General features: G+C 37.5%; 23 protein-coding genes and 2 pseudogenes across 34 annotated transcripts; 15 read left to right on the forward strand and 10 right to left on the reverse strand.

Annotated features, from left to right (window-relative positions):
* The first annotated feature begins 9,809 nt into the window (after positions 1–9,809).
* Positions 9,810–13,837, forward strand: LOC103321542 (phosphate transporter PHO1 homolog 3-like; annotated as a pseudogene). Its single transcript, XR_016123818.1, has 12 exons — positions 9,810–10,562; positions 10,655–11,000; positions 11,101–11,149; positions 11,250–11,321; positions 11,448–11,577; positions 11,682–11,819; positions 11,916–12,173; positions 12,256–12,360; positions 12,472–12,516; positions 12,629–12,778; positions 12,880–13,167; positions 13,310–13,837. The product of XR_016123818.1 is annotated as a phosphate transporter PHO1 homolog 3-like (transcript).
* A 1,144-nt stretch (positions 13,838–14,981) lies between these two features.
* On the forward strand, positions 14,982–19,773 carry LOC103321543 (phosphate transporter PHO1 homolog 3-like). The gene is made up of 12 exons (XM_089045100.1): positions 14,982–15,926; positions 16,019–16,364; positions 16,448–16,496; positions 16,731–16,802; positions 17,237–17,366; positions 17,471–17,609; positions 17,707–17,965; positions 18,048–18,152; positions 18,260–18,304; positions 18,417–18,566; positions 18,668–18,955; positions 19,149–19,773. The coding sequence occupies exons 1-12, from the start codon at positions 15,326–15,328 to the stop codon at positions 19,383–19,385; spliced, it is 2,421 nt and encodes an 806-aa protein (XP_088901226.1). The 5' UTR covers positions 14,982–15,325; the 3' UTR covers positions 19,386–19,773.
* Positions 19,774–19,976: 203 nt separating this feature from the next.
* On the reverse strand, positions 19,977–25,029 carry LOC103321544 (phosphate transporter PHO1 homolog 10). The gene is made up of 13 exons (XM_008223358.2): positions 23,719–25,029; positions 23,143–23,482; positions 22,983–23,031; positions 22,815–22,886; positions 22,564–22,693; positions 22,283–22,403; positions 21,927–22,185; positions 21,652–21,756; positions 21,524–21,568; positions 21,282–21,431; positions 20,860–21,141; positions 20,631–20,767; positions 19,977–20,530 (listed from the first exon to the last, which is right to left on the reverse strand). Exons 1-13 carry the CDS (start codon positions 24,284–24,286, stop codon positions 20,428–20,430), a joined length of 2,361 nt encoding a protein of 786 aa, XP_008221580.2. The 5' UTR covers positions 24,287–25,029; the 3' UTR covers positions 19,977–20,427.
* A 1,086-nt stretch (positions 25,030–26,115) lies between these two features.
* On the forward strand, positions 26,116–28,693 carry LOC103321545 (galactoside 2-alpha-L-fucosyltransferase-like). The gene is made up of 2 exons (XM_008223359.3): positions 26,116–26,495; positions 26,747–28,693. The coding sequence occupies exons 1-2, from the start codon at positions 26,333–26,335 to the stop codon at positions 28,222–28,224; spliced, it is 1,641 nt and encodes a 546-aa protein (XP_008221581.2). The 5' UTR covers positions 26,116–26,332; the 3' UTR covers positions 28,225–28,693.
* On the reverse strand, positions 28,602–29,872 carry LOC103321546 (FKBP-like peptidyl-prolyl cis-trans isomerase family protein). Its single transcript, XM_008223360.2, has 3 exons — positions 29,726–29,872; positions 29,234–29,639; positions 28,602–28,864 (listed from the first exon to the last, which is right to left on the reverse strand). Exons 2-3 carry the CDS (start codon positions 29,620–29,622, stop codon positions 28,822–28,824), a joined length of 432 nt encoding a protein of 143 aa, XP_008221582.1. The 5' UTR covers positions 29,623–29,639; positions 29,726–29,872; the 3' UTR covers positions 28,602–28,821.
* A 1,160-nt stretch (positions 29,873–31,032) lies between these two features.
* LOC103321547 (Arabinanase/levansucrase/invertase) lies at positions 31,033–33,011 on the forward strand. The gene has a single exon (XM_008223361.3). It carries the CDS (start codon positions 31,383–31,385, stop codon positions 32,874–32,876), a length of 1,494 nt encoding a protein of 497 aa, XP_008221583.2. The 5' UTR covers positions 31,033–31,382; the 3' UTR covers positions 32,877–33,011.
* Positions 33,012–33,902: 891 nt separating this feature from the next.
* On the reverse strand, positions 33,903–35,805 carry LOC103321548 (transcription factor MYB16-like). Its single transcript, XM_008223362.2, has 3 exons — positions 35,323–35,805; positions 35,061–35,190; positions 33,903–34,972 (listed from the first exon to the last, which is right to left on the reverse strand). Exons 1-3 carry the CDS (start codon positions 35,453–35,455, stop codon positions 34,105–34,107), a joined length of 1,131 nt encoding a protein of 376 aa, XP_008221584.2. The 5' UTR covers positions 35,456–35,805; the 3' UTR covers positions 33,903–34,104.
* Positions 35,806–39,551: 3,746 nt separating this feature from the next.
* Positions 39,552–41,496, reverse strand: UCP3 (Mitochondrial substrate carrier family protein). 3 transcript variants are annotated; one of them, XM_008223363.2, is made up of 2 exons: positions 40,976–41,496; positions 39,552–40,395 (listed from the first exon to the last, which is right to left on the reverse strand). In XM_008223363.2, the coding sequence occupies exons 1-2, from the start codon at positions 41,420–41,422 to the stop codon at positions 39,853–39,855; spliced, it is 990 nt and encodes a 329-aa protein (XP_008221585.2). In that variant the 5' UTR covers positions 41,423–41,496; the 3' UTR covers positions 39,552–39,852. The 3 variants fall into 3 exon arrangements, 1 of the variants encoding a protein (XP_008221585.2); XR_016124763.1 differs by having other exon boundaries at positions 40,183–40,400; positions 40,976–41,118; XR_016124764.1 differs by having other exon boundaries at positions 40,183–40,403; positions 40,976–41,117.
* Positions 41,497–41,908: 412 nt separating this feature from the next.
* SDG35 (SET domain protein 35) lies at positions 41,909–43,799 on the forward strand. Its single transcript, XM_008223364.3, is given in 2 exon segments — positions 41,909–42,299; positions 42,301–43,799. Coding segments are annotated over 2 exon segments (1,608 nt in total). The 5' UTR covers positions 41,909–42,050; the 3' UTR covers positions 43,660–43,799.
* A 270-nt stretch (positions 43,800–44,069) lies between these two features.
* On the reverse strand, positions 44,070–52,784 carry EMB1579 (ATP/GTP-binding protein family). The gene is given in 22 exon segments (XM_016792226.2): positions 44,070–44,362; positions 44,457–44,519; positions 44,597–44,638; positions 44,748–45,296; positions 45,398–45,472; positions 45,665–45,739; positions 45,862–46,964; positions 46,967–47,011; positions 47,103–47,130; positions 47,738–47,911; positions 48,034–48,097; positions 48,178–48,389; positions 48,705–48,822; positions 48,969–49,024; positions 49,112–49,204; positions 49,894–49,939; positions 50,041–50,703; positions 50,932–51,032; positions 51,152–51,442; positions 51,938–52,141; positions 52,409–52,522; positions 52,645–52,784. Coding segments are annotated over 21 exon segments (4,164 nt in total). The 5' UTR covers positions 52,481–52,522; positions 52,645–52,784; the 3' UTR covers positions 44,070–44,272.
* A 9,469-nt stretch (positions 52,785–62,253) lies between these two features.
* LOC103321553 (uncharacterized) lies at positions 62,254–63,516 on the forward strand. The gene has a single exon (XM_008223366.3). It carries the CDS (start codon positions 62,434–62,436, stop codon positions 63,379–63,381), a length of 948 nt encoding a protein of 315 aa, XP_008221588.2. The 5' UTR covers positions 62,254–62,433; the 3' UTR covers positions 63,382–63,516.
* A 94-nt stretch (positions 63,517–63,610) lies between these two features.
* On the reverse strand, positions 63,611–67,436 carry SEC15A (exocyst complex component sec15A). 2 transcript variants are annotated; one of them, XM_016792333.2, is made up of 2 exons: positions 67,174–67,436; positions 63,611–66,165 (listed from the first exon to the last, which is right to left on the reverse strand). In XM_016792333.2, the coding sequence occupies exon 2, from the start codon at positions 66,158–66,160 to the stop codon at positions 63,791–63,793; it is 2,370 nt and encodes a 789-aa protein (XP_016647819.2). In that variant the 5' UTR covers positions 66,161–66,165; positions 67,174–67,436; the 3' UTR covers positions 63,611–63,790. The 2 variants fall into 2 exon arrangements, with proteins under 2 accessions (XP_016647819.2, XP_088901277.1); XM_089045151.1 differs by having other exon boundaries at positions 67,170–67,436.
* Positions 67,437–71,453: 4,017 nt separating this feature from the next.
* LOC103321555 (NAC domain-containing protein 2) lies at positions 71,454–72,838 on the forward strand. Its single transcript, XM_008223370.2, has 3 exons — positions 71,454–71,749; positions 71,876–72,156; positions 72,277–72,838. Exons 1-3 carry the CDS (start codon positions 71,584–71,586, stop codon positions 72,694–72,696), a joined length of 867 nt encoding a protein of 288 aa, XP_008221592.2. The 5' UTR covers positions 71,454–71,583; the 3' UTR covers positions 72,697–72,838.
* Positions 72,839–73,827: 989 nt separating this feature from the next.
* On the forward strand, positions 73,828–76,074 carry CYP704B1 (cytochrome P450, family 704, subfamily B, polypeptide 1). The gene is made up of 6 exons (XM_008223505.2): positions 73,828–74,215; positions 74,315–74,527; positions 74,608–74,904; positions 75,008–75,394; positions 75,465–75,665; positions 75,753–76,074. Exons 1-6 carry the CDS (start codon positions 73,886–73,888, stop codon positions 75,927–75,929), a joined length of 1,605 nt encoding a protein of 534 aa, XP_008221727.2. The 5' UTR covers positions 73,828–73,885; the 3' UTR covers positions 75,930–76,074.
* A 7-nt stretch (positions 76,075–76,081) lies between these two features.
* On the reverse strand, positions 76,082–77,526 carry LOC103321556 (2-hydroxy-palmitic acid dioxygenase mpo1-like). The gene is made up of 4 exons (XM_008223371.3): positions 76,883–77,526; positions 76,609–76,671; positions 76,441–76,512; positions 76,082–76,353 (listed from the first exon to the last, which is right to left on the reverse strand). Exons 1-4 carry the CDS (start codon positions 77,228–77,230, stop codon positions 76,237–76,239), a joined length of 600 nt encoding a protein of 199 aa, XP_008221593.1. The 5' UTR covers positions 77,231–77,526; the 3' UTR covers positions 76,082–76,236.
* Positions 77,527–77,806: 280 nt separating this feature from the next.
* PNSL2 (PsbQ-like 2) lies at positions 77,807–79,059 on the forward strand. Its single transcript, XM_008223372.3, has 2 exons — positions 77,807–78,370; positions 78,468–79,059. The coding sequence occupies exons 1-2, from the start codon at positions 77,867–77,869 to the stop codon at positions 78,564–78,566; spliced, it is 603 nt and encodes a 200-aa protein (XP_008221594.2). The 5' UTR covers positions 77,807–77,866; the 3' UTR covers positions 78,567–79,059.
* A 371-nt stretch (positions 79,060–79,430) lies between these two features.
* On the reverse strand, positions 79,431–82,095 carry LOC103321558 (casparian strip membrane protein 1). 4 transcript variants are annotated; one of them, XM_089045152.1, is made up of 4 exons: positions 81,663–82,095; positions 80,130–81,508; positions 79,906–80,029; positions 79,431–79,819 (listed from the first exon to the last, which is right to left on the reverse strand). In XM_089045152.1, the coding sequence occupies exons 2-4, from the start codon at positions 80,360–80,362 to the stop codon at positions 79,604–79,606; spliced, it is 573 nt and encodes a 190-aa protein (XP_088901278.1). In that variant the 5' UTR covers positions 80,363–81,508; positions 81,663–82,095; the 3' UTR covers positions 79,431–79,603. The 4 variants fall into 4 exon arrangements, with proteins under 4 accessions (XP_088901278.1, XP_088901280.1, XP_088901281.1 ...); XM_089045154.1 differs by having other exon boundaries at positions 80,130–81,137; positions 81,364–82,095; XM_089045155.1 differs by having other exon boundaries at positions 80,130–81,145; positions 81,364–82,095.
* Positions 82,096–83,051: 956 nt separating this feature from the next.
* LOC103321559 (uncharacterized) lies at positions 83,052–85,670 on the forward strand. Its single transcript, XM_008223374.3, has 7 exons — positions 83,052–83,211; positions 84,250–84,460; positions 84,661–84,723; positions 84,845–84,892; positions 84,993–85,043; positions 85,239–85,302; positions 85,411–85,670. The coding sequence occupies exons 2-7, from the start codon at positions 84,275–84,277 to the stop codon at positions 85,500–85,502; spliced, it is 504 nt and encodes a 167-aa protein (XP_008221596.1). The 5' UTR covers positions 83,052–83,211; positions 84,250–84,274; the 3' UTR covers positions 85,503–85,670.
* A 370-nt stretch (positions 85,671–86,040) lies between these two features.
* LOC103321560 (uncharacterized) lies at positions 86,041–87,657 on the forward strand. 2 transcript variants are annotated; one of them, XM_008223376.3, is made up of 6 exons: positions 86,041–86,365; positions 86,438–86,533; positions 86,650–86,868; positions 87,051–87,147; positions 87,218–87,284; positions 87,391–87,657. In XM_008223376.3, exons 1-6 carry the CDS (start codon positions 86,111–86,113, stop codon positions 87,449–87,451), a joined length of 795 nt encoding a protein of 264 aa, XP_008221598.2. In that variant the 5' UTR covers positions 86,041–86,110; the 3' UTR covers positions 87,452–87,657. The 2 variants fall into 2 exon arrangements, with proteins under 2 accessions (XP_008221598.2, XP_008221597.2); XM_008223375.3 differs by having other exon boundaries at positions 86,046–86,365; positions 87,218–87,280.
* Positions 87,658–88,042: 385 nt separating this feature from the next.
* LOC103321681 (RING/U-box superfamily protein) lies at positions 88,043–92,331 on the forward strand. Of its 2 annotated transcripts, none has more exons than XM_089045609.1 (4): positions 88,043–88,568; positions 89,094–89,880; positions 91,037–91,071; positions 91,165–92,331. In XM_089045609.1, exons 3-4 carry the CDS (start codon positions 91,066–91,068, stop codon positions 92,047–92,049), a joined length of 891 nt encoding a protein of 296 aa, XP_088901735.1. In that variant the 5' UTR covers positions 88,043–88,568; positions 89,094–89,880; positions 91,037–91,065; the 3' UTR covers positions 92,050–92,331. The 2 variants fall into 2 exon arrangements, with proteins under 2 accessions (XP_088901735.1, XP_088901734.1); XM_089045608.1 differs by having other exon boundaries at positions 88,053–88,568; positions 91,031–91,071.
* Positions 92,332–101,325: 8,994 nt separating this feature from the next.
* LOC103321562 (expansin-A1) lies at positions 101,326–103,158 on the forward strand. Of its 2 annotated transcripts, XM_008223377.3 has the most exons (4): positions 101,326–101,484; positions 101,643–101,779; positions 101,906–102,218; positions 102,325–103,158. In XM_008223377.3, coding segments are annotated over exons 1-4 (759 nt in total). In that variant the 5' UTR covers positions 101,326–101,482; the 3' UTR covers positions 102,632–103,158. The 2 variants fall into 2 exon arrangements, with proteins under 2 accessions (XP_008221599.2, XP_088901102.1); XM_089044976.1 differs by lacking the exon at positions 101,326–101,484.
* Positions 103,159–104,320: 1,162 nt separating this feature from the next.
* AGL30 (AGAMOUS-like 30) lies at positions 104,321–109,026 on the reverse strand. Of its 2 annotated transcripts, none has more exons than XM_016792598.2 (12): positions 108,721–109,026; positions 108,114–108,364; positions 107,393–107,449; positions 107,284–107,302; positions 107,084–107,148; positions 106,981–106,996; positions 106,795–106,856; positions 106,575–106,671; positions 105,963–106,010; positions 105,741–105,868; positions 105,166–105,529; positions 104,321–104,943 (listed from the first exon to the last, which is right to left on the reverse strand). In XM_016792598.2, exons 2-12 carry the CDS (start codon positions 108,296–108,298, stop codon positions 104,935–104,937), a joined length of 1,050 nt encoding a protein of 349 aa, XP_016648084.1. In that variant the 5' UTR covers positions 108,299–108,364; positions 108,721–109,026; the 3' UTR covers positions 104,321–104,934. The 2 variants fall into 2 exon arrangements, with proteins under 2 accessions (XP_016648084.1, XP_016648083.1); XM_016792597.2 differs by having other exon boundaries at positions 107,393–107,452; positions 108,721–109,022.
* Positions 109,027–113,355: 4,329 nt separating this feature from the next.
* EMB93 (Mitochondrial transcription termination factor family protein) lies at positions 113,356–114,559 on the forward strand. Its single transcript, XM_008223380.2, has one exon. The coding sequence runs from the start codon at positions 113,393–113,395 to the stop codon at positions 114,344–114,346; it is 954 nt and encodes a 317-aa protein (XP_008221602.2). The 5' UTR covers positions 113,356–113,392; the 3' UTR covers positions 114,347–114,559.
* A 10,605-nt stretch (positions 114,560–125,164) lies between these two features.
* Positions 125,165–127,617, forward strand: LOC103321566 (uncharacterized). The gene is made up of 3 exons (XM_016791543.2): positions 125,165–126,125; positions 126,260–126,763; positions 127,027–127,617. The coding sequence occupies exons 1-3, from the start codon at positions 125,555–125,557 to the stop codon at positions 127,341–127,343; spliced, it is 1,392 nt and encodes a 463-aa protein (XP_016647029.2). The 5' UTR covers positions 125,165–125,554; the 3' UTR covers positions 127,344–127,617.
* Positions 127,618–130,902: 3,285 nt separating this feature from the next.
* Positions 130,903–136,368, reverse strand: part of LOC103321682 (putative F-box protein At3g25750) — a 5,980-nt pseudogene continuing 514 nt past the window's right edge.

A 136,368-nucleotide genomic window follows, 5' to 3' on the forward strand; every position in this document is an offset into this window, starting at 1 on the left:
AATTGTTTATGGTTTTACATCCTAATAAATAACAAGCATAAACCCTAAACCCCAAAAATTATACTTTATCCATAAACCCTAATAAATAACAACCCTAAACCCCAAACCCTAAACCCTAAACCCTAAACCATCAAACTATATAAGTGATGCTATGACTCATAAAAACAATTTTATTTTGGTTGGTCATTTTAAACTTTCATTACACAAACTGCATTTTTTTGGGGTTTAGGGGGAAGAAAATATATCAATGACTTCATAGGAGTTGAAGTTGAATTTTTTGAATTTATTTTAAATTTATTTTTAAAATTTTGAATTAAAAATAATAAAATATTCTTATATCAACAACAAACCACGGCGGGGTTAAGTAACTAACGACGTTGTAAACAATAATAAACGACTAACAGGTAAACAAAACGTCGTTTAAAAAAGAAACCACGTCGGATTTTTCACCATACGACGTAAACTCAATATTCCACGACTCAATCACCGTCGTTAAAAGTAATACCCTAAACTTTAAAACCATAAATTATATATTTGTAAAATTTAATTTTATAAAATTGTTTATGGTTTTACATCCTAATAAATAACAAGCATAAACCCTAAACCCCAAAAATTATACTTTATCCATAAACCCTAATAAATAACAACCCTAAACCCCAAACCCTAAAACCTAAACCCTAAACCATCAAACTATATAAGTGATGCTATGACTCATAAAAACAATTTTATTTTGGTTGGTCATTTTAAACTTTCATTACACAAACTGCATTTTTTTGGGGTTTAGGGGGAAGAAAATATATCAATGACTTCATAGGAGTTGAAGTTGAATTTTTTGAATTTATTTTAAATTTATTTTTAAAATTTTGAATTAAAAATAATAAAATATTCTTATATCAACAACAAACCACGGCGGGGTTAAGTAACTAACGACGTTGTAAACAATAATAAACGACTAACAGGTAAACAAAACGTCGTTTAAAAAAGAAACCACGTCGTATTTTTCACCATACGACGTAAACTCAATATTCCACGACTCAATCACCGTCGTTAAAAGTAATACCCTAAACTTTAAAACCATAAATTATATATGTGTAAAATATGAAAACCTCAGCAAATTGTTTTTTCTTTTATAATATGAAAACCTCAGCAAATTGTTTTTTCTTTTATAATATGAAAACCTCTGCAAATTTTCAGGGAAAAAAAGGATGTATATTATAGACAAAATTTGTACATTATATATATTATAGACAAAATTAGTACATATAAAAATATCAAGTGTTCCAAAAATCCTCTAATCCATATGAAGGCAAACAAACTCTGCCCATTCTTTCCTGACTTCATCAATGGCTGCTTGGGGGTATGGCGCTTGATCTTTTCCCTTGGCAAACTGCAATCCATAAACAACGATTATTAAGCTTTACAAAATAAAAAGAAATTCAGTCACAGACGACGTTTTTTTATAACCGACGTAGTCTATCGATTCAACGACGGTAATTTTAAATGACCGTCGTTGATAATACAAAACCAAATAAAATGTTTCTGAAAATTTTTTCTTACCTTCTTCTCAAACTCCAAGGAAGGATCCATGATGATGTCCCTCATGAAGCGCATGACATAATACCCGCATTCGACACCTGGGTTGCTTTGGTGTGCCTGGCGAGTTTTCCAAATTGGTGCTTTACGGCCTGGTCTGCCTATGTGGGAATTATAAATTTTTAAAGCACTGTTCACGATGTTTTTGCCCTCCTCATCCACCACACGATTTCCAGGCAGAGGATCCAGAAAATAGACGGTTTCCCTCTTTGCCCTCACAATCAGCAAGACCCAATGACGGCTGCACAAAAATAAAATAAAAAACGACGGTTATTTATAAAAACCGACGTATTATATAGTTTCACACGACGTAAGAACTTAATTATCGACGTGATTATAAATTTATCACGACGAGAATTAACTACCGACGTGGTTAGTTGTTTCAAACGATGGTATAAATAAATAACCGACGTGGTTAGTTGTTTCAAACGATGGTATAAATAAATAACCGACGTGGTTAGATGTTTCAAACGACACAGAATTAGTTAAACAGTTTTATAAGTGAAAATCATACAAACAAAATCCATTTAAGGAGACTAACCCTGGATTGTAAGGCATCATGAAAATCTGTTCACCATCTGTTTTCAAGTCGAGCTACAATTAGTGATCATCGATTAGTGACCAGCGTTGGCACTAACTTGAGCAGGGTCGATAAAGCCAACCATGCTGCACATATTTGCTTCTCTCAAAAGATCATATAAGCACCTAAATATATAAAACAAACGACGGTCATTTATACACAAACGACGTATTATATAATTTCACACGACGAACTGAAATAGAAAGCAGACGTGATAACTAATTTATCACGACGGTAAAAAACGACGTGGTTAGTGATTTAAAACGACGCAATAATTAAACAACCGACGTCTTATGATATAATGTTTGATATTTGATTAGGACAAACCTCATATATACTGCAACCACAGTAGCCCCAATTTCTTCCATGCCTGCAAATTGTGTAATATCTTCATGCAAGACGAAGGTACTTCGATCTGCACCAAACACCTCCTTCTCAATGTTGAAAGTCATGATCTTCCCCTGTGGCTTTAGTGTAGTTTCCACATAACCACAAAGGGATTGTAAGGAAGATGGCACCTCCACATTTGAATAATCGAGTACTTCATCACCCTGTTTAAAGAAATAAAGCAAAATAAATTGTTGTGGTAATTCATTAAAAACGACGGCTTAAATTAAACAACGTCGTCTGATTATAATTTAAACGACGGTAATTAAATACCGTCGTTTTAGATTATTTATTACGTCGTAGAAAATAAATTCCGACGTCTAATGTTAAAACAAACGACGGTTTAAAGTAAAATATTGACGTCTGAAATGTGAAAAACAAATTAAAAAGGCAAAGTTATGAGAATATACCTCCTCGTCATGCTTTTCTTCATCTTGTTTTTCTTCTTTCTTCTCTTCAACATTTGTGTCTTCCTCTTTGCCTTCATCTTTATTCTCTTTTTCTTCTTCCTTCTTCCCTTCATCAATTGTTTCTCCCATCTTCTGTTCATCTTTATTTTCTTCTCTCTTCTCTTCATCTTGATTATCTAAAGCCCCAGATTTCTGTTTTAAATAATAAAGAAATATATATATATATAAGACAGATTGTACAGAGAGTAAAAAAATTAAACCAAAACGTCGTGGTAAGGCATAACATAAGACGGTATGTAAGAATTATGGACGTCTTAAAATTATTAAACGATGGTAAATAATAAACGTCGTGGTAATTTTATATCACGTCGTTGAGGACAAAAACCGTCGTCTAAAAGCCACAAAGTACGACGTCTAATGGCGTGTAAAACAAGTAAACTAAATACGACGTAATATTTAAATAAACACGACGGGTTATTTACAAAATCGTCGTGGTATGGTTTTAAAACGACGGGTTTATTCATAATAACGACGTCTAATGTTAAAAAAAAACAGGGAATTCAAAGTTCAGTTATGTTACCGTTTGTTCTTGCTTTCCCCATTTCAGATATCATCCTCTAAATGTAGGGATCTCACTTCAGCCCCAGAACAGCTTGCTTTATCAGACATTGGATTCATGGGACTTGTTTTCGGTTTAAGCATGCTTGGATCAAAATTGGGGATGAGTTGGGAAAGCTGACTTAGTAAATGTTCCCTCTCAGCCTCTACTAATTGTTTGGTTCTAGCTTCCATCTTCTTAGTCTCTTCTTGAAGGACAATTCTTACACTTTCCTTCAATTGATCAGCAAACTTCACCCTTTGTGGTCTAGGTAAATTGAAGAATTGCCTAGGGGAAATCCCAGCACCTACCCCTCTTACTCTCCCTGGATGCTCGGGACCCAAAGCCATGGTCAACACATCATTACGCGATTATACTCAGATGCCTTCAGCCACTTGTTTTTGCAAGTCATCCTAAAACAAAGACAAAAAAAAAAGTCAGCACACGACGGTTATTTATAAACAAACGACGCATTATATAATTTCACACGACGGACCAATATAGAAATCGACGTTATAATATCTTTATAACGACGTTAATTAAAACCGACGTGGTTAGTTTCTTAAAACGACGCAATAAATAAACCACCGACGTCTTATGCTGTAATTACAGAAAACAGAGTTGTGATTTCAGATTTAGATATTTCACGACGTTTTTGAAAACATTTCGACGTAGTAATAACATTAACACGACGGAAAACATTAACCACCGACGTCTTATGCTATAATTACAGAAAGAGTTGTGATTCCAGATTTATATCTTTCACGACGTTTTTAAAATATTTCGACGTAGTAAAATCATTCACACGACGGAAAAAATATAATATAAGACGTAGTAAGAATTCTACACAGTAATATAAAAATTTAAAACAGAGTGTGTAGGCTTACAATTAATTTTGCTTTCTCTGCCACCTTTGGATCCGGGATGTTACCAAGTTTGTCCTGTCTAGCTTTCTTCCATAAGGTAGATCGATCAATTTCTACCCCAGGCATGGTTTCCTCCAATTGATCCTCCAAACCAGCATATCCTTTTCGAGACAATCGATGATTGTACTCAAGTTTCTCCCTAATCTATGCATGTTGAGAATGCACAGACTCAAAGTCTTTGGATAACCTTGAAGCTACAAAGGCATCCCATTCTCGCTTTCTCTATGAATTTATATACTGCAGGGGGTTGGCTTAATTTCTCCCTCTCATTGATGTATGGAAGGATATAATGCCTCGTCAGTGTAGACTTGAAATCCTTCCATTTCTTGGCAGCAGAAGATAACACCGAGGTCTTGCCCCCTTGACCTACCACAAAAGCCATGTCAACGGCTTCCCAAATCTGCTCCTTTATATCATTGGGGATGTCAGCCCATTTCTTGTCCACAAGTGGGACTCTGGAGCGTGCCAACACACCAATGTAGGATGCATCTCAGTATGTGCAGGGCCACATCCTTTCCCCCTTTTATTGTACTCAACAACTGGCTTGATTTTCTGCAATTTTCTCTTCACAACACGAGGCATTGTGCTCATACCTCGACCTGACTTTGAATCCTCAGAAATTGTTGTCGTGCTGCTTGGTTCTTTCTCAGCAGATGAAACAAACTTCATCTTCTTCAAGGGCTTGTCTTGAGGAGTTACCATTCCAAGCTCCTTACCTCCATTTTTTTTGGAGCCAGAGTACTTACTTTGGTCTTGAGAAACCATGGTTACAGAATAAACAAACCTGCAAGTGAAAATATTTTGTGAAAAAATTAGAACACAAACGACGGTTATTTATAAACTACGACGTATGATAAGATTTTACACGACGTAATAACATAACATCAGACGTAATAAATGATTAAAGAAGAACAATATAAATGTTTAAACAACGACGAAAAAATATTAAATAAGACGTAATAAGAACTTATTACGTCGATATTTACACGACGTCGTGATATTCATATTAACACGGCGTAAATATTAATATAACGTCGTGTTATGTATATTCACACGACGTGAATAATAAGCTACCGTCGTATTTATAAGAAACCAAAAACATTTTTCTTTCTTTGTGAATGTTTGATTGCAGGTTTCATTTCTCTGAAACATGGTTTTTGTTTTTCCTAATTTGATAAAATACAAAGAAAAAAAGCTTTCTCATCTTTTTATAGACGACGGTATCTTATTATAACGTCGTGGTATGAACATTCACACGGCGTCAATAATAAGATACCGTCGTCTATATAAGATACCAAACCCTACTTTCTTTGTCTCTGTATTTTATCATATTAGGAAAAACGAAAACCATGGTTCAGAGAAATCAAACCTGCAACTAAACAAGCAAATAAAAAATTGAATGTCATTTTAAAAACAACTTAGATCAATTTTAAGACGACGCTAGGACGACTGACGACCCGTCGTGGTCTACGTATTTAACCACGTAAATAAAAAGCTACCGTCGTCTTATTTAGTTGGGTTAGTTATGTTCAAAGTTCAATCTTTCCCTCTCTGTCTGTGTATTTTATCAAACTTGGAAACAAAAAAATGATTTTCGCCAGAAAAAAGGTAAAAAGATTTTCAAAACAAAAACAGTATGAGCATGCAATATAGCAACAAAAATAGTGAGAAATGAAAGCTTACCTTTTGCGTGCAATGAAAGCTTTCTCTCGGATTTTGGTGTTTAAGTTCAGAGGCGACGATGAAGACAAGAGGAAGACGATGAGATACTCTGACAGTGCTCGACAAGGAAAAAGACGAAAAGTTTTCTCTGGGAGATTGAAATGTTTTCTCGGGTTTGGAAACAGTGCATGTGTAAGTCGGTAGACGAAAAGTTGTATATGTATACAAACCGTTTCATAGTAATAAGACGGCGGTTTACATAGAACCACGACGTATTAATAGACAAACTACGACGCTAATTTGAACTTATGACGTGGTACATAAATACGACCGTAGTGTTGTAGGTACCGCCGTAGTAAACTCCTAAATAAAAGTCGATAACTCAATATCTCGCGTCATGGTTGAAATATTTAACACGACGGTTGTTTTAAAGTTACGACGTTTATTTTTATAATATACGTCGTTTTATTGTAATATACCGACGTGGATAACACTAAACTAAAACGACGTATTATTTTTCCGACGACGTGGATTCGTTTTTAAACGTCGTTATGTGTAATATAACCGACGTGGATTTTATTTTTTTTATTATAAATATAATTCTTTTCCCCTTTTTCTTATAGTGTATTTTTCAAAAACAGTGCCTTATAGATATAGTTTTTTTTCCCGAGGAAATTAATGTTCTAGAATTTGTAAAGTTTCTTTTCTAGGTGACTGATTTAAATCAAATAAAAATATAAAACAACGACTGTTTTTGTTATACCGTCGTCGTTTCTTGTCGTTTTAAGTAAGAATAAAACGACGTAATATATTTGTTACCGACGAGAATTGTTTTTTTTAAACGTCGTTATGTGTAATATAACCGACGTGGATTTGGTTTTTTAATTATAAATAGGGTTTTTTTCCACGGGTTCTTTCAGTTTTAGTATTCGATTAGGGTTTCAACTTCTTCTTGCCCCTTTCTCTGTCTCACCTCATCTCTTGGGAAGTTTTAGGAGTCAATTGTTTGGATGTGAATGTGTGTGTGCGTTTGTGTAGATACACAAACGCACATACATCATTCACTTCCAAAAAATTGTCTCTCTGATTGCAAATCTGTGGCTGCCGTCATGAAATTTTAGGAGGCAATTGTTTGGATGTGAATGTGTGTGTGCGTTTGTGTAGATACACAAACGCACACACATCATTCACTTCCAAAAAATTGTCTCTCTGATTGCAAATCTGTGGCTGCCGTCGTGAAATTTTAGGAGGCAATTGTTTGGATGTTGATGTGTGCGTGCGTTTGTGTAGATACACAAACGCACACATATCATCAACTTCCAAAAATTGTCTCTCTGATACAAATCTGAGGCTGCCGTCGTCAAATTTCAGAGGCAATTTTTTGGATGTTAATGTGTATGTGCGTTTGTGTATCTCAAAGACACAAATACACATACATCATTAACCTCTAAAATATTGTCTTTCTGGTAAGATTATAATGAGCAACAGATCTGGAGTTCCATCTTGTAAGATTTCCTAACCCTTGTGATCTCAGAATAATCTGATTATGTCGGCGGTTTTCTATATAAACCGTCGTGGTTATTTCAATTCTTGTCGTTAGGTAGATCTACCGACGTAGGATAACAAAATCGAAGAAATAAATTTTTAAAAAATTCTTATTCAGACGACGGTTTAAATATAATTTATGACGTATAAAGTGGACAAATACGACGTTAAATTCTATAATACGTCGTTATATGAAAACCCCAACTTGGTAAGATTGAAAGATGTCGTCGTAGAAATACGAGAAAGACGTCGTTATATTTACCTTTGCCGTAGTTGTACATTAATTTAATACGGCGGTATTTTGTATTTTACCGCCGTGGATTTATTTGTAATTTTACGTCGCCTTATACGAAAACTTGGTCGTGTTAATTTCGGGTAAAAACGACGGCTTTTTTGAAACCGTCGTCTTTACTTTCTACGTCGGTCGGTTCATAACTTCCGCCGTTATTTGTTGGCTATGATTTTACCTCATGAAAATCCTATTTCAATAAGACGTCGGTTTTTAAATTAAGTACGTCGTGTTTTGGAACAGCCATTTGAAACTCCATTTTTAGTTGTCTAATGTGTTATTACTGGCGGTTTTATAAAACCGTCGTCTTTTAAAAACAACGACGGTTTTCACGTAGACCGTCGTGTTTTTGTGGTCGTCTTTTTCACTTTTTGTAGTAGTGAGATGAGTTGAACATTTAAGATGTGATCAAGTTTAATAAACTAAACACGTGAACATGATGAAAACCTACATTAATTTTTCAACCATGCATTATATATCTCGCTCAAGTGGCATTTTCGAGTGACTTTGCATGTTATATTATATATATATATATATAATATGACCTGTAAAACTTTCCATGGCTAGGGTTGAATTATCTCAACAGAACAAAGAAAAATAAGAGGTCTTGGCTCTAGGGTTGAATAATTTGACCTGTAATTTCCATGGCTAAGATTATTCAACAGAAAGAGACAGAAAGCAAGAAAAAGACAAAGCTCTCCTCCGTCCACAAATATTCCATTGATATTTGTCATCTCCATTGATATTTTATAAATATTATCGATATTTTAGACCTTAATTCACGAGCAGTGTCACTGCTTGATTGGCATATAATTAGTTGACCTCTTTAGTATGATTAAATTAGGAACTAATGTCATCTTTCTATTTATTTTTTTTCCAAACTGATTAAGACATAAATTGCTGGCGGCCCCGATTGATAATAGCATAAAAATAATTAAAAATTCATCCATCGCTAACTCACACCCTTAAAGTGGGAAATATATTATCATTAATAATCATGGGTGAGCATATTTAAATTGTGGACTGGAAGGGAGAAACAGACACAGAAAGGTTGAATCAGTCTCACTACCGACATTCCGAATCAATTCATGTTTTTATTTTTTTGCTGTATATGTATTTCCATTTAGACCCGGCAATTGTGCGGTCGTACACGGTAGACCAATCAATTTATTCAGTTAACGAATTTTCTAATTGTTGACCAATAATATGCTCGTGTTACAACTAGAAACTAATTTAATATGATTAATATGACCCAAAAAAAAAAGTAAACATGAGATCAACAGGTGCATGTATGTGTCATAATTGATAGACTTATTTTAATGGTGAATCTATGAGAGAGATAGTACACAAGTTGGTATCTAAAGATGGTCTCCCTAGTATCACCCTAACTGATAATTATACACAATCGTGAACGGAATATTATCCTCCAATAGCGTGAAGCACATGCAAAGATTCACAAAGTCACATATGAACAAGGACCATTTAACACACTAAAGTCTTCGTTTGAAAAAAATACACCCAAACAGAGACACACACTAAAGTCTTGTTTGTTGACTCTAGACCATTTAACACATCAGATGCCATCACCATCGCTACAACATTCAAGTCAAAAGCACATTTCTTCATATGAAAATTCGCCGGTTTTACGTTATTTTTAGGCCACCCATATAGCAACTTTATGGCTCGCTCATATAACAACTGTTTTTCCCTTCAAATTTATGAAACAAGCAACAGTCAACCTCACTCTGCTCAGACCTAGTAGCTTATCGCGTTCCATGACTCACTCATATTTTGAAACTTCTTGGCATAAACTTCTTGGCTGTTGGGTTGCTGGCTGTGCGGGCTTATCGCGTTATATATATATATATATGTTACCTCATTTTCTTATTGCCCTAGACATTTGTCACTCACTCTTTGCTGAAAACTAAGTGACTTAATTTCTAGAGCTAACAAATCACAGAGATTAAAAGAATGAAGTTTGGGAAGGAGTTCGTAACACAAATGGTGCCAGAATGGCAACAAGCATACATGGATTATGATTATCTAAAATCCTTCCTAAAAGAAATTCAACGCTTCAATCAAAGACACAAGCCTCCACCAGTAGATACCACACCCCGCAGTCGAAGGCTTAAATTGTACAGAGCCTTCAGTGGTCTCATGTCGCAAAGCCCGCACAGCAAGCAACCCAACAGCACATCCTCCACATCCCCTCCAGACATTGAAAGCCAAGCCATTCTTGTGAACTCTGTAAGACGTGATGGCTCCAAGAGCTACCAGACCACGTTTCTTATGGCTGCAGAGGAAGGGGGTGTGCAGGAGTCGGAGTATTTTACAAAGGTTGATGATGAGTTCAATAAAGTGGACAAGTTTTATAGGTCTAAGGTGGATGAGGTGATGAAGGAAGCTGCTGTGCTCAACAAGCAAATGGATGCTTTCATCGCGTTTCGCATCAAAGTGGAGAATCCGCAGAGGTCGTTCGATTGGTCAGGGGAGATGACTCGTCTTGCTTACGATATTGCTGCTTCAACAGCTGCATTGGCAGCTTCCACGCCCAGCGGAGTCAGAGCAAGCAGTAAGTAATGTTGTGCTTATTGTGATGATATGTGTATTTTCTGGGCTGATATTCTGCTTATGTCCAAAACTACGTTGTTTTTTCACGTGCAGGGCACGCAGCCATGGCTATGGATGTGATCGAAGAGAGTGGATCAAATAGCCAGGAGGAACATTCTGGTGATGAAGAAAAAGATGGAAAAAAGACTGAGAATGCTAAGACTCAAGAAAAGAAGGCAGAGAGCTTAAGAGGCGCTAGACCTTCGCCACTGGACATACTAAATCATGTGACAATGAATCACACAGTTGAGACTCCGGTTTCGACCATTAAAAGCTTCCTCCATGTGCCTCCACAGACAGAGCTCAAGTTCAGCAGAGAAAATCTGAAGAAAGTTGAAGAGCAGCTTAAGGGCGCTTTTATTGAATTTTACCGGAAACTTCGGCTTCTAAAGAGCTATAGGTAAGTTGAAGAGCAGTTCGGTTGTTTTTTTTTCCTCCTATTTTTCTTTCTTTTATCTGTGTAGCTAATTAATTTTTGTTTTTTCCCATGAATGAAACAGCTTCTTGAATACGTTGGCTTTTTCAAAAATCATGAAAAAATATGATAAGGTATTTCTCAACACCAGAAATTCCTGAAAAAATGTTTGCTATTACATGTTATTAGTAAAATCTTTGTCAGTATTTCATTTGGTCTGTATTACTTTTGCAGATTACTTCAAGAGATACATCAAAATCTTACATGAATATGGTGGATAACTCCTACCTTGGTAGCTCTGACGAGGTGAGAATTCTTCATGCATCATGCTAAAGAGAAGAAAGATAAAACAATTTAAACCTCAAATCTTTCTATGACGATGTTGAAATATAATGAATTTCTGTTCTGATATGGCACTTGCCACCACTGCAGATTACCAAGCTTATGGAGAGGGTTGAAACTACATTCATAAATTATTTCTCAAACTCAAATCGCAGAAAAGGAATGGTCGTCTTGAGGCCAAAAACAAAGATAGAAAGACATAGGATAACATTTGCCATGGGTAAGGCCTCTAGCTAAATCAGTAGAGTTAAATTTTTTACACTGAACAAGGACAGTTTTGGTATCAATTTTCTCCCCTTGAATCTGTTTATTGGAAATCTTTAGGTTGCTTTGCTGGCTGCACAGCTGCTCTTATATTAGCACTTATTTTGATGGTGCGTGCTCGCAATATTAACAATGCCAACAATCCTGAATTTGACAAAGGAAAACCCAGTACATGGATAACATGTTTCCCTTATACAGGTACTTATAATTAGGCCTTTGCTCTACTACTCTTCTTCCCAAGTTTCCAACCAAAAATAGTACTCAATTCTCTCGACATGTTAAACTTTCTTGCAGCTTGTTTGGATTCATTTTTCTGCACATGTTTATGTATGCTGGCAACATATACTTTGGAGGCGGTTCAGAGTCAATTACTCTTTCATATTTGGTTTCAAGCAAGGAACTGAGTTGGGCTACAGAGAGGTTCTTCTTCTCAGTTTTGGTCTGGCAGTGCTAGCACTTGCTTCTGTGCTCTCAAATCTTGACATGGAGATGGACCCCAAAACCAAAGATTACAAAGCACTAACCGAACTTCTCCCTCTCTTCTTGGTTTTGGTAAGATCATAAATTCAACCATTTCATTTTAGCAGCTGCATTGGTCTAGGATCATAAACTGAACTAAATTCTTTTTATGCAGCTTGTAGTTTTGATATTATTATGCCCCTTCAACCTCATATATCGTTCAAGTCGCTACTTCTTCCTCGTTTGTCTGTTTCACTGTATCTGTGCTCCTCTGTATAAGGTAATTAAAGTCAATTTAAGACACTTTTTTTCTTCTTCTTCTTCTTCGAAGTGAAACTGAATGAACTTAGTTGGATGGTCTAATAATCTGGAAATTTTGCTTCTTTTTCAGGTCACACTCCCGGATTTCTTCTTGGCAGATCAGTTAACTAGCCAGGTCAGTAAAATGATCCTACTAAGTCCTAAATCACCATTGCAGTCGTATTATTTTCCTGTTTTTCTTCTCTCTGTTTGAAAAAACTGAGTGTCAATAAATTGTTTTCTTGTAGGTGCAAGCCATTAGAAGTCTGCAATTCTACGTTTGCTATTATGGTTGGGGAGACTACAAACTCAGACAAAACACTTGCAAATCACAAGATGTCTTCAACACTTTCACTTTCATTGTTGCTTGTATTCCGTATTGGTCTCGTCTCCTTCAGGTACACAGCTTATCCCTTCTTTTCTTGCAAATGTCCACATAAGCTTCATTATCCGCCACAGCCAGACACTTAGAATTGTTTGCTGTTCCATTTTCTTGCAGTGCCTCCGCCGTTTGGTTGAAGAGAAAGATCCCATGCAAGGTTACAATGGGCTGAAATATTTCTTTACAATAGTAGCCGTTAGCATGAGGACAGCATACAATCTAGAGAGTCTTAAAAATGAGGTGAACTGGAAAATTCTTGCTGGGGTTTTCTCAATTGTTGCAGCAATCTATGGAACATATTGGGATCTTGTTGTGGATTGGGGACTTCTGCAACGCAATTCCAAGAACCGCTGGTTAAGAGACAAACTCTTGATCCCTTACAAAAGTGTATATTTCGGAGCCATGGTGAGTATCGAGTAACGTTCTCTTGCCAAACTTATATATGCTTATATTGCAATGTTAAAAACACGTTCAGGCTAGAACCAACTTGATCAATTGCAGGTTGTGCTTAATATTTTCTGACTGATTTTTGGACAAAACAATGCAGGTGTTAAATGTGTTGCTGAGATTTGCCTGGTTGCAGACTGTTTTGAATTTCAATGTTTCTTTCATGCATACACAAACCATGATTGCGGTTGTGGCCAGCTTGGAGATAATCCGTCGTGGGATATGGAGTTTTTTCAGGTTGGAGAATGAGCATCTGAACAATGTTGGCCAGTACAGGGGGTTCAAGTCAGTGCCATTGCCCTTCAACTATTATGAAGACCATGGCAAACATGAGTAGCCAAAGAAATTACAATTTACGAAGAACGGAAATCAGAATCAGTGTTGGCCTTTTGTGAGGCAACAACAAGATGCAACCTTTGATTTTTGGAATGGTCTAAATGTTGCGAAATGCAAGCAAATGCACTGGGCTCGGAATCCTACGTGGAGACACTTCATAGCTTCATGTTCCTAATGTTTTGCTTCTAGTAGATTTTGGCCAAATTAATGCGCACAACGAAAGAATTTCCAATTCTCAGACCAAATATATATATTTTTCCAAATCATTCAATTACACTCTCATTGATTTTTATTCTTTAATTTCTTTAAAACTCCCAAAAAAAAAAACAATGGTCAATAAACACCCATTTCGGTTGCCAGATTATGAAATTTTAGAGACCAGATCAGCTCCTGCGTATCAGAAGAACTAGAAAGAAAATATAAAAAAATTATTCAAAAGAAATTTCTACTTGTATATGATGTGGTCAGAGTCCTTAAAAGAGAATGAGGCCAATTACTTTTTCTTATTTAAGAAATTTGGAAAACTGTGAAAGATAATATATTTGGTGATGTGAAGTGGTAGAAAAACTCGTTGGATGCATCATAGTTTGAGTAAAATATTCACACTAGGACTGTTATATAACGCACGTTGATTCGTAAAAGGCAAGTAAAAAACATAAAAGATTAGCCGCCAACATACGCCGAATGGCATAAATTATTTGACCCAATTATAAGAGGAAACTGTCCAGAAACTATGCACCGAAACTATTATATGACTAATACCTAATTTTTCTTTATTTAAACTGTTCGAACTTATCACTTAAGTATGGTCTAATTAAACATTGTCACGAAACATTTTTAATTAGGTGAACAAAATTTGGTGAACAAATATGAAAAATATAATGGTATCTTGTTTCTAATTGTGAAAGCAGAATATCATTTTTTTAAGTAAATGTGAAAGCATATTAGCTGGACATGTACGTTTTCATTTTTCAAACCATGCATTGCAATGCAGAGACAATCGATTGAGTTGCCAATATTATATATGTCAATGTCATGGTAGCTCAAGCGGCATTTTCGAGTGACCCCGCGACAAGACACATGCATGCAGATGGGGGCCTCTGCATATTAATATTGCCGCAGTCGTTCAAACAGAGAGAGACGAAACGTGTTACATACAAATTATAAACAAGGAAGAAAAGGTAAGGTCAAAGCTCTCCTCCGTACAAAAGCCACGGGGCCCCCACGTATAAATAAGGTACTGGTCAACTGCGACTGCTTCAACGACTACGGCAACCCCAAACAATTTTACTTTCTTGAAATTGACCAAAAAGGGCAGGGAAACAACAAAGAAAACCTTTGTTTAAAAAAAAAAATTAATAATAATTTAGGGGATGAAGCAACACTGGAGCTCACCCTGCTCGGCTATTTTGGCTGCCCAGCCTACTCTCTGTATTTAGAACGGAGACCTTATCGCCTTGAATGACTCACTCATATTTTGAAACTTCTTTGCATAAATTTTCAACCCAAAAACAAACAAGAGGATAAATATTTAATTGTAGATATATATATATATATATATATGTTACGTACGTCTTAGAAACCCAATTACCTCGTTGGCTCGTTGTCCTTGACATTTCTCACTCGCTCTTTGCTCTGCGCGGTTCCTGCAAAAGGAACCCAATTTAGCTAACTAAGCACCAATCTGAGGGGCTCTTTTCAGTTTTTTCATACTCAAAAAAGTTGCTGAAAACCAAGTGACTTAATTTCTAGAGCAAACAATTCGCAGAGCTTAAAAAAAATGAAGTTTGGGAAGGAGTTTGCAACACAAATGGTGCCAGAATGGCAGCAAGCATACATGGATTATGATTATCTAAAATCCCTCCTAAAAGAAATCCAACGCAGCAAGCAAAGACACAAGCCTCCACCAGCTGCCACCACACCGCGCAGTCACCGCCTAAAGCGAAGGCTCACATTGTACAGAGCCTTCAGTGGTCTCACGTCGCAAAGCCGTCACAACACCCCATCCTCCATATCCCCTGTCGACATCGAAAGCCAAGCCATTCTTGTGAACTCTGTGAGAAGTGATGGCTCCGAGAGCTACCAGACCACGTTTCTAATGGCTGCAGAGGAAGGGGGCGTGCAGGAGTTGGAGTATTTTAGAAAGGTTGATGATGAGTTCAATAAAGTGGACAAGTTTTATAGGTCAAAGGTGGATGAGGTGATGAAGGAAGCCGCTGTGCTCAACAAGCAAATGGATGCTTTCATCGCGTTTCGCATCAAAGTGGAGAACCCGCAGAGGCCGTTTGATTGGTCAGTGGAGATGACTCGTCTTGCTTCCGATGTTGCTGCTTCAACAGCCGCATTGGCAGCTTCCACTCCCCGTGGAGTCAGAGCAAGCAGTAAGTAATGTTGTGCTTGTTGTGATGATATGTGTATTTTCTGCGCTGATATTCTGCTTATGTCTAAAACTATGTCGTTGTATTGTGTGCAGGGCGCGCAGCCATGGCTATGGATGTGATCGAAGAGAGTGTATCAAATAGCCAGGAGGAACATTCTGGTGACGAAGAAAAAGATGGAAAAAAGACAGAGAATGTCAAGATTCAAGAAAAGAAGACAGAGAACTTAAGAGACACTAGACCTGCACCACTGGACATACTAAATTATGTGACAATGAATCACACTGTTGAGACTCCGCGTTCGACCATTAAAGGCTTCCTCAATGTGCCTCCACAGACAGAGCTCAAGTTCAGCAGAGATAATCTGAAGAAAGTTGAAGAACAGCTTAAAGGGGCTTTCATTGAATTTTACCGGAAACTTCGGCTTCTAAAGAGCTACGGGTAAGATCAAACTCGGGTACCTAGTTTGGTTGTTTTTTTATTTGTATCCGTGTTGCTAATTATTTTTTCCATGAATGAAACAGATTCTTGAATACGTTGGCTTTTTCAAAGATCATGAAGAAATATGACAAGGTATTTCCCCACCCAGTATAAGTTATAACTTTCAACACCATAAAATCCTGAAAGAATGTTTTCAATTAACTTCTATGCCAATATTTAGGTGATTGGTATGCATATAGAATGGAAGAATAAAAGAAATTTAAGCTTTTAGATCTCTTATCGGTAAAATATTCGTCAGTACGTATTTCCTTTGGTGGATAATTTTGGTCTGTATTACTTATGTTTTTAGCCCCATTACTTTTGCAGATTACTTCAAGAGATGCATCAAAACCTTACATGAATATGGTGGATAACTCCTACCTTGGCAGCTCTGAGGAGGTGAGAATTCTTCATGCGTAATGTTAAAGATTGGAAAGACAATTCAACCTTAAATCTTTCGAAGATATATGTTGAAAGGATTATGAATTTATGTTCGTAGTAAATAACATTGTTGCTTTGCCCAAATGTGCGAATTTTTGTCGAGATAGACCTCTTCTGGCGAATTTGTTGTCGGGATGGACTTACCCGGCTTATTTTTTACGGCAGAGACCTATCCCGGGGAATTTTTGTTAGGAAGACCTATTGCGGCAATTTGTCTAGTAGGCGAATTTTTTGTCGGAAGAATTTCTCTTACATGATCTGACATTCTTATGATTTTATTTGGAGGCTATCTGAAGCTTGGCACAGTAAATATTCGTAGTAAATAAAATTGTAGTTTTGCCCAAATGCCTAAAGTTCTTTCTAATCTGATATGGCACTTGCCACCGCTGCAGGTTACCAAGCTTATGGAGAGGGTTGAAACTACGTTCATCAAGCATTTCTCAAACTCAAATCGCAGAAAAGGAATGGCCGTCTTAAGGCCAAAAGCAAAGATAGAAAGACATAGGATAACATTTGCCATGGGTAAGGCCTCTAGCTAAATCAGTAGAGTTAAATTTTTTACACTGAACAAGGACAGTTTTGGTATCAATTTTCTCCCCTTGAATCTGTTTATTGGAAATCTTTAGGTTGCTTTGCTGGCTGCACAGCTGCTCTTATATTAGCACTTATTTTGATGGTGCGTGCTCGCAATATTAACAATGCCAACAATCCTGAATTTGACAAAGGAAAAACCCAGTACATGGATAACATGTTTCCCTTATACAGGTACTTATAATTAGGCCTTTGCTCTACTACTCTTCTTCCCACGTTTCCAACCAAAAAATAGTACTCAATTCGTTCGACATGTTAAACTTTCTTGCAGCTTGTTTGGATTCATTTTTCTGCACATGCTTATGTATGCCGGCAACATATACTTTTGGAGGCGGTTCAGAGTCAATTACTCTTTCATATTTGGTTTCAAGCAAGGAACTGAGTTGGGCTACAGAGAGGTTCTTCTTCTCAGTTTTGGTCTGGCAGTGCTAGCACTTGCTTCTGTGCTCTCAAATCTTGACATGGAGATGGACCCCAAAACCAAAGATTACAAAGCACTAACCGAACTTCTCCCTCTCTTCTTGGTTTTGGTAAGATCATAAATTCAACCATTTCATTTTAGCAGCTGCATTGGTCTAGGATCATAAACTGAACTAAATTCTTTTTATGCAGCTTGTAGTTTTGATATTATTATGCCCCTTCAACCTCATATATCGTTCAAGTCGCTACTTCTTCCTCGTTTGTCTGTTTCACTGTATCTGTGCTCCTCTGTATAAGGTAATTAAAGTCAATTTAAGACACTTTTTTTTTCTTCTTCTTCGAAGTGAAACTGAATGAACTTAGTTGGATGGTCTAATTATCTGAAAATTTTGCTTCTTTTTCAGGTCACACTCCCGGATTTCTTCTTGGCAGATCAGTTAACTAGCCAGGTCAGTAAAATGATCCTACTAAGTCCTAAATCACCATTGCAGTCGTATTATTTTCCTGTTTTTCTTCTCTCTGTTTGAAAAAACTGAGTGTCAATAAATTGTTTTCTTGTAGGTGCAAGCCATTAGAAGTCTGCAATTCTACGTTTGCTATTATGGTTGGGGAGACTACAAACTCAGACAAAACACTTGCAAATCACAAGATGTCTTCAACACTTTCACTTTCATTGTTGCTTGTATTCCGTATTGGTCTCGTCTCCTTCAGGTACACAGCTTATCCCTTCTTTTCTTGCAAATGTCCACATAAGCTTCATTATCCGCCACAGCCAGACACTTAGAATTGTTTGCTGTTCCATTTTCTTGCAGTGCCTCCGCCGTTTGGTTGAAGAGAAAGATCCCATGCAAGGTTACAATGGGCTGAAATATTTCTTTACAATAGTAGCCGTTAGCATGAGGACAGCATACAATCTAGAGAGTCTTAAAAATGAAGTGAACTGGAAAATTCTTGCTGGGGTTTTCTCAATTGTTGCAGCAATCTATGGAACATATTGGGATCTTGTTGTGGATTGGGGACTTCTGCAACGTAATTCCAAGAACCACTGGTTAAGAGACAAACTCTTGATCCCTTACAAAAGTGTATATTTCGGAGCCATGGTGAGTACTAGCTATATCGAGTAACGTTCTCTTGTCAAACTTAGTACTAGCTATATCGAGTAACGTTCTCTTGTCAAACTTATATATGCTTATATTGCAATGTGAAACACGCCTTCAGGCAAGAACCAACTTGATCAATTGCAGGTTGTGCTTAATTAGTATTTTCTGACTATTTTTGGACAAAAAAATGCAGGTGTTGAATGTGTTGCTGAGATTTGCCTGGTTGCAAACTGTTTTGAATTTCAATGTTTCTTTCATGCATGGACAAACAATGGTTGCGGTTGTGGCCAGCTTGGAAATAATCCGTCGTGGGATATGGAGTTTTTTCAGGTTGGAGAATGAGCATCTGAACAATGTTGGCAAGTACAGGGCGTTCAAGTCAGTGCCATTGCCCTTCAACTATGATGAAGACCAAGGAAAGCATGAGTAATCAAAGAAACTACAATTTACAAAGAATGGAAATCAGAATCAGTGTTGGCCTTTTGGGAGGCAAGAAGTCGCAACCTTTGATTTTTCATTTTTTCCCCCCTTGTTTTTTGAGATATTTATATACTCATTCTTAGCACAAGTGATTTAGATAAACCCTACATCAATTTCCATAAACAAACTAAAAAAAAACCCAAAAAATGACAGCTAGCCTTATTGAATTTAATTTTTATTATTAAATTATTTTGATGCCCTATTAAGTGTTTTGAGTTTTATTATGTGGTTTTGGGGTTGAGTTTGTTTTAAGAAATCGATGACAATTGTAATTTATAAGAAGTTAGAAGCTTCTTGGTTATGTTATAAATGAGTTTTGTATGTGTTTTTAAAGTCCATTTCATATGAGTTTTTTTTATTTATAATTTAGCCCCTTATATTGGGTATAATAGTGAATCTTCCTTATTTTTTAAAATTATTTATTAATCAATGCAGTTGCATTTGTATTTCTTTTAGTCTTGTTTTTTTTTTAATAATGCTACTCTTACCACATTTGTATACCACATCCCTATACCATCTTATGATGAGCAATTAAAATTATTTAATATTTTCTTTTAGTCTTTTTTTTTTTCGGTTTGGGAAAATCGTAAATGCCAATTGGGTATTGACCTTATCTAAAAAAATTTGATAGTTGACCTTATCTAGAATTAGAATAGTTCCAACCTCCGTGTCGTAAACTTCCATATATACAATTTCATATGAACACGAACCAGAGAAGTTTTTTTTTTTTTTTTTGGTCTGAAAGAACCAGAGAAGTTTTGTTCAGGATTAAAAACAAACAAGGCAATTCCATATGAGCCTATGCTCATTGGGTATTGCCAAAAATCAGGACATACTTGTTCTTTTTTTGTTGCATCTTAATGATTTACCTGGCATGCCTAAACCGTCTTCTTCCCCATCACCGAAGGCTAGCAGTGCAGAATTGTGGAAGCTCTCAAAACTGCAGATTACACTCTGATCTGGTGCATGATGAGAGGCAGATTGTATCATGTTCAGTCATCCTTTTCTGCGTCCTCATCGTAGTAACTGAAAGGAAGAGGGACGGACTTGAAAGCGCGGTACTCGCCTACATTGTTTAGGTGTTCGTTCTCTAATCTGATTGAATTGTACACGTTAATTGGTCAAGGCTTTCCCAAAATATACGTTTCAAAACTGTAGAAAGTCTCAATGTTGAATTTCATGAGGAAAAAAATACCTGAAGAAGCTCCAGATGCCACGACGAATGACCTCTAGGAACGCGATGATGGTTGATATTGTCATTTTATGAACGGTACTCAGTTTAAATTCCAACACCAACTGCATCCAAGCAAGTCGCAATACTACATTCAAGATCTGAAATGGATTCCCATAAGCATATTGAATTAATAGCAGAAACTGTAACATAAAACCACGTCACTCTAGAATTCATCAGTCACTTGCATTACCATGGCTGCAAAGTATATGATCTTGTGTGAAACTAGAAGTCTATCTCTCAAATACTTGTTCTTCGATTTTGTTCGTAGAAGGCCCCAGTCTACTACAATGTCCCAATACATATTCATTGTGGTTGCAACGGCCGAGCATATCAAAGCCAACAACATCCAGGATGTCTTTCCCTTTTTTAGTTCATAAGCAGTTCTTATAATAACTGCAACAATTGTTGAGAAGTATTTTAAACCATTGCACATGTGCTTCACATCCTTTTCTTCACAAAATCTACGTATGCACTGCAAGACAACATATGCTATCTGTCAGAAGAGGAGATTTTTCAATGATTAGTATGAAAACTGTAAGCTAAAATATTTCCATCATGGACAAAAGTAGCACACGCCTCAGAACATACTAGATGGTAAAAATGTAATGAGACCTGTAGGAAGCGCATCCAAAATGGTATGACAGCAATAATGAAATATAAAGTATTGTAGACACCATGACTATGGCACTTGCTTTGCCTCCTTGAGTATTCTCCCAAACCGTAGTAGCAAATGTATAACACAAAACTCCTTAAGGCTTGCACCTGAGACCAAACAGAATCAAAGATCTCAGTAAAAACTGCGTCATAAGTTATTACTAATTGAAGCCAATAAAGGTACAAGGAAGCTTTAAAACCTGGCTAGTAAGCTGGTCTGCCAAGAAAAAGTCTGGAAATGTCTCCTGCAAAAAAAAAGGGTAAGACTTAGTTATATTTAGCTCCATTGTCTACTTATTTCTATTTGGATTGTTTCCCCATGCATTACCGGGTAAAGAGGGGCACATATGCAGCGGAATAAGCACCAAATGAAGAAGAAACGACTTGAACGGTATATGATGTTGAAAGGGCAGAAGGTGATGGCAAGGACTAACTGCAGAGAGAAAGGTAACACTGTAATTTGCACAAACTAAGGAAGTTTTAAAACAAAGGCACCAGGCTTTACTTCAGTTTAAAAAAAAGATTACACAGCAGAAATAAATTTTGAAAATCAAGCTTAAAGGATTCCACAAAGAAAACTTCAGCTATTTTTAAAAATCTTACAATAAGTAAGCCCAAAGGAACCAATTCAGTGAGTGTCTTGTATTTTTCAGCACTTGAGTCCATGTCCAAGTGTAAGTTTGCCAGGAGACCACCCAATGCAAGTACTGCAAGACCAGAGCTAAGGAGGAAAACTTCTCGGTAACCCAACTCAGTTCCTTTCTTGAAACCAAATATAAAGGCATAGTTGACTCGATAACGCCTCCAGAAGTATATATCTGCTGCATACATGAGCATGTGTAGAGTGATGTATCCAAATAAACTGCAAGGAAACCCACTTACGTTACGTGTTAGAGAAAATACAGGTCAAATGAATAGTAAAACTTTTCATAGTAGAATACCAGAGGGCTATTGATTACCTGTAGAGTGGGAAAATATTTTCCATGTATTGTGCACCCTCCTCCTTATCCATTAGTTTTCGAGCTTCTATTCTTAATATAATAGAAACCATTAGTGCAATTGAGCAACCACAAAAGAAACCTGAAAGTCAAAATAAAATAGGAATTAATTAGCGACGCTGATAGAAATCCTCCTTTTCATACTTAAATTACTTGCATAAAGCACTGGAAAAACATGTTGCGCAGTCATCATTGTATAAAATGGTTGATCAAAAAGGTTAATTGGCATTACCAATACTTACCAGAGAAAAATGTTACAGCATGCTTTTCTCTTTTTGCTTTTGGTCTCAATGACTTCATACCTTCCCTGCGATTTGAGTTTGAAAAGTTTTGTATGAAGGTAGCCTCCGCCCTCTCCAAGAGGTTAGTAACCTATAAATAAATGTAATGCAACAGTAACTGAATAGAAGATATTCATAAAACAATTGCATATATTGAATTATGAATGCTGAAATGATTAACAACAGAAGATCAGCAAATACATACGACAAACCTCATCAGAACTGCCAAGGTAGGAGTTATCGACTATTAGCATGTATGATCTGGCTGCTCCCCTTGATGTGATCTGTGGTTATTAGAATGGATTTTTCATCAGAATACTTTGTTTCAAGAGGATATACGCAGAATTCTGACACAATTAGGTTTGAAGTGCATGTCTTACCTTCTCGTACTTTTTCATAATCTTCGAAAATGCTGAGAGGTTCATAAAACTGGTTCATCCATTTGCAAAAGTATAAGTACATAATACTTGGACAACCCAAACAAAGGCAAGAAAATGTATGCAAAGTGGAAGGCATGCTGACACAATAACTTTTTATCACCTGTAGTGCTTAAGCAGTTGAAGCTTATGGTAAAATTGAATGAACACAGCTCTTAGTCGTTCTTCCACTCTCTTCAGCTCCTCTTTACCAAAGCTCAACTCTTCTTCTCTGGAGTCTTTAAAAACACCTTTTATGGTTGATATTGGAGATTCAAGTGTATTCTTAATCTTCACATGCTCAAGAACCTCCAGAGGATCTTCTTTGTAGTCATAGATATTCAACACCTCTCTGTCATCACTACCAGGATTTTTTATATGGGTTGGATTGACTTCTGAAGCACCGGGGCTCGGTTCTCGCTGATGCTGCTCATTTTCAGATGTCAAATCCATAGGCTCATTTCCTGCACATTTGGCAGGAAATTTTAATTTGTAATAATTAACTAGATGATCTCCTTGACAAATATTTTACTGTGATCATCAACCAGAACTTCATAATTAACCACTCCTGATTAAGTGTTAATCCCAAGGAAAACCATCCAGTTTCAGTGATTAAGTGTTATATTTTCACAGCTTGCAAGTCTTCTATCCAGCATATACATGCATATATAGCACAAAATGATCTTACTTCTGCATTTACCTGAAGCGTCAGCTGCACTTGACTTATTACTTGTCAGCGGCACTGCAGAATTCCTATGTCTCTTTGAATTCGAACCATATTGTTTTGGATTCTTCACCTTAATCCTGAGTGCAACCAAAGCCTCCATTTGTTTATCCAAATGATTTGCTTCTTGCTTCACCTCCTCCACCTTGTCCTTGTAAAAAGCATTGACCTTGTTGAGCTCTTCGTCGAGTTTTCTGAAGAATGCTACCTCAATTTCTCCACCCTCTTCAGACTGCCTCAGGAACTTGGTCTTGTAAAACTGCCTGCAACCATCTCCGTGCAATGTGTTGACATCTATCACTTGGTCCTCGATATCTCCATTAGTGTTCTGGAGACTGCTAATTTGTAGCTCTATTCCACTGATGATTCTGTTAGGAGGAGGAGCACCAGCAGCAGCAATTTTGTGGTCTAATAAGTCTCTAGAGTGCTTCCTCTGCTTGTATTCTCTGAGCTCCCTTAGTATCCTCTTGAGACCATTATAATCCATGTAGGCTTCTGCCCACTCAGGCACCATTTTCTTCTTGAACTCTTTCCCGAATTTCATCTTTCTTGATGGTTGATTGCAGAAGTGCTTATGTTACAGAAAAATAAAAGCTCTTCTGAACTAACAGAGCAAATCTTCATGAAGCAGATAAAGCAGAACATTGACAAAATGGAGTCAAGCAAAAAAACCCAATGAGAGAATGAACTCAATAAAATCTCATTAGTTAATTCACTGCAGTAATTTGTTTATAATTTACACGTGCACCCACATAGAGCGAGTCAAATCATCAAGTACCAAAGAAGTTGATGAAGAAAGTGAGAGTAAAATTAATAAAGTAATGTTAAATATAACTTTGCTTTTCATTTACTTAAACCCCAACTAAGAATTAATGCAGGCAGATGGGTTTTTCTCTGAGACCCATCTACGAAACCGCCATTTCCCCACCTCTTTCTTATGCAGAAAATAAAAGTAAAGAACACATTACATGCAGGCCCGTGACACAGCAGAATGCGAAAAAGAAACAGTTTCTACACGCGTCATCACCGTAACCATTGGAGAGTTGGGTGGCTTGCTCTTGAAAAGCAGCAGCCTGTATTTATTTTTGTTGCATTGTAATTTTGTATGTGAAGCGGTCTGGTGATGTGCCCCCTCGGGATTACGCACATGCAATTTTGCAAGGAGATGCTCCCTCGTCAGCGTCAGCGTCAGCCTTCAGCCTCAGCCTCAGCATTGCGTGTTTTATGTTGGTAAAAATAAAAGATAAAATAATGCCCAAAATCCAGGGGATGTTGATGCGGGTGATGTTTCCCTCCGCCGCCGTTCTTTAGCACCGCCATTCGTTATTCAGCCAACTTAAGCTTGGGCTTTTTGGGCTTTGACTCCATGACTTCATCGTTTTTGTCTTGTCTTCTGAACCTCTCCACTGGGCTGGGATGATCCAACTCATACCATTCTGGGCTGGGATGCTCCAGCCCATACTGTTCTCTGTTTATTTTTCTTGGGCTTTGCATCCATTCTAGGTTTTTGTTTTTTGGTCTGAAACATCCATTCTAGGTTATGCATCATCAAAATATATTTTCTTATGATTAAACGATATTGGGAGAGGGCAAAATGAAGATAAACGTAACTTACTTAAATGAAACTTGAGATAAACTTACATGCATCACTACCGTTGTATGCATGCAACGCATGCCTCAGATTTATTGTGATACATATACTATCATTTAATTGCACACATAACCATGAATGCTATGCATTCGGAAATTGAAAGGTGTGATCGTTACATTACCATGCAGTGATGTGACAGTCAAACTTAAGAATTATTTCGGACTTAAAATATGATATTAATATATAGATATACATATTATAATACAAATGAATTAATAACATCACATGTTGGTAATCTGATATAATCTCCAATAAATTACAACGGTTGAGGAAGTGAATGAGTCAACAACACGCAGTTATTAACAAATCTATTTAAGATTATATTAATTGAATGTGTTTCAATAAATGTAACACTTGGAATCCGACCTAACTAATCGAATAGAATGATTGACTTAGTAATTTAGGTTTTGTGTTGGTTTCTCGTTAGATCATAACAATGATATTTTAGATGGCATCACATAAATTATGCATATATTTGAGAAGATCTTCTGCCATAATAAGAATTTACTTTGATATCAGCATTTTCCTCTTTGATTATTTTCGAGTTCAAGGCCCAAAGCCAAAATAAAATGATTGCAGTATTTTGCATTCGTTATGTGGAAAGAGTATTGTTTTTTGTTAAATATTTTCGGCAGAAAAATTCAAAAATATTGACTTTTATTGGCACAGAAAATTCAAATGAAACTACCTGCGGCTGGGCTCTGCCTAAGGAGAATGAAATGTGCCAGACTGCCACGTTTGGTGTGTTGAAGACGAAACGAAACCCGCTCTTTTCTAACCCCCGAAACAGTCTTCCGAGTCCAAACTCCCTCCTCCTCCTCCTGCTCCTCAACAACAAACACATCACAACACAGCTCCAGGAGCAGGAGGCGAATATCACCCTATAACACCATCTTAGCCACTCTGGTCACCCCATTGAAATACGGGCTAATTACTACAATGAATTTGATGAAGATATTGGCGGCTCTTTTGGTCTCTCTCCCTGTTCTGGTCACCCTCTCTCTCGTCCTTCGCAGCCCACCTCCAGATCGGATCAAAGGCTTCGCAGACGCCAGAGTTATACAAAGACTCACTCCTAACGACACCTCTTCGTCCAACTCCGGTAACCATATTCAAATTCTCAATATCCTTCAACTGTTTGACTTTTTTTTTTCTGCGTTTGGCGGCTGAGAAAAAAAATGTAAGAGAAGAAATAACAAAATCTCATACGTTGATTTTTCATTATCTGTTTTCTACATGCAATATTTATAATTTGGTTCTGCTGTTGAAAGTGGGTTACGATCAAAATTCCATCTTTTTAGCCATTTCACTCTCATTTTGTTTGTTTTCTGGTTTTACAATTACGATGTGCAGAAGATGGTTTTTCTGACCACACCCAGATGCCCAAAGACACGCTACACGATGGACTAATTGCTCCTGGGTTCGATGAAGGCTCTTGCCTGAGTAGGTACCAATCCAATTTATACCGAAAAATTTCACCCCACAAACCATCTTCTTATCTTCTCTCTAGACTACGAAATTATGAACATCTTCATAAAAAATGTGGACCCCGTACCAAATCCTACAAAGCAGCAATGGCACAATTCAAGTCTAGTGATCAGGGCAACAGTAGTGTTGGTGGTTCAACAGAGTGTAAGTATGTGGTTTGGATATCCTACAGTGGCTTGGGGAACAAGATACTGACCATAACCTCTGCTTTCCTCTATGCTCTGCTCACAAACAGAGTCCTACTTGTTGACCCTGGGAAGGACATGGCTGATCTCTTCTGTGAACCATTTCCTGAACACTCATGGTTGCTCTCTAAAGACTTCTCCATTAAAGAAAAATTCAACAAATTTGATCAGAAATCTCCTCATTGTTATGGGAACATGTTGAAAAACAAGAAAAACACTTCATCAGAATTAGTGCCATCATTTCTCTATCTCCATCTGGCTCATGATTATGATGAGCAAGATAAGCTTTTTTTCTGTGATGAACATCAAACTCTTACTGGGAAAGTCCCTTGGTTGATAATGAGAACAGATAACTACTTTGTCCCATCACTTTTCTTGATGCCCTCTTTTGAGCAAGAACTTGAAAAGTTGTTCCCAGAGAAGGAAACTGTTTTCCACCACTTGGGTAGGTATCTTTTCCACCCCTCAAATCATGTATGGGGGCTAATCACAAGGTACTATCAAGCTCACTTAGCAAAGGCAGATGAAAGGATTGGCATTCAAGTTAGAACTTTTGAGTCAGGCCCTAGCCCACTTCAGCATGTGATGAATCAAATTTATGCCTGTGTTTTCAAGGAGAAATTGCTGCCTCAAGTGGATAAGCAAAAACCCGCTGTCACAGCTCCATCGGGGATCCCAAAACTGAAATCGGTGCTAATTACTTCTTTAACCTCAGGATACTCTGAGAATATGAGGAATATGTACTGGGAACACCCAACTGTGAATGGGGACTTAATTGGGGTTTTTCAGCCGAGCCATGAAGGGCATCAGCAGACAGATAAGAATCTGCATGACAGAAAAGCTTGGGCTGAAATGTATCTCCTGAGTTTGTGTGATGTGTTGGTCACAAGTGCATGGTCAACGTTCGGATATGTGGCTCAAGGTCTTGGTGGCCTGAAGCCATGGATTCTGTACAAGCCTGAAAATCAAACAATGCCTAATCCGCCTTGCCATCAGGTCATGTCGATGGAGCCTTGTTTCCATGCTCCCCCATTTTATGACTGCAAAGCGAAGAGAGGGGTTGATACAGGTGCGCTTGTACCTCATGTGAGACATTGCGAGGATATGAGCTGGGGCCTTAAGCTAGTCAGTAGTCATGAATCTCATGATCAGTTGTAGCTGCTGTTTTTCTGGAATGTAATGCGACAAAGTCATTTTGTTTTGGATCAGATTGTTGATAGAGTTATGTGGTAGAATGACTTTGCTATTGAATGTAAATCAAGTATTCTTTACTTTGCACTGCCATTGTTGCTTGTTAGAAGAGAGCTGAATGCCTGGATATGGACTTAACTATGATTTAATGTACCGTATTGAATGTATGCTTTTCCCAGTGAAAGGCAGCTCATCCTTTTCATTTGCCATGTACCCATCAACATACCACTTCCAAAATTGAAACTACCACTTTAACTATCATGATACCAAATGAATCATAGAGTCATTATACACATGTTTCTTATGGATTGCATTTGATCATATCAGAAAACAGGAAATTATCATTTGCCTCGATCGAAAAATATAAATATTATTGAACAAAAACATGTTGCAATAGTCCCATCACTGCCATGGGAGAGAGAGAGAGAGAGAGAGAGGGAAAAAAGAGAGTAGGATTTCACACCAGTCGTTAAACATAATGCCCAAAATACAAACCAGTATCTAACTAGTAAACATCATTCATATGGCCAAAGTTCCGGACTTGCTCCGCCAGAAATCAAGGTCTTAATTCTTTCTGCCTTCGCACAAGATAATATGGTAGCCATGCCTGCAAAATTTCCCAAAACAACAAAATCAGCTAACTGTGTTGGCAGTGAGCACAATTAGAGTTCAACTTTAGGATATCTTTAAGCAGATAATCCAACAGTACATATCACTATACAATGTACATACTCAAAACAAGATCTATGGAGTGGCATGAATTACAAATTATTCTCCAAATGATAGCAGCCAACCACAATCAATAGGCAAACTGATGTGGCCTACAACATGGGTTATGCCCTATAATTGAATCCAATCCAATCTATTAACAACAGCACAGATATTGCTAATTAGCTATGCAAACAGGGCAATCTAACCAATTGGCCAAAATGGTAGCTTTAAAAAATTTGAAAGATTGGAACTTGGAAACACATACGTGGATTTGAAAGGCGCACTGGTAGCCCCAATTGGGGTAGCAAAAGCCACCTCTTGAAAAGGGCCTGCCATCTTGCCACGAGGGAACCACCCAAGATCGCCACCTTTCTTCCCAGATGGGCACTCCGAGTACTCGGCTGCTACCTTCGCGAACTCAGCAGGAGGCACTTTGTCGCCATTTTCAAGCCAACCATCCTGCAACTTCTTGTAGGCTTCGTTGATTTTGCCTTGCTTTTCACAAAGTACGTGCCTTGCTTTCACGTAAGTGCAAGTGCCCAGCCCATCAGAAGACTTCCCAGATTTTCCCTTTCCCTTAGAGCCAGCCTCGTCGCTGCCACCCGCCGCTTGCTTTCCCTTCCCTTTTCCTCCTGCCTTCGCGTCCTTCCCCATCTTTTTGATTAATTAACCTAAAGAATTACACTTTTACAAAATTAACAAGAGAATTAACAAACCCAATAAAGATCTTTGACCAAATTAATTTCTTAAATCTTACCGATTGGAGTTTTGACTGCGGAGGGTTCAGTTCAGCTGCCTTTGCTGCCCGAGTGACTACGGCCTCGACTTCGGAGATTTTTTTAGACTAGAGCAGAGATGAGGGGTTGAATGGGATTGCCCTCCAATTTGTGGCATATTAACAATTTGCCCTCTTTGTTTTTGGACCTCATAATGAATGGGCCCAAATATTGTTTGGTTTATTTTAGCCGGGCCTTGGAATATTCATCAAGAAATTGGACCCCATCTTCTTAATTTGGGAAGGACACGTGTGCATAAGATGAAGGCTAGTGACATCTGTGGACACCCAAAAATCATCTGTGCACACCCTAGCCTCAGGGATAACCATCAATCAACATCATGCATTCTAAACCTTACATCGTCATAACCATCAATCAACAGACAATAATCCTTAAGTTTTTTAACCAATGCTTTTGAATTGTGTATGGAAATTCTAAAAAATTGAAAACAAGGGGCTTTCTACTGCCTTTGAATCAAAGCTTCTTAGCCATGATATCCGAATAATTTAGTATGCCACTTGACCTTGATGAATGTTGTTACCAGATTCGAATGGGTTTGCTGCCATGTGATAGAGTGGATTAAGGTGTATTCGGGATATTTTTGGTAATTAAATAAGATGTACTTAGTTAATTTTACATTTTAATTTAAATATTATGGTGTATTTAGATCATAAGGTGTACTCAGTTAATTTTAGGGTTCGCTTAGCAGAACTCTAAGTTTTAACGTATAAATTTGAAGGAATTACATTATGCTCAGTTTTTGGACGAAGGAATTAAAAATTACATAAAATTCTAAAATGATGGAATTTAGATTTCCATCATTTCAATTTCTGACAATTGAATATTTCAGTGTTAAATTTATGTATATTAAATTTTGTAAATAATAGAAATTGAAAATTTCAATATTTGGAATAGCTCATGTAAATTGTAAATGACATAAATTAAATATTTCAAAAGAAAAAAAAACTGATAACCGACATATAAGATATTCCGCAAAGTAAAAAATAACATATACCTTCCTTGTAACGATTGATTGAATTGAAAATTAGGCCCATTTGGAATTTGACACAAACTATATTTAGCAATGTGTGATTTACCAATTTGGAAATCAATTTGCTCGCGGTTTCAATTGATCATTGAGATGGCTGGTGGTAAAAGGAGTCAAAAGGATCACTCCATATACCTTCCTTGTGTTCATGGTGTAAGAACATCTTGCTTTTATTACTTTTTTGTAATATTTTAAATAAATAAAAACAAAGTTTGTGCAAATAGAATGGTGATCAAAGCAGTGACCATTGTAAATGCAATGCACCAATACTTTCTCCTTTCACTGTTTCGATAGTCAAGATCGAGGAAAGATGTTATTCTTCAGAAAACACTTCGCTTTATGCCTTTGAAAAAGACAGGCATGACGAACCCTTTACTTCGGTTACTAGAGAAAATAAAATAAAAAGTGTATCGTCAAAACTGAAATTGTGGCTCTGGCTCATTTGAACTCTGTCTCTCTTACCTCCCTGTCTCTCCAGAACTCAGAGCCTTTCAATTTTGAAAACGTGTCCGCATTTAATTGGTCTCAGCAGCTCATACATCACCTAATCCATTATCACAGAGCTCCTCCTCCTCCTCTCCTTGACAGCCATGGATGCAGCATCACTAGCAGCAGCTTCTGCTACAACAATGAATGCCGTTAACTTTTTTTCAACTCCAATTACCCAAAGAATAGCTACCCACCCGACTACATTAACCTCTCCAATTCCTCACGCTAAACCAAACGTACACGCTCTCTGTCTCCCAAACTCTAACCCTAGAAGCAGAGCCATTTATCTGATAACTCGATGCTCCATAAAGCCAGACACGGACACGACTGACAACGAGAAAGAACAGAATTCGACCGTTGAACCCAATTTAAATTCAGAACCGACAAACCCATCAACGCCCTTTTCAAATGATGCACTCTCTTCTCCTATATCAACCTCATTTTCTTCTTCTAATACCAAAGGATTGGTGTTGGGTTTGGGCTTTGAAAATTCATGGGACAGTGCAGAAGTTGGGTCACCAGTTGTGAAGAGGTTCCTGGGTGACGAGGAAGAGAGATGGTACATGTGGTACTATGGGAAGTCCAGTTCAAATCCAAACCCAGGTTCGGATTCGATTGGATTAGCAGTTTCAAGCAATGGGGTTCACTGGGAACGAGGAGTTGGACAAGTTCAATCGAGCCAGGATGTGGGTGCGGTGATCAATTGCGGCAAAGATTGGTGGGCATTTGATACTCAGAGCATTAGGCCTTCTGAGGTAGTGGTCATGTCCAGTTCAAAGGTCAGAGCTTCCAGTGCTGTTTATTGGCTCTATTACACTGGCTACAGTGCTGAGGAGGCAGAGAACATTTCTAATCATTCTCAAGAAATCAATTTGGAGAACCCAGAAAGGTTCCTTCTTGATGGTTTGATCAGTGATAAAAATGGTGGGATTGGGAAGATTTTCAAGTCTTTGCCTGGTTTGGCAATTAGTCAAGACGGGAGGCATTGGGCTAGAATTGAAGGGGAGCATCACAGTGGGGCTCTGTTTGATGTGGGGTTGCAAGGAGAGTGGGATTCTTCATTCATTGCTGCACCTCATGTTGTTTTCCATGAAAGTGGTGATCTTAGAATGTATTACCATTCATTTGATTTGGAGATGGGAAATTACTCAATTGGGATGGCAAGATCAAGGGATGGGATTAAGTGGGTGAAATTGGGGAAAATAATAGGGGGAGGAAGAAGTGGTTACTTTGATGAGTTGGGAGCAATGAATCCATGTGTAGTGAGGAAAAGGAAAGATGGGGAGTATTTGATGGCATATGAAGGTGTTGGTGGTGATGGTGGGAGGAGCATTGGTTTGGCTGTGTCCCCAGATGGGTTGAAGGATTGGACAAGGTTGAAGGATGATGAGGTGGTTTTGAAGGCCTCTGAGGATTGTGGATGGGATAACAAAGGGGTTGGATCTCCATGTTTGGTTCAGATGGATGGGGAGGAAGATGAGTGGAGGTTGTATTATAGAGGTGTTGGGATTGAGGGAATGACTGGGATTGGAATGGCAGTTTCAGAAGGGAGTGATGTTACAAGGTTTAGGAGATGCGCCGGATTTCATTTGTAATATATATGTTCATTGTCATATTTGTGTTACTATCAACGTGGGATCAGATGGAATCAATTGTTTGCTGATTTGGGTGTGTGTTCAAATATGAATTAGCATGTACACGAATTCTCAACGGAGGACTTTCATATCAAAGATCAATAATGTATCGATAACAGGTTTATATGTTCTGTCATTGACATGTTATTGATAATTTTATCAACACTACATTGATAATCCGTCTCTAACTGCAAAATTCACACATTCTGAAGAATAACTGATTCTTCCATTACACGAAAACCAAATGCTATGAAGTTTTTTAGAATTTCATTATTGTTTGATCTGATCATGGTTCTACAAACGGGTTGATTTCTCCATTGGAGACTCAGATACAGAGGCCTGACTTTTGGATGGGCTTGAACTCAAGGCCCGAAAAGCAATTAATTAAAGTTGAGCTTGCTGGTCGAGAAACACTTACATAAAATGAGAATAACATTATTTTGCTATTTTTGGCCAATCACGGTATACTATGCGTGATAACTTTTTCATAGGGCAGTCTATGAATGGTCGGGAATAACAAAACAGTGTTATTCCCTTTTCATACAAGTTTTTGTACTTTTGGTTATGAATAAGGCTTCATATCTCAAAACGATACACAAACAAAATTTTCTTAATAATAGTATAAATGTATGGGAGAGTGAACTGTACTTTTTATTGAGTTATATATATATATATATATATATATAATTACATAAATAAACACATTATGAAATTTATCACGTTTTTCAGGTTACAGTTACGAGCATATGTTGAAAATAGTAACATGAAGAGCAGTAGCAATAAATTTAACGGCCAACTAATCTATCATGGCAATTTAATAGACATAATTGAATTTTTATTGGATCCGGATCCTCTGCTTTGATTTTTGTTTGAAAGATGATGTGTCAATTTTTAAGTCCATTGATTAAATTTTAATGAAGTGGCGTATGGAGAACAAAAGTAAAACAGATCATAGCAGAGAAAATGAGAGCAGATGATCTGGATCCATTTTAATTGTAACCTTCGAACTACCATATTAATAACATCTAAATTACTTGTTACATTTTTTCTTTCGTTGATCAGATAACCTGTTATTTAAAACTAAAAAACAACTACTCTGCTCCTTATTACAACTTAATTAGTTGCTAACTAATCATTGACCATTGTTGCTACGACTGAGTCACATCTCCTAACTCTAGACTTTCAAAAATCAAAACACAGGCGACCCAGACGATGAAGCGTTCACCAAATTGAGTATACTGTCCCAGTAGCTCCTGTTCTCCTCAAAGTTGCTGCCGCCGTTATCAGAGATCTCTCCAGCCAGCGACGAGTTGTAAACCAAAACATCAGTGAAGTCCTCCATCATGATATTTGAAGCTTCAGCTGGCATTATCACATTCCCCACCTCCTCATCATTCCCTGACCTAAACGTACCCTCCTCCACAAACCATGCAGGTGTAGCAGCACAAGCATCCATACAACCATATGTAACATTAACATTGTCCTGCAATACCTCGGATGGAACCACAGGATTTTCGTTGAGCCCGTTAATGTTAAAGGCATTCTGCATTGGAGGATTAAGTGCGTTAATATGTGGGAAGTTCAAGGTGGATGTTGGAGACTCGAGGTCGTCCATGGACATCATAGAACCACCCGAAATAATTGTGCTGTTAACGTTTCTAATTGTGGGCTTTGTTGACCATGTTCCTTGCCATGCTCTGAGCACATCCAAACACGGCAGACCCGGCGGAGCTTTGTTGATGACGTGTCCTTGATGGGTTGCATCGGAGGAGCTGCTGATCAGGAGGTGGTTGGGGTTGGTGGTGGAGATGACCTGCAGCTTGGATTCTCTAACGAGCCTGGCTTCGGCTTCAAGGCGGGCGCTCTCCCACTGAGCCATGTGGCTTATGTTGGCAGCGTCCTTAGCGTGGCCGCTGCCAGAGCCGTGGTGGTGCCTCGGCTTGTGGGTCATGGGATCGATGCCCAGCTTGGTTAGTCTCTTCTTGAGATGTGTGTTCCAGTAGTTCTTAATCTCATTGTCCGTCCTCTTGGGCAAATGAGTTGCTATAGCCGACCACCTAAGATTAGTAAATAAATTGAGTTATTAGGAGACATATTTGCCATTTTTGTTTAGAGAAAAAAAAAAATTTAAGTTTTGTTAATTACCTGTTTCCGATAAGAGCATGGAGCTGAATGATACTCTGTTCTTCTTGCAAACTAAATTTCCCTCTTTTGATGTCGGGCCTCAGGTAATTGGTCCACCTCAGACGACAGCTCTTCCCACATCTTTGGAGCCCTATATATATATATATATATATATATATATATATATATATATCATGCATGCATGCACCCAAAACAAAGTTAAAAATGGATCGAATTATAAATGAAGGGGAAGGGGTTTTTAGTTGTGAGTTAAAATAATTACCTGCTTTTGGCGGCAAGGCACGCCAGCTTCCATGGCCATGGTGTTCGATGTAAGTCAAGAGCTTCTGGTCTTCCTCAGGAGTCCATGGTCCTTTTTTCAAACCTACCTTCTCACAGCATGGTGACCTCCCCATCTAGTTTAGTTTCAAGCCCTACCTGATCAGCACTCACACTCACACTCCCACAATTAGTATAGTTTGAGATTCTGGAATCCAGGAAAGCTGTTGGAACATCATAAAAGGTGAGGCCAATATATATATAGAGGACGTCGGACGATTGAATAAAGAATTAAATGTGTACCAGAAAGATTGCTTCTTCGTAACCAATATGCCCTTTTCACTACAAATGGACCTCCTGTCCATCCACAGGCTTAATGACCCCACAATGATTATCAACTTCCACAGAGAGGGAGGCACAAGTCCCAAGCTCCAACCTCGGTTTTTATCTTGTAGTAGCACTTGTCGGAGAAATGAGGGTCACAATTAACTGATAAACTTGCCACAAAACCTAGCTAATTAAATTTCTCAGACATTTGTGACCGCGATGGATGTACGAAATTTCCAAAACTCTAATTATCGAAAAATTCACACTCTCTAAATACAAAGACTCGAAATTCATGTTGTGATGGCGTGTGCACATGTACAAAATATGTCGATTTCAGAATTGAATCGAATTATCTCATAATAACCTCTGCATACTATTTCAGAATTGAATGAATGGCGTTGAAGTGGTTAAAAAGTGGTTAAAAAGCTTCTCAGGGCCATAAAATTACCAGCCAGAATTATAAATATGGACCCCATGTGGTTATCAAAATACTTTCAGTGGATTGATGGCTGATCAAATGAATTTATTGACTTTTACCATATCCGTACATATGATTTTGCATATTGATTTTCACGTGCATGGAAATTTCTCTATAAATAATCAGTTTGGCTAGCTAGCTGCCTTGATTAAATATTTAGTTAATACATGATTTATGTCACACCCTTTGGCAGTTGAGAATTTGCTTTGGAAATATGTAGTCCAATCGAGTATACCAAAGAAGCTCTCACCTCTCAATGGGTACCATATTCAATATGTCTCCACTGCAAACTTACTCAATATGTCCCCACTGCAATGTTCTTGTGGTCTCTGGGCATCCACATCACCCGCCCGCTTCGAACAACTGGGTTGACTGACTGGTGTGTTTCTTTGATTATGGAAGCAGTGCTTCAATACTTTTTCTGATGATGTAGCCACTGATTTTTTATCAAATCCTGATCTTGAGCACAAGTTCTGTGTCATCTTTTGAGTGTGGAGGCTAAAGATTTTTTAAGTTGAATATTAACCTGTCAACTATGTCATTTTTTGCGTCTAGCTAACACGTGAACACTTGTTTAGAACTTCAACAAAGTCATCATACACAGGATAGCGATTGTCACACCCCTCTATAACCACTGGCAATCCTCCATCTTATTTGTGTGCGTGCATTATTGATTGAGTAGTATATTGAAAAATGCGTGCATTATTGATTGAGTATAAACAAACAATGAATAAATTGAATGAATGTTGTTGATAAAGGGATACCAACTGGATGTTAATTCTAGTACCTGTCTGTACGCGTATGCTATAAAGTTTTAAGTTCGTTGTTTTGGAAATACATTCACATTTGTGTTTGGCATTAATTTTCATGTTTGTGGGGTCGATGTGAATCTGTATGATCATACACTAGCCGGAGAATAGGGACCCAGATCCTTGTGTTACTGGAAATATATATATATATATATATATATATATATATATACAGAAATTCTTTTATTCTTGTGTTACATAAAATATATATGTAATATATAGAAATTCTCCTATGTAAATGTCCGGACGTTATTATCATACGTACGCCATGTATTTTCTACTACCCTCCTGCTTTTCTCCCTGTTTACAATGACATCAACAAGATAATAACGTGCGACATTCGAATGAGAGAATAACTGTATAAATACATATCTGATCCCCTTTTATTGAGGGACACCTTTTAGGGTTCCCTAGAATTTTTTTTCAACGATCCAAACCATCTATTTTTTAAGTCCACATTCATAGATCATCCTTGCAAAAAATTAGACAAATCAGAAACCGTTTTCGACATCCAATTTGTATCCTACAAAATCAATGAATACGGTACTTCAAGAAAGTGCTAAAATTTCAATTACTCAATTGAGTGATCAAATGATATCAGATTCAAGTGATGTTTTGTAAAGATGGTCTAATGATTATCTCAAAAATAGACAGTTTGGATTAGTGAAATACAATGTAGAGTGGACCCTACACCCTCAATAGAATATAATGTGGAGTGGACTGTTTACAATAGCATCTGCACGATAATAACGTGCGGACATCCGAATAAGAGAATAACTTAAATGCATAAATATATATTGTATTTCACTAAGCTTATTTGAGGGACACCTTTGTAGGGCATACTTCGCATTGTATTTCACTAATCCAAACTGTCTATTTTGTAGATATTCATTCAAAGATCATCTCTATAAAAAAATCACTTGAAGTCGATATCATTTGACTACTCAATTAAATTATTAAAATTTTAGTACTTTTTTGAAGCACCGTGATCATTGATTTTGTTGGACACAATTAGATGTCTAAACGGTTTCCGATTTGTCTAAATTTTTTCCAAAGATGATCTATGAATGAAGACCTAAAAAATAGATAGTTTGGATTGTTGAAATTTTTTTTGTAGGATATCCTAAAGAGTGTTCCTCAATATAAGGGGACTGTATATATATAACTTATGGTGAGTGAGATAAGCAAAATAAAGAAGGCTTAATTACATCAATGCCCTTTGAAACTTCAATTAAATCCCACTTTACCTTCTCAAACTTAAAATTACCCACTTTCATCACTTGACTGAGCCTTGGTGACTCACTTTACCCCCTGCCGTCAACTCCATCCAAAATTCTGTTAACTTTGATGACGTGACAAGGGTGTTTTTATAATTTCATACATATGAATCATTATCCACCAAACCTCACTCATTGCAGATATTTAATTCTTTCCCATTTCATGTTTTGCCTTGGCAGTTGCAATTTTTGATGATGATGCGTGTACAAGTTGCTTTGGCTTCATCTATGATCCATCTAACCTTTTAATTGATACAGTTTATTCTTTTCCAAAGATGATCTATGAATGAAGACCTAAAAAATAGATAGTTTGGATTGTTGAAATTTTTTTTGTAGGAATATCCTAAAGAGTGTTCCTCAATATAAGGGGATTGTATATATATATATATATATATATATATAACTTATGGTGAGTGAGATAAGCAAAATAAAGAAGGCTTAATTACACCAATGCTCTTTGAAACTTCAATCAAATCCCACTTTACCTTCTCAAACTTAAAATTACCCACTTTCATCACTTGACCGAGCCTTGGTAACTCACTTTACTCCCTGCCGTCAACTCCATCCAAAATTCTGTTAACTTTGATGACGTGACAAGGGTGTTTTTGTAATTTCATACATATGAATCATTATCCACCAAACCTCACTCATTGCAGATATTTAATTCTTTCCCATTTCATGTTTTGCCTTGGCAGTTGCAATTTTTGATGATGATGCGTGTACAAGTTGCTTTGGCTTCATCTATGATCCATCTAACCTTTTAATTGATACAGTTTATTCTTTTTCATTAAAATTCGCAAAAGGAAATACCATTCCCCAACCACCAACCACACATCCCCCCAAAACCCCACCCACAACCAAAGAGTAAGAAAAAAACTTATCTCCCCAAGAGTAAGAAAAAAACTTAACTGTAACAGGGATAATCCCTATTGCTTGAGAACTCGGGTGAAACGCAATTATGAAGGAGACAACTCAAGCAGGCAATTGGTGAAATGAGAGAGTGGTCCAATTCAGAGGCTTGAGGCTTGTTAACTTCGAACGATAGACAGCCTGAGGCTCATAACTTCCATGCAGGATTTGGTTTCTTACTTATTAGGTTCTATCAAGATCACAGTTAAAAGTTAATCACCAAATTAACTTGCAAGAGAAATTGTCAGGAGCTGAGTGTTATGCCTACAAATCGACTTGCAATCAAAGGGATCCCAAGAGCTTAATTGCTACTTCAACATCTTGTATTTTCCCTTTTTTTCTTTTTTTTCCAAATATATTGGGGCATAAAACACATGACAGCATGCAAAATGCAATTGAAGGAAACAAATTTCAAACACAACGGAACTACCACTGAGAAAGGAATATTTCTTCATTGCAAATTATGAAGGCAATAATCTTTGATTGTTTGTCAATGAGGAACAGCTCAAAAGAAAGAAAGAAAACTCAGGAAATTGTTAATTCCGAATCACAAGTTCGAGCTTGCTTGCTCTATATCACCACTCTAATCTTTGATGTTTGAATCACAACAACATGTAAGTACCAAATATTGGCACCTAAACATGCGAGGCATCCTTCTAGCTTGAACAAGGAAAATAAATACCATCCAGTATGATCACTCGGAATCTGAAACGAGAGAGGGATGAAAAGATGCATCAGAAAGAAGAGAACCCTGCAATTTGTCTAAACTTCTCATATGAGACCCAGAACACAAATTGCCAAGGACCAAGCCTTGCCCATGTAGGTATGAACCCTTTCCACAATGCTCTTAAACCCTCAACTTTGACAGTCTTCACCAAACAATCATAGGAATTGTTGTACATAATCTTCCCTTGTTTGCTTCTAGACTGGTTCATCATTCTTGTCTTTACCACATCGGCTGGACAACTCAAAGCAGTTGCTGAAAGGCCTGACATGATTGATGCCAAAGTGTGGGCATATATGTTATCGTCCGAAATTCGATTTTTGATAACAAAATGTTTCGCCTGATCATAACAGGCCAATTCTCCCATGTTCACCAAGAATGCTCTTTGGACATTAGGGAAAACCCCTTTCCAAAGTCCTCCAACGCCCTCCAATCGGACGATCTTGTTTAAAGCATCAAAGCACCCTGAGTACCTAGGTTGAAGGCCTTGGCTCACCATACGACCATCTGCTTGCATCCTCACCTTAACAAGATCTGCGGGGCTTGCCACCAACTGTACTACTAGCAGCAAACAGAAGAACACTATTACTTTCAAAGCAAATACAGAGTTAAAGAAAATACAAAGCAGTCAGCCTAATCAATTATTGGACCATTCGATTGGCAAAGAAACGCACAGCACAACCAAGTAGGCCAACCTAACATGGATTATCATGTGGAAAAAGCTGCATTTAAATATCAAGAGTGTGTAAAATGCAGTGAAGTTTTGTACATATAAATTCATATGCACGTCAAAGTATGAGATTGAAGCAAATTCAATGTGAATATAATGTGACAAAACTGCATTACTAATCTTCAGAAACGCCCCGAACTTTCTTACAGAGCACACAAATTCAAAGCTCAAGCATTCATTTTCTCATTGTCAATTCGAACAAGCTCGCATTTTTAAACTTACCAATTTTCTCTAAAATGAATCGGTAACAGTATTACTTCCAATTTCCCTTTTGACCCAAAAAAAAACTAAACGAAACTTTCAATCTCCCAAGTCCAAAAACTTATCAAATTACAAATCCCAATTATTTTTTTCGAAGAGGGACCCAACCCAATAAGTTAGACACAATAAGAAAGCAAGTTACCTGAGCAACGACGCCGGAAAGCCCACCGGAGAGAGCTTTAGCGGGGAGATAGAGGGACGCACCATCGGTTTTCAGTGAGCTTCTGAGGTGCTCGTACCCGACGATCCGAATTGGCGTGTAGAAGAGGTGTCTGAGAATCGCAGGAGACAATCCCTTGTACAGCCCAAGAGGGCCTTGCTGCCGCACGATCTCCGAGGCCACTAGGAACCCGTTGGTGGGCCGAGCAGATCCCACCGACACCGACTCGCCGTGCAGCTGAAGCCTAGTCTTTGTCAGGTCTATCGGAAACGTCGTCGTCTCCGCCACCATGGCTGAGATCGACGCCAGTAAGATCTTCCTGTAGGCCCCATAATCTTCGCTCGGTTTCATCGTCGACGGAACTATAAAATTGAAGAACAAGGACCGAAAATCAGTTGAAGGATAATCTAATAGATTGGGAAACGACATCAAGTTATATAATTGAACGACAGTGTGTTACATGTCGTTTTAGTAGGAAATGACTGTTTATGAGATAGAAGCGAGAGTTGAGCTACAAGTCTTCGACCTCGTTTGAAAATAATTTTGTAAGAAGCATATTTGTTTATAACCGCCTTTTTATAAGCACATTTATTAGAAGAACGTTAAAAATTTATTGAAAATCCAAGTAATTAAGCATTCGGAGGTAATTTTTGAATTCTACGATATCATAAGTGTCTTTAATTTCTAAATCCAACTAATTAGAGCTTTTGTGACTTAAAAGTACGATATCATAAGCATCTTTTATCCCTTTCGGAAGTACTACAAACATGTCATTCGTATTGTACGAGATATAATGCTCAATTGAAATTTAAGAAACAAAATAACCAAAAGCGATGGTTTGGCTAAGATGCCAACAAACATATCCGTTCAATCAGGTTCTAGTTTTTGTTTGCTTTATCTACTGGCTGTAACGACACCGTCGAGACCGGCATAGCCGTTCAACGTTACAAAAAATGTAAAATAATAAAGGCCGGCCTTGTGACCGTTACATAACGTCAAATTCAAAAACTACAGAGAAAGCCTCCTCGCTTACCCAAATTAGTCATCGTAGTCAGAAATGAGAGAAACCCAACAAGATCAGCTAGTAATGGCAGAAGAGCAAATGCAGCAGCTCAGATCCAAAGCCACAGAGCTCCTTCTCAGAGAAGAATGGAAGGAGGCCGTACAAGCATATTCTCACTTCATCAGCTTCTGCCAAGACCAGGTCTCAAAGACCCCTGAAGACCCAGAACATCTCCTCAAGCTCCATAAATCCCTCTGCTTAGCCCTCTCGAACCGAGCCGAAGCACGATCCAGACTCCGGGACTTTTGCAGAAGCCTTGAGGGATTGCGATCAGGCATTGAAAATTGAGAGTACCCATTTCAAGACTCTTCTCTGCAAAGGTAAGATTTTGCTGAATCTGAGCAGGTATTCAATGGCATTGGAATGCTTCAAAACAGCTCAGCTTGATCCTCAGGCTAATGGGAGCTCTGTTAGCCTCAATGGGTACTTGCAGCAATGCAAGAAGCTTGAGTTGATGTCGAGAACTGGAGCGTTTGATCTCTCTGAATGGGTGGTTAATGGGTTTCGCGGAAAGCCTTTGGAGCCTGCTGAGTACATTGGACCACTGCAGATAAAGAAATCTGAGATTAGAGGGCGAGGCCTGTTTGCAACAAAGAACATTGATGCTGGAACTTTGGTGTTGGTCACCAAAGCAGTTGCCACTGAGAGGGGTATTTTGCCGGATCAAAATCTGGTTGGGAATGCTCAATTGGTCATGTGGAAGAACTTCACTGAAAAAGTTATAGATTCAGCGGCTAAATGTTCGAGAACCCGGGATTTGATCAGTACATTGTCAAGTGGTGAAGATGAGGATGAGCTTGAGGTCCCTGAGATCAATCTGTTTAAGCCTGAGTCAGAGCATATTGGTGGCTACCCAAATGAGAGGCTTGATGTGAACAGGATTCTAAGCATCTTGGATGTCAATTCTCTTGTTGAGGATGCAATCTCTTCTAAGGTTTTGGGGAAGAACAGTGACTATTATGGTGTCGGGCTATGGGTACTGGCTTCATTCATCAACCATTCATGTGTTCCCAATGCAAGGCGTTTGCATGTTGGAGATTATCTAATAGTTCATGCTTCCAGAGATGTCAAGGCTGGGGAGGAGATAACATTTGCATATTTTGATGTGCTTTCTCCATTGGACAAGCGCAATGAAATGTGCAAGACATGGGGGTTCAGGTGTGATTGTAAGAGGTGCAAGTTTGAGGAGGATTTGTATTCACGGCAAGACATAAGAGAGATTGAGATGGGTCTCGAAAGAGGGGTAGATGCCGGTGCTGCAGTTTATAGGCTGGAGGAAGGCATGAGAAGATGGACGGTGAGGGAAAGGGAGAAAGGGTACTTGAGAGCATCATTTTGGGATGCATGCTCCCAGGCTTATAGCCCAGAGAAGTCGGCGAGAGGGTGGGGAAGACGGATACCACCGATGGATTCGGTGGTCGATAGCATTGCGGAAGCAGTGGGAAGTGATGAGAGGGTGTTGAAGATGGTGGTGGAGAAGTTAAAGAAAGGTAGTGGGGAAGTTGTGGAAATGGAGAGAGCTTTGAAGCTTGGAAGAGGGGTGTATGGGAAAGTAGTGAAAAAGCAAGCAATGAAAACTCTTCTTGGTATTGGCATTCTTTAAACCAAGCTATTAACTAATAGCTAAAATTTCCAATTTTTATTATATTCCCTTGTAGTGGCCAATAATCAGTTAACCTACTGGGCTAAAGAACTGATTTGCTGATTTTTGTTCAACTTAATGAAATCCGCCGACTCTTTTCTTTATTTTATCTCATATTTTACTGATTAGCTGCTATGTATTAAAAGCTTTGTGTTAGGATCCTCCCAAGAGATTTTGTTTTATCAAGAATCCTCCCAAGAGTTTCATTCTCAGAATTTTCCTTTAATTCAGTGCTAGAATTTCTCAGCATAAATTAACTTTGGCAGTTATCAAATTAAAATTTCAAAATTTGCTACTCAACCAGACTTGTACGATGGATCAATTTCAGAGAATATAAACTGAAATTGCTGTATTCACTGAAGATAAACACATTAAGAATGGTAATAGTGCTCTTATTTCAATCAATAAAGAGGCGGTAAATGCAAACACAAAGGCAATCATTTAATTGTAAACATCCAAAACCCTATCTCTAAGTTCATTTTCCCTTTCCTTTTAACGGTCATCAAAGGAAAATGCAAAAATTCAACCTGACTCCAAAATACAAAATAATTCGGAAACAAATATGTTTTAGATCTCAAATGTCAGTCATTCGCACCAGTTTCTTGTAAAGAATGTGGTCATCCCTTCCGGTGTTGCTCTCTAATAATGCACTCTGCACAAGTTCCTGATGCAGAAAAAACAAGCATGACCAAACTGTCAAAGATAAGAATAAACTAAATACAAAATGAAGCAACAAAACAAAATTTTATACTTCTCACCTTGACATCCCTGTGGGAAAGGAATTTTCCCAAATTGTGGATTATCAATCTCATATCTTCAACCTGAAAAAGCAACAAGCTCTTTACGTTTCTCTAAAAATGCAACAAAACGAATATATACATTGAAGATTGCAACTTACCCTAAGGTAGCCAACTTGATTCCTGTCGAAGAACCTAAAAGCCTGTTTCAGATGGGAAAAGTATAAAAGAAAAAGGATGACATTAATGGATTGATGGAGAGAGAATGAAACTGTTCAGCAATCAAACTAAAACAATAACTGAAGGGTATACCTGCAATAGTTCCTTGTCAACAACCTCCTTTGCCCTGGGAGTTTCTTTCTTTCCTGTATCCACCTTCCCCTCTTTTCTTTCACCTGTATCTGCTTCGGCCTTGGCCTTTGTTTCTGCGGCCTTCGTGTTAGCTTGTTCCTTAACATTGGGTTCGTCCTTCTCGTTTCCAGGCACAGGAATCACATTGCTTTTCCCCTCTTCATTATTCTCATTGGAGGGATGAGGACTAGCATCCTCCATTTCTTCATATTCTTCTGGATCCTCCTCTGGGTCTTCTTCATCATCTGCTATATGCTCCATCTTAACCTCATCAACATGATCAACAGAACTATTCTCCTCAATAACAGTTTTTTCTTCATCTTTTTTCTCGCCATCTAGCAGAGATGAACTCAATGCTTCAGATGACTTAGCAGGCTGGTTCGTCACAGGGAGCTCATTTATCTTCGGACGCTTCGTTGGTGATTTTTCATCATTTCCTTTCTCAACTTTTTCTACTTCTCGTTGCCTCTTACGTTGGTTCCTTTTCATCACAAATTTTATTCGCAGCTTCTACAAAAACATAAATGAAGATGCATCATTACAAAATAAAAAATAAAAAATATCAAATATCAAATTATATGCAATATTCAAATTAACTGTCTTAAACCAACCTGGAGAAATGTCAAAAGACGGCATCCCATCTGATACTGAAGCTTTTCATAAAGCGTTTCAGCAAACAGTGAAAGCTGAGAGAATGGAGAGAAAAGAAGGGAAAAGGAGGGAAAGATTTACAAGGAAACAATTAGCTCTATTTTGCATCAGGTATAATGAGAAATACGCAAAGAGAACAAGTGAACCAGTAGACACAGATCCAAAATTCAGTCATAGAATTAAGGCAGGCAGACATGAAGAACATTAGATGCCACGAGAGAACATACCTCAAACGTTGATTCTTCAATGTCCTTGTCAGTATAATCTAATAGTAAATCAAGTGAAAGTGATGATGATCGCAGCTGTCACAGATTACCACACAATTAGAGCAAACATGCAAGGAATATTAGATGAGGTGAACATGCAAACATATTTAATACATGTAGTAAACAAAACTGTGATATTCAGACTATAATCAACCTACTTTAGAATCCTTGCTCCACTTTGTTTGTAGAATTAATCCAGGGTGTCGAGGAGGTTCTTCAGACTTTCTCGTTTCTTTCAGTTCTTTATTTGATTTGCTTCTAGACTCATCTTTTCCATCTCTGTCTTTTTTCTCTTTCTCATCATCTTTCAATTTTTTCTTCATGCCATTATGGTTATCCTTACGAGCAATTTTTTGCGTGTCTGGCTCAATCTCCACTTTAGTCACAGAGCCACTCTTCTCACCAGCTCCCTTTTCATCTTTCTTATCCTCCTTAACATCCTTTGCATCTGCTTTACTTGAATTCGCCATATCAGTTTGTTTGTCACTGACTTGTGTTTTTGAAGCCTTTGGTTTAGAAATAACTTTTTTTTCTGTTTCCACAACATCACTTGCTGGCTTTTCTGCATCCGCTGTTTGCTTCCTCACACTTTCTGTTTCATCTCCAACATTTTTTTCATCCCCATCACCATCTTTCTTACTCTTAGCAACCCCTTCGTTCAGTTCAACACCAGTCGCCTTCCGTTTAGGCACCCTCTTAATGATTTTCTTTTTTACAATTGTCTTCACACTGGTATTTGTACTACCGCTTGGATCAGATTTATCCTCAGAGCATCCAGTTTCATTCTCAACTTTCTCCTTCGTGCCAACATTATCTTCATTCTGAGCAGCCTTCTCCACTGGAACCTTTTTAATAACTTTTTTCCTCACAAAAGTTTTCACTACAGCAGGATCAGCAGAAGATTCCTCCTCTTGACCTGGAGTCTCTGAATTTCCTTTTGTCCCTCCATCACCCAGATTGTCAGGTTGCTTAGTTGTAGTATCACTGGCTACCTTACCCACAACCTTCTGTCTGACAACCTTCTTTATAATCTTCTTCTTCCCGGTCTTTACAGTTCCAGTTGTCTGAACTTCAGCAGTTTCTACCTGTTCCTTTTTGTCCTCAATCCTGCCTTTGTCTCCTGCACTCACATCTTTTTTCTCAAGCTTCTTATCATTCACGTCACCTTTTCCTTCAGATGCATTCCCTTTCATATTAGTACCATCTTGCTCCAGTTTCTTAACTTCTTTCGCCCCTCCAGTGGATGCAGACTCTTTCTTTTATCTTCTTTGTCAACTCTTTTGTGTTTTGATGATTCCATTTCCTTATCTAAACCAAAAACCAAGCAAAAGATGATTATTGATGAACATCAAACAAAAGATGTGAAATCATACACAACTAGAAGACCAACTCCAATTACCTTTCAGAACTTCCTTCTCCCTTGATCTCTACAAGAACAAACATACTAATTTTAAAAACAAGTAAACTATAAGCCAATCAAGATAAATTTTACTGTTACAACTTTTGAGAAAATAAAATAAGGACAAGAGGATATTACAAAAGTATATATGATCAACAAGGGTTAAATGTAAATATGGCATCAAGAAGAAGCGAAAAAGAAAAAGGCTTTTGTAGCTAATCCTGAGTCAATGTTATTAAAACTTCTTAATCATCTGTTGGATCCATATTTAAAAAGCTCCATTGTAGGATTACATGGCTGCATCATGCCTGTCATGCATGCCGAAATAAATAAATACTGAAACAGAGAAACGCATCCCCAATAATTTAGTTAAAAGATTTTATAAATTGACAGAATTTTGTGAATCATTCACAAAGTGCATGACTGATGATTAACCATGGCCACAAATTGACCCGCAGTTGAACCACTGCATGTGAGATGCATACATGTTAACCTATCTACAATTTTTTCCATGTAAATGTGTGCATACATGTTAACCTACATACCCATCAATAATGTGTGCAGTGATTAAAATAAAAATCTACCCAAAACAAAACCATACAAAACCCAGGGGAACTACAATAAAAACAACAAACCTCCTTTTTCAAAGAAAGTTGACGCTCTCTTTCTGCAACAGCTTTCTTGTGAGCAAGCCATTGGTCTCGCCATGAATCCAATGAAGGGAGACATTCAGACAAATCTGGGACAAATATTACAGTCACCTCTTTATGGCTGAAGACTCCATCTTTCCCAATTCTATCATAGTGTATCTGCAAATGTCAAATGGAATTGAAGAATTAGTCATAAATTTAGAAATCTGCAAAATAAAAAATAAAATACAAAAAGATTGCAACTAGGTAACAATCACAATCATTACTAATGTAAATTTGACCTCAAGAAAACGATTCCAGTGCTTGCAGTTCTGCAGATCAAGTTTAGCAACATCCTTTCCATATCTACAAAGAAAAACTCATTCAATCTAATAGAAAATAGCATTATTTATGTATCTCTATTGAAGATAGCAGACAGCACAAACCTTAGGGCAGTTTGAACTAAAGGGCTATCATCAACTGATGGATCACCACCATCAGCAGGATTCCACCGGCCACCAATTGCCATGCATGAACGGTCCTTTTTGAGAACAGCAAACCTAAGGATATTGCAGATATGTGATAAGCGATCATCGGAACCTCTTTCAGATGACAGCTCTTCCAAAGCATTTTTGCTAAGTCCGCTCATCAAGATAATCTGAATAGTGGAAATTAAATATAAAATAAAATACAGAGTAAGCAAGCAATTCGTCAGGTGTACTGTACCACAGCAGAAGAAAAATAAAAAATTTGAGAGAATAAGAGAGAGAGAGAGAGAGAGATTGAGACTACGCAAATTAATCAGCGAGTATAACCAAAAAAATTCAAAATTCAGTTTTCTTTATCCTCCTCTTTAATTAAGTTATCCACATGTTTTTCTATTCAGAAATGACTCAAGATTAACTACCTAAATTTTAGATAATAAGATTAAAGAACGGGTAAAACAAGAGGGGGGGACAGAAACATGAACTACCTTCGCGTTCCACACTATATTTCCACGTCCTGATTTTTCAGGTTCTTCAACCAACATTTCAGTAGCTCGCTCTTTCAGCTCAGTGGCATTCTCTTCTTCAACAAAATCATGCTCAAAACTGTAACACTCAACAAGGTCGTACAATTACATTTACTTTTCTTTTTTACTTTTAATAAAGAATAGAGCCGAAGGGTTCCATATCCTGAATTAAAATAAGAATTCCTGAAAACTAATTAACTGGCACAGCTTCAACAAGCAAAGTACCTGACAGGAGTATGAATAGACAGTTGAAGGTTCTCCCTAGGCCAGTTCACAACGGCCTACAACAATAAAAATGCCACTTCATTTATGTACTTAACCATCTGAGTCCATAAACCTTGAGTGAGAAACAAAAAATAGAGACAAACCTTGCAGAACTCTGAGGGTATAAAGAGTCTGGGATATCGTTTATCTATAGAAAGATAATCCCTTTCTACATCCATCAGCCTGGTTGAGTAAACCTGCACACAGATGATATTGTTACCAAAAGGAGTGAAACCATAAAGAAATTTTAGGTTGTAGACAAACCCAGTAGTTTACATTGAATGATCAGTCTACATGTTAAAAATTCTAATACAACTGTGTTCCGAGTTTCCAGAGCTCAATCAGTTTCCTGTTGTAGAAGGCAAGTTTCTTCAATTTCAACAGGTATAACGACCACAACTGAAAACCATTCATCTACATCTACTAACCACAAAATATTGTATAAGAGGATTTGGTGCATGCTTAGGATTTAATTAATCCAGACAGTTTAGAGTTAGCAAAGGTCTACATGAAGAGGCCTGTACAAGAAAAGGCCAACATACAGGATAAAGGAGATATAGCGAGAAGAGAGAAGTCCAGGAAATGTGATGGAGCCAACCATAAACAAAAGCGAACAAGAAGCATAGGAACACAGAAAGAAACATTTGCACGTAGAGCCAAAAGACAAAGTGGAAGCAATATTGAGGAGAAACATGGTATTAAGAGTAAGGAAGGTTAAGGATATCCCAGGGATTAGAAACTGAAATTCTGAACCAAAGATAACAGAAAAGGCATCACGATTGAAACCAGTGAAGAACTCAATTCCAAACAAAAGACTAAAGGCAGACTTGAAAGGAATAATTGTCAATATCATTGAATGGCTATGCTCTTGCACTGGTCCTTTTACCTTGCAGACATATTCTCTCCGTTTATCTTTAACAGGTGAATGACGCCTTCAGCATAACAGAACACCAGGTTAGTTAGAAAGGCTGCGAGACAAAGCAGCAATTTGCAAGAACAAGAGCAGGACGCAAAATAAAACATCAAGATCCACCTATGCAAAGCTTCGTGATGTGGCGAATCCTGTCGCAAAGATCTCCCCTCCTTTGCTAAAGAGGAACCACGACGATCCCTAGAAACTCTTGGTGGAGTTCGTTCCCGCCTGGTTTCAAGTGCACGTTTCCGCTCTCGATCTCTCTCCTTCACCCTCCGCTCCAAAATGCGTTCTCGTTCACGCTCTCTTTCTCGTTCTCGTTCACGTTCTCGTTCGCGTTCCCATTCCTTCTCCCTTTCTCTGTCTCTCTCTCTCTCACGCAAACGCTCCCGACGGCGCGCCTCCTCCCTTAGCTCAAATTCTTGAAGATAACTAGCCCTGTCATCCTTCCGTTCATCAATCCGTGGATGACCACCATGAGACAAGCTTCCTGGATAATCTGACTCAAGAGATGAGCCACGAATCCCTTTTCCTGTGGCATAGTCCCTACCAGGAGGTAGGCTGACTCCATAACCAGGATTTGAGGAACTTTGCGAAAACATGAGATCATCATTTCTCCGTGGAGCTGCCCCTAATATTGATGGAGCAGGTTGTCCCCCATATGAAGAACCACTAAGCATAGATAAACTGCGAGGATCCGCATCCATTCTTCCTCCAAAAGAAGTAAGATCTTGAGTGGGATGACGACTAGCGGCACCCCTTGCTGCAAGATAATCAGCTTGTCTGCCAGAAATGTGTTGCTACTCAGTCTAATAAGAAATATATCACCATCTAACATAGCTGTGCACAGACTCATTATTAAGATGCGGACTATTTTGTTACTGAGAAAGGTAGGAATGACCTTTGCAATTCATTAATGGGGATGGAAAACAAACTACAAGTGATCTGACCATGAAATGGAGACCAAGTTCCAGTCAAAAGTGTAATACAAAGTCAGCAGAAAAAAAGTACCTTGCACTCCCGTCAAGAGAAGCAGACTGCAGTGATTGCGATTTCAGCAGTTGTTCTTGACGAAGCAGCACAGCCTTATCAATTCGATCATAAATCTCGGACTGTCGCAGAATATGATGCGAAAATTATAAAACTACAAATCAGGTCTTATTCAAAGAGGAAAGTAAGTAAGAGAAAAATAAACAAAAATATTCTATATTAAAAGATGAAAATGAAAAACCTGATGTTGAGGACCAAAACCAACAGAATCGGCATATCGACCAGTTGGTTCACCTTGCAAGTCCCTCCCCATATACGCACTCTGACGTTCACCAAATTGCCTTCTGTCTATCGCTGGATAATCAGGAGCCTTTTCACCATACAATTGATCAACTTTATGACCGTACCCGTGACTTGAAGATGAGATATAGTCACTAGATGAGAACTTTGGTGATTCTGGTTTAGCTGGGACATAACCACCACGACTTTCCAAAACCGATGGTCCAGAACCTTTAGTACTCATTGGAGGAACCTGTACACAATTTCAAATTAGACACCAGATGGTTCAACAAGAACTTCACAACAGATCAAACCGAAGCTTGGATGGCGAACTTCCACACTACTCAAACAGTAACTTCCGTGAAACCAGCAGTGCAAATACCACAAAAATACATTTAAGAGAAAAATTGGAGAGACATTAAAGATATTGAGAGACAGCACGTGCATATATAGAAAAGGTTTATCACAAACTCGATGTTTAATGCTTTCCTAAATATGAATAAGAATATACGAAAGAAGGAACGGAAAGGGGAATTATCATGGAGATTTCTATAAGGAGCACAAACGTTATAAGGCAGGTCAATAAGTAGTGTTATGAAGTCCTAGGTAGCAGAGAGAAACTAAATATTTGCTACTTGTATCACAACGAAAATAAAGCACCATTTAGCTGGACAAAGCACTATTTAGCTGGGTAAAGCACAGGTTACCAGAAATACATCAACATGAGTTCTAGAAGAAATAGACAAACCTGAGGTGCACTGCTCAAAGCAGCTGAACCATAGATAGAGCTATACTGTCCCCCATAATGAGCTGCAGCTGAAGGATGAGCTCTATACCCACTGGCATCAACCTCCTCCGAGCCAACTAACATTGATGAATGCCGAGAACCCATGGGAACTTGCGACCCCCCTTCAGGCCCTCCGGCAGAATTTCCAGCATAAGCAGGTCCCAGCTACAGATATTACAATAAATGAGAAAAGGATCAAGAAATCCCCACGCAAAAATTCTGCATTTTTCCAAAAATTAGCTGTATTGTGGATGCTCGTCGTAACTTTCAAAGGCTGAAACTGAAGAACAAAATGCCTAAACTTGCAAATTTAACATTGATATTATCCCTTTTCGAGCTATTAGATGATGAACAATAAGAATAATACAAAACACTCTGTAAAAAAAGTAAAGGAAATGCAAATTATACAACAATTGAAGAACAAAGGCTTACATTTTGGCCATATGCAGATTGGCTAGTATATGACTGTTGTCCGTACGCATTGCCCCCTCTGGACGAATACATGCTATTTCGCAAACAGCCCTATTAATAAAATAAATAAATGATCTGCAAGAAAATACGCCAATTCAAACAAGAACTCCAAGCTAAGGAAGAACGGTTGATTTTTCAAATTTTGATCATCAATCGAATAAGAAAAAACAAATAGATTTTTTATAAATGAAACTAACCCTAACGACGCTGATTATTGTGAGATTGCGAAGCTTTCCGTGTTGGAGCACACGAAAACCCTTCAACTCTGAGTATCTGAGGACCGGAAGACGTATCTTTTGTTTATCTGGTAGTTAGGTTTTGGAGCTTTGACCGAACGGAGTTTGGGCCTTGTCAGATCGGATTGTAATAGTCAACGAACCCGGAGAAAGTGCCGATTGAGCCCAAATGGGCCCAATGGCTGATTTAGGGAGTGGTTAATCACGTATTGCTCATTTATGAATAACCCAACAATCTTACATGCCCATAAAGTAAGTCGTCTCAATTTGCGTATATCGAAACGATATTAGGAATTGTCATTAACTACATACCACGGGAGTGTATTTCTTTTCAATGTGACATTTACTAATACGTAATTTAATTAAAAAGAATTGAATTGAAGATTAATTGAATTAAGGAGAATTAGATTTCGAATTCCTATTGGGCTCTGTTTGGTTCATGGAAAATAAGGCTTGAGGATGAGAAATTAATTGTTTTTTCATGTTTAATAAGTCCAGGTATGGGAAATCGTTGCCTAGTATATGGGAAAATATGGGGAAAGTGAAGCCCTCGTCTCAAGTTTCCAACTTGAGTTTTGTTTTCCCTCCTTATGGAAAAGTTTTGGAAAATGAGCTAACATTAAATAAACATTTTTCATAACCATTTTGTACCCATTAACAATTTAGAATTACAATATATCATACAAACTTTTTTTTTCCATTCATACTCAAAACAAACATGGGAAATGAAATAAAGTAATATCTCCCGATTACTTTCTTAACATTACCAAACGTATGAAATGAATCTTTCATTTCCCATATTTTGGGAAATGACATAGGAAGTGATTTCCCCTCTAATCCATTCCTTAAATCAAACGAGGCCTTGAAGTTGTTTACTAAACCATATGATTGAGGAGAGTTAGATTCTGAATTCTTATTGAAGGTGTTTACTAAATCATATGGAATTGGGGTAAGAGTGGTGCTTCCTCATTGTTGGCTTAAAGTATATGGCAAATTTGAAATTTTAAAAATTGTATGAGAATATAATGGGTAAAAAAGATGAATTCCTAATGGTTTATTTCTTCATGAATTAGATTACCACCTCCCACCCAAGAATTGAATTCCTCTAAAATCAGGAATTGAATTCTTAATTTTGTGTGGGCCCCACTTACTTTTTAATTAATTGATGTGAAGTAAATACATGAATCTTCCATAGAATTCAATTCTTGATTAGTAAACACACCATTAGAGTGAATAGGAGACACTCATTCAGTTTTTTTTGTGGCCTCTAAGTATGTTATAAGTAAAAGTGTAAAAAGTGTTTTTAAAAAAGGATTTTCAACTCAAATGGTCCATCAACTTGTACACGAGTGGCATTTTGGTTCATGAACTAAATTCATCATTCAAATGGTCCATTTATTCTTTATTATTCGGCGAATTGGTAACACCATTACATTTTGTCAATATTGTCGTCAAATATAAGGGCAAAATAGTCCAATTAAATATCTTACACTAAATAATTTTAAAACTAAAATTTTAAATTTTTTAAATAAAAAAATTGTATCCCTCTCCCACCTCCCAGCCCCCAGCCTGATCACCATGCCTACCATTCTCTCTGACACAACTCAACCACCACCCTCCCCATCCTCATCCCTGCGACAACCCAGCTTAGCCACTCATCAACTCCCATCCTCATCCCTGACTTGGCTAGCCACCATCTTCCCTAACTAACAAGGTCACCATTTTCCCAAATATGAAAAATCAATCAAATCCAAACAATCTGCCAGAGGATTGGAGGGAGGAAGAGATTAGGAGAGAGTGGGTTCACGTGGAGGAGGTGTTGGGTTTAGGTATAGGGTTTGTTAAGGTGGATGTGGCTAGGGGATGGGAGTTGGGGAGTTGAGATTGGAGTGGGGAGGATGATATGGGGTAGGGTTGGGTGGGTTTTTTTTTTTTTGGGGGTGTGTTGTTGTTTTATTCTTATATAGTTTTTAATTAATTTTAAAAATCAAAAAATTTAGTATTAATTTTTAACCCTATTTTTTTAGATGTCAAAGTCCTATTTACCCCAAAAAAAAAATATAGCATATGTTGCTCACATAATTATATTTGATATAAAAAAAAAATAAACGGTAGAACTAGTTTGCCGAATAATAAAGAATTAAAGAACCATTTGAACGAAGAATTTAGTAAAGGGATCAAAATGCAACTTGTATACAAATGGGGGACCATTTGCTTTGAAAACCCCTTAGAGCATCCGCAAAGGTTGCCCAATAGTTCATTTCAGTTCAGTTCAATAGTTCAATTTATTGAACTGTTGTAGCTATTAAACTAAACTGCAGTTTCACTTGTAATGGTGCATTTCAATAACTTACCAATTAAAAAATATCTTTTTTTAAAATATCTTTTTAAATTATTGAATAAAATAAAATGAATAAAGTGATTTACGATAAAAATGATACAATTAAAATGGTTTCAAAGAAATCTTTAAAAGAGACCAATTACATATATATAAAGTGGGGTAAACTGCTGAATACCCCCTTGAACTATCACGCTTGTTGAAATCTCCATCCTGAATTAATTTTTCAGTCAATTTAACCATCGTATTATATTTATTGGCCAATTTCACCTATGCCGTTAGCTTTTTCACAATTCCATCCAAATATCTGTCAAAAACACCACGTGGCACGTGTGGCTACTGTTGAGGTTATTGTTGAGTGTAATCTCATCATCACCCAAACCCAGCAACCCATACCGCTCTCCTTTGCTTAAACAACCATCACCTCCTCTCTCTCTCTCTCTCTCTCTCTCTCTCTCCTCCTACATAAAGGCCAAATTCACAAAGCACAAGAATCCAGCAACAACCTGGGTGTGTGCCGAAACTCTCTCCCTTTCTCTCACTTTAATTTCTCAAGGATCTGATGTTTCTTCCATTTCAAATCTCACAATTTTCCCTTCACATAAAAAAGGTGTTGCTGAAATCGTGGATTCGAAACCCTAGGTTTGCTCCAAAATAGAGTCGTGGCTGCTGAAAAATTAGGATGAATGAATTTTGTATAGTTTGTACCGTTTTCATCAGCCATCTGCAACCAAAAAAAAAAATTTAATTTTTTTCATGAGTTTTTGAAAGAATGATGATGATGGCAACAAATTAGATCAGAACAAGGAGGGTGTAGCTATTTAGTACATGATGGGATTTTTTTGCTTTCTTTTGCTGTTTGTTTTTCAATTCCACTTGCTCCTAAGTTTGGCCTTAGGAGCTAGAAATTTGTCTTCACCTCAACAACTACAATAAGAACAAAGTCAGAGTTATGATGATGAGGTGGGGCTGCTGTTGGCTTTCAAACAATCTTCTGTTCAATCTTATCCCCAACAACATCATTTTGGTTCTTCTATGCTTCAATTTTTATTTTTATTTTTGTCAATCGTTGGGAGGGGATGCCTTCTCTGCTTCAACTTGATCTCTCCAACAGTGAAGAAGTAGAGGAAAAAATATATATGGTCATCTTTATTTTTTATTTTTCACCCTTATTACAAATTTACCCTTATAAAAATAACAAATTTACACTTATAAAATGACTAGAGTGTCTGTATTTTCTTAGATATTTTTATAAGTGAAGAAGTAGAAGAAAAAAAAATTAATTTTTAATTCAGCAGTGAAGCATGTAATGACATGTGACTTTTTTAACAGAGATTTGGATGGAAATTGCCAAAAGCTAACGACAGGGGTGAAATTGGCCATTCAATATAATAGGAATGCTAAATTGGCTGAAAAATTAATTCAATGTGGAGATTTCGACAAGCGTGATAGTGTAAGGGGGTATTCAGCAGTTTACCCTATAAATTAATAACAAAATTTTCTTTGATTGGTGACAATATTATATTAACATTTTTGTGTGTGGAAGAATTGAAAGTTGAGATTAAATGAGAACACATCAGAGCACCTCTTCTTCAGATTATTGCATAACAAAATTGAATATGAATAAGCACATGGTCTAATGTTGGAAATAGAATCAGGGACATACTCATAATTATGGAGCCCTATGTTGGTAGGTCATTACCCAAATTTGAAAGATAAGTCTTTTCGTCTCCAATTTCATTTTGGAAATATTTCTATAAAAAAAATTTGTTCACCACTTCAATCCAAGGTATAAGTTTCATGAAAACTACATTATATTACTATTAATCAAGTGGTGTAAGTTTCAGGAAATCAAAATCAAGAAAAGATTACTTAAGTTTCATTAAATCACAATTGATCAGAACTTTCTAGGGTCACCATTGTCTTTCAAATCTTTGGCACACCACTTGATTTATATACTCATTTCCACTATGAGGCATTTCCTCTAAAGTCCAATTGATATTTTCTGTAAGAGCACTTCCACTAGTTAGCTCAGCCCAGACAAAAGGGCCCCAGGCTTCCAAAAATGGCTCCAACAAATAAGTCTTGCCTTGGTAAGAGCTGGGGTCCACCAAGCTCGAGCAAGGCCCAAGGCAAAATCATCCCAAGCTATTGCATAAGGACATTACATCAGCGAATAATTTTTTTTATAAAAATCGAAATAAAAATTATGAAAAATTACCAAAAATTCAATAATAATAATAATAATACATACCTATCAAAAAATTTATTTATATTAATCTCATACATATAAATAAAATTAATCTCATATGAATAGTAATTGGCCTTGTGCCATGGCAATGGGTGTAAAAGCACCAAAAAAATTGCTAAGGCAATTACTATTTACATGAACAGTAATCACCTTTATCCTTTGCCATGAACTGATCCAACATGGTGTTCACCAAATTTAGCAAAGCAAGACAAGCTTCATCCCTTGAAGTCTTTAGAAGTTAAAACCACCTTAGCAGTTAAACAAACTTGGTGTTCACTCACCTACCAGCTACGCTTGGCAGACCCTGCATGGTGGCTGAGTGCGCTCTTCTCTCCAATTGCTCTCCAACATCACTTAATGCATGGTTGAGATTAATTTATTTTCCCATGCATGGCTAGATTTCATTCATTTTGAAATATAGTAAGAATGATCAAACGGTACAGATTAAACAAAATTAAAATCTAACAACTACGAATAGATCTTTGAAGTGCAAGTGTACAACAACTAGTTTGATCCCATGGCCTAAAATACCACTAAATTTACTCCAATTTTTGTAATTTTTTTTAAATAATTCCTTTTCTTTTTCTTTTTTTTCATTTCTCTATATATAGCTAACATAAAATAAAATCCTACCTTATCGAAATTTTAAAATTTTAGTTCCATTTGTTTGAAAAAATAAAATAAACCTAACATACACACACACAAATTTTCCATAAAGATGGATGAATACAATATATATATATATATATATAAATCAATTTTACATCTCTTTTTTTTAAACTGAAGTGTTGCATTCAATAGTAGCTCATAGTTAAATACACAATAAGATCTTTATCAAATGGTTGACTACTTACAAATGTTAATTACACAAATCAACAACAAAAGCCTAGTAGCTTGGTTGAAACCCGCTCCCTCAAATTTCGCCTTGAATCCTGCACAATCTATTAGGGTATGAGCATTCTAATGCCCAGTAGAGTACCGTCAAACCCCTCAAGGTCAACTACCATAATTAATCAAAGTGTCATGCATCAAATAACACAAGATACAGAAATTTTGCAACCATACCATATAAATAAATTTGCATATACAGTGATGCCATGAACTCACTCCCTTCTAATCCACTAATTCATATCTTAGGGCAACAAGCATGCATGTCATATACCATGCGTTTTACCACTGTAGCTCCGAATACCCTAAAATATGAACTAGGGCACGTCCGTCTCTTAACTCAGTTTTCTTTTGTTTACAAATTTCTCAACTTTCACTTTTCATTAGAGGTCATGCTCCCATCACCTCGAATTTCTCAACTTTCACTTTTTATTAGAGGCTTTGCTCCCATCACCTCATTATATTCAAGCCCTGCTCCTGTCACTTGAATATATTTTACTTTCTTTTTTTCTCAAATATACCTCAAACAACACACACACACACACACACACACACACACACACACACACACACACACACACACACACACTCAAACATCATTGTCTTTATGATGCATATGTAATGTAGAGCAAACATAATTCATCTGTGCGGAATAATAATACAAATAATAACAATAATATTTCAAGCTTCATCACATGAATAATAATATTCATCCAACATCAAAAATAATATCCACGAAGAAACATCGATAATTATATTCACATAATATCAAATAATATTCACCAAGCAAAGCAACAATAATATTCATACATTTATAGTATTATATATAAGCACCAAGATTAAAAATGATATAGCCCAATCATCAGGAATCAGGAAACTCTACCTCATATCCAGCTAGCTAAATTACCAAATTTACCCTTCAAAGATTCTTGAAGTTGTCGAATCTACCCTCCTGATCCAATTCCTTAACAAATTCAAATCCAAATTATTATTGAGCAGTCTTCACTTTATTTCACCTAAGTCCAACCTCAACCCTTAGCATTTCTAAGATTTTGCATAAAAATGACGAAAATGCCCCTAGGACCAACCCGGGGTCCAAAGCGGCCAAATCTCGTCCAAAATGGTCTAAAACTCAGTCCTAGGCCCTGTCAACACCAAAACAAGATCACTACACCTGTTATCCAAAAGTTACTATTTGGGTCTCGTGGGCCCCACAACCATTCATACTTTACACCACCTCGGATTGACTCAAAACATATACCATCGGACTCGGATCAAGAAATCGAGTTGAATGGACTAAAAATATGACGTCGAAGGCTGCCAGAACAGCCACAACACGCCAGAGCCGCTAGTGGGCTTGTTTCTGGTTACTGTTCATCATCTTCCCCAAAAATCTTGCAACTTCCCCTGTTTTTTATTTTTAAAACTCAGACTTTGTGACACATTTTGACCAACCTAAAGTGAACGAAACCGAGAAAACTTGTAGTTTATTTGAAGCTTATTCTCTATAGTTTCTAACCCAACAAACCACACTCAAAACGGAGCTAAAACAAAGGAGAAAACGAGCTCCAAAGTTAGGCTCACGACTGGTTTTTCTGCAGAAAACAGATTTTTGTCCAAATTTTGCACCTGTGTTTGACCCATCAAAACTCAACCAAATTCGACGAAATCAATTTTTTTTTTGTCCTTGCCAAGTCAAGTTTAAAACCCAATAAATGTATTCCTTAAAAACGCAAAGGATTGGGATAAAAAGAGAACCAAAGAAAGGTTCACGGACTGCAATTTTCCAGAAATATGCAAATTTCCAGATTTGGTTCTAAGCCATTTTCAACCATTTTATCACTTCCAAGTTGTTACTAACGCTTCTAAAACACTTCTAAACTTCATACCTATCAGTAAAACTCATCAAAAACCCAAAATAGAACCAAAATCAACAACACCCATACTTGAAAAATTACTTTATGCACCCAACTCGAAAATAAAGGTTCAAACTCTTCCAAATCAATTTTCCCATCTCTCAAATGACTCAAAATACTCTTTTAGAAACTAGAAACACACAAACACCAAGTTAAAACCAAAAACTCAAAATTTGACTCACCTTAGAGATTTTTCTTCTCTTATCTTCTTCTTTTTCTCATTGTTCTTAGTTTATTCTCTCTCTCTCTCTCTCTCTCTCTCTCTCTCATTATCTTCTTCCTCCTACCACAACTCACCTCCCCTAGTTCTTAGCTTAAGTAATTACTATCCCTAGCCTAGACTAGATGACTCACCTCCCATGGATTAACAACTCATCCCCCAAAATCAGATTTTTTTTAAGAGAAAGAGGGAAGGGGGGAAGAATGAAGAGAGAACAAAAGCTTGGCTTACACGTTGGCTTGCTTCTTCTTCTTCTTTTTTTTTTTTTTTTTGCCTACAAGGATATTTTGGTAATTATTCACACCTAAGGGTATTTTGGTCATGTTTGTCCAACTTCAAATTAAACACACTTAATTTAATAATCTCAATCCAAAATCATTTGATAAAATACCCATAATCATTCTCCACAAAATATTATTTTTCACTAAAATATGAAAATCTGCCTTGAATTTTTCAGGGTATTACACAGCCACAAAGGGAAACAGCATGGTGCTCAATGTTAAAAACCAACCAAATTTAACAGGAGCTAGAAGAAAAACACTGCTAGTGTTAAAGATAAAACAGCTAAAGAAGTTACATTAGTAGGGACATAGGTAGAGCCTAACATGCGTCCATTCCTTCCAACTGGAAATATGGAGCTAAATACTTAGAAGGCAAGGGATATCATCTTTGTTCAAAACAAGGGTTAGAAAAGATGGGGGTCTAATGACCCACACTTCCGTACGCATCCTTTCCTTTGCTAGTGTTGCCAAAAGATTGGCCACTTCATTCACTGAACGAGGAATCCAAGCCCCTTTGCCAAAAGTTGCTCCTTAAACTTGCACATGATGGGATACAATGTCCAAGCCCCTTTGGCAATATTACCATTTAAGCATTGAGTCATAGACCTTGAATCCGAGTCTAGAATTACATTTCTTTGCCCCCTCTCTTGAGCAAACATGCTTCCCCATATAAGTGCCTAAGCCTCGGCTTCCAAAGCAAAACTTGTGGTGATTTAAACTATCTCTGCGGCAATGAACTTGCATTAGGAGTCTCAAATTATAATTCTAAGTTCGACCTTGCCGTTTCTCGGGTTCCAATCAGCATCCATGTTTACTTTGACAGTATTTCCGAATAGGGACAACCAAACAGAAAGAGTAGTTTGATTGTTGTTCAAACTCATAATGTTGTTGTTGGTATGGGTAGTTTGGGCAACAAGGAAATTGGTTACACCAATTAAGGTAGCATAAATCGTAGGGTGGGTCACAACACAAATTGCTTTCACCTGGTGGAACATATGGAAAACCGATGTTATGCTATATTTGAGCATCAAATTTACATCTTTGAGGAATGCTAGCAACCTTCTCTCTAACTTTCTCTTTTGGACCTTCTCCATTTTTTACTTGACATGTGTCATTCTCCTTACACTTAAAACAATGTCATTAATATATTATACAAGTTAACTTTTGCTTTCCAAGTTTACCCTTATTAAATGTATTCAATTTATCTAAAAAAATTTCACAACTTTCTTAACATCTTATTAAAAAAAAAATTAATGTCAATTATTTTTTTTTAAGAAAATGTTTGCTTTTTAAAAAAGTCTAAATTTTGACGTTAAAAAAATGGACATTTCCTCTTTTTTTTTAAAGTAGACATTTTCTTAAATAAGAAAAATTAACGTTAAAAAAAATTAATGAGATTGTAAGAAAGTTGTGAATTTTTTTGGATAAATTGAATACATTTAATAAGGGTAAACTTGGAAAGCAAAAGTTAGTTTGTATAATATATTAATGACATTATTTTAAGTGTAAAGAGAATGACACATGTCAAGCTAAAAAATGAGAAAGTTCAAAAGAGAAATTAGAAAGAAGGTTGCTAGCATCCTACTACATCTTTTACCCTAAAAAGTAAAGGGAAAAGTAACAGGGGTGAAATTGGCAATAAGAAATACTTATGTAGGGAATTTAAGCAATAATTTCAAAAACAGGACATTTTTACAAAAATTATCCAATCCAGGGACATAGCCGAGAATTTCCCAAAAAGAAGTAGCCACTACAAGTGAAAAAGACGCGACCTTTCATCCCCAATTTCGTTCTTGAATCTTGATCATTTGCAAAACCCTTGAAATAAATCTCTCTGAATCCCAAACCAAGAAGCCATGGCAGGCCAAACTGTGAAGCTCTTCACAGTGCTCAAGAGATCTGCGAGCATAATGCGGTCCCCCACGTCCCACTTCTTACACCTCTCCGCCCTGCTTCTCCCCCTGGGTGTCCTCTTGTCCACCGTCATCTACCCCTCTCTGCTTGATTCCGTCACCGACCCATTCTCTCCCGGCGACCGGGCTCCTACTTCTGCACCTCAACCAAGCCAACCGACCATCGCCTCCACACTCATTCATATCTTTACACCTATCGCCTTCACGGTCTCCGCCTTGATCTCATCTGTCTGCGCAGTCGGGTCGATCACCCACAGCATATTTCATGGGTTCCACGGCCGACCCGTGAAGCTAAGGTCAGCGATCGAAGCGGGTTTCGGGTCTTTTTTATTTCTGCTGGCTACGGCTGTGATTTTGCAGCTGGTTGTGAAATGGTTTGGGATACTGCTGTTTATGGGGGGTCGAGTGGTCGAGCTGCAGAGCGGGCGGAGGATGGAGGACTGGTCGCCTGAGTTGACTTTCGCCTTCTACGGGGTGGCTGCAACGGCTGTGTTGCCGGTGGCTCTGTACGTGCAAGTGATGTTGAGCATGGCCCCCGTGGTGGTTGTGGCGGAAGCGTGTTGGGGTTTGACTGCCTTGAGCCGAAGCTGGCGTTTGGTGGAGGGAACGAAACTCAGAGGGGTTGTGCTCTCGTTGATGCTGATTTGTGGGTTTTGCAGTGGGGTTTTGGGGATTTTGGGTTGGAGATTGGAAAGGACGTGGGTGGCGCTAACCAGTGGGTGGCAGAATGGGGCGCTGTGTCTGCTACATGGCATTGCCCTCATCAGTATTTTGCAGATGATGGTCATCTTTTTCTATACAGTGGCAATCACTGTATTGTATTGCGAGGCCAAGGAAGACGACGGTGGTGAGGAGGTTGATTTTGGTGATGACTGTTGCAAGTTTCCCTGATGTCGTTTTTGTCTAGGGTTTAGGTAGGATGACTTTAACAAATTAAGAGGCTACCTATGGTTTAGGTCTGTGCTTCATCTCATCTGTTGTTGTATCTGTTTTTAGTGGAATTCCATTCCATTCTTTTGTTTCAAATGATATGAAGACCCTACAACGTATTACCAACAACAAGGCTGCAATTTCTTTCCCCAGCAATATTGCACTATAAAGAAACAACACTTTCAATCGATTAGGATAAGCATTGGGCAGAAACTTTATTGTATGGACACACATTAGCAGAAAAAAAGAATGAATCCCGTTCATTCTAAACAAGAAACAAGGGAAAACAATGGGAAGAGTTATATTAATAATCAAGGGGAAAAAAGAAGCTCCTAATTCTAGTGCAGAACGCAGAAAGATTTTTCAAGCCTCAGTTGAAGTCCTTCAATCTTTTCTTAAGCATATCCAGTGATTTCTTACGACCACTTTGCTTGTTGTTCCTATTTGAAAGGCTCCCAAAAATCCCATCAGTAGAATCCTTGAATTTCTCGCAGATACTAGACACCTTTTTGTAGTCCAAAGCATTGTAGTTTTTCTCCCTTATCACAGGATTCATGAAGCTCTCTGGCTGACTGCTCGACAAAAGGTTTATCAATTGTCGTGCTTCTATCAAGCAACCTCTAAAACTACCTCCTTTGTAAATTTCGCTCAAGCCAGTACTGTGAAACTTCTCGTCCGCAAAAGACTCCAGCATCTTCAAATCATTGTTGATACCCATAACTGCATTGGCATTGAACCTCTTGACGCTATCACTAAGAAAAGCTGACACTATAGAGTTAGAAATATGATCAAGAGCCCCATTCCCAACCTTGTACAAAGCATCCAAAGGTAAAATTTGTTGCGCTGTTGACAGAAGAGTATCGAGGTAAATAACAACTTCATTTATATAATCATTCCCATTCTGAGGTGGTTCCTCTAAAGTCCAACTGATATTTTCGGTAAGTGCCATGAACTGATCCAACTTCTTGTTCATCAAATTCAACAATGCATGATAAGCTTCATCCCTTGAAGTCTTTAGAACCACCTTAGCAGTTAAGCAAGCTTGAGGCCTCTCAACTGACCGGATTGGGATCCCACATAGTTGGGCTGCATGACGAAGGAAAAAGTCACAAGCTCTTTCAAGTGCGGATATGTTTGCAGCAATCTGCATGGCTTGGGAGACACCAATGTTGCCATTTTGAATTGTATTAAGTATCACCTCATTTAACACATCTATCAACAGTTTGTCCAAATACTTCCTCACAACATCATAAAAATTAGTATGTGCCCCATGAGACGAGTAATCAACACACCCTTTGATGAATGATCTGACAATTCGGCAGGCATCAGGTACTGTGGAGGAGAATGGTGCAATGTACGGAAATGCTGGTGTTATATCTGATGTCTGGAGATTGAATGACAGGACAACACTTTCGTAGTCAGTGTCCTTTTTCAAGACCATCTGTTCATAGGTATCACTGGCAATAACATTTGCAATTTGTTGACGGCACTCTTCCAAAAGAAGTTCGTGGTATTTGTCTTTGCTCTTGTCAAGCGTCTCAAGAAGTGGTCCCACTTCATACCCATATTGTCTAAGAGTAGAGCCAAGAAGAGCCACATAATCCTTCACCAAGAGAAGATGGGTCGCAGAATTCATATGGGAGAATTGTTCCTCTAACACAGATTTCATTTTCGCTATAGCTGTATCCCACATTTTTTCAACTTGCTCAGATAACAGTAGGCCCCCGGCTGTCCTCAAAACTCGATCCTCCACTATGAAGTATCCTGCAATTTGAGCCAAAAATATTTGATGGGATTCAACAAAAGGCTGTGCTGAAGAGATCTGCAAGTCTGAATTAAGCTGCAACAATCGATTTCTATAGTAATATTCCCAAAACTGCTCTTGGATTCCTAGGCAACTTTGGATGTGATATGCCCTGTATAGAGGAGTTAGGTCAACCTTCAAAATAGATTCTTCATCAATTTCTTCAACATCTAAAGTATATGCAAAATCTCCCAACCCTGAAATATTCTGCTCCTCAGCTTTCCTTTGGAGCTCGAGCATTTCCTCATCCCTCTGACGTGCAGATGCAGCATGACCAATTGCCGTTTGTCCAATATCCTTTGCAGAACTCCTTATGTGAACCAGCCATTCATTGAATTGACTAGTCACTTTCTTCTCAATGTGCAATTTAATTATTGGAATTCTCTTCTCTACAATCATTCTAACTGCCCTGACAGGAATATTCTGCAAGTAATTTTTCTCAATTAAATCCAAAGTTTTCAATGCCGGGTAAAACTGGCCCTCAGATATGTGTTTATTAAACTTGACACAGAGCTCCAACACTTGTACACAGTTCTTGGACATTTTGATAGCTTCAGTCACATTCTTTTTTATTGAATAAGATTCAAGAAGCTCCTCAAGTTTAATCAATAAAGCACTCCCAACCTCTTGCAACTTGAAATTATCACTAGAGAGCTCGCCTTTTAGCTCTTCGGCATCAACCAACACACCACGAAGCTCGTCAACTGCAAGAATGAATTCCTCATAATGAGTCTTGCAGAGATCCTCAATTTCAACTTCCTTCTTTTTCACAACATGCTTGAGCTGGTGAAGGAGTGATTCTGGCCTCCCCATCTCAAATGCATGCCGGACAATAGGACCAAGGTCATCTCCATTCCTAATCAATGTAGCAAGGACCAAGTCCTCGCCAGTATCCCCATTCTCTGTAGCAACTCTTCTCTTCGCTTTTGACTCCATTATTTCTGAAAAAAAACACGTTGAAATCAAATCATACAAGAAGAATAAAATGAAACAAATGTAATAAGCTGAGCAGAAGACAAAAGAAAAGCTAAATCTTACTCATCCTAATCAAGCAAAGAAAACAAAAACATGATATTCTGGGGAAAAAGTTCTCATAACCCCCAACCAAATGAGTACCTTAAACAACATATATACCAGATTAAAGGGATTAGAATGCTCCTAATCAGAAAATATCTAAATGAGTTTCCCAAGGATGACAATATTTGCCTACAGCCAAATCAACCTTACTTAAGTTACCCATTCACTATCCCAGCAAAATAATCAGCATCTCTTCTTCTTCAATTTCAGACTCTCTCTCTCTCTCTCTCTCTCTCTCTCTCTCTCTCTCTCTCTCTCTCATATATATATATATATATATATATATAAAGTGTTTTCTTCTCTCAGTTTTCGGGTAGTCTGGTGTGTAATGGGAGAATTGGGGATTTGGGTTTCTAAACGTAGTAACAAAACGTCTTTGTTAGCTTACTCTGACTTTTCTTTTCCCCTCAAAATAACAAGGAGGCGAAATCCACATGAGGACAACAGAAAATGAATAAAAATGGAAACTTTTTCCTAATATGTTGAAGAAGATTCTACGACCACTCTAATAATTGATATTACTTGACTCCTTCCCCGCCTAAAAAGTTGGAAAAAATTAAAAACATCAGTACGATAGCAGGATCAAGAACAACCCAGAAAAGAAGAAGAAGAAGAGTTCGATCAAAATGGAAATCTGGGCGTATCTGAAAATAGATTCATATCAAATCAGTCTATCGGTCACAAAAATCACTGAGAAACATAACATAGAAGCAAATTTCACTCTTAGCTGAAACCACACAGCACACGAATATGGTGTCCACCCAAATGTGTTACCAGGCAATTCAAAAATGGAAGGACAAACATAAAAGCAAAAACCCAAATATATTTTCAACAAAATGTGAAAGCTTTGATCGCGAAAAAGACTCACTTACAGAGAGAAGCTTTTATTTTCTTCCTCTTTTCTGTCCTGTTTGAGGCTCCAAATCTAACGAGGAAAATGCAAATATACCAACAGAATTATATCGAAGAGCCTTCGCTTTTCTTTTCCTTCCCTGTTTATTCTCTGTCTTTATTTCTTGTATTTTCCATTTCCAAATGGATTCTGCTTTCCTGCACACAATCTTTCGAGCTGGGTATTTGCCATTTCCCACAACATAGTTTTTACATCCTTCGCGATGCTACCTATGTGAGGTAGGGCTCCGGTGTCTTTCGTCCATGGCACTTCTCGTGCACTCGGCATCTTATTGGAAATTAAAAGAGAAGGTAGGCCCGCCCTTCTGTAGGCCCCATTTGCACAATCTCTGAAATCTGAATTCTCCACCGGATTGAAATGTTTACTTTACCCTTACATACATAGTGAAAATTTCGGAAAGTTACAAGGACTATAATGCCATTTTACTTTACCCTTACTTGCCACCGGATTGAAATTTTGCTTCTTTTAAGATACTTTTTTGGGAGTTTCACTAAAACACCCAAAATGAGAGCTGAAATTATAAAAAAAATCCAACATCCAAAATACTTTATAAACACACCCAAAATCCATCATTACATACACTCAAAACTCATTTATAAATACACCCAAAAAATATACAATTGTTGATTTTGGGTTGTGGGTGTGTCTATGTTTAAATAGTGTTAAGGTTTTTTTATAAATACATGTCTAGGATTTGGTTTATTTATAAATTTGTATACTTTTTTTTGGGGGGAAAATTTAAGATGCAATTAGGAATCACAAGTGCTTCATTTTAAAATATAAATACTTAAATAATAATCTATTTAATTGTAAATTTTACATTGTCTTATAATTTTTTATTATAAATAATGACAAAATTTAAAAACAAAACTGACATGCACATGACTCATGAGTGGAGTGAAGGTCCAAATGCCAGTGAGTAAACAATAACAATTCAATTAATTACTGGGTATTCCTCTAAGTCCTTTACTTTTTATTTTATTTTTTATACAAATAATATTATACTTTAATCTAATCTAAATTACATAAAGGAGTTTCGAATTCATGTGCATAGTAGGGAGCATTCGCTCAAACCAACTTGATTAAACTTATGTCTGCTTATATAATATTAAAAAATTCACTTATTTTTCTTTATATGATGATTTCTTTTTAAGAGATATCAGAATTTATTAATAATCAAAGGAGAGTACACTATTGGGAAAAAAAAAAAAAAAAAAAGAAGATCCTGAATCAAGTCAAATTGATGATTCCAAAGTTACATGTCAAGTTGAAATTTGGGGCTAGCCCATCTTCTATTGTTAATACGTAACATACACGTATTGCCTTGTCTTCATAATACAAGTGATTAAATTTAAAGTGCAAGTGTCACACGCCGTTGAATAAAAAGAATGGTGTTACTTGGGATAACTATCCATTTAAGCATGAGTAACTTCTAGTTATTACTATAATTAGAAGTCATCTACAATAATTGTACGTGTGAACCCCATTAAATCAATGGTTATGAATCGTTTACGATAGCCTCATACATACGTGAGCATGTGTTTAGGATTTAGAGTCCCTTCTCTAAGTGAATGACTCAATAACTTTGTGATTGTGTTGGTATTACATACTACTTCCTAGTTGTACTTTAGTTGATAATAATGGTCATAGGTTGACATTCAACACCACTAATTATTAGGGCAATGTGGTAGCCTCACACATACGTGAGCATGTGTTTAGGGTTTAGGGTCCCTTCTCTAAGTGAATGACTCAATAACTTTGTGATTGTGTTGCATTACATATTACTTCCTAGTTGTAGTTTATACTTTAGATGATAATATTGGCCATAGGCTGACATTCAACACCACTAATTATTAGGGCATTGTGGTTTACGACTTATTTTGTACGACACGCTAAGTTTAATATTATCTTAAACTCTACATACCCTATTTACAAAAAAATTTATAAACCTCAACTATGTGAATGATTACAAACTATTGATTAGTTTAGTGATATTTATTTTCTTAATATTGGAAGAGATTCAAAATTTGAATCACCTCACTTTTATTGATAAATAAAAAATAAAATTGACTAGATAAAAAACAAAACAAAAAGAAAAGTCTAGATAAAATACAAATGGATGTGACGTACCTCATCACTAGGCATTAGCTACCAACCAAAACTCTAAAGACTAATTATACAAATTAATAGCCTATTCAAATTACTCATTATCGTTTTTAATTAGATTTGAAGTAGTGTTATTTGACAATCATCTCTTATTTATTATTACTCGAAGACTCAGTTTACATTTGGAAAAATACCGCCATGCATATCAAAATCACAATTGACTTGAGCACTCATTATCTCTCCACAATTAGCTCATCAGCAATCACTTCCCCTGTCAAGGGAGGAAGGTGATCACGATTTATTCTTAATTAATTTGCAATTAAGGAAACTCTTCTTAATTAACTCTCCTTCCTTGATTGGAGTAGCCGTTGGCTTATGATCCATATTATGACCACTGCACATGCCATGCACAACTCCAAGCTTACCACATCAACCTAACAACTATTATTATAGGTTTATTATGATAACCTATTTTAATTACTGTTGACATAATTAGACCGCAAGATCAATTTTAAGTTATTATTTTGTGACGACAAGTGAGCCGTTATACTGACCTTGTTTGAGACACGTAATCATATACGAATAGCACGTGTGTTTACTTACTATTAGATTCAAAAATCAACGCTTGATTGTTTGTTTATCAACAAACAAAAAACTAATACATAGAGGATTACAATCCCAACAAATCACGATTATCTTTAACAATTGATAATTAGACATTAAAAAAATTATATTTAATGGCTCAATGAATGAAGAGAAGCCACCTACCACAGCACTACGCATGGTCTTGGAAAAAAGCCCGATACCAAAAGTGGGCCAATTGATAGAATATTCCTCTTATCTCGTTGAAATTCTCATGAGATTAGCTCAAACAAACAAACATGCTCTGCCACGTGGTGGGTTCGATGTTAATCCCAGAAACCATACTCGCGGTTACACGTGACATTTAAATATCAGGTTAGCTTAAGAATGTTAATCGAGGAGGGCGGGTAATGTGAATCTACTCTACCGCGGTCTCCAACGGCGGGCCCACTGGTGACGTGGTAGGATAAGCACCACAAGCAAACCCCCGCCTACATTTTTATCGTTATGTTATGCTTATCCATTTCTACGCTTTTCGGAAAGAACACGCGTCATCTTGCTAAATGGGAATGGATAGCTACCCTAGCCTACCTTGTAGACTCATTCTAGCTGCTGCTAATGCCAAATCCTCGACTGGCTATAACCTCCCTACTCTCTCCATCTATTTTTTATTTTTTCATTCAATTAACTCAATTTTCATTTCCGAATTATTGGGATTTTATGGGATGCCAACTAATGTTGAATAAATAAAACTACGTATTTTGTTGATTTTGTCTCGATACTTAAACTTTGGAAGGATGGTCAATCACGTATATATTTATATATATATTTTTTTACACATGTGTATTGTCGCTTTAGTTAGTATGTGTTAGAAAATTACCGGACCATATTAAATATATAGAATTATCATGTATACGTATCTACATACTTGACTTATTATTTATTATAATTTTTTAAAAAAATTGACTTACTATACATTTAACTTTTTGTGGTCACGAGGTGCAAATCTTTTGTTTACAATCAAATACTTGTAAATCTTTCAGAATCTATTATCTTAACAAGAATTCTTATGAAAATGGTTTGAACCCCACATTTTGATTTTATATAATTCTTTGTATACACTACTATCCAATTAGATTGAAGTTGAAGGCAGACTACGGTCAAAATGTTATAAATTTTATCTTGGAAAATTTCACACCATTTATTAATGTTGTTGAAGCTATTTCCTTTTTAGGATTTTTTTTTGGTTGAATTCCTCTTTGGGTATATGTGGTGTGAAGGAGTGGACAAGTATATATTTATCCTGCGGATATTCTCATTGAATAATGCTATCCGGATAAAGTTTGTGACAAGTGCAAGGAATCTTGGACAAAAGCCAAATTATTGGCACTGGCAAGCATCAAAAGAGTTTTGGTTACTTGCGCGAGTATGCTTACCGCTTCGCATACGAGGTAGCCAAAGTCAAAGTATTAACCAATCAAAACCACGTGACGTCCACAAAACGACGAAACCAATCAACAATAAATTGAGCAGCCATCTCCGTTCAAACATTTCAAACACTTGTATTTCCTTTCGAGCTATGGCCTAAAAACTAGAAGCAGCAAAACTATCCAAACATTGTTTTCATTCTCTGTCTTTGCTTTTGTCTTTGTTTCTTGTTTGTTTTTCTGAGAGCCAAAACATGGAGGCCAAACACAGCTCTGAGCTTCCTCCTGGTTTTAGATTCCACCCAACTGATGAGGAACTCATCATGTTTTACCTCAAAAACCAGGCCACCTCAAGGCCATGCCCTGTGTCCATAATCCCAGAAGTTGATCTTTACAAGTTTGATCCATGGCAGTTGCCTGGTTAGTGTTGTAATTAAGATGTTTAAACTTAATTACAAGTGTTGCTTAGCATGCATACGCATTAGTTTAATTATTCTTGATTGATTGCTAGACCTAAACCTAATGGTGTTTGTTTACGTTTTGCAGAGAAAGCAGAGTTTGGAGAAAATGAATGGTATTTCTTTACCCCAAGGGACAGGAAGTACCCAAATGGAGTAAGACCTAACAGAGCCACCGTCTCAGGTTACTGGAAAGCCACAGGCACAGACAAGGCCATTTACAGTGGGGCAAAGTATGTGGGGGTGAAGAAAGCTCTTGTGTTTTACCAGGGCAAGCCACCAAAGGGGGTTAAGTCTGATTGGATTATGCATGAATATCGTCTAAGTGACTCGAGAAAACAAGCCAACAAGCAACTTGGGTCCATGAGAGTAAGCCCTCTTTGTCATTGTTAATTTCTTGCCAGTTTGTGACATTACACTTCTTTCAGGCATTTCATCAAACAGTTTGGCTGCAAATTGACCAGTTGCGTTGTGTTTGTTGCATCTTAGTTGGATGATTGGGTCCTCTGCAGGATCTATAAGAAGAGGCATCTGGGCAAAGCTTATTTGGACCAAAAAGTGGAAGAAGAAGACCCAATTACTGGTCCTAAAATTGAGATAACAGCAGCCAATAATCATGAGGAGCAAATGATGTTGAAATTTCCAAGGACTTGTTCCATTACTAGTTTATTGGAAATGGACTACTTGGCCCCAATCTCCCAACTTTTGAGTGAGAATTCTAGCTATGACTTCCAAAACAACTTGGCCAGTGCAGGAAATGCTGGTCATGCCCAAATGTTTCAGTTTGGTGAAATGCCATACCAAAGCACAACAGACACAGCTAAATTCCAAGTGACTCAGAGTTGCCCTTCTAACCAACCATGGTTTGCCAATCCGGTGCATAACTTGAATGGTTTGGACCGCAATTAACGAATTCAAATTTGGTGTTAGGGTGGAAATTATGTGCTAAAACAAAATTGTAAATTGGGTTTGTGAGAGGAGTTGAATCTTAAACAAATTATGAAATGGATTTGAGCTGTTTTCAGTCCTATAATACATTTAAATTTACTCATATTCTCAAATCAGTCATTTATTTACATCAGAAGTACGACAAAAATCATACTATTTGCTCATTTATCATTGCGATCGACCAATCGAGGAATGATGAAATTTATTATGGTCAGATCCAATCTCCTAGTCATGACGAAAAGAAAAAAGAATTTTAAAGACTTCGGCCTTTTCATAAATTTAAGACAACTATTTTATTTTGATTAGATATCATAGTAAGCAAGATAATGAAAACAATATGTTCCTTTATGTTTTTTCAAACAGGTTCCTTGTAACACTTCCTTATCCTGAAAGAAGAAAAGAAAGTAGCATCTACTAATGTAATGAGCTTGGTCAAATGAGCCGCGTGGAAATCAATTTTGCTTTGATGACGTACAGAGGACTAGCTGTCACGCACGCATGGGTTGAAACTGAAAGTGTCGACGAAGGCCTTCCTTCTTTGGGGGCTATTGATGACATTTCGGACCCTATTTGATATTTATGTCCTTGACAAAATTCCATTTTAGTTTATAAGTCTGACTGAGCAACCTTCATTTAAATTGAATAAGTCACATGGAAAATGATATTTTCCACTAAAAGATACCACAAAATTATATTTTCATAATTTCCCGGTGTCTGTTTTAGCTAAATTTGCAATTAAAGTCGAGCGGGATTACCATAATAGTTGTGGCCCTCTCTTTTTTCTTTGCTTGGCACTCAAATCGAAACTCTAGGGTTCTTTTCCTCCCACTATAACCAAAAGAAAAAATCAATTAAATAAGACATTAAAGTGATTTTACCAACAAAAAAAAAAATTTGCGAGGTCTTCACAGTATTAACCCAACAAAAAAAAAATTGTTTAGAACGAATTAGGTTAAGGGCACAAAAGAGATGAACTTTTTTTTAATAATCTTTTAAAAATCCTTATCAACATCAGAGCATACAAAGATTGTTAACAACCCAAGTCCCAACCACTTAACTAAGCCATTGCTATTCTAATTTATAACTAATCAATCCCAGGCCTGTCAAGCAGTTAATTACTCTTCTTTCTTGCCCTGATTTTTCATCTGAAATGGAACATCAAGAAAGCAATGTGTTATTAGGTTTGTCCTCCCAGGATGGATACAGCAAGGGGTTTTTCATGCTCGTCTGCATGGTTTTGTCATGGATAATAGTCCATAGATGGAGCCAGAAGAACCAAAAAGGACCCAAAACATGGCCTCTAGTGGGAGCTGCAATTGAACAGTTGATGAACTATGACAGGATGCACGATTGGCTTGTCAAGTACTTCTCCGAATCAAACTCCGTCGTCGTCCCAATGCCATTCACAACCTATACTTACATTGCAGATCCTGCAAATGTTGAACATGTCCTTAAGACCAACTTTGCCAATTACCCAAAGGTGATCTGATATATTTATGAGATTAGTTACATTAATTGGTCCTTAGTTTTTCTTTAATTTCTTGTTAATGTCCCACTATACACATTTTATTGATTGAAGGGTGAAGTGTATCATTCGTACATGGAAGTCCTGCTTGGAGATGGGATCTTTAATGCGGACGGAGAGCTTTGGAGGAAACAGAGAAAGACTGCAAGCTTTGAATTTGCATCCAAGAATTTGAGGGATTTCAGCACTGTAGTCTTCAGAGATTACAGCCTCAAACTCCATGCCATTCTGAGTCAAGCATTTGAAGGCCAACAAGTAGACATGCAGGTGGGAAAATATTTCATTATAGTCTCTGCACTTGGTTATTTTTTCTATAAATGGAGCTCTGAATATAATATTTTGTGCAGGAACTGCTGATGAGGATGACTTTGGACTCCATATGTAAGGTGGGATTTGGTGTAGAAATTGGAACTCTGGCTCCCAATCTACCAGATAATCACTTTGCCAAGGCCTTTGACACTGCAAACATTATTGTGACACTCCGGTTCATTGATCCATTGTGGAGAATAAAGAGATATTTAAATGTGGGATCAGAAGCTTTACTTGACAAAAGCATTAAAATCATTGATGATTTTACATACTCTGTTATTCGAAGAAGGAAAGCAGAGATCAAGGAAGCTGGCCAGAATAGCGAAAATAACAAGGTAACATAATAACTTTTTGTGGGACTTATTGCTTAGTTTTTTCACTGTAGTTGAAGTCTCAAGGAAACAGATTTATTAGCTAAGAAATCAATTTCTTGATCAGATGAAGCATGATTTACTGTCAAGATTCATTGAGTTAGGCGAAGACCCAGAAAGCAAGTTAACTGACAAAAGCCTCAGAGATGTTGTCCTCAACTTTGTAATAGCTGGCCGGGACACTACAGCAACTACTCTCTCCTGGGCCATTTACATGATAATGTCCCATTCCCATGTAGCTGAAAAGCTATATTCGGAGCTCAAAACCTTGGAAGAAGATCGAGCAAGAGAAGAGAAGGTTTCGTTGGTCCAGTATGACACAGAGGACCTTGAATCATTCAATCATAGAGTAACACAATTTGCAGGACTTTTGAATTATGATTCACTGGGGAGGCTGTATTATCTACACGCAGTTATCACCGAGACACTTCGTTTGTACCCTGCAGTCCCTCAGGTATGCATTTTCCCCAATTGAAAGATAGATTGTCAATGCTGTTTGCTAGAAGTAATGTATATGGCTGTAGGACCCCAAAGGAATCTTGGAGGATGATGTTCTACCAGATGGAACTAAAGTCAAAGCAGGAGGGATGGTGACTTATGTTCCCTACTCAATGGGTAGAATGGAGTACAATTGGGGACCTGATGCAGCTTCATTCAAGCCTGACAGATGGCTGAAAGATGGTTTCTTCCAAAATGCGTCACCGTTTAAGTTCACCGCATTCCAGGTGTGTTTACCGAGCGATCTTTTAACCGTATATCCATGAAAAGTTAGAGGTCAGTAACATAAACACTTGATCACTTCTGATTTGCAGGCAGGCCCAAGAATATGCCTAGGGAAGGACTCTGCATACCTCCAAATGAAGATGGCACTGGCCATTCTGTGCAGATTTTACAAATTCACTTTGGTCCCTGGTCATCCAGTTGAGTACCGGATGATGACAATTCTATCAATGGCGCATGGCTTGAAGCTTACCGTAGCCAGACGTTAATGTGATGCTTGTAGAGGCCAGAATATCAACTGTGTCAAAGATAATTAAAAATAAAATTAAGTGTTTTGTTCCATAAGTTCTTATACTCTGAAGCTTATTTGAATTACACGCATGATGTCAGAAATGACAGAAATAGTTTCCCATACATGGCATTCTCAAAAGTTCAGGTGGTATATTTATTTCAAAGCTTCTAAGCCACAACACGTACACTATACACCAGATAAAAGCTTTGGCATTGTTTCTCCCATTCCCATAAAATACAGTAAAAGTAATTAACATCACTGAAACCTAAATTCAGTTACACAGACTAAGAGATCAATCTCTTCTTCTTCTCTTGCCATTCATTGATTTCAGCATCAACCCTTGCTTGAACTATTGCATGAAACCCTGGGTATGGCTCATAACCGAAGAAGCTTTGCAGAGCCTGAAGCAATAACAAAACGCATAAATCATGATTGTCAAGTCAGTGAAAAATCAAACTAACAAGAAGTTAAAAATCCATCAAAATTACCTCTAACAGAACAAAGAAGGGAGCCATTAGAAAGGCTTGTGCAAGGTTGTCCAACAAAGCTGGTGCCCGTTTCTGCGGCAGATTACAATCATTACATAAAATCTCAAGAGTATGAAGACAAAAAGGACATGAAGTCACAGACAGAGTTAGAAATAAAATATTTAATACCTCAAAAACCCCATGGCCAATAAACTGCCCAGTCCAACACACAATCTGTGCCACCACAACAACCTGAAAATAAGTTGTTAATGTTAGATGACCTAAAATGAAACTCTAAAGTCTAGACATACAAATAACACCAATATCATTTACAGCTAAAACCTCACTCACTCAAATGACTGAAATTTAAAGAAAAAGTTCAAAAACAGTACATAATTTCACAAAATAAACGAAACCCAGATCACATCTTTCGACAGAAACTACGAATAACTCTAGAAATTACCTTCCAAGAGATGGAAAACCCCAATTGGGTTGCAAGGAAACAGCTAGCAAACCAGCAAATAACACAAAGCAGAGCAGCCAAGGAGCCAGCTTTCGCATCCAAACAGACGTAAAACACCGAATAGATTAAAGTCAACAAGAGGCCGATGTTGAAAACCAGAACAACATGGCTCCCAAACAGCGGAAACCCAAAACTGAATAACGAGGGCGTGAAGTAGAGGATAAGAAGAATCGTGAAGAGGATTGGCCAAACGAAGAGCATGTGTATCGCTATGTTGATTGGGTTGCTGTGGTAAGCTCCATAGAAAGCAAAGTGCTTTTCAAGATCGAACAATCCAGTCTTCCCCATTGAGAATTATCGGGAAAATTTGACGGGTTCAAGGAGGAAAGAAAGGGAGGTGGTCGTTTTTATTGGCTCGTTCGTCAACCACAAAAAAGTAAACTTTCCTTCTTCGTACGCAACGCAACCACAAACAACTGAAGCTCACCCGCCAAGTTAATGAATCCTCGTCTAGTTAGCTTGTTCACAAAAGAACCCTTGAATTTATTTATGATCAGACAATACCAAGAAAACCAAAGACTCGATCTCCACTGAAAACAAACAATCTCACCACCAGCCGAACGAATTTGACCCAGAAAGAAAAAACAAACAAAAAAAGAGCCAAACTAATTTATTAATTTATTATGAAAAGGAGTTTGGGCTTAATATTGTTAGCTAAAAATGACCCAATGTCTCAACTCAAGCCAGCCTCCTGGTTTGGGCCTCTTTCTTTATCTTTTTCGGCCTTTTGGATGTGGGTGGAGTCCACCTAAACTTCTCCCTCACTCACCCAAAAACAAGATAATGAATGCCACGTGGCAAAAAGTGAGGTCCATGTTGGATTAACGGGCAACATGGTCAGCCACAAAAACCTGCCCAAGAATCCACAAAAACCATCATACTTCTATGAAATATTGGAAATTTGTCTGCATTTAACCAGAAGCCATGAGCAGCTTCACCAACACCACCACAACCTTCCTCCATGCCCAAATCACCAAACCCCAAAACTACCTCTGCAAAATCTCACTCCCAGCCATCAAAGCCTCACTTCCAGGAGCAGAAGAAGAAGAAAACAATGCCACAAGTCGAAGAAAAATTGTGACAACATTTTTAGGCACTTCCTTGGCACTTGGGGTGCACCAACATGGCATTGCCACCCCACTTGGACTAGCCGAGAATTGGGGCACTCGTTCGTTTATAAGGGAACGTTTTTTTGAGCCCGGATTGTCTCCAGAAGATGCAGTGGCTAGAATTAAGCAAACAGCTGAAGGGCTGCACAGCATTAGGGACATGTTGGAGGCCATGGCTTGGAGGTATGTCATATTTTACATTCGCCTAAAGTCGGCCTATCTTTCTCAGGATCTGAAAAATGCAGCAACTCTGGTGCCAGATGTTCGCCGTCAAGAGTATGTTAAGACGGCCAATGAGTTGGTGAATAACATGACAGAGGTAGATTTGTTACTCTAAAGTATATTGTGTGTGTATTTATATATTGGTGATTTTTTTTCTTTAATCTGATTAGAATGTGATTATGTTTGTATTGCAGTTTGATTATTATGTTCGAACGCCAAAGGTGTATGAATCGTACCTATACTACGAGAAGACATTGAAATCAATAGATGATCTGGTGGCGATGTTGGCCTAGTACAAGGTGTTGGATGTTTTTATTTGGAGCTACATGATTGCAAATTTCAATGCTTTGGATTGAAACCAAATATATTTGGGTAAATATAAAAGCGCATGGTTAGTTGATAGATAAAAGCGCATGGCTCGTTTAGAGCTCTCGCAACGGTAATGCCACTACTAGAATATATGTTGCCAAATCTCTATGACAGATGAGAAGGCATATGAGATCTAACTGAAAGAAAAACAGTTAATATCCTACAAGTATATGCCCAAACAGGAATAAAAACTTAAGGATTCATGTGCCGAGACGGTTTAGTTATGGTAATGTTAAAAGCCCTTTTTGTGACTAATTTTTGCAGTTGCTTAGAATGAGCTATAATGTCAAAAGCCAAAAATCATATGTAAGAAAGCTATTTCATCACATATTTTTAATTTCCTCCAATATCTAAGATATAAGTTTCATGTAATTGCAAGATGATTAAAGGATTTGTGGTCGTAATATGTGCTAATGATCTGTATGTTGTACAGTCGTAATGTATTTTCATCCTAAAGATGTGCCAAGGGTCATCCCATTGCTGCCTACATATATTACATCGAGTATATGTGATCACAATATCAAGAAGTTCCTCATGAAAGAAAAAAAAATTGCATGATAGTATCATGCATACCCTATGCCTATGCAGATTAAGAAGTTTCAGGGTGAAAAATCAGAACAAGGATAAACCATGGCATTTTATTGTATCACACTCATTCTCTTTAATTAGGTTTAGGTGTGCATACAAATCAATATTGTCATCCATACACACACCTATGCATAAATTCATTGCGACAAATGTTGGTTTTAATTAGCGGTAGACAACATTGCAGTATGGCAAAAGAAAAATGTAACAAGATTTTGCAGATTTGCTTCAAATAAATATACAGAACGTACATTTTATGTTGTGTAAATGAAAGGTACTAGGAGCAAATTTTTTCATATCACACACTTACAAACCCATGTACTGTATTCACACGAAAAGATGACATTAATACCAACCAGCAGTTCCTTTCAACACATCAGCGTCGAGAGATTGCCACAGATTGCATGATGATTAGGAGTACGAGTACAGTAATGGCAACAAAGGAGCCGATGAGAGACCCAGAAATGCGCTCGCAGAAGCTGTTGAATTGCCGGCAAAATGCAAACCAGTTGGTGCTGGAGTTGCCATAATGTGCCAGGTACACTATGGCTGCTGCTGCTGAAGCTCCAGCAGTTACAAGCCCCATCATCACCTTCACAAAATTCGAGTACATATAATTGAGAATTTGGCAGAGAATATATATTTGAGTGAATAGTCAGTTAAGGTAGCATATATTACCGTGTCAGAGATGATCAAGACGATCCTGCTGTTTTTGGCTGCAGTCCAGATGATATGGACAAAGGATAAAGGAAGAGAAAGCACAAGGTAGACACATACAATTGAGTTTGCAATCACAAAAAACCTGTGTGACATGAAAGCACATGTACGAAGTTTTAGCCTTTTTTTCTTGAGGAAAAGAAAATAGTAGTTCAATCATTTTTGCAAAGATTAAAGATTGTTACGTTAACGTGGGAAGATCCTTGTAACGAGCCCTGAATCGAACAAACTGCGCGGTGAAGGGAAGCGTTTCCCGGCTGGTTCCCATAGCTATTGCACTTGCCAATGTTCCAAGGGCTGCAATTACCCGCAGAGTGAAGTCTAGAACAGAGAGCACTCTGCTCACCCTTACTTTTGGGATTGGGATTGGTTTTGAGGCTTCTTTATCAGTAGCCTCAACTGCTCCTCCTGCCTTCATTTTTCTTACTTAGGTTTTCTCTTTGAAAGTATAGGGAGTTTTGAAATTGTACTGTGTACTTGATAGACTGATGATATTGTTGTGGAGATAGATACAGGGGAAGGCATGCATTTATAGTAATTTGTATGTTGGGTTTCAATGCCTTGCCTTGTGTATGTATGCTTCTCCTGAGCATGCCATATGTAAGCCTGTGATAGGCTGAATGATGACATCTCACTGGTAAAGCTGGAGTTTAGTGACAAAGGCAATCCCACCGGCTCTCACTTGCTGTATATTTAATTCTGAACAAACAGCCTTCTGCCAACTCCAACAATGAACAGATAATGCCATGACATTAGGACAAGGCTTTGTGCAAATTTTGCGCTACTAATTTTCTCTTGGTGACATGCCAAGGGTCATAGGAAATTGGCCAATCAGGAATATGATCAAGTCACTGCTAAGTGAAGTCATGATCTTTATGCTTGTGGAGTATGCTGTCACTGTTTTAGTGGGTTTGGTGGCTTAGGGTTTAAACATATGTAATATGTTGTCTTTTAGGTTGAAAATGTATGTCAAGAAAAAGGCGCCATTAGGCCCAAGGCAACTTGGCAACGACAGCAAGTCCAAATTTCCCATGAATACATGCAATGCAAACAGCTCCAGGGCCTAACCAAATGGACCTGAAAACCTTACCCCTTGGCTCAAAAGGGAGGAAGAAGCAACAATATGTCATGAGCTACAGGACTTTCTGCTTAGTGAAATCTTGACAAGTAGAAATTTGTTTGCTGTTTTGGACCTGCACTACTTCACAAATCTTTATAATTGGGAAAAATAAAATAAAAATTGGCCATCATGTATATAACAAACACCATGAAAATCCCATATAATCAACAAAAAAAACATGGGATTTGATCAAAAAATGAAAAAGGAAAAACATGGGATCATTTTGTCAGAAAGTACTTGCAAAAAAGCACAAATGAGAAAGTTGGGATTTTTATAGAAGCAAAAATGAGAAAACTTACTGCCATGTACATCATTCAATCAGGGCTTCTTCCCTCTTCATTATCATTATCATCATTGATCTAACATGTAAGCATGAGATAGACATGTAGCCATGGACAACTTGCCGATTATCTCTACTACAAACACATAAAACTTTTGGACCATCTGGTATTGGATACAAAACAAATTAAATTAGTGTTTTCATTCTTCTTGCTAATTTCAGTGTGCATAACAGAAGGCTCCTTGTTTCTATTGCTTGCTAAAATTGCAGAGCATGGTTAGAAACAAAGTTGTCACATTTGATGAAAATTTTATGTACCTATAAACAAGAGAAGTAGTAGCCGCCGGCAAGTCATCCTTGGCTGCATCACATATATATTATCTCATACTTACATGCAAGACCTGAGATGATTCATAATCCAATTTCAACCAGGGTCTTAAAACTTGCAGTGTCCTGTGGGAATGGTTGGGTTGGAATTTGGAAGGAGGGGGAGAAAAAGAAGAACCGCATTGGAGTTTGGCTCATTACAACAAGAAGGAAATGATCCATGGGCCAGTCCCAGTATGAATATATAGGAAACTTGTTTCAGCTATATATCAGTGGATTTGGATTGTTGAGTTGAACCAATTAATGCAGAGACGTGGGCAGCAAGGATTTTACCAGAAAAAGAAGAGAAAAGGCTACCAATTTTTGCCTTGAAATTCATACAGCAAATCAAAATAAGATTTGGTTCATATCCACTTTAGCTATGGTCTTATTTAGCAACAAGATTTTCTACATTCGGTACATCTTGGAAACAGAATCTTATCACTTGCCAAAATCATGTCTGCATAATGCAATAAAAGATTGGGAAGCAATAAATTTGCGTGCTACACCACTACTTGCTACTTGTTTTTCTTCTCTGTGATGCAATGCTTGTTATTGCTAGCTGTAAATCATTGCAATGCTGTATCTTTTGCACATGTTGCTGTATCTTTTGCTGAGAGCCATTGTGATGTAATAGAATATGGGCAATATCCAGACTGACGAAAATGGTTATGGGGGGTGACATTGGCTACCTGGTAATTATTATAACCCCTTTTCTTTATCAACTTTGGTCTTGATGAAGCAGATATATATATATTTTTTGTACTTTGGTTGGACTCATTCAACCCTTTTATTCTGCCTCCTTTTTGTTGCCTCTCACTTTACAAAGTTTTACTAGCTGTTAATTTTCACTCAAGATTCTATGTTCACATCCTTCCTCACCAATATCATTTGTATATAAATAAAAAAACATTTTAACACGTTCTTTTTCGTGTGTACTAGAAATTTGACAAATTAAACCTGATCTTATAGTATTTTTATTCCTTTATTCTTAATATTGAACGTTATTTTACTAATGAAGTCTAACTTAGTGAAAAAATACATTGACTTCTAGATCAGTGATTGAATGTTCGAACCCCCATTGACATCTTTGATAGTGTATATGAGAAAACTCCATCTCCTTATAATTTAGATTATCGGTTATACTATAATAATAAAAAAATTGAACACATCTCAAATTCAAGAAAATTAAGTAAGTATTGGACCAAGAAAATATCTATGTATTTAGAAATATTTGTTGCGTTTGAAATAAAATAGCAAATATGAGGCCATCTTAATGAAAATAAGGCCCAAAGGAAATCGAATTGAACCCAGTCAATTTCCATACGGTTTCAACAAGGCCTCAACTCAAGTCTTACACAGCCCAAGACTTACTCTTACCACCCTTAAGAGATGTGCGTCGTGTAGCGTAATCTCTAGGCATCGTTCTTCTGATAGCCTCTACTTCGCAATCGGATCGCCCCGTTTCGGCTTTTTTTCTCCCTATCGGCTCTTTGATCAGGTAAACGATCCACACCTTCACTTTCAGTTCTATTAGTCTTGCCTACTTGAACAATCTTGATAGATATTCATTGATGAAAGCTATTAAATTTGTGTTGTAATTTGTAAATCAAAGAACTCAGCTGCCTAGTTACAAGTCACTGGTATCTCTCATCTGGGTCATGCTTGTTTCTGGGTTCTTCTAAAGGTTCTTGATCCAACTTGTCTGTACAGTGTGATTCTTGATAATTACAAGTGAGACATATTTTTAGTTGTGCTTTTCCACAAACTGAAAAGTTTTGTGAAGAAGTGGGAAATGATTGTAAAGGCCTGCATGTATATGAACTTAAATTCTAGTTGTTTTCTAATGCCATCGTCTTTCTTTAATTTTTTTTTATGGTGCATATGGTAAGTGCGGGACGATTTGCTTCAACTTGTTTTGCTTCTTCTCACTCGAAAAGTTGACTTTCTTTTTCCATTTTTCTATATCATTTTCAAGATGCTGATCCTTTCTATATCCTCAGTCGGGTCATAAGTTAATGAACAGGCATATTTCTTGTATCTTGATCCTCGATGTTGGGTTCGGGCTAGGGAGTTGGGAGGCCTTGTTGAAGGGCTACCTCCTTTTGTGTAAAATAGTCTTGATGTTCAACCAGAATAGAATAGACAAAAAAAAAAAAAAGCATAGTTTTGACTAGCCTTTGGGGGAAAAAAATTGTAATGAGATAATCAAATATGACAAGACGAACCCAGTCTAGTTTTATAGAATTGGGGTGGTTCCTTTAATGCGTTTTTGTGGCATGAAACATTTATCAACATAGTCGTATTTATTTTTGTTTACAGGGTTATATTTGGGCCAATTTACAGACATTTGTGTGCATGCCTATGATTTGATATATTGGAGTTGCACCAATTCATAGGCTTATCTTTTCTAAAAGTAATTGTTATGAGATTTTAAAGACGGAAGGAACTTGCTCACTTATTTGGACATTGCAATGATACGACTGGATTTGATTACATCTGTTTTTGATTGAGTAGAAGGATTCTTTTGTTTCTGTAGTTGTCACCTGTGCCCAGAGAAAAATATGTCAGATACAAACACGGAGGAGGTGAAGGAGCCAGAGCTTGCTGATAGTGCTCCTAAGGATCAAGGTGCTGGTGACAATGCCGATAGTGCTCCTAAGGATCAAGGTGCTGGTGACAATGCCGAGGAAGACCTAAAAGCTTCAAATGAAAATCATGAGAATCCCATGCCTTCACCCCAGCAGGAGGTACAACTCTGCTCTGCAAATCGTTCTAAACTTTTTGAAATTTCTTGCCTGTTGCCCTGTTATCTGTTAATGCAAACTGTCTGTCTCATTGAAATGATCTTTTTGCATCAAAATTTCTTTATATATCATCAGCTTGCTTCATTTGGTCAATAGTTGAAGTTATGCAGTAGGATCATTGTCTACAATTTTGTCTTCTTCAGGAGGCAACAATTAAGAAAAAGTATGGAGGCATATTACCAAGGAAGCCTCCACTGATATCCAAGGTAATTGTTGGCCTTGTTCTCTCTCTTTACCCCCAAGCTCCCCTTTCTGAAGTTTCTGATCATGTTCTATCTTTATTGAGATAAATAAAGCCACCAACAAGCAATTTGAATTTTCTGTCAGGACCATGAGCGTGCTTATTTTGATTCTGCTGATTGGGCATTGGGAAAGGTACTCATTTGGATTTGCTTAGATTGTAGTTGCTATAACTCTGAAGGCTTGAAGCCTAATCTCTTTGCCTATCTTTGGTTCTTTTTAACTTCTTCAACAGCAAGGAGCAAAGCCAAAAGGACCACTTGAAGCACTCCGCCCAAAGCTGCAGGTGTGTTTGATGATAGCACCGTGATTTTCTTACCTCAAGCTGGCTAGAAGTTGTTAGGGGTTGAAAGATCAGCCATTACCATGCGCAAAAACTAAAACTGTAACGTAGATAGGAATTCTTTTCTTCTCCTGTTATCCTTTGCTATACATCAGTACATGGTTTTTATCTCTTATATTTGTCTGTTGTTGTCATCAGCCCACACCACAACAGCAAGCGCGTTCAAGGCGCTCATCTTATTCCCGTGCAGGCGACGGCGACGGTACGTGGAATCAATAACCAATTTCCAACAACATCACCAATAAACTTCTTGTACATGTTAGAAAACCATGTTCAGCACTTGAACTCCTTTATCTCTTTCCTACATTAGATGGCGGCAATGACAACACTTCTTTGGAGGACCAAGTAGACGGTGGCAGCAGTAACACAGCAGATGAGGATCAGAGCCGCCACCACGAGTAGCTACTGCCTGCTGCACATTCTGAACGTTGAAGCTGAGGGTCAGATCTCACCTTGTTTAAGGTGCCAGAGCAAATAAAGATAAAACTTGCCAAATTTTTGTACTAGTTGTAACATTTAACATGAATCATGTACACACTGGATGAAGATATGACATTTCATTTACTTAAATTTCTGATGTGGGATTGCTCATATTGAGAGAGAGCTCCATGAATCTATATATATAAAGTAAAAGGCAGAGAATGGTGAAACATTCAAAATATTTAAAAAAAAAATGCGCTTGGTTAATTCAAACATTAAGAATTGAAATTATTAATTAAATGAGGATAATATAGTAAATTTGCATTTATTTATATTAAAAAATTAAAATTAAAAACAAAATCAGAAATATGTCCTATTTTTATAGAACATAACTATCTAATGTATATACTGTTATCTTAATTTAAAAATAAAATAAAAATGAAAAATGAAAATCAATTGGTTTTATTTACAAGAAGTATCATCAAGATAAAACGACAGAGTTTATGCTGTCGTTGGCCATGGAAAACATAATAATTCCATGACATGGCACCATCCACTCAAGAAAACAGACACCACTGGCCATTGTAGAGATGATCCTTCACACCATTCCCTTCTCATCCAACATCGCGCCACGTGGCCTAATCACATCGCGTTCTGATTCTTCTCCAACCCGAGTCAACTCAGTTGCTTCAACGGCCGCGTCACTCGCGCCGGACTCGTTCTGTTTCAGGGGCGTATGTTCGTGCGGAAGAAGGCGCTTCGTTGAAGCAGCAGTAGCCACATCGTTATTCCCAATTTGCCCCGCCACCTCCATCGCTTCCAAATTGCCTTCTGATAATTATACGGTACGTACTGGTCCTTGGACACTTCATAGAAAATTTGGTGGTTTTTTTTAAAATTGTGTGATGCATGCTTAGGCCATGTTAGAAAAAGTTCATCCTCCAAGACCAGACTGGTATGAAGAGTTCTATGCATCAGTCTTGAACACCTCCATGCAATCTTATGAAGACGAGGTTAGTGGTTAATTAGTAAATACTAAAAGTTCCCATTTAACTAAGTTTTGAGATTAGTGATTAATTAGAAAATGTTTCTTTCTCAATGAGGTTAGTGATTTCATTTTATGAGTAAGATCGCAGGTTACAAGGCAGAGCTGTTCGCTGAACTGAAGGGAAAAGCTCAGCAAGTGTTGGAAATTGGTATAGGGACTGGTCCTAATCTTAGATACTATGCTGCTGGTAGTGGTGTCCGGGTTTTTGGTGTGGATCCTAATATAAAGATGGAAAAGTATGCTCGGGCTGCTGCCGTGGCTGCCGGTCTGCCCCTTTCGAATTTTGAGTTTGTACAAGCAGTATGTGAAACTGGTTATTAATTTATGAAGCTTGAATTTACAACATTCAATGTATAATTTCTTATAATGCAAGTTTTATTGACCTGCAAGCACTTTTTGAATTTCGGTTTCTAGTATTTGTCCCCTCTTTGTGAAATTTGCTTTTTGTTTGTGACATATTGGAAATGCTTAATCTTAACCAGGTTGGGGAGGCTATACCATTAGATGATGCTTCAGTTGATGCAGTTGTGGGAACCCTTGTATTGTGTTCTGTTAAGGATGTTGAGAAGACTCTGAAAGGTAATGGTTTTGCATAAAATTCCTGACTTGTGGGTTGTTGCTTATTGCTCATTTTTGGTGTTATATTCAGAGATAAAGAGAGTGCTGAGACCAGGTGGAGTTTACCTGTTTGTGGAGCATGTGGCTGCAAAAGGTAGGTAGTGAGCTGAACCCAATTTCTAATTCATTGAGGAAATTGAGGGGAAGAAGGTGTTATATATGGTTGTCATTTTCTGAAGTAAGCAACTGGTTATGGTGGTGCAGATGGAACAATCCTCAGATTTGTACAGAGTGTTCTCGATCCTCTGCAACAATCCCTAGCTGATGGCTGTCATCTCACCAGGGAAACAGGAAGGAGCATATCCAAGTCTGGGTTCTCAGATGTTAAGCTTAGCATGACCTCCTTGTCCAGTGCCTCTATCGTAAACCCTCAACTCTTTGGAATAGCTTGTAAGTAACAATAACACAAGGCCATAGATGGTTTGCTATTTGGAGCAGTCTAAAACTTGAAATTATTTTTTTTCGCGCAAATCGGAATTCGTTAACCAAATTAAGAAGGTACAACAGTATCATCATCAAGTAGGAAAGGCTCCAACCAAAGGGGAGCCTCTTCTTTCCATGTTACAATGGAGATGCATTTTAAAGCATGTTTTGTTTAGCTAACATATGAGCAGCCTGAATACAACCGCCTGGAATGAAAGAAACAGAAATATTCTCAAACTGTTGCATATCCTCTTAACATTATTGGGCTTGGGCCTTTCTAAGCAAGCAATAGTTAGCCCATGTGGCTCAATTTCTCACAAGATAAATAAATAAATAAATCTTTTTTTAATCATACTAGAATAAAACAAATTCTATTGTTCAGAAACTCATCAGGCTTGGCAATATGTAATTCAATCTAAGATATATAATTATATTATCCTGCTCAGGTTGGTCCCGGAAATATATGTATATAAATACATGTGTTTAAAATATAATTTCATTAGCTCACGCAACCTTCTACAAAATGATTATTGCTATAAACAATTAATTAAATAAATGTGAAGAAATAATAAATAAATAAGTCAAACAAAATTGGTGACAAAAAGAGACGAAGAAATAATGACATGCAAATAATGACAACAAAAAAACCAATCCGCCAGTGCCACCTACAGAAAAATATTGATTAAACTGCTCAACTCCAGCAAAAAAGAAAAAAAGAAAAAAAAAAGAAAAAAAATAATATACGGCACAAAAAGGAAGGTAATCCAATTAATTAAGCTAGAAGAAACAGGGAATTGGATGGGATTATGCAGAAAAGGGAGGATCTTAATGCAAAAAGGTTCCTAAATAGGCTCCTCCTTTTTCTCCCCGATATATTAGGGTTTTCATTTCTTCCTCACTCGACAACCAGTCGCCTAGGCCTAGCTCAGCTTCTTCTCGTGCTTCGTCATTGTCTAATTGTAAGCTTTCTTTCTCGATTTACATTTCTGGGTTTTAAAAATACCAGTTATTTATTTTTATCTAACTGGGGCTTTCTATTTCTAGGGTTTTTGACTGATGTTCAGTTCTCAGATTTTGCTTTTCTATCTGCTTTGGTTGTATCACTATACTGTTTGATGAACTTTTGGTGTTTCCAAGACCAGTTCTGCTCCTTATGTGTCTCTGTTAACTTTCTAAATTTGTGCGCTCTATAAGGTTGAACTAGATGCCTGGCCTTGTGCTGAACAAAAATATGAAAAATGCACTCTGCCAGTCTTGAAATTTAAGTTAACTTGGGTCGTTTTAAGAACCCACTTGAAGTTAAAGTCACTGGCTTTGTGGAATTTATGTAATTTATCGGCTTTCATATTGTTGATTTAAATGATGATGGATTAGTATCTTGTTGAGTATTTGTGTTCTGGAGTTTTATTTTGTTGAACATTTGGAGTTGAGAGTACTTGTGTTGAACATTGCCTTATCTAAAGTTTTTCGAACTTTCTTGGTAGGGTTGCCACTATGACCACTGAAGAATTCTGAAATATTTGTCATTTGCTGAAGATTTCTGGAGTTGTAAGCAACATACTCTGAATATGTATTGTTAATGCTGATGAGGAAATTTTGATCCTCTGTTTATAAGTGTTTGCCTGTTTTATATTTGAAGTTCTACCGCACTGTCCAATTTTCTTGAAGTGTGGGTCTTCGCACCCTGACTGCAGCACTTAATGCTGTTAGGTGTTCTAGGATTCATTGTTGTACTAATCATATGTTGTACCATTGATAAGTGGCGCTTGACATAAGTGAATGTAACTTGTTTCATGTAAGTGATATAAATTAGTGAGCTGAGCTTTAGGAAGATTGATAGCATATAGAATCAATCTTCTTGTGTCTTATAAAAAATAGCTAAAACGGGGTCCCTGTGTTGTGTGGCTGCAAGGCCACATGAATCACATACGGCCAGTAGGGACTGGTCCGTGGGTCCAGAGGAGCCTTGCTGGCGAACTAATACGAGCTTCTCACCACCCCCATCGAGATGGGATTTCCGATTCCAACCTGAAGAACTACAGTATGGTTTGCATGATGGTATTCAGCAGCATGGGTCTTCTACTTCATCAAACAGTAAAGGAAGTAGGGGCTGGGTAAGAGGCAACAATCTCTATAATCATCACTACTCTGCATCTGATGGTGCTGCACTGTTTTTAAGTAGTTCATCTGACCTTTCTCAAGGTCCTCAGTGGACACCTCCAGCAATACAGGAAATCAGTGTAGATGATTATGAAACTGCAAAAAGGAGAGGTAATACAATTGATAATGCATCTCTATTTCAGTTTTTTCTGTGCGTGCATACACATGTTGATGTCTGATAAATTAGATTGCTTTTGGGATGAATTTCTAATTGTTGGCTTTAAAATCTGGTGTCAGAAAAAGCATATGAAGAAGTAATGTGCTAAGTGCAATTGCTATGCGTGTAACTTCAAAGATTAAACAATTTGGTGGATTAAATTTTTGTGGTTCATTTGGATTGAACAGAGCTATAATATTATTTTATGTCTGTTAATAATCTACCAAGTACAAATGAATTTGTGCAAATGATCTTGCATTATTATAATTTATTGTTTATATTTTGAGATACACACATTTGTGTGTGTTGTTTGTTACTGCACAATTTGATGGTATGTTGGTCATTGTTTGAAATAATTAGACATTGCAGTCTCTCGTAAAAAAGTTCTCACATCTTGTAACCTTCTTTCTTACATCTCTCTGTGTGTGCACACTCATGTATTTGTGTACACTTTTGCTTCACACAAAAAGATGACCATCTGGGTTAGGTGATTTGATAGTTGGTTTTTACTAACAACCCTGTGTATATGCAGTTGCTCTATCTTGATTTCTCTGTGTTACATGATTAGTGTTATAGTAATTTTCACAAATTACTCTATTGTTTAATAACTCTGGCTTTATGCTCTAATTACATCTTAATTAGATTCATGAAAAAGAAAAACCCTTCAATCATAATAACCATTGTCATGCTTAATCTACTTATACTAGCAACTTAAGGAGCATCTCTTTCTTCTCTATTGTTGGCAGTGTAGGGTCAGAGTGAAAAAGAGTGTTAGAAGCTTGTTAAATCTGATCTGGAATCATGAGTTCAGTTGACATTATCCACGGGGATTCTCATTGTTTTCATTTTGAATTATTTGGTTGCATTATTATGTCGTTTGAGGTGTTTTCTTGATTGATTTCTTACCTATGCCATTTATTCTTACCTACTTAAATAATTACCACGATTGATCAATAATCAGACCCCTTCAGCCTCTAAAATAGGGAATTCAAAATTTATACTTATTAAGGAAATTTAGTAATCTCAAGATTGTCATCATTCTTTCTAATATTCATGTTGTAAGTTATTTTCATTAATTTAATGTCACTCCCTCTTACTTGCTAGGTCCAGCTTTTGGGCATTCATTCTTTAGACCTACCATGGAGGTATTTTGTGAGAATTTAACTTTCAAATTCAAATTTCCTAGTTTATTTAATCAAATAAATTTATTTTGTGTTTCCTTTGATGGTATCTTGCAGGGAACCTCAGAAATTCAAGACACCGGGGAGTCCTCCTCATCCCGTTCAGACAGCAGTGAGTCTGAACCTGCAGTCAAGGCATGCCTATCTTCTCATCATACTTTACCGAGCCGCCGTTCATTCATGTCCAAACCTATTCATCCCTTATCTTTTCCTGCACAAACTCCTCCAAGAGAGGCTTCTGACCTTACATTAGCTGGATTTGCGGAATTTGATGCTGCCACTCCTCAAAGAGATGGCCACCGCTGGAGCAGTGCGAGTAGCAGCATTGATTTTGCAGATGTTTCTGAGTCATTTGAGGCAGAAATTTCTGGTCGACCATGTAATAATATGTCTGATGGTTTTAGATGCGGGTTGTGTGAAAGGTTTCTTTCACAGAGATCACCTTGGAGTTCTCGTAGGATAGTAAGAAGTGGAGATATGCCAGTCACAGGGGTGCTTTCCTGTTGTCATGTCTTCCATGCAGAGTGCTTGGAGCAAACAACACCCAAGACACGTAAAAATGACCCTCCCTGCCCATTATGTGCCAAATTTGAGGAGGAAAATCTCCCTGAGCAGCAAGGCTTCTCAAGACTGCGGACTGGTTTTCCACGGCTCAGACCAATTTCTGATGACGGGCCATCCAGGCCTTGGGGATGTACGCAGGTAGGAGATTGTGTTGAAGGGGCTTTGCATGCTCCCCCACGCAATAGTATGCTGTTGCTTAACAGAAGTCGCATAAAGAAAAATCTTTCTTTGAAAGGTAATTTGGGCAAAGATTTTCCAGGTCAGTTGAGAAAAAGTGGCTCTTACTCTTTTCAGCATTTGAGTGGAAAATCAGCTGACCAGGGAGCAGTTGGAAGCTCAAAGTCAAAGATGACTGCAGGCCTGAGTATTAAGAACTGAAGAATATACATAGCTAAATCGGAACTCCGAAAGTTTTCTCGACAGGCAATCCTTGAATTCTGCTATTTGGTTGTAAGTCTGAATAGATTATATATCTGCAGTGGTTGGATTGGATAGCCTGCCGCCTTGTATAGATTTGATCTTGCTCAAATTGTGGGTTGAAACCCTTCTTGGAAGTAGACACATGTATGTTTACATTGCTATTGTGCCTCTGTATTTTGATTTGTGTATGAATCTTTTTTGCCCTCTAAGAAAAGGGAAATTAATTTCTTTTTTTTCTTCTTTGGTCTTGTGTTCTTGGAAAGCATTAATTGCCAGAAATCGTTTTAGAATTGTGGAATACTATTAATTTATGAAAGACATGCTTCATGTAACGATCTTAAAATAAAACAGTTCAATGATTCTGACCTTGGTTAGGCTCCCTCCATTTGTCTACACACGTCCTTAAAAATAAGTAGGAGGTTGATTTTTGCCCAGGTAGCTCAATCTCTGTCTGGACCCTGTTTAACTGGGATTTGTGGAGACTAATTGAGTTGTTGATTTATCATTTGTCTCCATGATTCATTGGTCCTAGTTCCCTGGATAGGAGATACGCTTGATGGCTATTGGCGGTAACCAGTAAATTTTGTAACCACACAAAGGAAAAGATAGAAAGAAAGAAAATATCTTCATGTGTGTACATGGTACTGGCTGAAATTTGAAATCACAAGTCACCGTTTTTGAGGACTGGTGTTGAAGACTTTGCGTGCTCTGTGTGATTGCAGTAGGAACAGAACCCTTCACACACATAAGAAAAGTTGAAAGCGCTTTTTCCAGAAGCTATATATTTGCTTTGGCATTGCTCTTTCATACATCATCAAAGTAGACACATGAGGCAGGATGCCCCATGTTTTCTACTGTCTCACCTATTTTCTTAATCAAATTCGAATATTACTATAGCACAGATTTACAGATAAGAACAAAGATTTCAGCTCATAAAATAAAAACATGCAAGTTCATTGTCAATATTGGTCCTCTCCTCTGCAAACTTGCAATGAGGGGTTTACATCAGTGGACCAGCACATCAGTATGTGAGGTTTCAGTTTCACCTCCGCCACATAAACAGAAGAAAATTACCAGTGGAACCAATTTCCATAGCCACTGAAATTTTTACATGGGCCAGTGGATATTTGCTGAGGGGACCCTAGCTAGGGAGATAGGGGACCATCTTAAGCACTGATCAGAAAATCCTTCTCCTTCCCCTTCCCCACAATCATGTGCTCAGTCGGGTTTGCCCCAGACAATTTCACATTGTGCATTATAACATGAGATCCCATGCCCAAATGTTTCATATTTTGCAATTGGGCCCTCTTGGATCATCAAAATGGTTGGTTCCTTCAGCCACCAGCCACGTTCTCATGTCCTTTTCTTTGTGCATCAATTTGCCACATTGAGATAAAAGCCCTATGCTCCTACAAAGATTTCGAATAATATTGCGATTTTGACACCCCCTCCTTATAGTCTCAGATTTTTTTTCCACGTATCCTGTTTTTTCCTTGTTCCCCAATGAAGGTGATAAAGTGTGGCTAAGGTTTTGAATTGCAAAATAAATGTCAAATTTCAAACCAAAAAGATCCAAGCATAACTTTTTCGATGGCTTTTCAAAAAGAAAACCCTTCCCTTGTTTCATGGTTTCCACATATGATATCTCTCAGTTTGTGGCGGCATCGCTCGTGTTACATCTCTAGTACTGTTGCTATCTATAACCTTATCATTTCGCAGCCGACAATTAGTAAATGTGATGTCCCAATTTGCAATTTGATCCACTGACTGATTTTTTTAACTTCATCATGGTTGGTCATAAGATTAACAGGAAGAAAAATCACACCCAAATCTTCATGGCATTTTTATTGCGTCTGATGGAAGGTTATCTGACAAAGCTTCATCATGCAGTCCATCCAACGACGTGCCACTTTTTTTACTTTCTTTTCTTTCCTTTTCTTTTGAACGACTTTATAAGTGGCTGTTTTCTTTAATGATATGGAGGGTGCATTGGAAGTCAAATTCAGTTGGCGCTCAAACTGAACGCAACCAGTGTTTTCAAAAAGAGAAAAAAAGAAAAGAAAAAAAAAGAAGAAGAAAAAAGGTCCAATTAGATTTCAGTTTGGGTTCAGTTGGCTTTTCTAAAGAGGTGAAGCATGTTCTGAACTAATCACCTGATGAGGTAGGAAGTTTTAAAAACCATATAAAAAAGACTGGGAGGGAAGGGGAATTGAACAAAAGACCTCGGGTGTAGGGTAAACCTAAAGTAAGAGGAGTGCATATCCTTAAACCTAAAGTAAGAATTAAGGTGAGGCGCATGTGAGGGGTGGGGTTGGGTGGTCCAAAGGACTTAAGCGTGATGAACTTTTTTTTGTTTTGTTTTGTTTACAAGTTAAGTCTCAATCAAAAGCTTAGTGCTCCAACATGCTGGCCTCCTTCATGTGGGATTGTTTCCTAACAAGTAATTAAACCAGTTAGCTCTGGCAATGGCAACCTAACTCCTCTCAGTTAAGCCTGTCTTATTACCAGTAGTCTCAACATTAATTCATGAAATGGAAACTGCTGAAAAAGTAGAGAGCATGCTAATTAACTTGAGTGGGTTTGCTTTTGTTCAGTGCTTCATACCCTCACCTTGTCATGGGGGAGACACTACTATTTTTACTTATATTTTTATATCTCAGAAGACTCACACAACACTAGTGGATGACGACCATGTTGTCATGCAATGGATATTTATTTCTTTTTAACCTTTTTTTTTCTTCACCTAAGTGCAGAGCTGGATTCAATTAGCAGTGAATAGGGTTCTCCTTCTCCATAAGAAAACTGAAAAGTACCTTCACACGACAGTCACACTCACTCATGTCAAGCTCACGCATTTTTGTCGATTTCAAATTTGCCATCTTGATAAATTGATAGAACCCTAATCTCGCTATGATCTTTTCTTCTTGTGACAAATATCAATTTCAACTTTTATCGTTTAGTCTTCAACTAATATGCTAATATCAGAATTTGCGGTTTTCTTCTTACCATGTCTGGCAAAGTAACAAAGAGAGAGCTATATTTTGGCTCAGTTCTACTCTAAATGAGGAGAAACATTTATATGAAACGGATTTTGCTATTCCCGGTCAATCACAGTATGTCACGCGTGATAACTTTTTCTTGTGATAATTTGTAATTAGTCGAAAATAACAAAACAATGTTATTCCCTTTTCATATATAGGTTAAACTGTCAAATGAGGCCTTCCATTTGATGCCTCATGCTTGCAAAGCCCTAGCATCCCAAATTTCTTATACTTTTACTCTCATTCTTTCAAGGAGTAGGACCATTTTGTCAGCACCAGGATATGTGCTTATCAAGTATCATAGATCCATACCAATCCAAGTTATTATGATATGGGCCTCATAAAATATGGGCCAACCAGTTAAAAAGCATTTGACCAATTGGAGATGAAGAAGAACGGTAAAAATAGAGACTTTTTCCTACATTTTTCATGATATATATAAATCCTAATCAATTGAAAGTTGCACAAATCGCATGTGGATGTGTTGCCCTCACCAAGCCTAAACAGATAACTTGTTTCAAACGTTTTGCAAATCTGAAATTCAAACGTCCAAACAATGAAGTGCTAATTGATTTATAGTTAAAGGGTAATGGATGAATATTAAGCACCAACTTGAACCATTAATTACATATTTCATATATCATACCATTTGTTGCAATTTTTTATCTTTTAATTTTTATTTAGTGACCTATTAACATGTGGTTGATCATACCACTTGAAAGTTGAAACCATTAAACGTAAACTCAAGTTAGTAATTGTATTATCCGTCTACTTTTGCTACTGTTTAAGAGAATTCTCATTGTCAATTGAAGAGAGGAAATTTCAAATATGCACACATATTTTTTCACACGGATTTTCTCTTTCTGTGAGTAACTTCCCCTAATTTACGTTACATATATGCATGTGTAATAATAATACTTGTAGTTGACTATAAAAAGAAGAATGATTAAAGGTTTGCCTAGAAATGTAATTGGAACTCGACCCCAAAAAAGAGAGAAAGAAATGTAATTGGAAACGAACAAGTCAAAGCTATCTAAACCTATGGTAGATTGGCACATGCAAACGGACCCTAGAAGAAGAGACGTACAAGCACATGCATTGAAGTGTGACTGCAATTTAAAACCTCTTTCTCTACGTGTACACACGTGATGGCATTTGGCACCCTCGTTGTTTGTTGCTTGTAATGGGCGAAAGGTATGTGATGCTTGATTCAAATGAAATCTACTAACAATGTTTTCTATATTTTTCTCCCCATTTTCTATCAATTTTTCCAACTTAATTACCCAAATATTTAAAAATTAATAATAGACTAATATAATTCATAAAATTTTGATGATCAAGTGAACGTGAACAAATTTGTAAACTGATAAAAACCCAAGACGTTTCTTTTGCTTCTACACTTAACAATATTAAAAATTCCAAATGTAATTATTTAGTTAATTGCTAATTGCTAGTTGCTTCAAATAGGGGTCTCCCTCTCTAAAGCAAATGTAATTTCATGGCTTATGTCATGGAATCTCTGACTTAGTTGTAAGACGCTTTTATGATCTCAAACAAGTGTCACGACTATAAAGCAATTTAAATTAATTTATCCAAATTTGCTTTATCTAATCATAGAGAGGTTGAAGAAATTCCTAATATGTAGTTAACCATCACATCGATTTTGGTCCTGCTACGCAACACCATGAATCAGGTTTTGTAGAAACAAATAGACCCGAAAATGATAGTTTTAAATGCTATTAACTCAAGCTTTCTAATCCCCCCAAATTTTTCAACAAAGAGATTGCGTGACAAGAAAGGTGGCAGCTGGATTTGATTCTTAAATTATGTAAATTTCTTACTTAAATCTAAGTACTATTAATTTATTATTTTACTCATAAAAATTCATTTGTTTGTACGTATACATAATTTCTTTTGACCGTTCACCACATACATTTCAGTAAGTAAAGTTTTGTTTTTTGTTTTTTATTTTTTATTTTTTGGTTTTTGTTCACGGGTGGGAGAATGGAATAAAAGAAGGCAAAAATGACCATTGTGATATGATATCAAGCACAGAAGAAAATAAAAGGGTCGCATAAGTACATAACCTACAAGAATCCACTCAAAATGGATGTATAAATTTAAAAACCATGGGACCTGCATGGGGCGAAGGGGAATTAGTGTGTAGTCGATTGACTCCAAATTTTTTGTGGACTAATTTAAAATTCAAAACAAGATCCAATGCAAACTTTTGCATAACTTTATAGGGTTTAATCAATTGTTAAAAGTCAAGTGATCCATCATTAAAGAAAGTAACAAGAGAATCAATGCAAATCTTAAGCATAATCGGTGTCGGCAACATTTCTTCTTTCACAATATCATTAAAAAAATGTCAATATGATAAGTGACTTACATGTTACTTGTTAAAAACAAACGAGATTCAAAGTAAGTATTTGATGTCTCTAACTTTTTTTTAGACCAAATGGAGAGGCCCTCGTTCCATTATCATTTTATTCTTCCTCTTGTGGAATGAAGAACCTTTTTAAATTTTACCCTTTTGGCCATCATTAATACTTGTTGAACCAAAATTATAAACCAAACCAAACCCTAAAACTTTGAAAGCATTTCACCAAATCCCGTGGGTAGTTGGAAGCGCTTTTAGAGCACGTATTTGATTTTGCAATCAATTACACTACTTTCCGCAGTGCTATATAGAATATAGAGGGAGGAAAGGAGGAAAGGAGGAAGGATATTATTGTTGCTAGAGGTAGTTGGGTTGGTTAACCAAAGGCAGTTTAAAACTTAAAAGAGAGGAGACAAGAAAACAAAGCTGAAAAAAGCCAAATCTATCTACCACAAAAAGATATATCTTCTTCTCACACTTAGTCCTTTTACTACTAGGCAACAACAACTCCTTTGATCACGGGCTTTAGCTTCTCTCTTCTCACTCACATTCCGCCTTCTTCTAGATCATTGTGCTGTGTGACTTTATTCCCCTCTGAAAATTCAGCTTGTAAGGGCTCTGGGGACACTGAAACACCATTCATAATCACACCAAACTGAATCTTCTTTCTCCGCCATTCTTTTCTTTTGAATTTTTTTGTTTCATTTTTTTCTGTTGGGTAAATAAGAATTTTCTATTGGATTGCCTGGACCACATGTTGGGGGTTATTATTTGTTTCATCTTTGGCTTGGAGTCCTTGCTGGATAAAGCATATGATGACCACTTACTTTCTAACAACACAGCACACGAGGGGAGACAAGAGATGAATACAGATTCTGATGAGTTGGGAATTACAGTCAGCCTCACGGGCGTTTCATTAGCCCTATAATTACCACCACTACTTCAATCACAGTTAAATCTTTATTTATTTTTTAAGATAACGAAACAAGATTAGAGAAGGGGTGATTCAAGTATAAGACCTTAGAGTGCATGCGTAACTATTCTTAATCACTTGCGCAACTTTGTCTCTTGCATCACAATCAAATATTTAATCCTTATTAACAAATTCTTATAAAGGCTATAGTAACTTTTGTAGTCAAGTGAACACTTAGCTTGATTTTAGTTACTAATGCCTTTATTTGTTTAGTCAAGATTCAAGAATTGATTGAGGGGATTTCGTATTTCGATGTATTTATTTGACTTTAGGCTGCAGCCATGCAGGGTTCAGAGTATCAAATCCTGACCTTAGACAGGGTCGCAGACTCGCAGGGTAGTGAATCCTTTAGAAACAGTGAAAGGTCTGAGAGATCAGAAAAAGGTAGCAAAATCTAGACCGGCAGCAGCATTTGATTGCGTTGGAACGATGGACGGTCCAGATGGAATCTTACAAAAAGGACATGGTTGAAAAGCAAGTTGGACTGTTGGACTATTTCAGTTGGACATATCTCAACTACAAGTTGGTTATTGGCCGTTAATCCTTCAACTTTCAAATAAAATATATCTCAACTTATCTCTTCTTTTTCTGAAGATGAAGATATGGAGAAAATTCCCTATGGGCCTTGCAGTGTAATTTTAGAATATCAGATTCGATTATGAAATGCATTGTCTGTTTCCTGTGTTTCTTTCATCTGGGTATTGATGGTTCTGCGTCGGAAAATCTCTCAGAGACAAAAATTCAAAAGCAAATCGTGTAGAAGCCAAATGGGTTTTGAACAAGGACAATGAGGCCAAAACAGATGCATGTGTAGCTGCAAAATGCCGCCGTTTATGGACTCAATAAGTCCCTTTCAGCAGACAAATGACATGTATCTTGAAGAGCTCACACCTAGTTAATTAGTTTAACTGTGCCAAGAATGTTATTTTTACAATAACAACAATACGTAATTAAGCTCATTAATTAGGTCTCAAAAACCGGAGTTTTCTACAGTACGCATTTGTACTTAGTAGGTTGTAGATGTTACATTGACAACGGGATCATAATTCTCTATTATAGTATAAATTCATTAAATGTGTTCATATTTAGTACGAAAGATGCACCCTCGAAGACTTCCCTAGTTAAATCCCATCCGGGATTTTATGATTAAACATCTGTCAAATTGTGAATTTTTCATTGTTTGCTTTGTAAATTGTACACATGACAACGAAGCCGTACAAGAGAAGGTATAAAGTATAAAAACGAGAAGATTCTTTGAAGTCAATGAACTCCATGAGCTACCATAAATTACGTACATGACCTAAATTTTCTACTTATATTTGGCCATTAGCTAGAGACACTAATGCCGAGAATCGCGGTCTTATTAATATGTTGCCAATCAAGTTGGAATCGAGAGGTTATCGTTTTCCATGCAAAATCTTATCTTCTTAATAAATAATTACCAAGATCTTAATACGTTTAGCTAATGTAAGAGAAAGATAACGGAGCCATGGTTAGAAGCCGCACATAGGCTTGTCAACTGTGTAAATTTCATAACCACACATCTACCTGCAACCACGTGTGCTTTCTTCCATTTTTCCTTTCTTTAAATCCAAAACAATCCAAAACAAAATGATAGATGTGAAACAAGAAAGAGAAATAAATAGCGGGATTTGATGAAGATTGAGATTTGAGGTCTTCTTCAACTATAAGACACCTAAGCTGCTAAAAATTTCATCACCCATGTGCTTCTGCTGGGCTGTGTGGGCCTTTTTTTGCCCTTTCTTTTTCTTTATATATTTTCTCACTGTTTTTGATTTGATAGAGTCGTCTGCTCTGCAGTAACCGAACCTGACCAGTTGAATATGGGCCGTGGATGAGAATTATCCAATATAGATCAAAGATGGTAATCGGTGCACCGCCTTCTGGTGTGTTTTCAAACCTGGCAAAGATGCCATCGAACGGAGAAACACATGCAACAGGAATAGTAACAGGAATAGTAATGTTCTGTTATCCTGATTGATAATACAATGACACGTTTCAAGTAAATTTTTTCTGCATTGAATGAAGAAGGTTGAATTGTTTTGATTCATGGGTCAAAATGTTCATTCAGTTCGTTTACCAGAAAAGATATGGGCATTGAATTCTCTCTTCCTGCCCCAAGTCCTTTTAAACGGCTGTATAGTTAAAGCTACTGTGAAATATGTGTGTCTCAAGATGTGCCATGGCAGAGAAACAGAGAGAGACAGAGACACAGCACCAGTTTTTTTTTTCCCTGGCTAGGACAGCAAATGTTGTGGTTCAGAAATAAAATAAAGTCTGCAACTTTTATTTCATGGGCATTAAATTATGGTTGTAATAAAGTTGGAAAATTCTGTTAGGTTAAGTATAAGGGGTCCTGGCCAGAGCAAGAAAGACCCAGTTCATCAAAAATCTTTATATTCTTTTTAAAAAGGTGGGTGTGGTGAGTCTGGTGTGAGTTGTAAGAAAAATATATACAATAAGTTAATTAATTAACAAACCTAATAAGAAAACCGAGGAGGAGGAAAAGTAAAAGCAGAGAGAAGCAGCATAGAAAACAACAAAGAAAGAAAAGGGTAGTTGCGGCAAATGGGCAGTGGTTTGCATGTGAGTTATGGATTCTAATGGAATCGTCACCCATCAAAAAGCCAAAAAACCGCTATGTCTCAGTAGGATTGGGCAATTTCCTACTAAGCAGCAACCATCAAAAACCACACGGTTTCCCCTCCAAAACTGCCCTTCCACCTCAAAGGATTTGTTTTTAACTATTGTAAAACCAGTTTGCCCAGCAGTTTATGGTCCCCTACAGCCTCAATAAGAAAAAAGGAAAAAAAAAGTGTTATGTCAGTGGTCATGGTGGCTAAGTAGTCCCCAGCCCTTGCCCCAAAGTTGTATATAATCCCCCCCACCCCCCTCCCACATTCCTCACTCCTCTGCCTCACATTTTCTCTCCTTTGTTCAAAATTTCAAGGCTCATCATTCAACTTCATCCCAATGTACTAACCTTGTCCCTCTCCCTCACATTCCCCTTTCTTTCTAGTGTTCACACTGGAAAGAAAAAAATGTCACCTTTTTTTAATTTTTAATTTTATTTTTAAAAAGCCGAGTCTTTCTGATGTAGAAAATGCTGAATGGTTCACTGGTTTTTGTGCAGGAAAATGGCTCTTGTTTATGGGTTTTGTTTGGTGGGTCTTCTTGCAATGGTCTCCTGTGCGCATGCTTATGGTGGAGGTGGATGGGTTAACGCTCGTGCCACTTTCTATGGAGGCGGTGATGCTTCTGGGACAATGGGTATGCATCAAAACTAAAAAATATTCATTTTTTCTGTTTCTGGAAGAGAAAAGAAACAGTCTTTCAGATCTCTGAGATGTTCTTTGAGTACCATTTTTCTTATTTGGGGATTTTTGTTTTCTATAGGTGGTGCTTGTGGGTATGGAAACCTCTACAGTCAGGGGTATGGGACAAATACTGCAGCACTGAGCACTGCTCTGTTCAACAATGGCTTGGGCTGTGGTTCTTGCTATGAGATTAAGTGTGTAAATGACCCCAAATGGTGCTTGCCTGGTGCCATTGTGGTCACAGCCACCAATTTCTGCCCACCAAACAATGCCCTTCCTAACAATGCTGGGGGCTGGTGCAATCCTCCTCAGCACCACTTTGACCTCTCTCAGCCTGTCTTCCAGCACATTGCTCAGTACAGAGCTGGTGTTGTGCCTGTTGCTTACAGAAGGTAGGCCTGGTGAAATTTCATTGCTCTAAAATCGAACCTTTATATTTTAAAAAAGATTTGTGGTTGAAGAAGTACTAATTTTTTTTCTGGGTTTTTATGTTTGTAGGGTACCTTGCGGGAGAAGGGGAGGTATCAGATTCACCATCAATGGGCACTCCTACTTCAACCTGGTCCTCATCACAAACGTTGGTGGTGCCGGTGATGTGCACTCTGTTTCAGTCAAAGGGTCCAGGACTGGTTGGCAAGCAATGTCCAGAAATTGGGGCCAGAACTGGCAAAGCAACTCCTACCTCAATGGCCAAAGCCTCTCTTTCAAGGTCACTACCAGTGATGGCCGCACAGTGGTGTCCTACAATGCTGCCCCAGCTGGGTGGTCCTTTGGGCAGACCTACAGTGGTGCCCAATTCCGCTAGGGCCCCTGCCCTCTTTATATTTAGCCATTTCCTAGGGTGATTTTACATATATATACCAAGTATCAAGAAGATTAGTATGACTCTTAGTATACTAGGATATTAGTTAGTATACTATAGTAGTTATTGGGTCTGTTCTGTCAGTCGTTGGCCTCTATGTTATGGTCAAAGTCTGAGGGGGGCTAGCTTATTTTAAAATGGCTCTTCATCATTTTAATCTCTAAATTTTATCAGCGTGGGGAGTAGGGTACCCTTCTATCTTTGGGACCCTAAACCCTTTCTTGGGTCTTGTTTTTATTTATATTTTTACTTCTGCTGCAATTGTAAGAGCTGAAGTTGGCAGAGGTGGTGGACTTTGACCACCCGCCATTAGTGTTTGAAATAGTAAAAGCATTTTCTGCTTGTTTTGTAAGGCCATTGCTGTAATCAGCTGATGCTTCCTTCCTGCTGATTGGTTGTTATATTTCAAAGTTTGTTGAAGACTAATGTAAATTTCCATTTTCCACTAGTAATGGATTGCTAATTTATTATTTCTTGCTTCTTGTTTCACCTTTAATAAATAATAAATTATCTTGGTCATCTATTTGAGTTTTGTGGTAATGAAATATTTATAAAATGACTCAATTCAATATGTCTTATCCTCAAGAGGACAATTGGCTAGAAAAAATCCTTGGGCTGTTGGCTAAAAAAAACCTCAAGGGCGAATGAAAGGAAATAGGGCCAAGGCTTACCATTGGGCACTTTAGGGTATAGGCCCCATTCAAAAACCCAATCTCTTCCTTGCGGCCCAGATAAAAACAAGCTGCTTATACTTCTCTTCCACTTCTCTAAACATGGGGCAAGTTGCAGTAATTACATACTTAATAAACTTTACAACGAGTTTGTAGTTTAAGTAGTTAAGATTAGTTTCCAGTTTTGAAATCCTAACTCTCCCAATATCGCTTGTATAATTTTTTTTATTTTTTATTTTAAAAAAAACCTTTACACTAAGCCAATTCATAATCCATCCATAACCATAGCAAGTGTGCCAATTCACAAATTCATAATTAGTCAAGGTTAGTGATAAGTTTTTCCTAGGTTGGGTTTGACGCTATAAAAAGTTATAACCCATTTTCGATATGAGGGCCGGAATTGAATTTGATGTGTCTCAAAAAATTTTACTTCATGTGTGAAAAAGGGCTGTTGGCTTAATCAATTTGGAAAGAATGATAATTAATCAAATCAAGGGTCAATTTAGGAATATTATCTGGTATAATATGCTCAGCCAAGATAGGGCCCAAAAAAATATTCTCACGTCCTTCCTCCCGTAAATTGGCGTTTTAACAGATGGTGACAGGCAAACAACTTTTTGTTACTACCTACTTTACAAGACTAACTTAATACTGTAAATCTATGAACAGAATTTTTTTGAGCGGTGGAAGTGAATAATTGGTTGGTGGTACAATGTTATATGGGTTGGATTCAAAAATCTGTAAAGACATTTCATTTCAATCTTTCAATGTCTCGTTGATTGTCTCGTAGCTTTTCATGTCTCTGTCAAACATAATTGCCTCAAGATTCATACCAAACAACAAAAGAAATTACCAGAGAATCTATGCACGAAGCATCGCATACACCAACCCTTTTTTTCTTTTTTCTTTTTCTTTTTCTTTTTTATGTGGCGATTCGAGTAACAGAGTTCATCTACATTCATTTAAAAAAAGAAATAAAATATAAATATAAATTTACAAATGTCATACTGTGCATACAGTTGCTCTGTGGTTCCAATTCATGTTTTGCTGGAACTTTCTGAATCACTTGGCATCTCATTAGCAATTGTCCACCCACAGTTTGCAGTGTGTAAAGACAGCAACATGGAATTGTTGACAAATTTTTCCAATATGTTTATGCTTTTATACTATATTGTTGTATGTACTTTTATTTACAGCTCAGTTTACTGAGAGGGAGCAAGGGAAGGCAGCATCCTAAACTGCCACTAGCAACCTTGACGGTCAAGAATTGGGGGGAGGAGGGCAAAAAGAAACTCAACAGAACCTATATCATATATAATAACCACACAGAAGATCTCTCATTAGATTTTGGTGTTTCATTGTTGGGCGTCAGCACCATCGTTCCTTCTGGCAAGGGACTAATGACAAGGCCGTTATGTGTTGAACCCGTGCTGTACACTCAGTGGGTTGCCTTCTATATTTCCACGGCAAAAATTATGATTGTGAAAACCTTGATGGATGAGTAAATTCTCAAGCACTCAAACAGATTTCTCCAGCAACTCCCCATCAGCGGATGAACGACAAAATCACTCAACCTCAGTTTGACTGCTGGCATCAAGCAGCAAAGTTAGACAACACTAGAAGTTCAGCTAAAGGAAAAACAACACACGCTACCATTTTTGTAGACACTCTCGCTCTTATCCTAATATACACATTTACAGGAGTTAGAAATTCAATTAAAAGGGCACAAATAATAGGCTAGGCAAACAAGTAACAAGTAAGAAAGATTTATTGAGAAAATCCAGAATAGGGGAAGGGAAAACGGACCTGGGAATATAAATGCTCGTCAAACATGGTAACAGCACAAGGACCAGATGTAGAGGCCCAACTATGCTGAGTAGGGTAAAACTCGGGTCTAGGAGCTTCAAAGCTTCCATTAACATGATACTCCACAGGGTTTTCTTGAGGACTCATTTCTGCTGGTGGCTGGAATTTCGTGTCAGTCAGCATATTGAGATTGTACGGCAGGTAAGGAAATTGCCCACCCAGCTGTAGCCTCAGCGGTGCAGTTCTACTTAAGTCATTAAGAATACCATTTTCTTGCCCAGAAGTAGAAATCTCTGAACTTTTTCCTGTACCAAGGTAACCAGAATAACTCCCAAAGGAGGAACTTGCAGAGCATTCCATATCCCTAGGAAAAGACATTCTCCACTGAGTTACACTTGTGAGATAATGGCAATCAACCATTAGAGAAATTCATTATTTTTTTATATTAACAAAAGTTTACTAGATAAAGAAGCCATTTGATGTTCCATTTATGAAGAACTTCATCTGATAAGGAAGGAATCAGTCCAAATAAGATAGCTAGGAGAGCTAGTATGTACTTCTCAACAAACACTTACCTATGGGGAAGCAAGTTTGGGTCCTCCGGTAAAACCATATGCCGGCTTTCATTAGTCGGAATCCATGACAAAGGCTGCAGCTGTTGCTCAGCATTCATGCTGAAAGGTATATGCAACCCATTTTGGAACTGCAAGATGAGAATCATTAAGCTTCTATGTCTGCCCGTATTAATAAGTAAATAAAACATCAGGAAAGTTTCACAACCAGAAACAGTTATTTACCTGACTAGTGCACTCTAACGACATAAGTTGCTGCTTTTGTAGGTTTTCCTGCCAACAGAAAAATGGATAGCATTAGTATCACAAGGTCTAGAACAAATTGGAAGTGATGGTAGCCTACAAAGAAAGAGGATACAATTGGAGATTATACATTCCTTTTTGTACAGTGGTAATAATTTTTTTATTATTCTGTGTACTGCAGTAGTTGCCAACACTTTTTTCGCTCAAACTCCAGTGGACTCGTACACACTTAACTATTCTCTAGGGGTGGCACTTTAACTTTTTGAAGTCCTCTCACATAAATTTCCAGAAAAACAGAGTGATCAAATTATAAATACATAGAAATGAAAGAAAGGCACCACAACCCAGGCCACAAGAAAAGAAAGGAGAGAAATACTAAGGGTCACATCTACAATTTCTTGAGACACATATCCTAGAGTTCAAATTTCAGTGGCATATAGTACTGGAGAGCTAGGCTATTTACAAAAGCTAGAGAAGCTAAAACCTTGGAGCCAGGCGATGACAAAATTGCCCACCAGCAAGCAACACAATCCTCACATTGGGCAGGGCATACACTAAACTTCCTCATATGTGACCTACTGGAAGAAGGGATACCTTATGTGTCCGAATCTGGTTAAGTGATTCTCTTACTGAATCTTCCATTTGCCCCAATTGTTCTACACTGGTGATCTTATCAGGGCTAGACCAACAGCTGCAGAATTCAAGATTGGTGTAAAATTAGTATAGAGTGCGGTCAATAACCATAGTAAATTTTCACTACAACGTAAATGAATGAAACCAGAAAACTCTCCAACCCAAATTTTCAGGCATTCACCTTAGTCTCTTTTTTATTTCGGAAAGTTGGGTTTGCAATAACCTAGACTGGTTAGTCAGATCCTGTCCAAAAAAAGGAAAGAAAAGAGAGGGGAATATAAAAAAACATGCTGCAGCAACGAATAGTAGTGACCAAGAGACTTGAATGGTGAAAAATCACACTGGAAACATGAATTTGCATGCTTACCTCGATTGTTTGAGAACTGAAACAAAAAGAAACGAAAAACACATTTAGTGTAATTACAAAAAATTTACGAATTTTTTTAAAGCCAGTATGTAAGCGCACATACCTTGTACCCAAAAACTCTTGTATATTCACGTCATGATCCAACTTCTTGAATGTTTTCTTCAGTGCCTAAACTCTCAACAAGAAAACAAAAAATATGTAAGAGATAGAAGTGACAATGATACAGATGTTATATTCAAACAGAAAAAAGGGTAATTATGATAACATCATTTAATCAAAAGTTAGGTATCAAAAGGGACTTACTTCGAGGCTTTCCAGTTTCCTGTTATAATCCAATAAAAAGAAATTTAGACAGGATTCTATTTAAACTGTATTCAGATACATGACTGATTCTTTGAGTGAAGAAAGTTACCTTTTGGCTCTTTCCTGTGGAGTTAGTTGAGCAAACTTTGCTATAACCTCTTCAATGCTACTAAACTCAACAAAAAAAAAAACAGAGAAAAGGGAAAGTTACTGATGACAATGATATTCCCAATCAGAAGTTATACTCTTACAGCCATCACGCGCACAAAATAAAACTGCATGGACACATGATATTCAATAATGCCAGTGCATGATCGTCATGTACTTACTAATCTCGGTTTCAGAATAAAACATTGAGGCTTGTTTAAAACTAGAGAAAAAATAAAAAAGTTATGGTATGTCATATTATCTACTCTGCTTTTGTCATAAGAGAGGCCAAATTAACATACATACACAAATGTATACGTGTATATATCAGTACCAACAAGTGCATGATACACAATGAAACATATTGAACCAATGCTTGAACCTCTCTCATACATCTATAGAATTCTACATGCATAGGTCTTTAATCTTCCTTCTTCTTAGTTGTTAGGTTCACATTGTCTCCTAAATGAAGATAATTTGGTTATTAACCTAGATAGTTGCCTCACATATTAGACATTTAATAACTGAATTCCCCCAATCAATTGCTTTGATCAACTAAGGCTTAAATTTCTTGAAGAACCTGACTAGTTTTCACAAGCAAACATGAAAACCTTGTGTGATTCTTTATATCCTCTGGCCAGGCAATATAATTCTTTAATTTTTCAATAGTAGAAGGAACATACCTGCGTTTTCCACTGCATAAAGAAGGCTTTCCGGTTGGTGAAAACATGAGAAGAACAATATCTATGTCACAGAGTATAGATAATTCATTAGCCTTTTTCATGATGCCATGCTTCCTTTTAGCATAAGTTGCTTGACGCCCATTTGTATTCTCCAACCTCTTTATCTTTAGCTTTACCCTTCCCATCCTGTACCTTCGGCCCCAATTTCACTCTTGAATCCCCCTCTTTGACAGTCCCAAAGATTGAAAAGCCTACCAAAAAAATCATACATATTTCCATGACAATCTATCCACCACAGTTCAATATCCTAACTCACACAAGTTGGATAAAAAAGAAATATGCTTTTTCCTATTTTACATAACGCAATGACCAAATTCATTCATTCTTACAGAAACAGGGGTGATTAAAATCGTATAACCCAGATAACAAAATCAAATTTAACAAGAACCCATTTGAGAATTGAAGCTATATAAAGGGTTACCAGTAACCTAACCGAGAAAAAAAAAAGAGGAAATTTGAGCGTAAACAAGGAAAAAACAAAATAGTAAAGGCAAAAAGGATATCATCATATAGCATAAAATTTGAAATACAAAAAAGGGAAACTTACCCAGAAGAGGAAATGAAACAGAGAGTTTAGAAAAACATAATCGAAACGTCTGAAATGTTCGGACACAGAGAGAGGGAGAGAGAGAGAGATTGGCCAGCCAGCCAATAGGAGATTCAAAAGGCACAGAGACGGAGAGAGAAAAAGAGAAGGATGTGTGTGAGCTTACAAATAGCTTTACATAACACGACCGGGTGACCGGAAAAATCGGTAAACGAAATTAGCGGGAGAACCGGAAACGTCAGAAATTCCCAAACCAACCAAACAAAACAATTCTTTTAATTTGTGTCCTTCGCCCTCCCCCTCCTTGGTCCCTTCCCTAACCCACGTTTCAGTTCGTCCATGATTTTGATGATTCACATTCACCATCACCACCAACACCAACCTCAACCTCTGAGGTTTCGGTTCTCTTAACATGTTGCTGGGTGGCGGTTAGTCGGTGGGTTTTGGAACTTAAATTTTGTGAAATTCCCTTTTTGTCCCACTTCCCACGTATGTTTTGATTAAGAAGATGATGTCTTTTTGGTCATTTTAGGAAACAACTAATGGTGGGAAAATGCATTCTTGTTTGTGTTTACTATTCGGTCTATGCACACAGAGTTCAAATTCCCCTACTCTTATTCACTACATACACTCACCGTTTAAAATGTCATCCGAGCGTATTTGGATTGGATTCACACATTCACCGTTTAAAACATCATCAGAGATTCGAAGGGCATTTGGATTACTTTTTAAAATATCATCCAAACGTATTTAAATTCCTACCTTCACCATTTAAAACATCATCAAAGCACATTTAGTAATTCCAATAGCACTTTAAAACGAACTAGTTTCTAAATTAAAATTTAATATTTACATTTCACATACACTTTAATGAAACTAAAATATTAAAAATAAATAAGTATTTGATGTAAGAGGTATTGTGATTACGTAGTGTACTGGATCCTAAGCCTCTACTTTTAGCTATTGTGCATTTACTCGTATTTTGCTATATCCAAGTCATCCTAAAAATTTAACTACTTAAAACATGCCACATCATCAAGTTCGAGTTTTTTTTTTTTAAACTCATGTTTTATGCCTTCAGTTTTGAGCGTCTTGCCTTGTTTTAGTGTATTTCTTCTCTGGTTGTTCATCGTAAAAGTTTCTCCTTTCTTTATAATTCAGTGCATAAATATTGCCCATTATTGGGAGAGTTTCAATTCCAATAAGGCAAAACTAGTTTTTTCTATTCTTCTTTTCTTTTTTTCTTTGCACAGATCCTCTTTTGATCGAAAGACATTAGCACAAGGTTTTGCTTATCAGTGGAGGAAGAAGAAGGTAGCTATTGAAATTTAAACTCAAGGAATCATATAAACTTCCATGGACATCACTCTTTCTTCCTAAAAGGCGAAGGAAAAAAATATGTGAACTGGAAGAAAAAAAAACTAATTTTACTTGATTTGATTGGAATTGAAATTTTTTGCAAACATGGGAGTTTTTCCATTACATCACAAAGCAGAAACTCAACCCAAGTGAAGACGCTCAAGGCACGAAGGCAAAAAATAAAAATAAAAAAATTAAGAGCATTAACGTTAGTTCAACGTCAATTTAGATATAAAAAAACTCAAAGTTTGATGATGTGGCATCTCTTAAGCAGTTAGATTATTAGAGCATCCACAATGGGCTCCCTAAACCACCTCCTTAGACAAATTTTAGGGAGGAATTGTAAAAATGCAACTCCAACTATGCTCCATATCCACCTCCTAAAATAGAGAGTCCTCTAAGAGCTCCTAAATCTGAGGAGAGATAAAGCATTCCTAGTGACTCCCTATAATTTAATGCTGCTTTATTTAATGAGTATTTCAAACATTTATTTAATGCTAACTATTTTTTATTTTATTTTATAATAGATATGGACCAATCAAAAAAGAGTTATAACATTTATGACTCTCCAAATTAGGGAGTATGGTTGGAGTTGAAATTTTTTAGAGAGCTCCTAAAATAGCTTTCTTGGTAACGTTTTCAGAGAATATTTTCAGAGAACGAAAACAAGAAAATGAATTTGCATTTTCAGGATTCAAGAATGCGTCTGGTAGATTAATTAGAAAACATTCAGAAAATAAAAACAGTGAAAACTTGTCCGGTAGTACAATTTGAGAATAATAATATATGAGCTATTTTTCAAGTGTATTTTTGATAATGTATGTTCTAGAAAAAATAATTAAAAAATAATAAAATTCTAATGTTAGAAAAACCTAGAATTATCTTTAATAACAAGTGAAAATGATAAATAAAAAAGTTGAATTTTGTTGGTTAATTAATAAACTGAACAAGTATGCATCTAAGAATAGTTTCTTATACATACAAAAAAAAATTTCCCAAAATAAATACATATTATTGAGTAAAGAACTTCTTGTAGTAGGATATGAGAATAAAATAAACAACGAAGTGTCATTTCTTTTCAACTTTTATTTTTTCATTAATATTTTTTTAATGTTTATTATAACAAAAAAACCTAAAATTACCTGAAACTAATGTTAAAACAAGATTATAACATAAAGGCTTATTATCACAAAACGTCCTTAAGGTTACGAAACTATTAGATTGCATCCTTAATGTTTTTTTGTTGTCATTCGTGGTCCTCAAGGTTAGTATGCATGATCACAAACGGTCTCTGTCGTTAGGTTCCGTAAAAAAACTCCGTTAGTTTGCTGACATAGCATATATGTATATCACAAAACATCTTGAGGTTCACACACCTATCAAAAATGGTCATTAAGAAATTTTTTAATTTTTTAAATTTAAAATTCATAACATTTTTGTTTTCTTTTTTAAATTTTATGAATTATAATTATTTTAAAAAATATATTAAATTTTAAATACATGTGACACTATATTATTGTAGTTGTGGACTCCATATATATGCCACATCAACAAACTAATGAAGTTTTTAAAAATAATTTAAAATTCATAAAATTTAAAAATGAAAAAAACTAAAGGTTTAGGGTTCATAAATGGTCAAGATTAAAATCTTTCTATAAATGGTTTTTTCATTTATAAATAATTTTAAAAAGAAAACCAAAATTTTATGAATTTTAAATTAAAAAATAAAAAAAATTCGTAGAGACCATTTGTGATAAGTGTGTAAACCTCAGGGATGTCTTTTGATATATATGTATGCCACGTCAGCAAACTAACAGAGTTTTTGACAGAACCTAAAGGCAGAGACTATTTGTGATTACACATATTAACTTTGAGGATCATAAGTGACACAAAAAAACATTAAGGATGCAATCTAATAGTTTCGTAAACCTTAGAGACGTTTTGTGATAATAAACCTAACATAAAATAAAAAGAGAGTTTCACTAAAACACCCAAAATAAGAGTTGAAATTATAAAAAAACAAACACCCAAAACACTTTATAAACACATCAAAAACCTATCATTACACACATTCAAAACTCATTTATAAACACACCCAAAAAATATACAATTGTTAATTTTGGGGTTGATTTTAAGTGTGTTTTTATGTTTAAATAGTGTTTGAATTTTTTTATAAATACATGTCTAGGATTGAGGTTATTTATAAATTTGTATAATAAAGATGTTAGCACACATTTCCTTCCTCATTCTTCTCGACTTTTCTTCTCCCAACTCAGAGACTCCCGACCACCCACCTCCCTTCTTTTTTCACTCTAACTCTCTCATCTCTCTTCATACATCCTTCCTCCCATGAGTGCTGGTGTTGTTTGGGCTTATATATCCCATGTGAAAACAGCAACAAAATCACACTGGAACACACAATTCAAACCATCACAATAACTATCACCCTCGATTTATTCAATTGGGTCGGTGGTGGCTGTTACGGTTTGATTGATTGGGTGGTGATGGTGGAGGGAGGCTGTGGCGGAGGCTATGGCGTTGAGGAGTTTGATTCAAGCCAAGGATCTGATAGCGGTGAAGGCTGTGGCCTTGGAGTCTGAGTGGGTCTCACAAAAGAAGGCAAAGATAGAAAGGAAGAGACAGTGGGGTGTTTAATTTTTGGGTATGGGATTTGAGAAATATGAGAATGGAATAGAGGATGATGATGTCTTGTTCCAACTGAAACTATTTCCCCTGTTTTCACTTCCCTCTGAAAATGATGAAAACGTCTAAAAGTTGTTTTCTCGTTTTATGAAGAAAGTTGAGATCGTTTTCAATTCTTCGTTTTCTGTGTTTTCTAACTTAATTGCACCGAACGCATTTTTGGTTGATTTTAATCTCGGAAAACAGAAAACAGGGTTAGAAAATGATAATGAACGGGCCCTTATACTTTTAGCTAAATTTTAACTAAGAAATATAGAACATCATAAGCACTTAAATTATGAAATGCAGATAAATACACAATAGCTAAATGCAAAGGCTCGAAATCTATAGTGTACGACATAATTTCATCATAAGCACTTAAATTATTAATAGTATACTTATTTCAAATATTCATAACACTAGAGTTAAATTCAATTTTCCTACAGATTAGACTAGATTACATCCATAATTTGGGAGATTGGATTGGATTTTGAACTTTCTTTTTATTAAGGTTTTTCATTTTGTTCCTCTTAAAAATATCCGACGACATGTCGTTTCGTACATCCTTGGGAGCTCTGGATAAAGGCCTGTCCACTTTCACTCTGCCCGCTCACACAGTGTCCACAACACCATGATACAGCTCCAACCTCAAACGCTCTTCCTTCTTCCTCAAGGGTCTCTGATCCCATCTCCAAAACCCTCCAAAAACCCTAACCCTAAAACACCCAAATCGCTCTCCAACTCCCTCAGGCCAACCCTCAATTCCCCAAATTACCCCCCACTTTCCCACCACCCAAACACTTCCGATTCCGGCCTCCTTTTCCGCGAAAAGGTCCTCTACTTAGAAACCCACCTCAACGTCAATTCCCAAAAAGCCCTCCAACTCAACCCAGATTTCCGCTCCTGCCCTATATCCTCCCTCAAGTCCGTTGAGAACTGCCTCTCCTCCATGGGCATCGAGCGCCCAGCTTTCGGTCGGATCCTCGACATGTACCCGCAACTCCTCACTGTGGACCCGCACACCCATCTCTATCCAATCTTCGATTTTCTACTCAACGAGGTCCTAATCCCCTTCCCCGATATACGAAAGTCCATAATTCGGTGCCCTAGACTCCTGGTCTGCGACGTAGACGACCAACTGCGGCCCGCATTGAAGTTCTTGACCGAATTGGGGTTCGTGGGTCGGAGTTCGATCACGTGCCATACGACATTGCTGTTGGTTTCGAGCGTTCAAGGTACCCTTTTGCCCAAGATTCAGTATTTGCAGAGCTTGGGGCTTAGCTATGAGGAGGTGGTCAACATGGTGATAAGGTCACCTGGGTTGTTGACTTTTAGCATAAATAAAAATTACAAGCCTAAAGTTGAGTTCCTTTTGAAGGAAATGAAGAAAGATATTGCAGAGCTGAAGAGGTTTCCTCAGTACTTTTCGTTTAGCTTGGAGGGCAAGATTAAGCCCAGGCATAGATTGTTAGTTGAGCACGGCTTTTCTCTTCCGTTGCGGGAGATGCTGAAGGTCAGTGATGGGGAGTTTAATGTTCGGTTGATTGAGATGCGATTGGGGTCGGTCGAGGGAAGCTGGTTGTAATCCGACCTTACTTGCTTGTAACTTGAATTTTGTATATGAAATTGATAGCCAATTGTGTTGATTTTAAGGTGTTGTATGGTTACTCTGTAGTGGCCTAAGTTTTCTGTGGCAAGCTTGAATGTTAAGTTTGTGATATTTACATGAGGCATAGTGTGGATTGTCGAAAGGAAAATTGGTACTAGCTAGAATGGTATATTATGTCTGATTATGCTAGGAATTGGTCTTTGTATATGTTCTTTATCTTTGAATTTTTGGTGTGACAATGAATTTAGATGGTTCTAAACTTCTGAATTTCCCCTTACTGGGGTTTAAGCTACAAAATCTCCGTAGACAATGTAGTGCATGCTCAGTTGTATCTTCTGAAGAAGCTATAAATATGACTTACCTGGAAAAATTACGTGTATTAAACGTGAAGAATATGTACATACCTGTATTGTACTAACTACGGCTACCTTGGCATCTGAGTGAGGTGGTGTGAGGGATACATATTCTATTCCAGTGATAGCGGTTTATTTGTTATGTAATCTTTTCTTCACTTCTTCTGTTGTTTGTATAGTCTACCAATTTTCTTAAAACATGAACCTGTCTTTTTTTTTTTTACTTACGTTCTATGTCTCAAGAAAATCTTTCATTGTCAAATGAATTTTTGTCAAACCTTTGTTTTGGCAGGTGATAAAAGAAGCTCCAAATTTCCTACAATTCAGAGAGTGGGAAGCAAGGTTTACCACATACATGGGCAGCTCGACTGACGAAATGGGCCAAGATGGATTGGGTTGGTAAACCGTTACCATAGGAAAATGAACATTTTTGCAGCCCATTTATGCTCTCTCTGAGTTTGAGCAGCAAAAATCTCAGCCTTAATAAAACCCCACAACACAAATAAACTGAAAAGTTAACGAGGTGAAAATGTTGCAGCAAGTAAGTGTAGCAAAGTTAGATTGCAGAGTTAGCACGATGGCCAAAAAGATAGGGCACCGATCGAGAGCAGAGCGGGCACTGCCATTGAACCAGTGGATATTAGAGTGCATCATCATTGATGATGAGTGCAAATGCATGGGCCATGTTTGTTAATTAAATCAAGGCAGGTACTCGTTTGTCTATAAAAGGCAGCAGCTGAAGAACCTCTTTGGGTTACGTTACGTTAGATGAATCAGTTAGCTTTTTTTTTGGTCGAAGAATCAGTTAGCTTAAGCGAAAGCATCCATCTATCTGACATTCTGAATCACTGACAACCACATTGACACATTTATCTGACACCAAAACTTGTGAGACTTATTGGTCTTTATTCTCTGAAATGACCCATCGATGATCCTACTGGTTTTAAGAAACTTTGAGCCTAGAGGAAAGAGGAGGAGGAGGAAGATGTGAATTTTGATAGGCTCATAGGCTCACAGGCCATGGCTCATATGGTTAAATCATCCTCCTCCTCCTCCTCTTCTGCTGCTTAGTTTAGAAGAAAGGGATTGGATTGGACTGGACTGGACAGCCTCAACAAACAAAAACCCTCTGCTCTGCTGTTTATAAAGTGGTTAAATGGTTTCACTGCAATCATTAAAAGTAAGGCAAACCCTGTTTCATGCATAAATAATACCAACAAATCACTCTCTTCTGTTTCCACAACAACTTACACCAATATTATCTCTGCAATTGATTTCCCATGGAGAAAATTTAGAAACAGATTGGTGGAAAACAACACTATAGTCTATAGATGTCGTTTTGTCACTTTTGTACATAAACATTTGTATATATGCGTAGTGTGTTCTTTGCTGGTGAGGTTCAGTTTTGCTTTGGTTTTTTTTTTTAACAGTTTACTGCTGCAGACAGCCACAAGCTTGGTTCAATCTGAGTGAAGCAATTTTGAAGTTGTGATTATTGATGAGTAGGGTTGATGCTGATGGTATGGTAAGTAGTGCACTTGGTACACACAAGATCAGAGTGGGATCCTAAAAGGACAGTCCAGGAGGCCTTTGCCAATTTATCCATCAACCAACCACCCCACAAGGCACACACAGCTAGTATAATGCTGCTGATGTATGATCTCTACTCTCATGACTTTGCATTTGAAAAACAACAAGCATGGGCCCTACACACACTTACCACTTATCAAACTTTATAAACTGTCACATCAAGCACCAAATTGCAATCTTCATTATTTCTGGATAAATATCCCATGATGCTCCTGTAGACTAGATAACACCAGACAATGAAAACATGAAATCTTTAAATCACCTGACTTTTTTGTATTGACATTGATCTTAGTAAATTAAACTCCGGAAGGTTTTTATTTTTCTTGTTTTAATGCCTTGTTTGTTCAAGCTTAGATAAGAAACCAAACACTCTCTCTCTCTCTGTGAAGGTGAAGCAAGCAAGCAAGCAAGCAAGCCAAGCACCATTTTTCTTGGGTACACATGCATCCTTGTCTAGTGAGAGTGACGACAGGCTTTTATGGTACGGTGTCCGAAGGACCATGAACCGTTGGGCCTGTTTTGTTTCTTTGCAAACAACACAGGGGTCTCCAGCGCACGTGGACTGGTACAATCACTTGTTCTACTTGCCCATCAACTTTCAACTTTCAATTGTATTTTTTTTTTATAAAGAAAAGAAAAGGAAAACCCAAACCAAAATTATATGGCACACAGACAATTCCTCTATGTTAACAAAGCTGTGTCTCTTCCTCAATCAATGAAAGAAAATCTCAAACAAAATCAACCTCCCTGTCCTTTCCCTTCTTCCATCTCTTAGACTCTCAGTGACTAATTACATATTTAATATGGATTTTTTTTAGCAATGATCCTTCAATTATACTCGGAGTTATATTTTGGTCACTTAATTCTAAAAATAGTTATAGAGATCACTCAATTAGGTGTTGTGTTGCACCAAAATGTAACTCTGAGTATAATTCAGGGACCTTTGCTACAAATAACTCTTATTTATTTATTTTTTGTCATTTCGTTTTTATAAATATTTGGAATGAATTTCCAAATTTACCCATGGATTTAACAGAAAAATAAACAAACTTGATGAAAAGGACTAGTAATGCAAACCCTATATAATTGGATGACCTCTGCAGCTATTTTTGGAATTGAGTGACCAAAATGTAACTACGGGTATAATTCAGAGACCATTGCTATTAAAAAAAAAAAAACCCTATTTAATACTGTACAAACAAACCACAAAATCCCAACTATAACCCCTCCCTATGATTTCCTCCCTCCCCCCCTCCTTTGGTACAGATTGCTGATGACTGATGACTGAGAGAAGTGAGTACCATTCAATCATATTCAGAGAAATTAATTTGAAGAAGAAAGAAAGACTGATGCGGTCCAATTATTATAAACTAGCCATTTTCACTGTGCTAGCTCTTCAATCGTACTGTTACTGTACAATGAGTCTTTTTAAATAAAAAATAATAATAATAAAAACCTTGTTTAACATCTTGGAAATTAGTGTGGTAAAAAGTAAAAACCAACCTTTCTTTTACCATATGAGGTAATTGTCTATTGAAGCTGCAATGAGATGGTGCGTCATCTCTTTATCATCTCTGTGTTCAAAGTCAGCTTACTGACTGTTAACGCTTATGACAGTCCAACTCCTCCTACCTTTATTATTGTCTATATGTGGCACGATATGGCTTTGGATGCTGCCCCTTCTTTGGATATAAATTCACCTAACTCAGCATTATTTAGTAACCAGTAATATTCTCTCTCTTGAATAGTATTAATATATATATAATATAATATCTGGAACTTAATATATATATATATATATAGAGAGAGAGAGAGAGAGAGAGAGAGAGATCATGGAAGTAGAGTTGTAGCTAGCTTTATTGTAGTACTGAGCACACAATAGTAATTTGATAGCTAGCTTCAATCCTGATTGACTGGAGAGGTTGTAGACTTGGTTGGTTCTTAGGCTTCTGTTGCACAATTACTTGAAGGGTATACACTTCCCCAACATACCATCATCATCATCCATGTATTGCATGCACACATTCATGCATCCGTGCATAGTTGACACCATTGTTAACTCCTAATCACTCGCACCATACAAAGAAATAAGTTTATGGTTTGTTCGTTGGGTTCAATCATGGAAATTTGTTACTCTCCAAAACCACTCTAGATCATAATGCATCTTTATCTTGTTTAATTAAACTACGAAATGTTTGGAATGGAGGCATGTGTCTTTCAACTTTTAGTTGTCAGCTTAAGTTTTCGAAGTTAGTGGTTGTCTAACATGATATCGGAGTTTTCTTTTTTAAATAATCATGAGTTTGATTCTCATTTCCCATTCATATGTTACGTAAAGGATATAGACATGAAATATATATATATATATAGTTCTCTTTTATTGAGGGATTCTTTAAATAATTTTATTTAAAGGACACATTTTAGAGTATCTTACGACTTTTTTTTTCCAACATTTCAAACTATCTATTTTTTAAGTCTACATTCATAGATCAACCTTACAATAAATTAGACAAATCGAAAAACGCTTCGACATCCAATTGTATCCTACAAAATCAATGAATACGGTGCATTAAGAAAGTACTAAAATTTCAATAATATAATTGAGTGGTCAAACAATATCAGATTCAAATGATTTTTTGAAGAGATGATATCTGAATGATTATCTAAAACATAGACTGTTCGGATTAGTTAAATACAATGTGAAGTGGGCCCTATAAAATTGTCTCTCAAATAAGCTAATTTGAGGAATCCCTCAATGAAAGCTCTATGTATATAAATATATATTGTAACATTCCACATTGACAAACAGAGAGAGGGTAATGTGCCTTATATGTACATGCCCGCCTCCATATAGCACGAGGCATTTTGGGAGCTCATTGGTTTCGGAGTCATAGGAACTCCAAAGTTAAGCGAGTTGGAGTTAGAGTAATCCCAGGAGGGGTAACCCACTAGGAAGTTGCTCGTGAGTTCCCAGAAACAAAACCGTGAGGGCAGAGAGGGGGGCCTAAAGAGGACAATATAGTGCTACGGCGGAGCCGATTTCGAGATGTGACAGTTTGGTATCAGAGCCACTCTGCCATGTGGTGCAAGTGTGCCGACAAGGACGTCGGGTCTCTAAGGGGGGTGGATTGTAATATCTCACATTGACCAACGGAGATGAGGTAATGTGCCTTATATGTACATACCCGTCTCCATCTAGCACGAGGCCTTTTGGGAGCTCATTGGCTTCGGAGTCATAGGAACTCCGAAGTTAATCGAGTTGGGGCTAGAGTAATCACAGGATAGGTGATCCACTGAGAAGTTGCTCATGAGTTCCCAGAAACAAAATCGTGAGGGCAAAGAGGAGGCCAAAAGCAGACAATATCGTGCTACGGCGGAGCCGATCCCGGAATGTGACATATATATATATATATAAATTTTTAGAAATAATGATTGTCTAGCATTAAGATTATATTCATGCATCAGAAAAATTTATGTGGAAGGATCTTACTCTGACCACAATAATGGCCAAACCTTCAAAACCAGTGTTAATTAAACACATTTCCATGACAATGATTCACAACTAATTCATTTGTAATTCTCAAATTCAACCAATTGCGGAAAAGTAACATTATAATTTAGGGTAAACTACAACAAACCCTCCAACCTATAAGGTCATTTACGAGTCCATATCCGATTTTGGGGACATTTATGAGTACATACTTAACGTCGAGGAAAACCTACAATTTGCCCCCTCTGTTAGTGAGACCATCAGGAAATCTGTTAAATGCTGACGTGGCGAATGTGGGTTCCATTTTTAATGAGGTGGACTTACAGTTGGACAAATAAATAATAAAAAATTATATACATGTTAAAAATAAATTTTAAATCATATTAAAATCATTAAAAATGAAAAGAAAAAAAAATATCCTCTCTCCTCCTGCATAGCCAACCCTCTCTCTCACCCGACTCAACCCTACCTCTCAGCCACCCCCCTTCCGTCGCCCACCTCCAAACCCAACTCTCTCTCTCTCTCTCTCTCTCTCTCTCTCTCTCTCTCTCTCTCTCTCTCTCTCTCTCTCTCTCCTTCTCCCTCCCAACCCACCCCAACTTCTCTAGAAAGCTCATCCTTCTTCTCCTCAAATTTAAACCCATTTTACAACAACATTAGGAAATACAAATCGTGAAGAAACTTGGAAAATAAGAATATTGGCAAAGTACTGTGATAGGTTGATTTCCAAATTACCACACTTGAAACAAGATTAATTTTTGCAGATACTTCCTCTTGATTAATTATCAGTTTCTAGGTAAACTGATAAACCCAAAAACAAGATTAATTTTTGGAACAAAATGATAAAGTTCAAACAAACATAAACTTGAAAAAGAACATTGCCCAAAAAGACAGATCCTTCACTAATAACAAACGACTATTATAACACAAAAAACGCAGATAATTCCTCAAATTTAAACTCATTTTGCAGATCCTAATATTGTTCTAGCTCCGGTGAGATCTGAAGAACGACGACAAGCTCGCGAGGTCTTGAGAACATTCCCCATGGCATGTTGCGAAGACCCAACCACCTGAGTTTTGTAGATCAGCCTCGTTCATTCTCGACAAGCAAGACCAAGAACGAAACAACGCCACATCGGCCTTGAAACCTGACTCCCTCACTCTCCCCGCCACCACAGTCCTCATCCATGGCCGACCCCTCGCAAAGCCCTAACCCTAAAATCTGGGCCTACTACCAAACCCGGGTGGCACACCACGGCATCGTCACGAGCGATCGGCTGGCCCTGGCTCAAGCCTGCCGTCTGCGAACCCCGACGAACAAGGTCCAATTGTCGGCGAGGTTGAAGCCAAACCGGTTACGCTTCCGGCAAGCCCTTGGCGTCATCGAGGAGTTCAATAACAGGAGAAAGCAGCCTAATTTGGCGAAGGCCGTGGCGCGATTCGGCCTTGGCGTCTGTGATTCGGTCCAGTAAGGCCACCACGATGATGGAGCTCGAAATTGAGCTTGGGGAAGTTCCTTCGTGTTCTTGCATTCTTTCAGAGAGAGAGAGAGAGAGAGAATGATTTGTCTTTTTCTATTTAAATAAAAATTAATTATTTAATATAATTTTACTTGTTTTGTATAATTGTTTATTAGTTTTTTGTCCACGTGGAATTCCACGTCAATTAAAAAATGGGTCCCACAAATGCCACATAGGCAGATAACTGATTTTTTGACGATTTCACTAACGGAGGGGGCAAAATTGTAGGTTTTCCGTGACGTTGAGTATGATAAATGTCCCCAAAATCGAGTATGGACTCGTAAATGACCCTAAAGGTTGGGGAGTTTACTATAGTTTATCCTATAATTTAATAGGCCCAATGCCCCTCCATCAATGAGCTGAAAAACAGGGACAGAAAGTCAGGTAGATTTTGGAGTAGTCTTGACACATTTTATATGCATTAATTCATTGCTAAAACTGAAACCCCACCATATTCTACTAAAAGGGTGAAAAATAAAAGAGTAATCGAACCCCTTAATCTGATTCTGAAGTCTTGTGTTTTAATTTAGCACAGACAGGAAATAAATATTTTGGTCAATTTTCCAGACCCTCTCCAATAACTGTTTCCAATCCAATCACATGCTGTGGGTGAGGGAATTCCATATCATGCATGTTCTTGTGTCCTCAGACAAAGTTGGCTTGCTTGGCTGACTTCCATGCTTATATCCAACTTACATCTCTATGTGCTGAGAAATACTTCTCTATTCTCTCTCAAGTGATACGAGTAAAGAAAAAGAAATAGAGAGAAATGGGCCATGAAATGAGGATGAATTTTTTTTATTCCTATGCTTGATGTTTTCTTATACTCTTAATTACAATATTCCTCTCTTTAGCACCACCTTTGAATTGCTACATCAATTATTATTTATTTATGAAATATATCTACCCATTAACCTATAGGAACTGAGACACCAGTGGTTTTCCTTTTCATGTAGTTCCAAGGGAGCAGCTTCATAGAATCTTATGGCACAGTCCTACAATTTATGTGGTGGGCCATCTGTATCATCAACCTTTGTGACTCCTTCCCTTTCATGCATTTCTGGCTGCCTTATTAGATGATGATGACGAGCCAGCCTATTCCATGTCTTACATTGGTCATCCCAAAAGCATGTTCTTTTTACTTCATCTCTCTCTCTCTCTCTCTCTCTCTCTCTCTCTCTCTCTCGGTATAACAAACTCAACCACACGTTCATCAGCTTGGGGGAGTTTTTGATTTCTCATTCCTTTTACAAGAAACCTCACTCTGTCTCATATGCACAATTTGTTATGCTCCCTACCAAGATATCAAAAATATTGACATCCAAAGAAAAACAACATTATAAATGATGAAGATTTTTACATGAAAAGATGTCTAGAGTTAATGAACATCAGGCCTGTGCCTATGGAGACATCTTTTCTGCATTAATTCAACACGTACAACAGGAATTTAAGTATAAGATCTGAGGTTGCGTTTATATATATACAGATGGTAATTTAGAACAGTTTCACAGTCCTATAGGGCTATAGCTAGCTTTAGGGGAAAAAAATGAAAAAAAGAAACTTCAATCTGTGACTTTCATAACTCTGATTTGCCTCTTCCATCTATATGAATATTTGAGGCTGCAGCACAATTATTGCGTGCTTTTTAATCCAAGTTTCACCATATGACACAAGTCTTTTTCTTTTTTTTCTGTATTCTTTGTGGAAATTGCACTACTTTTCAAAACAACATGTTTATAAATCAATGAATAAAGATATATTTTTATAGAAACTTCCTGCAATCGTCTATGCTTGGTATGTGATGTGAAAATTAAATCATCATTGAATTTTACTTGCGTACAAGTTTTTACATGCCTCATCCTGGTTACTGCAATTTTTATGGGTAACAATGTAAGAAAGGTCCTCAATAATTTATGGTCTCGTACCTTGGTTCTACACGTGCAAACATGGGGGCACACGTGGGAGTGGGAGGGGCAGACTGGCAGAGGAAGAAGACAACAAAAGAAAGCAGAGGTGAGTGAGAGAAGGCAGGCAGATAATATGAGGGAGATATGATGATGGGAACAATATATTCTGTACACCAAGTACTGTTCATTTTTACCTGTCAATATTGAATGCCCACACACCCACACACCCACACACATGCTTTTCACTTCTCTTCCCATCTGGTCTGAAAAGTTGGAGACCAAGTGATTTATTGTTTTTTAAAAGATGTAACAAATGGGGGTTCTTTTGGATTTTGGAGAGTTTCTATTAGCCCCTCCTCCTCTCTCATGTCCCCAGTTAATAACATTGTCTGCTAACTCATAACTAATCCTTCATGTCATCTGTAGGCTCAGACAGGAGCAAAACTTATATATCATAGCAGAACGTGATTGGATGAAAATAGTAAAATAATGTTATCCCCGTAACGTGCAAGTTCTTCTCCTAAGACAGAGGAACCGAGTTGGTAATAATGGCCATCTTAATTGAAGTTTAATATTTGAGAATGCTGTAAACTTTGTTTTAGTCATTTTATTTATACTGTTGTTATGTGGATGAATATGACAAGGCTAAAGAGAAATTTGTTTGTCTTGCAGGTTCCCAATGTGGGATATGATGACATCAAAAGAACACAGGGATCTCATAAGCATGTTCACATGCATTATATACATACATCTTAAATGCTACAGGCATGAACCTGTACAGGGAAAGGGGAGAATAGTGGCACACAAACGTGCATGAGTAATTTTGCTTTGCTGGGACCCTTGTGGTATGTATGAACAAACTGACTGGGAGAGTTTTGTAGAGGAATTGAAAAATTCAAGCAAACTCCAGATGGTGAGGACCATTCATTAATAGAATAGTAAAAAAAAACCAAATGAGGGTCTAACTGATCTACTCTCTCTATCTTTTTATGAGTCGTGTATCTGTATTCTGTGATGGGTTTTTGTTTTCTTTTGAATTCTCATATTATGCGGAGTCAGGATGTTCAAAGATTTTGACCCAAACTGCTCACTTCTTCCAAGCCTAGATAGTACATTCCTGTGAAAATATGACAAACAATAAATGAAACGTCTGCAACTGGGTTTTCCAGAGAGTGAAAACTAAAAATAAGACCAAAGTTTCCTTCCATTATTTTGTACATGTTAGTATTTATTGTTGATATCTGCTATTATTTCTTAGGGTAAGGGTAAGGGTAATAAGAAATGAGTCTAGTTAAACATTAAAAGTTTAACCAATTATTCAAGGTAAGCTTGAATTATATCTGATACAAAAAATAAAATTGATGTCTCCTCGAAGTACATGAACCCTCTATTCTAAAAGAGACAGAGAAACAGGTGGGGAGGTGGGGATTAGAATGACGTTAAGGAAGTGGCCTTTTCGGACTGTTATAATAGTTGTGAAAGAAGGGACATGAAAATCAAAGCAAATTCATGGCCAAAGTGTTTGGTGGTGATGGTCGTTAGGTCAACTTCAGGTGGTTAACTGAAACCCAAGGTAAACAGCCTTCAACTCTAGTTAAAAAGGAGGTTTGCTGAGTGCTGCTGAAGATGGATAGAGAGGGCTTGCTGGCTGGCTGGCCTACCTTCTTCTTTACTAGTGTTCAACAGAAGGAGGGGCTCTTGTGTCAAAGTGCTCTTCTATCTGTGGTTTGAAAAGAAAGGAGTGTCTTAGCCCTGCACAAGCCCAAGCTAGCACACATCACATTAAGAGTCTTTCTTGTCAATCTTGAGAGAGACAGCCTTAAGCAAGAACCTTCAACTTCAACCCCATGAACATGAATGGAGAGAGAGAGAGAGAGAGAGAGAGAGAGAGAGAGAGAGAAGTTTCACACGTGTGAGTGATGTGGGATTTGTTAAAGAAAGAGAGAGAATAATAGTAAAATAATAGAAGGAGCTTGTTAAATTGTAGGGTCAGGGTCGTCAGGGTTGTTAACTACTTAAAAGCACTTCTCTCTCTGTCTCTCCCCTCCAACTCCCTATACACAGAGTCAGTGAGACTGAGATGAGAGGCCGTGTAGTGTAGGTTTCTGAACACTATTTGCTATTTTTGCTGTTTCTAGTTTTCCTTCTTGCAACACTGCAAAACAAGTCCTTTCTCTTCCACCAGCTGTCTGTCATTTTTTTTGCTATAATAATTTTTATTTCCACAGCCAATTGTTTTTCCCTCTTTTCAAGGCCATTATAAGATGACTTTGTAACAGTTCGATGTAACCATTAGCATTTGTGACAAGAAAGGAAATGAAGGCATGGCAAACAATGGTGCTATATATGTAACAGAAAGCCCAAATGCCTTCAGCTGCTTCTCCTCTGCTCCCTCCTTTTCCTCTTCTTCTCCCTCTTGTTCAATGGGAATGGTTTATGCAGATATGGGCTCCCTTTCACTTAGTTCCAACTATGGCCTTGTTTCATCTGTTTCTTCTCAGGAGAGTAGCTATATCTCAAAGCTTTCTGAAGTGGAAAATGGGAGGGGGTTTTGGGGTTTTCCTCCTATGGGGAACTGCAACAACAGAAGCTCTGAGGACTACCACCACAACACTGACATTGGTGACGGTAAGGGCTCAGATTGCAGCAGTGATCACGAGAGTGGGGAAAATAATCAGACTTGTATGAATGATCAGAAAGCCAACCTAATAAACCATGAGAAGTACCCTAATGAGAATGTGGTGATTGGTGGGAAGGAAACAGAAAGTGGGCAGTCAAAACATTGTGCCAGAGGGCATTGGAGGCCTGCAGAAGATTCCAAGCTCAAGGAACTTGTCGCTCTTTATGGCCCTCAGAATTGGAACCTCATAGCAGAGAAGTTGGAAGGAAGATCAGGTAAGAAGTGAGAATTTTTTAGTCCTTTGTCCATAGGTATGTTTTCTGTTCCATTTTTTTCTCATCTCTTTTGCTTTTTCGTGTTTATTCTGATCTTTAACACATCTCTCTTTGTGTTTGTCTATGTTCAAAAGGTAAGAGCTGTAGACTAAGATGGTTTAACCAGTTGGACCCAAGGATCAACAGAAGAGCTTTTACTGAAGAAGAAGAAGATAGACTAATGCAGGCTCATAGAGTATATGGAAACAAATGGGCCATGATAGCTAGGCTCTTTCCTGGAAGAACTGATAATGCTGTCAAGAACCATTGGCATGTTATAATGGCCAGGAAGTACAGAGAACAATCCAGTGCTTACAGGAGGAGGAAGCTCAGTCAAACTGTTTACAGAAGAATGGAGGAAGATCCAAGCTTCAATGTCTCAAGGAGTACAGAGCCTCCATCTTACTGTACTCTCAATCTCCCCCCAAATGGAGGTCTCAGCAATAGCACTTTATCTCCTTTCCCATATGGAACAAGCTACAATGGTGTTGTTGGTTGTGGGGTTGACTATTATGGCTCAAATGGCTCACCCAACATGACCAGTGCGGAAGAAGAAACAATCCCAAGCAAAAAAGTCAGTCCTTTCGAATTCTTCCCTGGTATGTCATTCAGGATCCCTCATTTCCTTTCTCACGATTCTTTCTGTTCGTGCATCTTTGGTTTTTGTGCTGTTTCTTTATTGGCTCGCCGTTTTACAAGTTTGCCTCATTGTCTTGTTCTTTGTTGATCCGGGGCCTCAACCTTCTATTTTCCATTGAATAATGCAACCCTTTTTAATTGGTCACCTTTCTAGTGCCTAAAACTCTCTCTCTCGCACAAACACACAATAAGTTACAATACTTTCTCTGGCTGTGTTTTGCAGGTACCAAGAGCAATGTGGGGGTGATGGGGATGGTGAGCCAGAGCAGATCTTGGGATAGTTCAAGTGATATTGAGGGTCATTTATGTAACCTGCATCCTCACCATCAACCATACATGATGGCAATGCAACAGGCAAACTACCACAACCTTCTTCACAGTTACTCAGATTCATCAATACCAGCATCACCACGTCAAGTTTCAGCCGGCAAACCCTCACCATCAGCTGCTGCTGCTGCAGATGAGGACAGAGTTGGTGGCAGCCACCATGAGACCCTTCCACCACCATTCATTGATTTTCTTGGGGTAGGAGCCACATGAAGTTTAGAAGCCAAGAAAAGCTGAAAATGGTTTTTCACTTAATCATCAGAAAAGGGGCTCAATGTGGTTGTGGTCCAAGAAAACTATGAAGCCATTCGAGGTAAAAGAGAAAGGATTGGTGTTTAAGTTCTCGCTGACATTGAAGAATCTGCATCAGTCCCTTTAAGTCATATCCCACCATCTTTTTCTATGTACCCCCCAAACTCTCACATGAGACCCTTGCCAAAAGGTGAAACAAATAAATTAGATTATTGTCACAAATTGACATGTCACATTTGTTCTCTCTCTCTCTCTCTCCCCATATTTTCCTATGGTTTCATGTTAGGAATTCCATGGACCTCAAGAAAATGAAGATCGAATTAACTTAAGTTTTTTGTGTTTTCAAATCTTGTATTTGTTTTTTTAAAAAAATAATTAGGAAAAGGAGTACTTAGAATAAAATGGGGATGATGATGAAATGATGAGGCAAACGAAGACAAGAACAGAGGAATTGAAACTGTTTGGAACATCCTTTTCCCACGGGGACTGTGAAACTGAGGCACAAATTCTGCAACTGAACACCAATCAAGCATATGTATATATATCTCCCAATGCATTCATGATGGAAACTGTTAAACATGCTTTCCCCATCAGCAGAATCTTACTGGGAGAGAATTCATGCAATGCAATGCACATGGGCTTTAGCCGTTTGGAACTGTCTTAAATACTACTTACTATTTTGTGGGATAAGAGTCCACAACTTCTCAAGCATATTTGCTTATTTTTCTGCTGCTGAAACAAGCAACATGATGTGATAATCCAATCCACACTCAAAGCAGTCCCTATTCACAAGTCAAGGGGTGTATATAATTAATCCAATACCGTATTAACTGGTTTCACTGTACAACATAATTACACGTGAGATTCGGTATGGAAGTTTTTTTGGCCGATATCTGTTGCCCAAAACAGGAAATATTGAGTGGTCCACACTCCACTAATTGTTTGAATTTGACTTGAAAACTCATCCACCTCTGTTAAAGTACAGACTCGAGGTTGATAGAGGAACGCTGACTAGTCTTTGGGCCTTCATACAAGATTTCCATCTCAAGACTGTTCCTTTTCATTGAGGCTACTGTTTACTTGAGCCTGTCTTGGGCTTATTTGGGCTCCTCATCAAACAATTTCGAAAGCTCTTATGTACTAAACCAACCTTCTTTCGATAAGGATTTAAATTTGGTAAATTTCTTTGTCCGCCGATAAAGAGTTACACCTGGTATATGTAAGTCTTCTATATTTTAATTTAAGGACTGTTTGGGCCTAAAAATTGACACACCCAAAAAGAGGCCCAGAATAAGGCTACAAAAATCAAAGCAGTTGGTCTTGAAACAGGAAGATGGAAGCCCAAAAATCCGAAGAGCCCAGCCCAAAGCTTATCAAAGCGAACAAAACTAACAGGTCTCACAGGCCCGTTGTGATAAAGGGGAGCCAGAAGCAGAAACAAACCCACGTGACATATCTGGATAAAGGAAAGTCAACAATGGCAATCATAGAAGAAGTGATTGAAAAGTTTATGTCATCAAGTCGAAAACCTGAAAAATCGAAGATCAAAATCCTCTTACATATATATATATATATATATATAGAGATTTTTTCTTCTATTCTACAGAGAAGGTAATTCTCCCAAAGAGATAAGCAAGCTACAATCTCGAGAGAAGGATAAGCGGGAAAGCAGGAGTCAGAAAAAAATCAAACTAACCATCACGGATGAAATCTCACAAAGGGCAGTTAAAATTGGGAAAAACGATTAGGTTCTTTTTCAAGAAAAACAGGGAAGTGATTGCCTATTTAAGAGCCTATCTGCCAAACTGATGAAATCATGTTTTCTTTCTTTCCATTAAAAAAGAAAAAAAGGGGGGATATATCTTTTGAAAAGATTTGCCGCCCATTATTAAATAGAATTTCCTTACTCCAGAAAAACATTTTACTATAAATACAAGAAGGAGTGAACAGGGCAAAGGACACAAAAAAATTCAACACCCAATCAAACAAAATCTTACACAAGAAAACCATCAGTCAAATAGACAACTCAAAAATCAACCAAAAAGCCCACTTGAATTTCAAGTGAAACCAGCTTCAGATCAGAATTCCCAAGGCGCAGACTTAAGAAATAAGTCATTTAAAATGAGATTTCTCTCGTTACAAATTTGGTTCAGCAAAAAACCAAGACAGGTAGAGCTTGAGCTTTCCCCAAACATGGAAAACCTCAACAAAATTCACAGTGCAATCTCTAGCCCACTAAAGCCCTAAAAGTCACGCCTGCGTGCGATCGAGGAAACCGCATTCTGCCCACTCAAAAGCTTCACAAAAGCTTGAGGTACATTGAAGCTCTGCCAGGATCAACCTTTGGTATCGATTTATAGTTGAAGCTTAGCAGTCAAATTTGTCAACGGTCCAGTCCAGCCAGTGCATGTCCAAATCCGGCCGGATCGAACCTTCCATCCCGACAGAAATGGAGTTCCAACTGTCTCTTCATCTCTCTCTAGCATGAGTATTTATTGTTGTAGTTTTGTAAAAGGTAGTTCTGCCTAAAAACAGTTTAAATTCCATCAACCATTTTGGCCAAAACAACCTCTTTATACTGAGATAAATTATTAAAGTCCTCACCAATCTGAGGCAAGAAAAGAACTTACTTGGGAGATATTCCTCACCCAAATTCACAATCGCTTGTTTGCAGAAATCAGTAACTTGGGGCGCAAGTTATCCATTCCAAACTAAGTCTGCTAGAATTTTTATTACTAGCAGTGGCACGCTCGCACACCAAAGAAAGCTGACTTGTTGACCAGTCTATGGTTCTCAAGGCAGTGGGGAACTTTGCCTTTCCATCATAGGAGTAAACGTGAACGGGTGAACAAGGACAATTAGATAAAAACAAATGCGAAGCGGGTGGTGGTGTGTTGGCTGTTATAACCAATTTCAGGTTGAACTCATATACTTAGAGCTCATTTCGTGACGTTCCTTCGAATAGTTTTTGAAAAATGAATTTGTATTTTCAAGATATGAGAATGCATCAAACAGCTTTTGAAAACATTTAAACATACAAGGTTTATATATGTGAATTAGCTAAAACCTTTAAAAATGCATTAGCTTATCCCTCATTTAAATTAAAATTCCAAAAACACAACTTCTATTAATTGTAAGATGAATTAGAAGCCAACATAGTCCATCAAACAACACTTAAAGCAAAGAGTTATAATTATACAACACATAAATAAAGGAGAAACCTTCGAAAACATTGTAACTAATTAAGGGACAAGCTGCTAAAATATGAATATGGTTTGAATGTATTAGGTTTAGTTTTATTCTTCTCCATAAGGAGGTATATATGGAAGTTTACATAAGGGTCTTACAAGGAATTAGATACAGTAAAAAATTAGGAAAGTATCTCCTAATTGTACAATGATTTATCACTTATATAAAAAATAGGAAAGTAAATCCCTTAATTAATCAAGGAAGTAAATCTCCTTGATTAATTAGGAGACTCACGTCAACACAAGCCATGAAATGTAAGATGAACTAGAAGCTAACATAGTCCATGAAAGGGTGGCACAACCCAAATAGCTCTTTGAGAATTGGTGCATAGAGGGTAAGGTTGTGTGATAGTTCCGTCCTCCAAGTTGAAGATACCCATATGCATATCATATCTTTGGTCACCATTGAATGTAGGATAACCTGATATGTAATCATCAGTGTAATATATGGAATTTGACTAGCATCCAAGAAACTTTGAAGCTAAAACAGAGATTGAATCATTGTCGCCCACAAACAGAACCGCGTCTCCAATGCTTTTCAACTCAACCTTGTGCCTAATAGATCCATCTTCATCGTCGAACACCCACTTGTAAACCTCAAAGCCCGTAGTACGCCTATTATTATGCTTAAAAAAACCGTCCGTTAGCGCATAAATTCTTAGGATATGCAACAAGTCTCCCTTAGTTGATTCCACAAGATATGCATGAAAACCATAATCTTGGAATGGCTCTGGATGTGTGAGTAGCTTTAGCGGTGAAGAGTTTTTAATATCACTGCTACAAACACCAAATGACCAAATCGCTCCAAGTTGTCTAACTGCGTATACTGATTTTTATAGAATATAACATCACCATATAAACATCCATCCTTGAGGTAAGTCCAAGAGCTTTGGCCTGCCTTGATGAAAACCAACCGGAACCAGCCATAGTAAAGTGCTACAACCACATAATTCTCAGGATTAAGAGTGGGATGATGTTGGAGAATTAAACCAAATATGCATCATTATTGCATTCAAGAAGTTTCAATATGCTATTATGTTGAGTCTTTTTTTATTCTCTGATTTAATAAGTTCATGTATTAATGAATTGAATAAATTGTCAGCTACATGAATTAGTGGGTTGATGAAGAGTCTAAGATATGAGAGTGGGTTAATCGGTTATGATAAGAGAAGTTTTTAAATAGGTCCTTTATCATTGTTATTTTGTGTGCTAAATTGTAATGAAAGAGCCTATTCTTCTAAGAAACTAGTGTCCATTTGTTTTATTTTATTTATCTTTCTCCTATAGATGAGTGGACAAGATAACCTTACGAACATAATGCTCGTAGTAGGAGCCTTCATTTTCTCTGACACAACCTATAAGGGAGGGAGAAGAATGGGCTTTGCTTTAGTGAAAGGGTTACTGAGTGCTATGATCAGACATTGGTATGTTGTTGGATCTACTGTGGCCAACCAACCATGGCTAAAACCATACCTCCTTTTACTAAAAGGCACTTGCAATTCAATATTGTTGTGGATTATTCCTTCAGAAATGTTGTACAACACCTTTCCTCGGTTGTGGATTATACCTCCTCGTTGTTTGGGATCAAGAGCATGGGGAAAGTTGTTTATTGCGCCACCGCTACGTTGCATGATTATAGAGTTTGGACATAGAACGCCATTGCTTGCAAACGCAGCAAAACGAACATGGTCAATGGGTTCTAATAACTTATCGAGAATAAAAAGACGAGCATTGGAAGACTTGCCCATCCCCCACTGCTGAAGCTGACAGCTGGGGTCCTACGACAAGGTTTCTTGTTAGAGTTAAAACTGGAGATGACTATAACTTTGAAACAGAAACAAAAGGCAGAACAGAGAACAAAAGAACAAGGAAAGAATTGATGATGAGAAGTGGCCTCTATATACTAATAATTGAAAACAAATTGTTTAAGAATAGGTAAACAATTAGGGCCGGTTAGTAATCCAATTTTATAAACTCAAAAACAGATTTTAAGTTCAAAGTCCAAAAAACCCTATTTGGTAGGCCCATTTTAAAAAACTCAAACAAAAAAAAATAAATAAAAAAAACCTCATTATTTTAAAAAAGAAGAAGTTAAGTTATACAGTTATATATATATATATATATATATCTCTCTCATCTAGGGATGGCAAAAATTCTTGTCAAGTCCCCAACCCTAATGGGGGAGATTTCGAGGAAAAATCAGGAATGGGTATGGGATTCCCAGAATTTTAGAAATCCCCGATTGGTTTCGGGACGGGGATGGTATTTTATCCCCATCCTCGAACTCGTCATGATAGATGGTGGCTCTATGAAGCAAACGACAAGATGGTTAGGATGGTGGGGAAAGAGGAAAAGAAGAAGGGCTATCTTAAGGAAAAAAATCGAGGATTTGAGGAGGGTTTGGGAGTGTAGGGGCCTTTTTCTTCGGGCAGCTACAAATGGGCTAGGCTGCCGTAAGGAGCAAACTGATGAAATTATCCCATGTGCCTGAGTTCAGAAATCAAGCCCCAAGAATGCTTCGAAAAGAAAGTAGGGCCTTAGGAAACACCTTGGTTACCTTCACCAACAAAAATAACAACAGCTTATAGATGAATTCTTAGTGCTTAAATGTATAATCTTAGCTTGACATGAGAGGCTTATGGTATGGGAGCAAAGTTGTCATGAGTTTAGCCTTAAAGGGAAAGAGCTGTGAGTTTCTATGAAAAACAAGAGTTCTAAGGAAAAGTAGGAAAAGATTATCAGAGGTTTTGGCTGAGAAGATGAGAGAGACTAGGCAATGAGCGACTTAAGTGTTTTTTTGGTAGCTCGACAGAGGTTCTGTTAAGTATCGAGCGATCTGCCAAGGAGAAAAACAAGGGGGAGAAGGTTGAACTGAGCATGAAATTGTTGGGTTTTAGAGTAAGAGAGGAAGCTTGCTCTCTGGATGTGGTTGTTCCTTTGTTGGGTAGAAGATGCCTTATTTATAGCCGCTGGAAGCTATTCTTTTCCAAGAAACCCTAATGGTTTCTATCCAATTTAGCCAAGCTTTTCCCTTTCTTTCTTCTCTCCTCCCTTGACTTTCCCAATCTTAGTGAAATTCCCTTTGCCCATTTGCACAAAATCAGGGATTTTTGGGTGCTCAAGGCCCTTTCCCGCAGCTGTCTCAGTGGGAGACTCCTATTCTCAGCTATTTCCATTTTTCTTTCCTTCATCCTTCCATGACTAGATCTGATGAAGGAAAGAAAATGGGTATACATGCTGGTTCGAAGGGTGCCTCTCCTCCTGGCATCCTGCGCGCTAAAATCCTTTAGTCATTCGGATGTTTTTTGCTTGAAACTTGTTCTTCCCCATATGCTGGAGCCTCCTAGCAGCTCTGCGCAAGTGGACCTCCAAGCTTCCTTCGTGGCTTTTATTTTTCAGCCAAGTGTTGAGGCTTTTGCAGGTCTTTATTTTAGTTACATGGGCTTTCTAGGACAATGGGTTGGTTTATCAAATAAATGGGCTAACCTCACCAAGTGTTGGCCTATTTTGTTGAGGTGTTGGGCTAATTTGGTTAAGTTGATGAGCTATTTTGGTTGAGGTAATGGATTATTTTCTCATTTGTGCATACATGCCCACATGTTTGGGCCTAAGAAATGAGCTTGAGTTCCGAGACTCCCAAGCAACCCGGAACCTACATTTCTTGGCCCATCAATCGGCCTCATGACAACTTATTACCATACATACCACAATCCACTCAAGCAAGCCCTGGACATTTGAGTGGCTTAGGCCCACTTAGGCTTGTAGCATGGTTGAGGTAGGAAATAATGATTTCCCGCTTGGCATGACATGCTTTTTATCATGATACTTGATGGGGTAATTAGCATGGGCTCGTAGAGCTAGTGTATTTTATGATATTTATCTCAATCCTTAACATGACGGATTATTTATTTGGCATGGCTCGTGGACTGTGACTCGTGCATGGTATACTCTAGTGTGCTCTAAATTGGGTCTTTTCTTAATAAGACATTGCGCTGGGCTGGAAATTCATTTGGGCTGAACCATGGATTTTTTGGGCCTCAACATGAAAAAAGCTCCCCGATGGGGATAGGGATTCCCCGAAAATTATTATCCTAGATGGGGGCGGGGTCGGGGATGGTATTGCCTCTCTCTCTCTCTCTCTCTCTCTCTCTCTCTCTCGTATGGCACCCAATTGGGTTCGTCTTTGCCAACCAATATCCACCGAAGCTAGTTCAAGTGGTGTCGGGGAGTTGTTCCACACCACCAAAATTGATAGGGTTTATGCCTCACATCTTTTTTCTTTTCTTTTGTTAATTTCAATTTGGGGATTAAGGTTCCTGAGTTTTTGATTTTTGATTTATTTTTATTTTTAGATCTTAAAAATAGTTTGGAGTTAAATACCAAACAAGTTTTTAGATCTTAAAATCACAATTTCAAAACTCATGTTTTTAAAAAAGAATCATAATTTTTTAGTTTACTTTTTAGAGTAGGATACCAAACATGGCCTTCTTTTCCAACGACAACAAGAAAATAATAAGATGAATATCTAAAATTCCAATAAATATTCTTTTTTATTTGTTTATAATGAAATAGAAAAGTTACTATAGATCCAAATTCTTATTGAGGAGTTGGATTTAGTCCTCGGATTTGGTGAGTTTGATCCAAGTCCTTTGACTTTTGTGCCACATAGAATTACATTTGTTGAGGCCCAAAAATCCAGGGTTGAGCCCAAATAAATTCTCGGCCCAACGCAATGCCTTATGAAGAAAAGACCCGATTTGGAGCATGCGAAAGTTCGTCATTCACGCTCGCACGAGTCATAATTCACGTGCCATATCAAATAAATATGCAATCTATCATGCTAAGAGTTGAAATAAGCATTGGCTTTATAAGCCCAAGCTAATTATTGTTGAGGCCCAAAAATCCAAGGTTGGGCTCAAATAAATTCTCGGCCCAACGCAATGCCTTATTAAGAAAAAGACCCGATTCGGAGCATGCATAATTCGTCATGTATGCTTTCACGAGCCACGACCATGTGCCATGCCAAATAAATATGCAATTTATCACGCTAAGAATTAAAATGAGCCTATAAAAGGCATTGGCTCTACAAGCTCATGCTAATTATTTCATCAAACATTATGTCTCTTTTCACATACTATAAAATTCAAGCACACCAATTGACATGCCATGCCAAGCAGGAAATCATTATTTCACACATAGCTACGCTACAAGGTTAAGTGGGCCTAAGCCACGCAAATGACTGGGCCTTGCTTGAGTGGGTTGTGGTATGGATGGTAACGAGCTTTCATGGGGCCTATTGATGAGCCAAGAAATAGAAGTTTTGGGCTGTTTGGGAGCCCCAAAACTCAAGCCCATTTCTTGAGCCCAAACACATGGGTTAGCATGAGATATGGGAGAACATAACCCGATGCCTTAGAAAAAAATACAATAGTTGCTTAGGAAACCCTAAGTTAATTAGAGCACCCAAATACCTCGCTAAAGGAAAACTACTTCCAGCAGATTGACAAAATCAAGCTAACTAGTCGCTGTAGAATAGAGTACCACTGACACAAAACTTTGGGAAAAGCCCAGTCCAATGCTTTACTAAATATCCCTATTTTAATTTAATTAAGGGAAAATATTAATTTACTGGGTTAAGGGTGATTTTGGTCACTTTCTTATCCGGGAAGATTTTGGGACCGTGAAGGTGTCTTGAGCGAAACCGTATGACAGAGTCGATCAAAACAGAACCGTAAATA

Source organism: Prunus mume, linkage group LG2, assembly GCF_029339155.1.
Source record: "Prunus mume cultivar Tortuosa linkage group LG2, ASM2933915v1, whole genome shotgun sequence".
Taxonomy (NCBI): Eukaryota; Viridiplantae; Streptophyta; class Magnoliopsida; order Rosales; family Rosaceae; genus Prunus; species Prunus mume.

Excerpts from the sequence above, each read along its gene's own strand:
- LOC103321543 (XM_089045100.1), top strand. The coding sequence starts at position 15,326 with ATGAAGTTTGGGAAGGAGTTTGCAACACAAATGGTGCCAGAATGGCAG. Across the intron at positions 15,927-16,018 it reads CCGTGGAGTCAGAGCAAGCA|GGCGCGCAGCCATGGCTATG; the intron begins GTAAGTAATGTT and ends TATTGTGTGCAG. Across the intron at positions 16,365-16,447 it reads CGGCTTCTAAAGAGCTACGG|ATTCTTGAATACGTTGGCTT; the intron begins GTAAGATCAAAC and ends TGAATGAAACAG.
- LOC103321544 (XM_008223358.2), bottom strand. The coding sequence starts at position 24,286 with ATGAAATTCGGGAAAGAGTTCAAGAAGAAAATGGTGCCTGAGTGGGCA. Across the intron at positions 23,032-23,142 it reads CAACTGCTTAAGCACTACAG|TTTTATGAACCTCTCAGCAT; the intron begins GTGATAAAAAGT and ends TGGATGAACCAG. Across the intron at positions 22,404-22,563 it reads TGCTGTAACATTTTTCTCTG|GTTTCTTTTGTGGTTGCTCA; the intron begins GTAAGTATTGGT and ends TTTGACTTTCAG.
- LOC103321545 (XM_008223359.3), top strand. The coding sequence starts at position 26,333 with ATGAATTTGATGAAGATATTGGCGGCTCTTTTGGTCTCTCTCCCTGTT. Across the intron at positions 26,496-26,746 it reads CACCTCTTCGTCCAACTCCG|AAGATGGTTTTTCTGACCAC; the intron begins GTAACCATATTC and ends TACGATGTGCAG.
- LOC103321546 (XM_008223360.2), bottom strand. The coding sequence starts at position 29,622 with ATGGGGAAGGACGCGAAGGCAGGAGGAAAAGGGAAGGGAAAGCAAGCG. Across the intron at positions 28,865-29,233 it reads AGTGCGCCTTTCAAATCCAC|GCATGGCTACCATATTATCT; the intron begins GTATGTGTTTCC and ends GAAATTTTGCAG.
- LOC103321547 (XM_008223361.3), top strand. The coding sequence starts at position 31,383 with ATGGATGCAGCATCACTAGCAGCAGCTTCTGCTACAACAATGAATGCC.
- LOC103321548 (XM_008223362.2), bottom strand. The coding sequence starts at position 35,455 with ATGGGGAGGTCACCATGCTGTGAGAAGGTAGGTTTGAAAAAAGGACCA. Across the intron at positions 35,191-35,322 it reads TGCCTTGCCGCCAAAAGCAG|GGCTCCAAAGATGTGGGAAG; the intron begins GTAATTATTTTA and ends ATATATATATAG. Across the intron at positions 34,973-35,060 it reads CATGCTCTTATCGGAAACAG|GTGGTCGGCTATAGCAACTC; the intron begins GTAATTAACAAA and ends TACTAATCTTAG.
- UCP3 (XM_008223363.2), bottom strand. The coding sequence starts at position 41,422 with ATGTCGTTTCCCAATCTATTAGATTATCCTTCAACTGATTTTCGGTCC. Across the intron at positions 40,396-40,975 it reads TTTCCGGCGTCGTTGCTCAG|TTGGTGGCAAGCCCCGCAGA; the intron begins GTAACTTGCTTT and ends CTAGTAGTACAG.
- LOC103321553 (XM_008223366.3), top strand. The coding sequence starts at position 62,434 with ATGGCAGGCCAAACTGTGAAGCTCTTCACAGTGCTCAAGAGATCTGCG.
- SEC15A (XM_016792333.2), bottom strand. The coding sequence starts at position 66,160 with ATGGAGTCAAAAGCGAAGAGAAGAGTTGCTACAGAGAATGGGGATACT.
- LOC103321555 (XM_008223370.2), top strand. The coding sequence starts at position 71,584 with ATGGAGGCCAAACACAGCTCTGAGCTTCCTCCTGGTTTTAGATTCCAC. Across the intron at positions 71,750-71,875 it reads TGATCCATGGCAGTTGCCTG|AGAAAGCAGAGTTTGGAGAA; the intron begins GTTAGTGTTGTA and ends TACGTTTTGCAG. Across the intron at positions 72,157-72,276 it reads AGCAACTTGGGTCCATGAGA|TTGGATGATTGGGTCCTCTG; the intron begins GTAAGCCCTCTT and ends GTTGCATCTTAG.
- CYP704B1 (XM_008223505.2), top strand. The coding sequence starts at position 73,886 with ATGGAACATCAAGAAAGCAATGTGTTATTAGGTTTGTCCTCCCAGGAT. Across the intron at positions 74,905-75,007 it reads AGAATAGCGAAAATAACAAG|ATGAAGCATGATTTACTGTC; the intron begins GTAACATAATAA and ends TTTCTTGATCAG. Across the intron at positions 75,666-75,752 it reads TTAAGTTCACCGCATTCCAG|GCAGGCCCAAGAATATGCCT; the intron begins GTGTGTTTACCG and ends TCTGATTTGCAG.
- LOC103321556 (XM_008223371.3), bottom strand. The coding sequence starts at position 77,230 with ATGGGGAAGACTGGATTGTTCGATCTTGAAAAGCACTTTGCTTTCTAT. Across the intron at positions 76,513-76,608 it reads TTGGCCATGGGGTTTTTGAG|AAACGGGCACCAGCTTTGTT; the intron begins GTATTAAATATT and ends AATCTGCCGCAG. Across the intron at positions 76,354-76,440 it reads CCTTCTTTGTTCTGTTAGAG|GCTCTGCAAAGCTTCTTCGG; the intron begins GTAATTTTGATG and ends TTATTGCTTCAG.
- PNSL2 (XM_008223372.3), top strand. The coding sequence starts at position 77,867 with ATGAGCAGCTTCACCAACACCACCACAACCTTCCTCCATGCCCAAATC. Across the intron at positions 78,371-78,467 it reads TGGTGAATAACATGACAGAG|TTTGATTATTATGTTCGAAC; the intron begins GTAGATTTGTTA and ends TTTGTATTGCAG.
- LOC103321558 (XM_089045152.1), bottom strand. The coding sequence starts at position 80,362 with ATGAAGGCAGGAGGAGCAGTTGAGGCTACTGATAAAGAAGCCTCAAAA. Across the intron at positions 80,030-80,129 it reads AAGGATCTTCCCACGTTAAC|GTTTTTTGTGATTGCAAACT; the intron begins GTAACAATCTTT and ends CATGTCACACAG. Across the intron at positions 79,820-79,905 it reads TCTTGATCATCTCTGACACG|GTGATGATGGGGCTTGTAAC; the intron begins GTAATATATGCT and ends AATTTTGTGAAG.
- LOC103321559 (XM_008223374.3), top strand. The coding sequence starts at position 84,275 with ATGTCAGATACAAACACGGAGGAGGTGAAGGAGCCAGAGCTTGCTGAT. Across the intron at positions 84,724-84,844 it reads AGCCTCCACTGATATCCAAG|GACCATGAGCGTGCTTATTT; the intron begins GTAATTGTTGGC and ends ATTTTCTGTCAG. Across the intron at positions 85,303-85,410 it reads CCGTGCAGGCGACGGCGACG|ATGGCGGCAATGACAACACT; the intron begins GTACGTGGAATC and ends TTCCTACATTAG.
- LOC103321560 (XM_008223375.3), top strand. The coding sequence starts at position 86,111 with ATGATCCTTCACACCATTCCCTTCTCATCCAACATCGCGCCACGTGGC. Across the intron at positions 86,534-86,649 it reads TGCAATCTTATGAAGACGAG|ATCGCAGGTTACAAGGCAGA; the intron begins GTTAGTGGTTAA and ends TTTATGAGTAAG. Across the intron at positions 87,148-87,217 it reads TGTTGAGAAGACTCTGAAAG|AGATAAAGAGAGTGCTGAGA; the intron begins GTAATGGTTTTG and ends TGTTATATTCAG.
- LOC103321562 (XM_008223377.3), top strand. Across the intron at positions 101,780-101,905 it reads TGATGCTTCTGGGACAATGG|GTGGTGCTTGTGGGTATGGA; the intron begins GTATGCATCAAA and ends TGTTTTCTATAG. Across the intron at positions 102,219-102,324 it reads GTGCCTGTTGCTTACAGAAG|GGTACCTTGCGGGAGAAGGG; the intron begins GTAGGCCTGGTG and ends TTATGTTTGTAG.
- AGL30 (XM_016792597.2), bottom strand. The coding sequence starts at position 108,298 with ATGGGAAGGGTAAAGCTAAAGATAAAGAGGTTGGAGAATACAAATGGG. Across the intron at positions 106,672-106,794 it reads GAAATAAAAAAGAGACTAAG|CTGTTGGTCTAGCCCTGATA; the intron begins GTGAATGCCTGA and ends TGAATTCTGCAG. Across the intron at positions 106,011-106,574 it reads ACCAGATTCGGACACATAAG|GAAAACCTACAAAAGCAGCA; the intron begins GTATCCCTTCTT and ends TTCTGTTGGCAG.
- EMB93 (XM_008223380.2), top strand. The coding sequence starts at position 113,393 with ATGATACAGCTCCAACCTCAAACGCTCTTCCTTCTTCCTCAAGGGTCT.
- LOC103321566 (XM_016791543.2), top strand. The coding sequence starts at position 125,555 with ATGGCAAACAATGGTGCTATATATGTAACAGAAAGCCCAAATGCCTTC. Across the intron at positions 126,126-126,259 it reads GAAGTTGGAAGGAAGATCAG|GTAAGAGCTGTAGACTAAGA; the intron begins GTAAGAAGTGAG and ends TATGTTCAAAAG. Across the intron at positions 126,764-127,026 it reads TCCTTTCGAATTCTTCCCTG|GTACCAAGAGCAATGTGGGG; the intron begins GTATGTCATTCA and ends TGTGTTTTGCAG.